The sequence below is a fragment of the Trichosurus vulpecula genome, chromosome 7 (assembly GCF_011100635.1).
Source record: "Trichosurus vulpecula isolate mTriVul1 chromosome 7, mTriVul1.pri, whole genome shotgun sequence".
Lineage (NCBI taxonomy): Eukaryota > Metazoa > Chordata > Mammalia > Diprotodontia > Phalangeridae > Trichosurus > Trichosurus vulpecula.
In genome coordinates this window covers 163,068,764-163,212,942 of record NC_050579.1, presented here as the reverse complement: position 1 = coordinate 163,212,942, position 144,179 = coordinate 163,068,764, and the positions used below count along the sequence as shown (strand labels likewise).

Sequence of the window (144,179 nt, the reverse complement as noted above, 5' to 3'; positions counted from 1 at the left end):
TTGTACTATGAGAAATGATAAGAAGGATGGTTTCAGGAAAAACCGGGGAAGACCTATATGAACTTACGCGAAGTGAAGTAGAAAGTGAGCAGGACCAGGAGAACAATGTACAAAGTAGCAGCAATATTTTAAGGAGGATCAATTGCGAATGACTAAACTACTCTGATCAAGACAATGATCCAAGACAATCCTAAAGGACTCATGATGAAAACTGTTATCCACTTCCAGAGGGAAAGCTAACGAATTCTGAATGCAGATTGAAGCACACTTTTGCTTAACTCTTTCTACTTTTATAGCTTTATTTTGTTTGTGTTTTCTTTTGCAACATGGCTAATGCAGAAATATGTCTTACATCAAAAAAAATACTATGCATAGCCAAACAAAACAAATTCTCTCAATGGCTGCCTACAAAAATGCATATATCTCATTCTGAACCCTAAATCATTCACCTCACTGCTAGGCTTATACTTATAAGAGATCAAGGAAAATACCCTTTAGGTACAAAAATATTTATAGCTCTTTTGTGGTGGCAAAAAACTAGAAATGAATGACAAGTCTGTCAACTGAGGAATGGCTAAATAAATTGTGGCATGTATCTCTCTTTTTACCTATTCACGTTTTAACTTGTGTTGCACTCCTTTGTGTATATATAATCTCCCTGATTCTTCTAGACTATAAGTGTGGACATTTCTACATCCACATAGTGAATTTAGTCCACAAAGTGCCTTGCACATTGTCAGTTCTCAGTAAGTGTTTTTACATGAAAGAATGAATGAATGAGTATTAGATGTTACTGAAAGACTCAAGACTGGAGCTCAGACCTCTTTGTTGTTCATCCCAAGCCCTCTCCACTATCCTAGCTGTTCACAATCCAAGTGTCATGTCATAGTATCATAGATTTAGATCTGGAAGAGCATCCAACCAATCAGACCCTGATTTTACAGATGAGGAAACTGAGGCCCAGATCCTAATTTGCCATAATGCGGCTGAGCCAGGATTCTAATCAAGGTCCTTTGACACCAAATTCCAGCATCATTTCCACTGAACCACACTGCCATGTGACATTCTTAAAATTTTCTTACTATAAAATATAGCTGTGTAGGAAATTACTTATTGAGAAAGAGAGGAGTTATGCCAGCCAAATATATTTTGTCTTTCCCTCAACATTGAAGCAACTAAGCTATTCTACCAGAGACCTTAAACCTAAAAATCAAGCCTCTGAAAAAATAGACAACACTTGATGTGAAGCATACTAACCAAGATACTGATTTTTTTTTCCTAGAGAGAATTTACTAGCTAACAACTAGGCTGAAAAATGCATGTGCTCCCCAAAGTAACTTCAGAACAAAGTTAGTTCAAATTCTCTTGGTATTATCTCCACTGTTCAAGGTTCCTGATAACACAAATCAAACTTTGGCCAGACTTACTTTCAAGCTCATCCTATTAGGCCACCAAGCTCCATATTTTATATTTCAGAGCATATCTGATGGGCATTTCAACCTACTAAGGTAATCTCCTGGACTGTTTTAAATTCTTCTGGGAAATCCAAGCTCTTAGAGGTGAGGCAAAAATAAAAATAAATGACCCCTTTGGCTGATAAGGAGTGGGGGAGGGAGGGATTTACAGCAAGGTTATAGACAGAAGCCATGCAATTAAAAATGTCATTTAAACATTTTAGTCCAAGTCCACCAAACTGGAGTGTCAGCATAATTCTATTTGTTAATTTGGACATGATTTACTGAGAATAATCCCCTTAAGTCAGTAGCTGACCTCCAAAGAATTCCAGCTTCCTGTGGGATGAAAAGGAATAATAAGAAACATGTTACTACTGTAAAGTGAGCAAGTCTGGTGTTGTGTGAAAGTTCATTCCTATGTTGTCAGAGACAAGCATGCGGCGAGTGCTTAGCAACAATAAAATAAATGTCCAGAGACCTTTTTCCCGCAGACAAGCAGACAACTCAGCAACTTCAAACAGATTTTTTTTGAGCCAATTCACTTGCAGCATAGGCTGATAAAGCAGTATTAATCTCCTGCTTTAAATCAAGTTTCTGTCACAGGGCTCCATTAATCTCCCACCCCCTGTTATCAAGTGTCTCAGTGGCAGGAAATTATATTTCTAAATTGAATTTTGTTCTGTTTCAATGTAGTAAGAAATATTTTCCAGACGACTAATAGGATGCATAAAGATTGTGACTCTGACAATGCCGGGAGATAAATAAAAGCTATAAATTAAAGCCATTTTCGCTCCAGAGTTGGCATGGCAGCAAAATAGAAAGCATTGATTACCTGGGAAAGAGTAATCAAATAAAGATTTTAAATGAAAAGTGAGGCAGCAGATGGTTAACTTTTTAATTTACCTTTTTATAGCAATTGCCTATAAAGGTAAAAAAAAAATCAATCTAATGAGTCTCTTGGCACTAATAAAACACGCATTGATTTTTAGTGCATATGCTTACTCTACAAGATGTCCAAACCTGGTTACTCTACTGGCAGTGGAAATGGATACTGTTTATGGGAGCTTGAGTTGAGATAAATTTACAGTAAGGAAATGTCTTGGCAATAAATTGATTAGGAAAGAACAAGGATGCTTCATCTTAGGAGCAGAAAGCAAATGATGTGACCTGAGAAAGCTTACTACCTGTATGACCTCAAGGAAGTCAGTTAACCTCTGACTGAGCCTCACCTTCCTTATCTATAGGTGTTAGACTTATGAAGTCCCATCCAATTATGAGGTCCCATCCCAGTTCTGAATCTGTGAATATATGATGCCAAGACAATGAGGCTCAGGAAATCCAGTCCAGTAACAGTGGGTCTCAGGAGGATTATAGACTTTTGGAGTGGGAGGAGGGAGGTGCTCCTGGGAAGCAGAAGCTATTTTCCTATTGTAGTTTCCCCAGGACTTATCACAGTGCCTAGTGCATAGTAGACACTTAATAAATGCTTATTGATTGGTTGATGGACTGATTTCTGGAGGAAACAATAAATGCAAGTATTTCAATAGCACTTTGTTGGGTTTTGCTTTGGGTATCAATAACTTTATATCGCCTACATTTTCTACCAATCTGCCTGGGTACTCTTTGAAAGCAGATTCTGGAGAAAAGCTCTAAAGTTTGATTGGAGGCAACTTCTACAAGATGGCCTATTTGAAACGAACCTTTTAGTGATACAGTGCAGCAAATTATCTCTATGTCATCCAGAACACACACTAATTAATGCTATCCAGAAAAAAAAAAGGGAATAGTGGGGAAGAATATAAGCACCTCAAGGATAGGGATTGGATGAACTATGTGGTCCCTTTCCAACTCTAGATCTATGATCCTATTCTCCTAAGATCTCTTAACCAATTAGCACATTAGGAAGTCCAAAAGGGAGATTAATAAATAGGGGATAAGAGGTAATAAGACAAATGGTGTATAAAATAACAAAAATGGATAGTTGACCCCTACTGCCTCTCTCTTCACAGAGTTCTATACATTAGCATGCAACTGGAGCCTTGGGAGAACCGAACTGGCATATATCAGAAGCCAAAGACAGTCATATCAAAGCATTATTAGAACCTTTGAGTTATGAAACGTCAATTTGCAGGCAATCAAGTCAACAAGCATTTATTAAATGTTGACTATGTTCCAGGCACTGTGCTAAGGGCTTGGGATACAATGTAAGCAAAAAACAATCCCTCCCCTCTAGGAGCTCACATGCTAATGGGATAGACAACATGCAAACAGCCATGCACATTTATAGGGTAAATTGGAGGTAATTTCAGAGGGAAGGTACTAGCATTGAGATGGACTGGGAAAGGCCTACTGGAGAAATTAGATTTGAGCGAGACTTGAAGAAAGCAGAAGTCAGGAGACAGAGATGAGGAGAGAGAGCATCTAAGCCTGGGGGAGAATGAAAAGATCCTTAAAGGTAGCAAGGAGTCCAGTGTCCCTAGATCATAGAGTATGGGGAGGCAGATAGAATGTAAAAGGACTGAAAAGATAGGAAGGGGCCAGCCTTATAGATCATCTCCGTGACCTTTTTTTTTTAACTTTGTTGCTATGTTGCAATTCCTTTTTAAAAATATTATTCATCATTCGTTTTCATACTATATCCCTACCTTTCCTCCTCCCAAAGAGCTCTCCCTTAGGACAGCTTGGTAGCAGCCAAGAAGCTTTCAAGCAGTCCATGAAGTCAAAAATATTTTCATAATAATAATACTAATATTTTAATTTATATTACAAATGTATATAATATACACATGTGTGATATTATAAATATAAATAGATATAATTCTCATAAACAAAACTTCTTTAGGGAGAAGGTCCTCAAAAGTTTTTAAGATGGTAAAGGGGTCATGAGGCCAAAAAGATTGGGAACTACTGTTTTTTATCTTTTTTTCCAACTAAATGTTATTATTTTGTCATTATGTTTTCTAGCCCTATAAATTATTCTTTTGATAGTTGGATAAAGTATTCAATCTTTGTTCTAGTGTAATTTTTATGATTTTGGCTTGGCCAAGCCAAGAGCACTGAATATTCCACCAGTAATTTAAGTTGTCCTTTATTTCTTTAAGTTGTTCTTTATTTCTTTATAACCCAAACTGTGTTTCGGTTATACTCCCTACCTTACACGCAAGTATTCTCTTCCTTTGCCATACAATCTTATCTCTGTGTTTGGCCTTGCTACCCTTCTGGGTGCCAGATGCCTCCAGGAGCTCTAATTTCCCTTCTCCTAAGGCAAAATGTTGTCCAAGGAAGAACAGCACTCTCTCAAAGGAAATGGCCTTCCTGTGCAATAACTCCCCCAGATCAGATACATTATGAGATCATAAGTATAATTATACATATATACATCTTGCCTCATGATGGAAGCCACATCCCTTGGTTAAGGCTTCTCCATGTTTCAATCTCTCTCTTCTTCTTCCTCTCTTCTTCTCCTGTAGTCCCTCTTCTTGTCGAGAGGCTATAGGAGTTATACTGAACCTTTATTCTTCAACCATGGATTTCATTAGTGTATGTTGCATGTTCTTTTCTGTCCTCCACTCCACCCCCCCCTCCATTTATGAACCTTCCATTCTACAACTTTGTTCCAAAATGTATGGCAATTTATCTGTAGGGGACTTGTGTAGTTTAGTCCATGGTGTTTAAGCCTGCTTCTGCACCATCACTTCTTATATCTCTTTAAATTCCAAGTTCATCTTTGTTTACCTGGGACTTTTTTTTAAAGTTTTTATTTTAATGGTATCTCTTTTAAAAAATCTGTGTGTCAGGCTTTTTCTCTTTTTAAAGAATGATCTCTAGATATGAGGTAATTTATTTCATTATTTGTTCTTTTCTTGATAATTGTATTCATTTACTTTTTTGTTTCCCTATTTTAGAGGATTTAAAGGTCAAACATTTTGCTTATATCTTTTTTATTGTCTAGAAATGCCTCATATATCCCTCTTTTATTGAGCAACAATTTTTTAATTGAAATTTAGATACAGTTTTTTCAGGGTACATCATTTTGCATTATTCACTCCTTTGATCTTCAGAATATGTTATTCCGTTCCCACCTACAGTTTTCAGTAAGTATAGAATAATCTTGTGTTATTTGAATTTCCAGTGCTTTATATTTGAAGGCTCTTCACCTAGCCACTTGAGAATTTAATTTTTGTCACTGGAATTGTTAACTACTAATTTAACTACTAGGTATTTTAGAGTTGGAAGTATAGTTGTTTTTTGTTGTTGGTTTTTATTTTTGTAGACTCTAGGGAGTCTTTCAATGAATTCTTTGTTTTCTACATTCAGTAATTCTGGAAATTTTTTATATGTGATTCTCTGTTCTGTGCTGTTCACTTTTGTGGGGGGATATCCATGATCTATAAGATTCATCTCCTCCTTACCTCTTCCTTTTGGAGACTGAGCCAAGTTAGTATAAGAAAGTAGTATCTTGAAATACAGCTCATAAGCCACATTTCTCAAGAGTGAGCTGTGAATGAATACTGAATTCAGAAAGCTAGCAAGATTCTTTTATTAAGTTTTCCATTTGAACATAATTTTAACATCAGAGCAGAAAAATAAATGCTCCTGGGATAAATGTCAGCAAATGAGAATCAAGATAATTACTCCTGTCCATGCCTGTGTTTTGACATTGCATTCTGCATAAATGACAATGCCAGATGTCTAGCCTCTGGACTTGTTTTTTTATTAGGAAGACCAGCCATCTAATCTAGTGCTATATACATTTCAGACATTTGTGATATTTTTAGTTGTTGCCCAGAGGTTTGGTGGAGTTCCATGTGGAATTAATTTGCGATTCCAAGTGCCAGGTTAGGACATTCCAAAGTTTAAGATGAGTACACTTACCATAGTGTTGAAATTCATATTAATTTCATAAATATGAAATTTAACATGAAATGTTTAATTTTCCCAGGTATAATTCACTGCCATATTGCTACAAAGAACATTAATCTCAAATGAACCTTATAAGAAAAAAATCATCTGAGTTGCCAGATATTTGGCATGAAATCAATGAAGCCCAAATAATGAACAGATTCAAATCCTTCAGTAAAAAGATTAACATGTGCCATTTACAAGTATTTCCCATTACCAGTTATTCTTCCAAGCAGACTGCTTTCGATCAGTTTAAGAATTACTTTCAACAATTAAAAATAATTCCTGCTTTGTTTTGGTTTTTTGTTGTTGTTGTTGTTGTTTGTAGGGGGGATGATATGAGGAAAAAAGGGAAGAGGAGGAAAGGGAAATAAAAAGAAAGGGAGAGAGAGGGAAGGAAGAAGGAATGAACAGACAAACAAAGAAATAAAGGAACAAAGGAAGGAAGGAGGAAAGATGGAGGGAAGGAGAGGAAGGAAGGAAGAAAGAAAGGAAGGAAGGGAGGGAGGGAGGATTTTTAAATGTACAGGAGAGAAAAGAAGGGAGACTAGAAAAAATCAAAGTGTTAACAGCTTTGAAAGTTATGTATTGAATTATTTTTATATTTTAAAAGAAAAGTAAGCTGTTCATAATAGACATTTAAAGATTCATGTATAATTGTCTTTACTGCTCTACTGTATATGGGAAATGTTCATTTTATTTGGTGTTTAAGTTCAGAAAAAAAAGGGAAATAAAAATGAGAACAAAGCTTACAGACAAAACAGACACAAATAAAAATAAAGCCTTCTTCAAAAGATTGTCCTAATTAACAAACCACTACTGTATAGTCCAGCAATGGCTGATAACTCTGCAGGACAAAGATGAAAATTAAATAGAAGCTGGCTGCCTTTGTATCATCTTCCCTAGAAACCTGAGAAAGGGTTATTCTCCAAAGCCACATACCAAATGGACAGCTTTACTGTAGACTTGTTTACTTCTTTTTTCAGGGGTGAAGAGAAAATTTTATAGAATGAAAAAAATTGCTTATATAAATTAACAAAACTTTCAAAACAATAAGAAATTCAATGTGTAGACTTACTTTCACTCCAGAAAATCATGGGGCCAGAATGGGGCCCAAAGACTTTATTGAGAAGAATGGAAATTGTTGCCGCCACCGACTAGCTAAAAGAGCATGCCCCATGAAATAAAACCTGGGTAAAGTAATTATGTCTCTAAATCATCTAAGGGATGCTGCCGGTCATCCAGTGGAGAGCTCTGAATGGTCCAAAGATCAGCATTAGTTTTATCTTGAGCTGACAAATCCATTCCTGAGGTCATTCAAGGAAAGCAAGATAGAAGATTCTCCCTTGTCTCTCTCTGAAACAAACCAAATACCTAATCCAAATAAAAACACAAGAGTATTTTCAGTCCCTCTCAAGCTTAGTTTTAATGTTTGGGAGCCTGACTCTAAAATATGGAAGTAGTTACTCCATTCCACAGAAGTTCATTTCCCCGTTCTTTCTCCTTGAATCCAAAATTGTGTGTGATGCTCCCTCACTAAAATCTTAATTCTAGAAAACATCAACCCATTATGCTTGTACTGAATACAAGGGCAAATAATTGATTTTTACTTATCAATCTCTCCATGCCCTGCCAACCCCACCTCCAGAAGCTCTGACTGAGTAGCAGAAGCATCTCCCAGAGCAAACATAAAGTGTATTCAAAGACCTGACTTTATAAATGGCTGGTTAATCAAGCTGAAAAGCTGTGTGAGAAGACGAGGCTGACTGACATGAATTTCTCATCCCCATCTGGATTTAAATACCAACACTTCCATTAAAAGGTAATAGGCTGAAGCTAATGAACTTTCTTCCTGCACAAGTCAGCCTGAAGAAGTAACAAAATCTGCAACCTTCCCAGGTTCCTTCAGCCTAACATGTCAGTGACTCAACAACATTTTCAGAGCATCCCAAAAAGCAAAAATCAGGCTAATAAAGTAAAAGAGAACTGGGTCCCTGATCTCCAGGAGCATACATTCAATTTGGGGATATACCACATATGTGAGTGCATGTATATATGTGTGTATATGTAGCAACAATTTGGATAGCAGCTGTTTTGGTAGTGAAAGACCAACACAAGACCAACAACAAGAAGGCTGCTAACACAGGTTCTTTGATCTGTTTTACTAAGGAAAGCAACTTTAAGGGATTAGTAATCTCAGTTTAACTAAACATACATATATCATTCACTTAGTTCAGGGGGAAAAGATCAGCCCCCTGACCTTCAAGGCAAATACAAATAGAAATTACAAACATCAACAGACAGACCTTGTCTGATTCAAATCACAATTCATAGTTACCAGAGAAGCATCAACATCTATCTGTCTGGGTTACAAAGCTGGGGTGGGGCGGGGGGCAGGTTCAACAGCTTGCCCAGAATCTTATCATTCACATTCTTTCAATGAGTGTACCTCCAAAAGTCAAATGCCAACCTGGGATCTTATATACCTGTCTCAGGGCCCTGGGGCACTTGAGGCTCACCATTTAGAGCATGAGAAATCACTAACACCAAGAGCATGGGAAAGCTCCAACCACCAGCACCACATCATATGTAATTCAATGACTTTCAGTGCTGAGAAACATTCCAGGGCAAAAGATCCCATGCTACCTGCCCCATTCAAACAAAGACCAGAATAATTAAAGGCACTTAAGAGAAGAACAGCAAAAATCCCCACCCTGATTACCCCCACACAATCCAGCCCTCCAGGATCCTTGACCTAACAAAATCTAAATTAAATAACCATGGATCCCAGAACAAATAGAAGCATTATACATTGCAATCACATTCAGGGAAATATAAGAAAACATAAAATTCAGTATCATCCCCAAAATACAATAGAACATACACCCCTAGGTCATTGTATGTAACAATTTCTTTAGTCAATAGAGAGGGTCCAAGTTCTTCTTGAGGGCATGTCCTTCTCCCCATACTGCCATTGCAGGCTTCCTCCTGGCACCTTCAGGTACCTGCATGCTTTAATTAGCAAAGTCCCAAACAAAAAAGTCCAAAAAAAGTTTTCTTGGGGATGTGTCCTCCCCACACTGTTCCAGCACCCCGCTTCCAAGTCCTGAGGGGCAGCTGGGGAACAAAGTCAACAGGGTGGGGTCCTGGGGGTCTGCAGCACTTTCCCCCTCTTGGGTCCCAAACAATCCCAAGGAAGGCAGCAAAAAAGCACACTCAGCACCTTTCTGCAAAGTTTCCGTCTTGCCCCAGGGCTGAACTCCAAGCTCCTGGGTTCCTAGTCATCCAGCTCTGGCTGGCCACTCCTTGCTTCTGCCGGAATCCCAATGCAGGCAGCTCACCACTCTCACCTTTCCAAAGTCAGCTTGAAGGCAATTTACCAGTTCCCATCTCACTTTTCCAAAGTTCTCATGCAGGCAGTCTTCCTCACAGTGGCCATTGTCTGCTTCTTCTCTCTCCTCACCAGCTGCTCCCACTCCTGTCGATTCTGCACAAAGGCCATTCTCCACTCTTGTTTCAAAATTCCACATACAATACAATCTCAAGACATTCACCCTTCCAGCACAGTCCTGAACCGGGCTGATCAACTCAAGCCCTGACCCTGGCCATCCACCCCTCCCCCAAGCCTCTGCTTGTTCTCCTACAGCCTCTGCTCCGGGCTTCTCCTCCAGAGTGCTAGTGGGGTAGAGAGAGGGAAAGAGAGGTTATCTCCCAGGGCCCCTGCGAAACCACTCCCATCACTGCTACTTGCCTGTTCACCCTCAGGCCTCTGGGGCTCCACAGAACCATAGCCACTACAAGTACGAAGAGCAGTCCAATAACTGGGAAACATCCAACCTCTATCTCAGTACCCCAGAACTCCATACTTTCCTTTTAATCTGGAGATCCTGCTGACTACACCATTTTGTAGCAACAATCCTGCTAGCAGCTACTGTGGCTATGTAAGACCAACAACAACCAGCGCACAGGAGGCTTCTAACACAGATTCTTTGATCTGCTTTACTAAGGAAAGAAATTTTAAGGTGTTAACAATCTCACTTTAATCAAACATACACATATCATTCACTTAGTTCAGGGGCAAAAGATCAGCCCCCTGAACTTCAAGGCAAACACAAACAGAAATTACTAACATCAACAGACAGACCTTGTCTGATCAAATCACAATTCATAGTTACCAGAGAAGCACCATTATCTATCTGTCAATGGCTGAACAAATTAATAAGTGGCTGCATCCCAACTGCTTAGTGGGGTGCCTGTAGGAATAATCTTAGTCAAAGTAAAAGTCTAAATATGTGAGTTTCTGGGCAGTGTAAAATTGGATTGAAAGAAATATCTTTCTATGTGAATCAAGATAGTTTTTTTCTAAGAACTATGGTGGTTTTTCCCTTTTGTTCTAATTCTTCTTTCACATGACTAATGTGGAAATATATTTATTATGATCGTACATGTATAGCCTCTATCAGTTCATTTGCCATCTTGGGGAGAGAGGATAGAAGGAGGGAGGGAGGGAGAAAAAAATTTGGAACTCAAAATCTTATAAAAGTGAATGTTGAAAACCATCTTTACTAAGATATACAGGCAATGGGGCATAGACATCTATCTCGTCCTACAGGAAAGTAAGGGAAAAGGGGATGGGGGGGAGTGGGGTGACAGAAGGGAGGGCTAACTGGGGAATGGAGCAATCAGAATATATGCCATCTTGGAGTGGGGGGAGGGTAGAAATGGGGAGAAAATTTGTAATTCAAACTCTTGTGAAAATCAATGCTGAAAACTAAAAATATTGAATTAATAAATAGTAATTTAAAAAAATAAAAATAAAATCAAGGATTTGTTCATCACCTGAAAAAAACCATCTTTACACATAATTGGAAAAAAATAAAATATTATTAGATGGGAAAAAGATAGTCTTTTTCTGATCCCAGCTGGCCTGGTACAATATACCCACATGATACTGAAAATGGGCAATTAATAAACATAAAAAGATATTTTATATCTGGTCTGGTCCACTAAGCAACTGGTGAATAGGAGGCTTTTAGACTGATTACATAGCTGCAGTAGAGCGCATTCAAAAAGTACTTCATTGGTCAGTCCTTTTCTTGCCTGGCTGCATTCCATGTGAGTGACAATAATATAAAGAGCATGCTCTATCTGAGACCAACATGGGACCCATGATTATAGGGTCCTGTTCATTGCTTCCCTGCATTGGTTCTTTCGTGTTTTACGTGAAGGAGACTGGAGATAGCTATGATTTTGTGAGCTTTGAAATATCAAAAGAGTGAGACACCAGATTTCAGGAGGGAAGAGTCCAAGATGATATTTACCAGGAGCCAAATGATAAGGAACAGAATCCCTCCTGATGCTACATTTAGAAGTGAAGTTGGTGGGTTAAATATTAAGTAAAAACTGTTTTGAATGTGTGTCCACATTCCTCAGGGACTAATCTCATTTAAGGGAGATTATGCCCCGTGGGTATTGTAAGGGAATGTTTTCACTTCTATATCTAAACATCATGTTATAAAAGCTAACCGATGTTCATTGGTTAAATGGAACTGAGGCAGTAATCAACGGTAGTGAAAAATGGAGGTAAGGGAAAATATACAAGAATTCAGCTCTAGCCAATAACATCAGAGGAGAAATGCTCCAATACCTCAAAGGTACCCCTAGATCCCTGAGGGGGAGATGTAACCTGCCTTACTCGGGATAGAGTCCAGAGTTTCACTACACATTCAACAAACATTAAATGCCTACTATGTACAGAGCACTATGCTAGGTGCTGGGAAATAGATAAAATTTAGGTAAGACATAGTAACTAGAACTTATAGAACATAATAACATAGAACTTGTAGTTTGGCTAGGGAAATGAGACCTAAAGATGACTATGATATAATATAATATACATATTATATAAATATTATATAATAAATATAATAGAACCAAATCGAAATTGTACAAGATTTCGTCTTCTTTCTTAAATCTTTCATGTTATTAAGAGAACTCTACAATCTGACAAAAGTAATTCAGCCTTTTTCCTCCTCCTACTCTACTGTAGTCCTAACTCATTTCCAAGACCTGTCCACAATACATGGATTTATGAAAAAGCTCTAGATCAGAAGTTCTCAACCTAAGGCCCACAGATAGATCTCAGACTTCATAAACTTATATGGGAAAAGATGTCACATAAATTTTCACTGACGTTTACTTTCCTGTAATATCCTATATACTTTATTTTATGCGTTTAAAAACATTATTCTGAAAAGGAGGCCTGTAAGTTTCGTCAGATTGTCCAAGGAGTCTATTTTGCTCTAAAATTGTCTATCCAACTGCATATCATAGTCAAGACAATGTGCATTCTTCATTCATTTGGCTTTTTCCTATAGACTTTTGGGATTTCTGTGTTTGTGCTAAAATTATCCATGCATAGGAGCTATTTTGGTAAATCAACAAAATTATTGGTGAAATAAAATTTCCCCAAAGTAATAAATGTGCAGTTTAATCTTGTGTCGTTGTTTGTCCTTCATTTTCAAAGAGGCCAATGACTTCACAGGGTTTTGTCTTGATGACTTGTCCAGATAACTGGTCATGGCTCGTGATGCAGTGGGTGGATGGTTTGGCATACTCAACATCTGACCAAGCTCTAAGCACTTCACAAAACAGATTGCTCTCATCCACCCATTCCATGGGGGAAAGTCTTCACATGCTTAGGGTAGACAACCCCATAACTCACCAACAGGTTTGAGGACTGTCAGTCGCCTTTAACCTAGTTTAGTCCCTTCTGCCAAGGTGGTTTTACTGGGGTGTGTCCATACCCCATATAGCTGCTCATGCTGTAGCTTCTTGGAACCACAGGTGAGAGGTGGGTGAAAAGGTGGAGACCAAAGGCGAATGAGCAGCCCTGAAAAGGGCTTGGCAAGCCCTCACACCAGAGGTGCTAGTTCTCCCTGCATGCTGCATACACCCCAGAAAGCAAATAGGACAAGGGGCTAAAGTTTAAGAAGAACAAGACAAAAAATTAGGGGATGGATACTGCTCAAAAACAGAAAAGATTGGCTAAGAGAGTCACAAACAAAGAAGGAAAAATGAGAAGGAAAGCGCGGTACAATCAATTAATGAACAAGTATAATGAAGGTCCGGCACATGTACAAACCCCATCAGTTTGCTAAGATGGCTTCATTTACGTGGAGAATACTAACGAGCTGCTCCTGGGAGAATCATGACTAGATCATGCGTAGACATTCTGTATCTGGTTCCATTTGCCCTACCGTGGGGGTGGGAGGAGGCTTTTTGCATTTAGTGTGGAGCCAGAGCTGTCAACATCTTCAGAAAGGCCTGAATCACCAATATGGACATTTGTTTTGCTTTTGACCATACATATTTATCACAAGGAATTTTATTTTCTTTTTTAACTGGAAAGTGAAGGTGGGTGGGAGAGAAGACCTTTTTTGGTTAATTGAAAAATAAAATTGAGTGGTTTGTTTTTTTTTAAAGGCTCAAGTCAGGCATCTCTTTCTGCTGCATTTAATTCTAGACTATGCAGGAAGAGAGCCATAGGGCCTTTATCACAAGGCCATGTGATCTCTCAGAAACAGGCCTGGGACCTTGGTCTTTTTGTTCTAAGTGCAGAAAGTGGAGTCTTCAGTCTCGTCCAGGAGCACAGGCAACAGGGATCCAGGAATCCAGGAGTCCAGGAATCTAGGCCAGGTGTTGCAGCCAGCCCAGTATTAATGCCTTGAGGAGCAAGATTCCAAGACTCTAGCCCAGCAGAATGACAGAAATGCCAGTTTTGGATGTGTCCTTGATGGGAAGTGGTGAGCCTAAACCACACACACGTGCACATGTACTCAAAGAATCTGAAGTGGTAAAGGGAGAATCATGTCCCAAGGTGTAGAGAAATATTCACATTTGTTCTCCCTATATCTGTGAAGTAAGTAGCCCTTTGTAAGAGTCAGATGATATTGCAGTTAATGATAGATAATAACAGCTAGCATTCATATAGCACTTTAAGGTTTGCAAAGCACTTTACAAATATTATCTCACTTGATTCTCATGAGAACCTTGTAAGGCAGGTGTTATTATTATGCCAGAGGAAACTGAGACTGAGAGATTAAGTTATTTGCCCAGGGCCACAAAACTTGGTCAGAATTTTAAATCAGGACTTACTAACTCCAAGGTCAGTGCTCTGTCCACTACAATAACAACAACAACAAAGCTAAATTATAATTATTGGAATAGCTACGGGAAAGTGGAAACACTAATGTATTATTGGTGGAACAGTGAATTTGTCTAGCTATTTTGGAAAGTAATTTGTAACAGATTGCTAAGGAAAAAAGAAGAGAGGAAAGGAGGGGAGGAAAAGGAGAAGATAAGAAAAGAACTGAAGCATTTTTAAAGGTACAGAAGGGAAAAGAAGGAAAATCAGAAGGAAACATAGGCAAGCAGGACAGTTTTGGAAGTTACCTGTTGAAGTTATTATACTTAAGAGGAAAAGTCCAGCTCCTGACTCTGGATTTCTTTCTCCATTTTGCCTCAGTGGTGTTCTCACCCTTGAAGCTGCCTTTGCCACAATGTTCCAGCAGCCTTCTTATCCTAGATCTCTCCACCCCTGTAGCCCCTTCTTCCGATTGGTCATTTTCTCCTAGAACTTCCTTTTTTAAGGAAAGGACCCCAGACCTTTTCCTCCAACCATGTTTATGCCTTCATTCTTCTTTGGGCCCTCATTCTTGAAACTCCAGATGTCTTTCTCCACCATACCTCAATAAAAATATCTCCCGTATACACACTTTTCACCTTCTTTTTATTCATGCTACCCATTAAAATATAAGCTTGAATGAAGGGACGGTATTTCTTTTAGCTCCTGTTGGTATCCTCAGTGTTTATTACAAGACCTGGAACATAGTCAGTGTATAATAAATGATTGTTGATTTGAAAAATAAGCTTTTTATGCGGAAATGCTTATTTTATTTGGTGTTTCTTAGGTTTGTTGTTTTTTTTTAATTTTAAAGGAGAGGAGAGTGCAACCTTTTGTTTCTTCTCTTGCTTTGCCATCAAGCAACAACTATTCTTCAATTCCCCATAGTTCCTCCTACTTTAAACTTCAAGCACCAAAATGCACGTAAACTTCCAAGCTACAAACACAAGCAAAAGAAAAAAAAGTTCTGGGGATTAAAAAAAAAAAGAAGTTGGGAGTGAAAATGTGAGTATAACATTTTCTTCTTCCATCAACTAAGTTCAATATATTTATCTGTATGTGTTAATTCTTTAAAAAGAGCATGGGAAGATTTTTCAAAAGGACTACAAGAATACCTACAAGAAATAAAGCTGGAAAAATTTGTAATGAAATAAATTTGGGAGAAAAGATTAGGAAAATAGAGAGTTTAAAAGTGCTAAACCTTATCCAAGTAATGAACACACTGAATACTGGAATAGACTAAACAGAAATCAATGATTAAGATAGCAAGAAATATTAGAACAAAATCAAATGATTGGAAAAAATACAAGATGTAATATATATATATATATTATTTGTTAAACCATCCTAGAAAAAAGCTCAAGGAAAGGTAATTTAAGAATCATCAAACTCCCTAAAGCCCATCATAAGAAAAAATTGTGAATACTAAGTAATAAATCATAAATTTAAACTGCCAAGATCTATTAGAATCACAGGACAAAGTGATAATAGAAAGAATCCATCAATTACTTCCTAAAAGAAAAGTCATAAAAGGAAAAATCCAGGGATTTCATAGTCAAATTCTAGAGTTTTGTTGTCAAAGAAAAAAATGCTAGAAGCAACTAGAAAGAAAAAGTTTATATCAAGGAACCACAATCAGAATCACACAAGGTCTGGCAGCTTCCACCATAAATAAGAGAAGATCTTGGAATAAAATATTTCAAAAAAAAACAAGACATATGGGTTTACAAAAATAATGTCCTGAAAAGCTGAGTATAATTCTACAGAGGAAAAACATAGATCTTTAATGGAATAGAGGACCTTTTTAAGCATTTTTAATGAAAAGACCGCAGCTACATTAAAACTTTATAATGTAAACAACAATTTTTAAGAGAAACCTAAAAAGGTAAATTTATTTAAGCACTTTCAAGAGACTTATGATAATGAAGAGCCAAAATGCTAATGGGAGAGAAGAAACAACTGTCCTTTTAAAATCTTAATATCTTCCAAGAGTCCTGAGGGAATTAAAAAAAAGCAAAGGAACTGGGAGTGAATTAGTTCTGTTCTTGCTGATTAATTCAAGGATTTTTTGGGTATGTTTAAATTTATTTTAAACTTAAATAAAAAATAAGAAAAGAAAAAATTTGCCATATACACAGCAAAACATGAGAAGATTCAATACAAAACATTAAATTTCCATTTCAAAAAAACCTATATAATAAATACTACATCTTGTTTTCAAAGCTGTCCAGCTTTTCTTTGCTTCCCTAGTGTAGTTTTTCCTTTGCTCTCTGCTGTGATATTTACTTTTTTCACTTTTCCCCTCCCCCTTGCCAAAGAAGCCTACAGTTACACATGAATATATATATATATATATGTATATATATATACACGTAGATATCTATAAATATACACATATACATTCATACACATATATGTAAGACCTTACTACACTTATTTCTATTTATTTCTCTGAAGGTGGATAGCATCTTCCTTCATAAGTCCAAGTCTTTCCATGTTTTTCTAAATCAACCAGCTCATCATTTCCTATGCCACAGCAATATTCCAACCTAATCATCACATACCATCTGAGAGACTGTATATGAAAGTTTTTCCCAATTTTCTGCATTCCTTCCATTCTTGACTATATAGGTTTTATTTACACATGCAAATTTTAATTTAATATAATCAAAATTATCCCTTCTACACTTCAACAATGCTCTCACCTTATACCATAGTTTAAGGTCTGATACTGCTGAATCTGCTTCCTTTATATCTTTTTTCCCCTGGTTTCTTGGAAGTTCCTGGCCTTTTGTGCTTCCAAATGAATTTTGTTATCATTTTTTTCTAACCCAGAAAAATTTTTTTAGTAATTCAATTGGGATGGCATTACATAAGTAGATTAGTTAGGTAAAATTGTCATTTTTATTATATTGGCTTTCTGTACCCATGAACAATAAATTCAATTATTCAATTAAATTTCAATTATTCAATTATTTAGATCTGACTTTATTTGTATAAAAAGTGTTTTACGTTTATGTTCATGTAGTTCCTGTGTCTCTTTTGGCAGGTATACTCTCAGGTATTTTATACTGTCTAGTTATTTTAAATGGTCTAAAGTAATATTGAATAATATTGCTAACACAGTGTAGTTTCCCTATTTCTCTTTTGATTAAATCTATTTTAGCTTTAACTTTGTCTAAGACCATGATTGCTACCCCTGCTTTTTTATGTAATAAATTCTACTTCTGACCTCAATTTTATTTTTGTGTGCATTTCTCATTTTTATAGCTTTTCCCAAAAGCAACATATTGTTGAATTCAAATTTTTAACCTACTATCACTTTCCATGTTATGGGTAAATTCATCCCATTTACATTCTAAGCTTTAATTACTTGTATATTTTCCTCCTTCCCATTTTTTCTCACTATCCTTCTCATCCTACTCCTATCCCTCCTTACTCCTCTGATTTATTTGTACCTGCTACCTTGCTTTCTTATTCCTTAACATACCCGCCCCTCCAAGAGTGTCTCCCTTATCCTCTCCCCCAACCTTATCCCCTTGCCATCTTATTTCTTTCTGAATTTAGATGAGTTTTATACCCTTCTAGATATACATGTTATTCCTTCTTTAACCCATTCCGATGAGACTAAGATTTAGCACTAACCACCTTCCCCACTACTAGCTTCTTCTGTATCAATTTTTCCTTTTTTGCCTCATTCGGATGAGATAATTGTTCCTTCTTATCTCTCCTTACACAGCCTTATTTTTTTTTTTAGAATCACTCTATCATACTCAGCTCAGCCCAAGCCTTTCTTTCCAACTACCCAAAGAAAAATATCATAAAACAAATGATAATATTTTCATATATAAGAAGTAAACAATTTGACCTTTTTGTGTCTGTTATAATTGGTCCTTAATGTTTACTTTATATTTCTCCTGGATGTTACATGTTGAATTTTCCTTTCAGTCCTCTGCTGTTATTATTTTTTCACAAATACCTGAAAGTCTTTCAGTTCATTAAACATCCTTTATTTTTTCATTCTGGATTATACTTAACTATGCTGGGTAAGTTACCCTTGGTCATAATCCCAGTTCATTTGCTCTACAGGATACAGTATTCTACGATCTGTGGTCCTTCAACCCAGTAGCTGCTAGATCTTGTATAATTGCTATTTGTAGCTCCATAATACTTGAATTGCTTTTTTCTTGTTGTTTCCAATAATTTCTCCTTAACCTTGGAGCTTTGAAACTTGCATATGATATTCTGGTATTTTTATTTCTGCTTTGCCTTCTTATTCTAGAACTTCAGGGCAATTTTCCTTGATAATTTCTTGTAGTATTGTATCAAGATTCCTTTTTTATCATAATTTTCAGGTTGTCCAACTATTCTCATATTGTTTCTCCTTGATCTTTTCTACAGATCAGTTGTTTTCTGATGAGATGTTTCACATTCTATTCTATTTTTTCATTCTTTTGATTTTGTCTTATCATTTCTTTGTGTCATAGAACATCATTAGCTTCCTTTTGCCCGACTCTAGTTTTCAAGGAATTATTTTCTTCCTTAAGTTTTTGATTCTCTCTTTCAAGTTGGTTGTCTTTCTTTTCATAATTTTCTTGATTTTCTTGGATTGAATATGAACCCAGATCTTCTCTCTCCCCATAGTAGCTGTCTATGGTTAGGTTCTTTCTCCTTTGCATAGTCATTTTTTTTGTTTTATTTTGTTTTTAGCAGCTTTTAGTGTGATCAAGTTCTAGTCATGATGTATGGAGAATAATGCCCCAAGCCTCATGTCCTTCTTACTGTTATTTTCTGAGGTCTGTCCAGGGGCTCCATCTTAAGCTCTCCTCTCCAATCCTAAACCACAGCTAGAAATCCCAGTCATGCTGTCCCACAAATGATCTTTCTCCCTGCCATCCTTCTAGTGGCTGCAAACTACAGCTGTCCTCTCTAACCTGAAAGTGAAACCAGGGACTCTGCTCTCCTGCAAGAGCCCACAGTCAGTGGGGTCCCAGCCCTTCCACTACTGCACTCACCAAGTATCTGCTACCTCCTTCTTCTCAGCCACAGTCCAGCGCAGGATGTGTCTGGTTAGCAAAGCTGTGCTTGGCATTCCTCAACAGTGGAAGGTCCTTTGATCTTCTCCTACTCAGCCATCAGACCCCCATACTGTCGGTGAGATGAAAATTCTAAGGCTGAGCCTGCCTCCCAACCCCAGATGCCCCCAGGACTTGTTTGTTGATTCCATAGATGGCCTGGATGTGTTTGTACTTCACTCAGGGCAAACCTCTGCCCCTGGAAGTCAGGTCTTTCTTGGGTTGTCTTAGGAGAACAATTGTTTTACCCTGACTTTTGTTTATTTCCACTGCTCTATCTCTGAAGCAATGCTCCATCTTTTTCAGTGGAGGAAATTTGGAAAACTGAAAGTTCTCACCTACTCCTCTATCTTCCCAGAATCCTCTCCATTAGGTCCATTTTAAAAAGGAAAAGAAAATGAAGGTGAAAAAGGAATACACTGGTATAGAAAGGAGGAAAAGGGGATAAAATCTACTATTAGTTTTTCATATCTGGGATGCTTGAGAAGAAGAGGATATAAATGTGGAAGAGGAGCTAGGGGAAATGGCATCAGATGAACCTCACTCTATTCTGAACCAGAAGGAGGATGAGAGAGAGAGAGAGAGAGGGAGAGAGAGAGAGAAAGAGAGAGAGAGAGAGAGAGAGAGAGATTTGCATAGAAATATAACAACCTCAACAGAGGTAAAAGCAAGGGTGGCATACAGGTTTTAAGAAAGAGGACTGGGTATACTGAAGCCAGCTCCTACCAGCTAGAAAGAGCCAATTTCAATATGGGCACTTACACCTCAGAAGTCAGTGAATGCTATAAATTGGAGCTTCATTAATCATTTTGTTGATTTCTAGACCTAATAAAGGGAAAGAGAAAATGTTAATAATACAGATTAAGCTTAAAATTGTATGCTTCACAGGGAGCTCATTGTTAAACATTTACAAGCACAACCATGGAGAATAATGATAGTAAAGTAATAATCACAACTAAAACCAACTTCTTGATCCCAAAGCAGAGATTAAAAGAGGAAAAAAGAACTGGGAACTAAGGAGGTGGTCACTGAATGATGAGTAAATTATGTTACATTAATGTAATGGAATATTATTGTGCAATAAGAAATAACAAAACAGACAATTTCAGAGAGTACTGAGAGGTCGAAACTGATGCAGAATGAAATTAACAGAACCAAGAAACAATTTGTACAATGACAACATTATAAAAAAATTTAAAATAATTTGGAAAATCATAAGAATTTTGATCAAAGGGAAAAACCAATCTTGATTCCAGAGGATCCATGTCAAAGCGTGGTATACCTACCTCCTGACAGGAAGGAAATGGACTCAAGATGTAGATATAGATACAAATATAGATACAGATATAGAATGGATACACACATACACATACATATATAGTAAAAACTGTGTAGTTTTGTTTGCTTATTTTTTACAAGGGCTTTTTTTTCCTATTTTTTAATTGGAAGGAGTTGGTTGGGAAAGGGGGAGAGAGCATTGATAATCCTTCCAAAAAAAGAAGACCATTAAAACACTTTAAAATGTGTGCAGCCGAGAACAGAAGAAAACTCAGAAAGAAGCACAGGCAAGCAGCATAGGTTTAAAATTGGCAGGCTGAATTTATTACATATCTTATAAAAAGAGAGATAAGTGGTATGAAATAGAGATTTGTAGTTTTTAATCATATTTTCCCCAGTTACATGTAAAGACAATTTTAAACATTCATTTTTTAAAAAATTTGAGTTTTAAATTTTCTCCCTCTCTCTCCCAACCCCACCCCCCAACACTAAATAACTTGATATGGGATATACATGTTCAGTCATGCAAAATATATTACCATATAAGTCATTGTGATGGCAAGCAAAATGGGACTTTTGCTGTTTTTTTTTTTTGTTTTGGAGTGCTCCTCAGCACTAAGGCAATCAGGTGCCTTTGACTGAGTCTTGCCTTTGTTTAAATCAAGAGTCCTTGACTGGAAACAGTATATATACTCTAAGGTTAGCATTTTGCTTTGGGGCTCACTCATTGGAAGTGCATTCATGTGATTTAGCCAGATGAGACTCTGAGTAGCTGTTAAGGAGCCCCTTGGCTTTGAAAACCCAGATGTTGGTGCTTCCCTCTCTGGTAATTGTATGTATTGCTGTAGTCAGACTGTTAGAAGCCTGTCTGTTGATTTGTGTTATTTTTTCTGTTTGTAATTTCTGTTTGCATTTGCTCTGAAGTTCAGGGTGCTTTTTCCCCTGAACTAATGTAAATGTATGTTTCATTAAAGTATGATTGTTAACTCTTGGAACAACTATCTTTCCTTAGTAAAGCAGATCAAACAATCTGCACTAGCAGTCATCCTGTGTATGCCAGTGTGGTTGCTGTTACAGTCATATTATGAAAGAAGACAAAAGAGAAAACAAAAAAAGTGAAAAATAGCATTCTTCAATTCGCATTCAGACTCCAGTTCTTTCTCTGGAGGTGGAAAGCATTTTTCATCATGAGTCTTTTGGAATTGTCTTGGATCATTGTATTGCTGAGAAAAGCTACGTCATTCACAGTTGATCTTCACACAGTACTGCTGTTACCATGTACAGTGTTCTCCTGGTTCTGCTCACTTCATTTAGCATCAGCTCATATAAGTCTTTCCAGGTTTTTCTGATATCTTCCTGTCCATCATTTCTCATAGCATAGTAATATTCTATTACAATAATACACCACACTTTGTTTAGCCATTCCCCAATTGGTAGGCATCTCCTCAGTATCTAATTCTTTGCTACCACAAAAAGAGCTGCTATAAATATTTTTGTATAAATTTGTATAAATAGGTCCTTTTCCCTTTCTTTGATCTTTTTGGAATACAGATCTAGTAGTGGTATTGCAGGATCAAAGGGTATGCAGTTTTATAGACCTTTGGCATAGTTCCAAATTGCTTTCCACAATGGCTGTATTAGTTTACAATTTCATCAATAGTGCATTAATGTTTCAATTTTTCCACATTCCCCTCCAACATTTGTCAGTTTCTTTTTCTATCATGTGAGCCAACTGATAGGTAGGAGGTGGTACCTCAAAGTTGTTTTAATTTGCATTTCTCTTCTCACTTAATAGTGATTTAGAGCATTTTTAATATGATTATAGCTTTAATTTCTTCATCTGAAAACTGCCTATTCATATCTTTTGACCATTTATCAATTGAGGAATGACTTGTATTCTTGTAGATTTGACACTGTTCTCTATATATTTGAGAACTGAGGCCTTTATCAGAGACACTTGCTATAAAAATTGTTTCTCAGCTTTCTGTTTTCCTTCTAATCTTGGTTGCATTGTTTTTGTTTGCGTAAAAACTTTTTAATTTAATACAATCAAAAGTATCCATTTTATATACAGTAATGCTCTCTGTCTCCTGTTTGGTCATAAATTCTTCCCTTCTCCATAGATCCAACAAGTAAACTATTCCTTGCTATACTAATTTGCTTATGTTATCACCCTTTATGTTCAAATCACTTACCCATTTTGACCTTAACTTAGTGTATGGTGTGAGATGTTGGTCTATACCTAGTTTCTGACATGCTATTTTCCAGTTTTCTCAACAGTTTTTGTTAAATGGTGAGTTCTTGTTCCAAAAGCTGGAATCTTTGAGTTTATATCAAACACTAAATTACTGTGCTCATTTACTACTCCATCTTAGCCCAACCTAATCTATTCCACTTATCCACCATTGTATTTCTAAGATAGTACCAGATAGTTTTAATGATTACTCCTTTATAATACAATTTGAGATCTGGTATTGCTAGGCCACCTTTCTTCACATTTGTTTACATTAATTCCCTTGATATTCTTGACCTTTTGTTCTTCCAGATGAATTTTCTTATGATTTTTTCTAGTCTATAAAATAAATTTTGGTAGTTTGATTGGTATAGCACTGAATAAATAAATTAGTTTAGGTAGAACTGTCATTTTTATCATATTGGCTCAGCCTACCCATGAGAAATTAATATTTTCCAATTGTTTAGATATTACTTTATTTGTGTGAAAAGTATTTTGTAATTGTGTTCATATAGTTCCTGGATTTGTCTTGGCAGATAGACTCCCAAGTATTTTCTATTGTCTACAATTCTTTTAAAAGGAATTTCTCTTTCTATCTCTTACTGCTGGATTTTGTTGGTAATACATGGAAATGCTAATGATTTATGTGGATTTACTGAGATTTGTAGTTTCATATACAATCCTCTTTTTGTGTTCTACTTTATAATCTGGAAATTATTTCATTTTTGGTATTTATTAAAATTATAGTAAAAATATTTTTAAAGGACTGAAAGGAAGATAGCATTATAGACATTGTTATATATCAAGCTCAAGTGAAGCAGCAACTAAAAGTATTGTACTTTGTGGATTTCATTTACACACTTATCCAGGGCCATGTTTGTTTGCTGTTTCTATTCACTACAACTATTACAAAAACACCTGGCTCTTTCCAATGTAGTTTTCTTTCAACCACACTCGATGTAATTTTCCCATCGAGGTATTTTTATAGACTGGACAGTGCTAGAGTTCAGCATCTTCTTGCCAGTGTTTAAATTTGACTAGACAGTAGCAATTACTTTTTAATCTAAGCAAAATGATATGTCAAAGGCAATCAGTAGAGTGAATCTCTCCCATGAGAATCCTAATAATCCTGGAAAATCCTACTGCCCTCTAGGCAACTCCACAGTATGAACCTTTGGTATAGAATGTCACAAACACTTAAGACAGTAAGCGTATAGAGCTGTGAGCAGTTTACACACAAAAACTCTAGCCTCTTTTGCACACGAGGTCATCATTCATTCATTCAACAATCATTTATTGAGTGTTTACTATGTGTCAGATACACTAGGAATAAAAAGACAAAAACTAAAAGCCCCTGCCCTCAAGGAACTTACACTGCACTCTATTAGGGGAAAATTACATGTGCAAAGCTAAGTATATACAAATCAAATACAAAGTATTTGGGAAGGAGGGATCACTAGAAATCAAGAGAATTGAGAAACTCTCATCTAGGAGTAGCACTTGAGCTCTATTCCCTGAGATCTCCACAATATATCACATTCCCTCTTTTTGTCTGTTGACTTAATATTTTAAGGAACCTCCTTTAGCCCAGGAATATCTGAATTATGTGCTTCCCCTATAGCCTTCACAGCATTTATGAGAGCCGGGCACATAATAGACATTCAAAGTGCTCTTTAACTTGAATGGAATGAAGTTGGCTCACCAATAATGAAAGTTACAATAATAATGGTGAGGTAAGTGCCAAGGTAATTTTCTGGGAGAGAAGGAACAAAATTAACAGGGAGAAAGTAATAAATTTTGGATTTCTTTCAAAAGCTGTGTGCATAAACTGTCTTCGAAATGATCTCAGTTTTCAAACTGATAACTCCTCAGACATATTTAATTCATTTGCCATAGGAATTTTTTCAAAGTTCTTGGTCACTTTTAAGAATGAGACAAATGATCAGGCTAAAAATACACCCCAAAGTTCACTGTCTCATCCAATTTTAAGAAATTACATTTGTAATGTACTTGCCAAAGGGTTTTTTAATGCTTGAGGAATGCAACACCATTTCTAACACAGATATAAGAATAAAGTCAATGCCCAGAACCTATTTTCTGGACAAAATTCACCCCAAGTCTCTCAGCTTGCCACAAACATAAAGTTTCGTTTTTATCTAGGCCTGTGAGTTCATCTGTCTAGGGGAACTCCTGGTGTAGAAACTCCTTTCATCAATGCCAATCAGCTAACTTGTCTGTAACTTACAGTACTAGGGGCAGCTGGATGGAGTAGTGGATAGAGTACCAGGCCTGGAGTCAGGAAGACACATCTTCCAGAGTTTAAATTTGGCCTCAGACACTAGCCATGTGACCCTAGCAAACCCTGTTTGCCTCAGTTTTCTCCTCTGAAAAATGAGCTAGAGAAGGAAATAAACCACTCCAGAATGTTTGCCAAGAAAACCCCAAATGAGGCCATGAAGAGTCAGACCCAACAGAAAATGACTGAACGACAACAAACAACTTGCAGTATTAGAGAACTGCCATGGGCATTTAGAGGATATGTGATTTGCTCAGGTTTGAACACACAAAGACTTGAGCCCAGATAGTCCTGAAAACAAACCCAGTCTTCTAACCATTATGCCACATTGCCTCTCAAACTCATAAAATGGAGAAAAAGGAAAAAGATATCTAGTATAAACAGAAAGAAAATCAAGATCCATGATTCATTTTCCCTTACCATATAATTACCTAAAATTCTGTAACACCTTTCATTCCCAGATACCAAAGCATGAAGGGCTTTTTCCCATCGTGCATTATATGATAACAAGCACCTCAGTTTAATCTCAGTCATTTCCAACATATGCCACTCCATAGAAGATAGGTATTATGATTCTTCTTTACTCTGACAAAAATGAAACAGAGATTTGCTTACAAGGATAATCATTATAAAGCCAAGGTACAAATTATTCATTGTAGAAACAGCTGCCCCACTAGATACATCCTTCAGGACAAAGAAATGTTTACAGATTTTAAAGACTGTTCAAAGTAATAAAATCAAAGCCTTAAGTCAGGCTATGCATTGGATGCGAACTTTAGATTATACCAAGGAAGAAAGGATCATATGTTCCCACACCAAATCTCCAGAAGTGCTAATAATCCTCCCTCTTAACGAGTGATAAATAAATAAGATAAAACTCTTGAAGAAAAATGAGGAACAATTCTGGGCTTGCTATACAGACTTGTTTTATCATAAGCAATTGTCATATTTCTCTATGTATGTGTGTGCATATGTGTTTTAATGGATGATGTGATGCAGTTACTCAAAATCCCCCCAGCATCCTCCAGAGAGGACCTCCAGAGGGAAGTTAATCCACTAGGATTTGGAACTCCATTCTGGGCTTTAGCTGTCCTGACTGGTGCATGAATGAGTGCAATTTTCTTGACATTTTCTCAGCCTTTATACACACATACATAATTCCTGCCAGCCTCTCCTTCCTCTTTCTCCCTCTAGGTGTGGAAACTAACCGAATCAATACTACCATTGCTCTGGGACAAACATGATAATGAAATGCCCTACACATATATGTGTGTGTCTGTGTATAGATAGATAGATAGATGGATGGATGGACGGATGGATGGATGGATAGTGTCACCTTATTAGAACATAAATTCCTTGAGGGCAGGGATTGCCTCATTTTTGTGCTTTTAAAGCAGTGCCTAAAATAGTGTTTAAGGAATACTAAATACTTAGATGCTTTTTCATTAACACATTTTCATTACCTATTTCTCTCTAAATCTGTAATGTTAATTGATCAATTCAATTAAGGAAACATTTATTAAGTGGCTAGGGATTAAAGGCATAGTTTACTCTTTTATCCCATCCCCTTTTCCCTGCTACCTCTTTGCACTAGATTCATTTCTCTTAACTCACACCTACCTCACCCCAAACCCAATATACCCTTTCTGCCACTTTGGCCTTCATAATTCCAGTTCTAATATCAACAAACTCTTCTTCACCTTTTACCTTTTCCTCAATTTCTCATTCCACATCAGAGCATTAAATTCAATCTAGCTACCCCCTGAGAACACCATATAGTTAGCAATTCTATCTAATGGAGACTGTCCCTTCATTCACTCCCATCTTTCAAAGGAGTTGATATTCACACTCCTGGCTCTTTATTACTGTTTATAATTCATTACACTGACACTCAATAATCTATTATCCTTTCAACAAAATTAAATTAGACCCTTCTCTATAGATCTTTGTCATAATCAATTACTAAATCTCCAGGTTCTTCTTTCTCTCAATAATTTCAGCTTCTAGTTCAGTCTTTTTCTTTCAACTCATCTCTGGCTATTATCCACAGCAATAATAATGTTTATACTGGTGCTCTCTCTAGCATTTTGGACTCACAATTCTACAATCAAACAACCTCTATCCCAGCTCCATTCCAGTGACATGGCCACAACTTAACCCTCACCATCACTCCTTACTGCTCTATCCCCAAAATCTTGACTTCAGAGATTCTCTATTCCTCTCACCTTTTCCTCCTACTGCTCCTGACCTTTCTTATCAAAGCCTTTGGGCCTCATATTGTTTTCCTCATACCTCTATTCTGCCTTCTTTTATCTCTATCCAGCCTAGGCCCACAGACAGCCATTTCAACCACCATCCATCATCCTAGAATCTCTCATTCCTTGATATTCCACTATTCTCCCTGAACCAACATTCCTCAACTCCTCCTCTCTCCCAGTAATTCCTTTTTTTTTTTTTGTAACTCCCATCAAACTTTTTCTTGTTCTACTTCCTGTGTTGGCAATTTCATCTTGCCCACCTGGCACACGATATTGCCTCAAAGTAATTATTTTAGAAGGTTCGGGCAAAGTGATTGGATCCATCTTGATTTTCCCCACTAAGACTGCATTAATGCCCATTTTCCTCACAGCAAATTGGTATTTCCCTTCGGGTAAATCTAAGGTCATACCCTTCAATATGTCTATTCCAATTCGGGAATAGGCACAATAACCACACTATATTCTTTCTTGGGCAACTGTCCAATTTTCATCATTAATTTAACTTGCCTGGCTGATATTTCAGTCCCTCCTAGTCCTGTAATGGTAATAGGAGTTCCATGGCTGAACTTGTCTGGATTTCCATAAATAAGGGTGGCCTCGGCCCCAGTATCTATTAATGCCTCAGTTACCGTACTTGACCCATTTTTCCAATATATGGTCAAGTTAATGTAAGGTCTGCAATCCAGCCTGTGTATTTCCTTAATTTGGACTGGGGCTCGGCCTGTTCCCTAGTATTCCCTTTCATGTGATTCACTTGGGCTTGAAGGTTCAACATCTGTAGCATTTGCAGGAGCAGTTCTTATTTCCCTATCTCTCCTGTTATCAAGTCCTTTATCTCTATACATTCTGTATAATTCATTGGTTGGAATGCCATCTACCATTTCAAAACCTACCCCTGCTCTCAATAGAGCAGTAAACATTTCTTTCCTTGTTACTCTCCTTTGGCGCCAAGTTTGCTGGTTATTCACCCTTCTCTCTCGAGGAGATCTATCCCTTCCCCAGTCACCTAAGTCATGTAACTGTAAAATCTTATTTATCACTGTTGTAAGACGGCTCCCTACTTCTCCAAGTAATAAATTCAAAATTAGTTGTTTATAAGCAGGGGGAGCTGTCCTAATTATTAAATTCCTATGAGGCAGTCCCATTGGATCATTGTAATATTTGTCTGCGGTTCCTATCATAATGGCAGTCTTCATCACCTCCTCCTTTAGTCTCATGATACAATCTCTAAGTGAATACCAGAGTCTGTGCTCAGTGGGCCACATAGAATCAGTAGCATATCTCTTATTGCATCCCACAGCGGCTAACGCCAACAGAGTAGTCCTGCTATCACCATCTCCTTGCTGATGATGTTCCCTAAAAGCTTGTTGAACTAGAGGATCATGGCTGATACCTATGAATCTCATACAGTCTGTCCTATCTACTGATATTCCACTGGCCCCTTGATCACTGAGTCTTACCATCCAAGATATCAATGGTTCTCCTATTCTTTGGCTGAATCTACTCAAAATATCTGTGACCTCTTGCGGTGAGAAATCTTCCTGAATTTCCCTTGTAACTGAATCTTCACCTCGGGTTTCTGTCTTCCTCCTTTGTATGGGTCGAGCCCTTGTCTGATCATTTAACCATCTCCTGTTCTCTGTGTGAGGGACATCCTGAACCCCAGTAGTGTTTTGTGCCTCAGCCCCTAACGTTGTCTCATTTTCCCCCCACTCACTTCCTCTAACACCATGGCTAGGACGAAGCAGGCAGTCAGGCTCTTTCTGGGCTGGGTTGGAATGCACTCTTGGCTTATTTGGTCTCCTGTTGCTCCTAGCCACATTAATAGAAAAGTTCTCATTTGAGTCAGTTTGGTCTCCTGTTATCTGAGATTCCCCTTCTTGCTGTGGGGGAGGAGTGCCCCCATGTCTTTCACTTAATCTCAATCTTTCGTATACTAGCCGGTAGGCTGATAACACTATCCAGCTTTGCCTAGATAGTGATGCCCCTGACTGAATCCCAACTTCTTGTAAACACTTTTCCAAATCCCTAGGATCTCCTCTCTGTAGCCTTGGTTCCCAGTTTTCACAGGGTCCAGCTTTTTTAGCCAATTCTTTTGCTAGGGAGGAATAAAATGGATCCTCCCATCCTGGGATATTCATCTCTTCCTCTGAAATTGTTCTGCTTCTAAATAGAGATCTTATACCTAGCGATCCCATCCTCATCGCCAAATGTATTAGGAGGGCAGAGTTCATAATCTCAAAAAGGATCATAAACATGTCTGAAAGGTTCGGAACCGCCGGATATAAGAAACTCTCAAAGTAGAAGGCAGAAGAATCAAAACATATATTTAGGCTCCACAGTAACCAACCCATGAACCAGCAACCCCATTTTGATATATTGATCAAAAGCTTCCAGGCCCAATAAGTACGCCTTGAAAGAGTAACCAGGAGGCTACAGAGAAGCATGATTGCGTAAAGCAAAATCATGCTTCCCCCTCTATGGTAAAAAGATTACCCACTGGCCTGAAGTCCTTGTTCAGCTTCCTCCTGTAGGTCAGCTCTGCCACTGGCAGCTCCTGCTTCGGCTGTGGCTGTGGCTGTGGCTATAGCAGCCTCTGGCTCCAACGGGAGCTGCTTTTAACCATCCGGCTTCTGCGGGGGTGTAAGGTACGCTGGGGGAAAGCACAGGTTCTTTCAATCTGCTTAAGCAAGGTGAAGGGGTTGACCAGGAAAGCACAGGTTCTTTCCATCAGCTTAAGCAAGGTGAAGGGGTTGACCGGGAAAGCACAGGTTCTTTCCATCAGCTTAAGCAAGGGAAGCAAGGTGAAGGGGCCGACAAGCTTACTCCAGTCCAACATACAAACAGTATTCAGTTCAGGGGAAAAAGCCAAACTAGTCAAGGGCACTTGTTGACTAAGTGCTAAGGAGCCCATTTTTGGTTGCCAACACACTTCCCCAGTTGCCAAGCAGTGCTGAAAAAAGTCTTTAATCTGAACTGTTATCCATTCTGTATTCATGCTAGGGCCTCAGTACTGTGGGATAATCTTATTTATCTCTTTGAGACTCCCTATTGCATTCTGCATGGCACCTGTCCCAAATTTGTGCCTCATACCCCATTCCCACACTCTCTGTTTTTGAGCTTTGAATCTCATTCCCACACTCTCAGCAGATGCCTTCACCTCCCCTCTTTACTGAGAAGACTGAGGCTGATTCTGCCCCTTCCCATCTATGTTGTAGCTGGTCACCAGATATCCAGGTGGGGAAACAGCCAGTTTTAGCAGGTAGACCTAAGAAAAGAGTTTGCCCCTGTCTGGGGGCTTTTGAAAGATGCTGAACTCACACATAGGAAGAAGACAAACATCAAACGGGAAATAGCTGATAGTTAAGAATATAGAGACCAAAGCTGGAATTAAAGAGAAATTATTTGTAGAGGCCATCGAATTAGGAGAGCAGTTGAAATGATCCCACAGCTAAATCAAAGGGTTGAGTGGGTAGTAAGGAGTGGTGTTAAGACTAAGCTTCAGCCAAGTAATGAGGAGAACTCAATTTATACATTGCATCTTTTACTAAGCTCTTTTCTCATAACTCCCTTGTGAGACAATACAAGCCTGATTACTTCCATTTTACAGGTGCAGAAACTTAAGACTCAGAGAAATTAAGTGACTTGCCTAGGTTCACACAGTAATTGTGTCAGAATTGGGATTCAAGCTTGAGTAGTTCATGGTGCCAGTTTTAGAGTTTTTTCCATGACACCATTATACTTTTAACATTATATAGAGCTCAGAAAGGCCTCAATGGCACAGCTTGCCATATAGTAACAAGTGTCTCAGTGTAGCTTCCTTAAAGGGACTCACAACAACCTTAGGATCTAGAAAACTTCAAAATTTCTGTCTTCCGTCTTCTATCCTTTCATTTATATCTCAAAAGAAGTCTTCTTCTGGCAAAGTCTTTCTCTTCCACTTGGGCTCTTCATTCCATCCCCTCCTGCCTTCATCAGAAATTTGCTCCATCAATCAATCAAGGGCTCTTTTAGACAGCATTCAAATCAGTCAATACCCAAACTAATCCAAGCTATTCACAGGAAGGTCAAATACTGAAGCTGAAGCTTAAATGCTTTGGCCACATGATGAGAAGACAGGACTCATCAGAAAAGACTTTGATGTTGGAAGAGACCAAAGGCAAAAGTAAAAAGGAGATGGCAGGGGAAGAAATGGATAGATGGTGTCACAGAAATGGCAAATATTAATTTGGAGAGACTTTGAGAGATGGGGAGGAGAGAAGGACATGGCATGCTGTGGTCCATGGGGTCCTGTAGTCCATGGGGTCATGAATAGTTGGACATGACTGAATGATCAAATAACAACAACTTCCCTCTCCATTTGCTCCTTTCCTTCTTGTCCAGGTATCTATTCCACATTTGGTACAATCAGGATCAGAGCCCGAGGGTTCAAACAAATAGTCCTTTTACTAAAACCATCTTACAATACCCCCCAGGTAGAAGCAGTTCTCGCAGCAGTTGAAATGCAGTTTGGGAAGATGAACAACAAATCTAAAATCCTGGTAAGAAGGTTAAAAGCAGTCAGGAAGGAGGTTCCCCAGGGTCTTGTGAGTTCCTTGCTAAAAGCCTAAAAACTACATTTATACATACTCTTTTTCCCCAAAGGATCCACAACTGGGTCCCAGATCAACACACCTTGGGTCAACATTAAACCAAACTGTCCCAGATATACACAACTTCCTTGCTTACAATAATCCCAGCTGGTGTTATGGGAGTGCAGGGGAATAACTAACACCTCCCTATGTCCAGCAATACACCAGTTCACAATACCACTCTATCTCCACACGTTTAGTTCTCTTCTATTTTTGAAACTCTTCCCTTAAATCTTATAGACATTCCTCCAAGGCTTATCTTCTTGACCTTCTTATGTGCTCTTTCTATACTCTCTCCTTTAGAGAATTCATTCACTCCCTTAATTGCAAGTGGTCCACAAAGCATCTGGAGGATAATCAATAAAGTGCTTTGAACTTTCACTATATGAGAATCAATCCAAGGAATTGGAGATATTTAGCAATGAGAAGAAAACCCTCAGAGAGCGGGAGGATATGATAGATGTCTTCAAGTATTTAAAGGGCTGCCACCTGGAAGAATTAGACTTAATGACTTGCCTAAGGGCAGAACTAGGAGTACTGAATACATTAGAAATAGAGAGGTTTAAGCTTGATGTCACCAAAAAAAAAATTAAAAATAAAAAAGCTTCTTAATGATTAAAACTGTCCGAGGGTAGAATGAGCTGCCTTGGGAGGCAGTGAGGATCCACTTTGGGAGTCTTTGGTCGAAGCCTGAATAACTACCTGTTATAGTGGGGATTCCTTCCAGGAATGGGTTGGACTACATGGCACCTTAAGTTCCTTCTAACTAAAATTTTGTGATTCTCTAAACTATCACTTCCTTATGGATGGTTTCCAAATATGCTACCACCCTGATGTCTCAAGCTCCATACTCAAATTGCCACCTGATTGACAGGCATATCCATTTAAAAGTTCAACTGGCATCTCAAACTTCACATGCTCAAAACTAAATCCATCATCTTTCCTCTTAATCACTCTTCTCATGAATTCCCTGATCCTATCAATGCCAACATCATTCATTCTTGCATCCTTGGATTTATGTGACTATTCACTTATAATTGAGTCATTTAACTCTTCCCTCAGCCCACACCCTACATTTAACCATCTAATCCACCTCTGCAGTGTCTCTTTCATCCCCCCTTCCTTATGATCCCCACTGAAAATACCTCAGTAATTCAGATCTTTCTTCAGAACTAATGTCAATTTTCTTACTCATCTACCTTACCTCAGTCTCTTCTTCCAAACATCACAGGAACATATTTGATCATGTAACTCCATCACTCCAAATCATCAGTGGCTTGACTACCAAATAAAGTGAATTCTTCAAATCACCATTAAGGCACTCCAGAGTCTAAATGCAATCTGTTTCAAATCTTATCTCACACTATTTCTCCTCATGTAATCTATGCCCAGCTTTGTCTCCATGCTTTTCCTTATGTCTACAGTGTCCTTCCTCCTCCTCATCTCTTTTTACCCAAATCCTGACTACAATTCTTTCACAAAACCTTGTTAGAGAGAACACGATAGCTGTTTTCAAATATCTGAAGAGTAGTCATGTAGGAGGAGGTGAAGCATTAAATTTGTTGTTCACCCCAGAGGGCTGAACTGGAAACAATGGGTAAGAATGGGAGGGAGGGAAATTTGAGCACTATTACAAAGAAAAACATCTTAACAATGAAAGCTAGTCAAAAGTGAAGTAAGGGGCCCCAGTGGTAGTGTGACCCCTCTGACTTGGGGTCTTCATGCGAAAACTGGATGGCCCCTTGCTGTAGAGAAGATGCCTTTTCAGTTACAGGTTGAACACAATGGCCTCTGGGGTTGCTTCCATCTCTGAGATTGAGTAATTCTGATTCCTCTGATCAGGAGTGATTATCTTCCTCCTCTGAACTTTATAGCACCTCATTCATATCTCTGCATTTTAAATTTTGTAATGTAGATACAGGAATTATCTCCTAATAACTGATTTTAAGCTCCTTGATCAGTATTTTTTTTTGTATAAATCTTCCAGCATCAACTAAATGTCTTTCATATAGTAGCTTTTAAATGTTTGTCAAATGACTGCATGAATGAACAAACTGTTTTAATACTTGTGCTCCATAATACTCATTCTGGCACTCAGCCATATCACACCTTGAACTGTTAGTCAACTGTACACCTTACAGCCAACCTCCACCACTCAGCTTGAAAGCAATGACTCTATGTTTCCTTTGTACCCAAGCTCTCCCAACCTACAACAGTATGGAGCAAATACCTGTTGAACTGATTTGAGATATTAATCTTGTTAAGTATGACAGTGACTCCCAAACCCTCACTAAGGAGCACTTTTTAACACTTACATCTCTAGCTTTGTGTCACTCACCCAATGTACAACAGTAGCTTTCAAGTTCTCTGTCACAGTTCATGATTTTGTTGTTTTGCAACACTGGACACACAACCCATTTCTAAATAACAAGTATGTTTGGGATTGAACATTTTATAGAGATGATAAAAGTTAATGAGAATTCATGATCTATGATCTGACACGACATCTGTTCTTTTCTTTTGTAAATAATAAAATGCCCACTTTGACTTGTGACACAGTGGGAAAGAACAGATATAATCCAATTAATCACTCTAAACTATAAGCTATATTCAGTTATAGTTTCTCAACAGGCTCATCTTACATAGCTGTTAATACACTGCAGGTGCTCTTCTAAAATTGTCTTTTTACTGTAATTATGACATCCTCTGACATAATCATGTGGTTGCTTCCAAATCTTACATTAATAAAATCCCTCGATCAGGAGTTCCCTAAACTAGGGTCTAGGGACAGATTTCGGGGGATGTCAACTTGGTTGGGAAAAATTACACTTTTATTTTTACTAACCTCTATCTCAGATGTAGCATTTCCTTCAATTATGAATTTAAAAAAATTATTCTAATTAGGGGACCATTGGTTTTACAGATTTCCAAAGTGGATCTGTAGAACCTGTCATAGATCCTTTCATGGTTCACCTCCAGGGCCACCACCTACAGGTGGCTTTTCCTGATTCTTCTACTTATTAGTGCTCCTTTCTTGCCTCTGACACAACCAGGTTGTGTGACTCTGGACAAGTCTTAGACCATAAGCTGCAAAGAAGGTGCTGACCTCCACCTTCTCTCCCTGAGAGGGAATTTCCTCACTTGGGAGTTCTCTCCACCAATAAAATCCCAAGTCCAGTTCTTTGGAATGTTCCCACCAGCCACTGACTTTGCTCGTACACAAATGCTGCTGAACAAAGCTGGAGAAAATCACTACAAATTTATGTTAATGTTATAAATAACCGCAATTGGCCCCTCACTGTTGCCAGGCAATCTTTATGTATCTCCAAACTAACTCTCACCACTATCTTTTCATTCACCTGCAAATAATGAAGTTGCCATTCATGTCAAGGCAAACCTCTCTGCGTGCACATATGATCCCATTCCATCCTAGCTTGGCCTACAGATTGTCCCCTTTCTCATCCCCACTGTCTCACTTAACCTTTATTCTTTATCTACAAACATACCCTTGTATCCCCCATCCTCAATAAACTCTAACTTGATCCATCCATCCCTACTAGCTGTTATTGCACATCACCTCCATCTTATGCTGAACAAGTATTTTTGTGTACAAGGACTTACCTGGACTAATAAGACTTAGAAAGAAACCACATAAACAAGTGGGCAAATTTTTAAAACATATGAAAGAATAAAATCCAAAAGAACTATAGTTAATCCCAACTCTTTCAATGACTAGCACTGGGTCTGGAACATAGAAGGCATTTCAAGTTAAAATAATAACTCATTATTCCATGGCTTTTAGGACCATGAGATTTTTGGCTTAGTTTTGTTATATAGGTTTTTTTTTAAGCAAAAGCACCACATTTTTTCAAAATTAACTCACTAAAATCATAAACAAATGCTTTTGTACTTTTAAAAATCTAAGTAATATAATTTTGGGGTTTTTTTAAATAAAATGCATTTTGGAAATGAATTCTTCTGAAATCAAACTGCTAAATGAAAATCTGGAACAATTCTATTTTTAAATAAAGCAACTAAAACCCAGTTTTTTAGTTTTTTCATCCTATAGAAATTTAAAAGTAATCCTCAATATTTAAAGTGAGGTTTGATACTAAAACCTTTTTTCTCAACTTACTATGTACTCAAAAAATCCACAGCAAAAACATAATTCCAGGTAACTAAAATTTGGGAAGGTTTCTAACTCATCTTATCTCAGCATTTTATCTTTTTCCAGTAATATTTAAAGAATATTGCAAAGACAGTCATCAACAAATATTTCATTACTTCGTAGGTGGCATAATTTACATGTAAATCATTCCTCTAACATTTGAAAGTTCTTTTAAGTATAAGCAACAGTACTCTAAAAGCCATGGAATATTATTGTTACTAACTTCCAGAAATAAAGGATAAATATCTAAACAACACTAGAACATTTCTTTTGTTAAACCCTGCACAAAGACAGATTCTGTCACAATCCTCTTTAATTTTTTTTCTTGAAATGCATTAAGTCTATTCAGATCTGTTTTCTAAAATCAAACAGATCAAGGCATTTAAAAATGTATTTTGTAAACAATGTTATATATTTTAATTTTGTCGTAAGTAGTAAAATAAATATACTGAGCATGTTGATTTAAAAAGATACTTTATGCAAAAATAAAAACACATTTAAAATGATATATGCCAGGCTAATTCATTCTATAGGCATGTCCTCAGAACTCACGAGTAAAAACAAAACTGACTGGTTAAAAGAATTATGATAAAATATAACATTTAAATTTTACCTCAAATACAATTGAAAACTAAATCTAGGTATAAGAAATTTGAGAGCATATATATATATATACACACACACACATATATATATGCATGCATATAAATGATATATACAAGAAGCAAATTTACCAATTGAGATACAAATAATTAGTCCAATATAATGTAAACTTTAATATGTAAATTAGATGTCATTTCATCACCTATTTATCAATGACATTGGTCTTAACTTCATATATTAAAATATTAAAAAGCTTTAAAAAACATCATTGCAATATAGATACAACGTGAGAAAATACTTATTTGTGGCTTTATACACAATCAAATTCAACCAATTTTATATACTGTTTTTTCTCAAAAAAATAAATGGCACTTTGCATGCAACAAAATATACAAGACTGAGAGAGTCTATATATGATTCAAGTTGAGGGCAAAAATGGAAAAAAAAAAAACAAACAAACAAAAACAAAACAAACCATCCTCTGAAGCCTAACAGTTAAATGGCAGAAGTGGAATGTACAATAGAGCTGAGACTTAACATATTTGGTGCAGATTAAGGCAACATGAATAAGGAAAGGAGCTATTTCAAATACAAAACTATATACATGTATGTGTGTATACATGTAGATATATTTACAAATGAAATCTATGGCAATTTAAAATCTTCTGTAATTGTATCACAAAATTCAACAAACATACAATGAAAGAAAGGAGGGAGAAAAAAAGGATCCTTTAGGAATTTTAAACATCAGCCCTGCCCCTGGGCTGAATTTAGGCTGCTTCTCTGTTGATGGTTTCCTAAATGACTTCTGCCACTCTGAATCACGCCTCAGTAGTCAGATGAGTTTTCTAGACTTCATTATGCCATCGTGTAACCATAGCTTCCACAGTGTAATGCCACAAGCAGCCTGTCCTTAAGGATTTCCTTACTTGGGTATTCAGGTAACTTGAGCATGTTGATGCTTAAAAAGAAAAAAAACAAAAAACACTCACACCTCTATTAAATATGAAATTTCAGATTTTTTTCCTGGCACTGAAAACAGTACTAGATAATTAACATGAAACTGTCCTTTCAAATTTGCATTCAAATTGGAAAACCCTGAAGATGTATTTATGAAGAAAACAAAGCTTCACTGCTGCATTGCAGTACCCCTTAGCATTCAGATGGATTGTAGGAGAGTAAGTTCTTTTTGGTTTAAATTAAAAAGCAACAGAACAACTTAGTTTTAAGAATCTCTGCAAATTAAGTGTCACAGTGACCCTTGGTGAGTGAATGTATTCCATGCTATTACATATCAGGGAGTGGTTCATCCCAACACTCCTCCTACCATAACTGTACAGAGGAACACTTGTTTGGGATCAAAACATAACCTGTGAATTCACTGATAAAGGAAACTCCCTTTACCAACCCAAGGCAGCACCTTCTCTACAACTCAGTTTTAGAGGATTGCCCGGTGTTTAGAGAAGCAAGATTTGAACACGTCTTCCTCATTTGGAAGGTCTGCTCTCTATACTCTATTGCCCACAACCTCTCAATTCTTTCAAAAAGCCTGAATAAAGTACATAATTCAGTGGCCAAGTTTTCCTTTCAATGTACTAACACAAATCATACCTCGAATATTAAAAAAAAATTATTTTAAAAAATGACAAAATGAAAGTTGGCCCTTTTTTGGAACCAAACCATTATTTTCACTGGTACAGGGAGGGAGAGAACTCTCAACATGGAAAATCCCTTTATTAGTGCAGAATTGCATCTACTATGAAATTTATAATCTTGGAGAACTGCCAAAGCACTGAGAGGTTCAGCAACTTGCCTAGAGTAACACAGCTAGTGTCAGGGTTGAGTTCTAACCCAAGTCTTCAAATCTCCAAGGATATCAGTCCCAAGGCACCACATAATGAAAGATGAATACATTTAAATAATGATAGTAATTCATATGAATATAGTGCTTTAAGTTTGCAAAGCATTCTGAGGCTGTTTAACATACCATGTACTTGATGTCGGTAGCAGATTTGGCGTGTAGGGCACAGCAGCTATTGTAAAATTTTGCAATCCACTTCCACCCATTATATTAGCAAAGCCACCATGTGGGACCCTGGAACTAAAAAACAGTATGTTATTAAGCAGAAATTTTAGGAGTAACTTTTAAAATCTACATTATACAATGTTTTTCATTATTACTCTTTTTTGTTTCCAGGAAAAAGTGATGAAGGCCACCACTATGTTGAATGGAACAGACCCTTGTGGCAAAACTTATAGGATGATGGACAAAAGAGTCAACAGTTAGGCACTAGGTATGGATAGGTTAGAATGTGCATCAACAGAGAGAATATTCGAATCAACAAAATCACAAATCATTTTGAACATTCTCTACCATATATAGACACTACTATATAAAGATACCTGATCCACAGGGCCTATATATGGGCAGTGGGCATTCCCTTTTATAAGAACCATGAGGGAAACTGGAGACTTTATGGCACACTTTCTTGCTGTTTTTTAACTCTAAAAGTCAAATATGGTACCAAAGCAAAATGATCTGTACAGTCTCTTATCAAATAAAACACTCTGCCATGGAAGAGGTATGGATGGATATACAGCATAAACTCAGGAAGGTAAAAATGATTCAATTCCATCTAACTATTATCAGCTTTTTGTCTTCTGAACTCACCAACAGTTCCATTTTAAAAGCCCACATTCAATTGTGTAAAAATGCCCAGGGATATTTGCTTATCAAAAAGCTTACATGAAAGCGCTCCAAAAAGCAAGGAAGATGGAGAGGACAGAATCATTCTTTGAATGTTAGTTGTGTTGCAAAATAACAGCTTCAAGAAAATTAAAACTTCATCATATAAACAGGGAAGATCAGAATTTCTCAGGGTACTTAACTTCAATGACTGTGATACAACTGTTTCTACCCCACTATCCTGATTTAACTAAGAATAGTAAAATATTACATTTTAAAAGCAACATTTTTTTTCATTTATTTAATCATGATTAATGAGAAATATTTGTTTTACTAGCTCCATTTAAGTAATTTTACGGTATGCAGTGGAAGTATTTAATTTTTTAAAGCTGCACTGAAGACATACTTTATCTAGACTATAAAGAAACTGACATTCAGATGGTGTCTGAATTCCCTTCACCAGTATATATCACAACCCTTACACACATTCTCATCCTGTATGACTGTTATCTGTGTGTTCCTACAATGCCACACAGACAACTCATGGAATTCGTTTGGAAAGTCTTTTTTTTTTAAATACACGACCAGACTACCTTGATTTATACCTGTCATGAACAATTAGCTATCAGTTATATCACCACACATCTTTCCATATTCAGAATTACTGGTAAATTGTGATTCTTTTGAGATCATGTTCCATGATCTGCAGCTATAAAACACTGCCAATAGAATACTGGTGTTAGAAATGGGTTTTTATGGCAGCCAGCAGTTGAATACCATTGAAGGCACTGAACAAACTCTCTTCTATTCAATTTTGGGTCCAGTTTTACAATACTTGTCCAAGAATGACTAACTTATCAGGCTGCCTATCCAGATGCATGTCAAAAATCTAGACAATGTCTTTTTTATTCCCTTTCTTATGGATGTTAAGACCAATTACTTTTGCAATACTAAGGATTTCACTGAATAGCCTTGGTAGCACTCTAAGATGATGCAATCATTCCAATGTAGGGGGCACAGTGAGTAGAGTGTCAGGTCTGGAGTCAGGAAGACCCGAGTTCAAATGTAGCCCTCAAATGCTTACTAGCTGTGTGACACTGGGCAAGTCACTTAACCCTGGTTTGCCTCGGGGTCATGAAGAGTTAGATACAACTGAGGAACAACAAAAATATGTGAATAGCAGCATATGGAGAATCTTTTGTGTCAATAAAGAATTCTGTTTGGACTCTTCTCAGGATATCTTCTAAGACAAAAGGGAATACTCTATTTTATATCTTGTTTGATAACTATAACTATATTCAGGAATCTTCTGATTACTTTTTTCTACATGTTCCACAATGTTAATATATACATGGAAAACCCTTTGTTCAAATAAAAAAAATGCATTTTGCTCTAGAATTATAGACACAAGAGCTAGAAGGACCCGTCAAGATTATCTACTGCAACCCCCTAATCTTACAGGCGAGAAAAACTGAGGCCCAGTGAGGTGAAATGATCTGCCCAAGGTCACAAGGTAGTACATATTTAAACACAGGTTTTCTAATTCCAAGTTCAGCACTCCTCAATTAAGTCAAATGTGTTTTTAAAGCACTATACAAAAGAGCAGGTGGGTATTTTCAAACCTTTCAGCCCATCTTGTGCTGTAAAAAGTACCCTGCTACAGAAAATTTTCTATAAAAGCATGCCTTCTCTCATGTTTTTGTCGAGAATACCCTCAGTGCCTTCAGAGACCTTTCTATTAAAGCTGCATGACAGGTCTAAGTAAGAAACAACACTTTATCAGTGATGACTTGCATTCAGGAAGTGTTGCAAAACATAGATCCAGGGAACACAAATGGGTCAGAAACATATGGAAAGAAAGGAATAACAAGTGGACAAGTACTCACAGAAAATTAAAAGACCTGGAATAAGGACTGCAGTACATTAAGTAGAGTATGTTCAGAGGACTTATGGGACAACATGGATACAAACGTCACAGGCACGAAGGTGGGGCCTACATACAGCTCTAACCAAATCAACAAGATCACAGTTTCACTGAAGTCTTCAGAAAGCAGATGAATGTGTATTTGTTAATAAATTATCGCTTGCCTTTCCTCTCACCCTCTAGAGAAGATCCAACAAGGATCATTTCCATACATTTACAAATCCCTCTTTGAGCATTTTTTTTAAAGGTTTCCCTGAGTGCCTACATTAGCAGAGGAAAACTGACCATACACCCCAGACTCTACTCTTTCCTATAAAACTCCTGGCCTTCTTTGGCATTTCTAGACAACTATGTCTTACTATGGAGTAAGTTTGGTGTCCTGTATTAAAGAACTAATATGGAAATTTTTACATAACTGCACATGTATATGTCTGATTGCTTACTGTCTCAGGGAAGGGAGGGAGGAGAGAAGAGAAGGAAGGAAGGATAGAATTTGGAACTCAAAACTTTAAATAAAAATGATTTTTAAAAATTGTTTTTACATGTAATTGAGAAAAAATAAAATGACATAATTCTTAAAAAACTGAAAGGTGATCAGGTGGAATGTTCAAATTGTCATAATGAAAATTGGACTAACATTAAAGATATGGTATTTTTAAAATACTAATTTACATAGCTGAAGACCAGTAGTTAGATTTTTAATATTCAATAACAATAAATTCAACCAAGTACCTACACTGGGTACTCAAAGTACACTGCTATGTTAAATAAAAACTTTAGATAATACATAGGTCCAAGAGGTGCAAAGTTCTAGAAAGTTCCATACAAGTTCTAAGGTGGGGGTGAGTAGGTCAATAACAGGTCAAGAATATATCTGGAGTAGAGGTAACATTTGAGTTGAGCTTAAAACAATGAGTTGGAATTTAACAGATGGAGGGGAAGAAGAGCCTTCCAGATTTAGGGAACATCAAGGAGGTGGCAAAGTATGGGGCGTGGCAAAGAAAGGAGATGCAAAAAAGTTAAGGCGAAAGCGAACAATCCATCTTGGCTAGAGTGCTGAATATCTGGAAAGGCCTAATAGTCTTTTTCTAGCTTTTCTAGCCTTTTCCTAAGGTTAAAAAAGCACAGTATTGTCTAAGCAAGGGAATCTGAACTTGAGCCCAGTAAACAATAGCTAATATTTGGCTAGTTCCAAATGCATATGTATTTTTTTAAAGTTAGATGGCAACTAAAACTATTTTATTAATAATTCTTAGCATGATTATGGAAAAGTTCGGTGATTGATAAGCATTTATCGAATACCTGCTATAAGGATTCTGCTGGGTGCTGGGAATACAATGACAAAAGCAAAACAGTAGTGTCAAAGTACATGAAGAGCTTCCACTGCAAATTGGATATTCTTTCTGTTAACCCAAACCAACAACACAGCAATACTACAAATACAAATAATACTGTCTAGTTTGTCAGATTACGAGTTTTTCCAGCATAAAATATGCTTGTTGAGAACCTTGTTTATCGGCACTGTTTATCTTTGTGTAATACATTAAAATGATAGAAAAGAGGTAAGTGTGTCAGAAACTCAGAGTACTGAATATAACAACAAACATTTACGTAAAGCCTGCTATACGGCAAGCACTGCATTAAGTGCTTTATAAATGTCATCCCTTCTGATTCTCACAACAATCGGAGAAGTAGATGCTATTATTACCCCCATTTTAACGATGAGGAAACTGAGGCAAATAGGTTAAAGTAACTAACTCAGGGTCATACAGCAAGCTAATTCTTTGAACTCATTTCTTCATGACTCCAGGCCTGGAGCTATATTACTGGGGAACCCTTGCTGCCCCACACGAACCAGCTCTTCCTGAGTAATTTATCTCTAATTTATTACAATATTAATAAAAATAAAATTCTTCCCAAAATCAAATACATAATTACAAAAATATTTCTTACCTGCCAGTAACAAACTGCAACAGAAGCACTCTTTCTTCTTGAGTTATGCTTTCCACAACTTCCCAGAACCACTAACAGAAGAAAAGATATTTCATCCATATTTCATGTAATAGAAAATATGCATGAAAAGGGATTTTTTAAATTATTCTAAGTTCCTCATATGGTATTTCTATAAGAAGAATTTGGGAAATATTTTACTCTGATTAATCAGTACAGGTTTTGATATAGTAATGCTGAAAAGCTTATAGAATTAAAATGCAAAGTTCAGTTTTACTCCAATCACTTAAAGAGATTTTACCTGAACAACTGGATCATCTCTTTCATAGCCGCTTGTATATTCTGTATTTTTTATCCAATCACTCACATCAATTTCTGGCATACCAGAAAGCAGTAACTCCTTGGGGGAAGAAAAAAAGCCTGATTAATCTTGAGAAGGAAAAAAAGATTACATTTAAATAATAAATTTACTTTCAGAAATTTATCATATAAAATTGAAATTCTTAATGGCTTTTAGGAGATCAAACAATGCAACTCTTAAATGTGGACAAAATCTAGCCCGGGGGGCGGAGTCAAGATGGCAGCTGAAAAGCAGGGACTTGCCTAGGGCTCTCCCCCAGGACCCTCCAAACAACTATTAAAAAATGTCTCTGAACAAATTCTGGAACTGCAGAACACACAAAATAGCAGAGAGAAGCAGGGCTCCAGCCCAGGACAGCCTGGATGGTCACTGGGTATGGTCTATCGCCCACGGAGCTGAGAGTGGAGCGGAGCAGAGCCCAACATCCAGACCAACTAGACCGGAGGCCAGGCTGAAAAGGCCCTAGCGCCCTGAATCAGTGAGCTGTGGCAGTTACCAGACTTCTCAACCCACAAACACCAAAAACAATAGAGAAGGTTAGTGGGAAAAGCTGCCGGGGGACAGAGTGAAGGGACAGAGTGAAAGGAGTTCACCTTTCAGCCACCGCCCCAGCGGCAGCGGAGGTGGTGCAGCTACAGAACTACAGCTGCAGTTGCTTCCTGCCCCAAGCCCACCTGGTGGGAGGAATTAAGTGGCAGATCTGGGCGAGTGTACAGAGCCTGCTGCGGTTCTTGGCGGAGGAGAAGTGCTGGTGTGGCAGAGCTTGCTGTAAGAAACAGCTCTGAAAACAACAGCACAGACCCTCAAGCTTGGAACAAAGCACTCTCTACCCTACAAGCAGTCATACCCTGACAAAAAACTCAAGGGTCAAGTAGTTGGCTGGGAACATGGCCAGGCAGTGAAAACATACTCAGATTCAGACTCAGACTTTGGAATCTTTCTTTGGTGACAAAGAAGACCAAAACAGACAGCCAGAAGCAGTCAATAAAGTCAAAGAGCCTACATCAAAAGCCTCCAAGAAAAACATGAACTGGTCTCAGGCCATGGAAGAGCTCAAAAAGGATTTGGAAAAGCAAGTTAGAGAAGAAGAGGAAAAACTGGGAAGAGAAATGAGAATAATGCAAGAAAACCATGAAAAACAAGTCAATGACTTGCTGAAGGAGACCCCAAAAAAATACTGAAGAAAACAACACCTTAAAAAATAGACTAATTAAAAAAAAAATAGACTAATTCAAATGGCAAAAGAGCTCCAAAAAGGCAATGAGGAGAAGAATGACTTGAAAAGCAGAATTAGCCAAATGGAAAAGGAGGTCCAAAAGACCACTGAAGAAAACATTACCTTAAAAATTAGATTGGAGCAAGTGGAAGCTAGGGACTTGATGAGAAATCAAGATATTATCAAACAGAAACAAAGGAATGAAAAATGGAAGACAATGTGAAATATCTCATTGGAAAAACCACTGACCTGGAAAATAGATCCAGGAGAGAGAATTTTAAAATTATTGGACTACCTGAAAGTCATGATCAAAAAAAAAGAGCCTAGATATCATCTTTCAAGAAATTATCAAGGAGAACTGCCCTGATATTCTAGAACCAGAGGGTAAAATAGAAATTGAAAGAATCCACTGATCGCCTCCTCAAAAAGATCTCAAAAATAAAACTCTTAGGGAATATTGTCGCCAAATTCCAGAGCTCCCAGATCAAGGAGAAAATACTGCAAGCAGCCAGAATGAAACAATTTGAGTATTGTGGAAACACAATCAGAATAACCCAAGATCTAGCAGCTTCCACATTAAGGGATCAAAGGGCTTAGAATATGATATTCCAGAGGTCAATGGAACTAGGATTAAAACCAAGAATCACCTACCCAGCAAAACTGAGTATCATGCTCCAAGGCAAAATATGGAGTTTCAATAAAATAGAGGACTTTCAAGCTTTCTCAGTGAAAAGACCAGAGCTGAATAGAAAATTTGACTTTCAAACACAAGAATCAAGAGAAGCATGAAAAGGTAAACAAGAAAGAGAAATGATAAGGGACTTACTAAAGTTGAACTGCTTTGTTTACATTCCTACATGGAAAGATGATGTGTATAATTCATGAGACCTCAATATTAGGGTAGCTGAAGGGAATATATATATATAGAGAGACAGAGGGCACAGGGTGAGGTGAATATGAAGGGATGATATCTAAAAAAATTAAATCAAATTAAGGAACGAGAGAGGAATATATTGAGAGTGGGAGAAAGGGAAAGATAGAATGGGGTAAATTATCTCGCATAAAAGTGGCCAGAAAAAGAAGTTCTGTTGGGAGGGAAGAGGGGGCAGGTAAGGGGGAATGGGTGAATCTTGCTCTCATTGGATTTGACCTGAGGAGGGAATACCATACACACTCAATTGGGTATCTTACCCCACAGGAAAGAAGAAGGAAGGAGATAAAAAAGGCAGGGACAATAAAAGGGAGGGCAGAAGGGGGAGGAGGTAATCAAAAACAAACACTTCTGAAAAGGGACAGGGTCAAGGGAGAAAACTGAATAAAGGGGGACAGGATAGGAAGAAGCAAAATATAGTTAGTCTTTCACAACATGAGTATTGTGGAAGGGTGTTACATAATGATATGCATGTGGCCTATGTTAAACTGCTTGACTTCTTAGGGAGGGTGGGTGGGGAGGGAAGAGGGGAGAGAATTTGGAACTCAAAGTTTTAAAAGAAGATGTTCAAAAAAAAGTTTTTGCATGCAACTAGGAAATAAGATATACAGGCAATGGGGCATAAACATCTATCTTGCCCTACAAGAAAGTAAAGGAAAAGGGGATGGGGGGGAGTGGGGTGACAGAAGGGAGGGCTGACTGGGGGACAGGGCAATCAGAATATATGCCATCTTGGAGTGGGGGAGAGGGTAGAAATGTGGAGAAAATTTGTAATTCAACCTCTTGTGAAAATCAATGCTGAAAACTAAAAATATTAAATAAATTAAGATTCCTAGCCCCACCCCAAAAAAAATTTGGACAGAATCTTTTATGCATATCAATATTTAACAGGTTGCTCTACATTTTTATCATTTCACTAAAATATACACAGAAACAATATATATTTATGACAATATGAGTAACAGTATATTGGATTATAATTTTTGGTGCCTTCATATTTTCATTATAGATTACTCTATAAAAACTTAAGAAACCCTGTCAGCAATAGGGAACTACTCTAAAAACGAAGAAGACAGAAAAACCTAGACAATTCTGGTTGAGTCAACAGATTCCAACCATCTGCGGGGAGAGGAGTTACCTAGTGAATACAAAGAAAAACTTACTATCTCTGAACTCTTGGTAATATTTCTTTTTTGTTTACTACCTTTTAAAGAAAAGGAATCATAGGATTGGAGATTTCAGATCAGAGATTTAGATTTAGAGGGATTTCAGAGGTCATCTTAATACAATTCTCTCATTATGCAGAAAATGTGGCACAGAAAAAGTAAGGTAACACGACTAAGGTCACATATGCAGTAAGTGGCTGAACTACAGATTTAAAACCAGATTCTCTGACTCCAAATTGAGTCTTCTTTCCCAGAATACTGAAAAATTTGTTGTATCTGTGTAGCCACATGTGCCACTTCAGCACTGTTCCTCTTATATTTGTTTACAATTCAGTTTGAACTGTAACAGAAAAGCAAAATATGTGATTTTGAGAATATCACTTGGGATATATTTTATACATTGACTCCTCTTAAACTGTTTCATTCCTAAGGCTTTTTTTTTTAACTTTTAACAATAACTAAGAGGTAGATTCTCCACCCTAAACAGTGTCATAGAGTTCAGAGAGTGCTATAGAGACTTGATTGTCCTAGAGTGCCAATACCTATTTCTCAAACATGCAGTCGTGTACATATTCCAGAAGAGGAAGAAAAAGAAATTAGTTTCTCCTCTTTCACTAAAAGATATAAGGGCAGCTAGGTAGTGCAGTGATATAGAGCACTTAAATTGGAGAGATATCCAAGGGTATGAGGAATCCGTCAGTGTGGACATTTCTAAATTGAAAAAAAAAAAAGCTTAGATTTAGAATAATCTAAATTTAATAAAAATCATTTCTGGCAGTCACGTGCCTATATTGCAGAGCATATTTTTCTTTAACAGATAGTTTTTTTGCTTTCTATTACATTATTATAAAATTAATTCATTCTAAAACAAAACTGATTTCTTAAAGACTCTTACACTAAAAGCCTGATATGTAAGAGAATGGTTTATAGTACATACATACAGTGGAATATATGTATTATAATACATTAATAAGGTGACAAGAGAAAGTATACTTGTGGGAAGTTTATATTTGGAAGAATGGTGCTACGGGGGATAATTAGGCATGGTACGTAACTTTGCAGAGTTTATGATCTACATGCCTTGGAAGAAAAACACAGAAAAACTGAGGAGTAAGGCAAGATCACATAATGAGAAGGAACCACAGAGGCCTAACGTACTTCTATGTCTTGGCTGATAAGTGGTCGATCAGTCTTTTTCCTGAGCACCTCTAGTAAGGGGGAATCTACCAGCTCCCAAAGTAGCCCATTCCATTTTTGGACAGCTCTGTTAGGAAGATTTTCTTTCCATGAAGGGTGAGTGTGCAACTCTGAAATTTCCATCAATTGCTCCTAATTCTGCCAAATGAGGTCAAGCAGAACCAGACTTTTCTAGATTAAATGTCTCTAGTTCCTTCAACTGATCATCATATGGCCAAAATCATTCATCATCCTAGCTGTCTTCTGGATACCTTTTAAAGCTTACTAAAATGGGATACCCAAAATAAAGCAAAATACTCCACATCAAGACAAAATACAAAGTTATTATTGCCTCCCTAGGCCTGGAAACGTCATCTTATTTAATGCAACCCAAGACTGCATTACATTTCTTAGCAGTTATACTATACTGTGGACTAATAGTAAACCTGAAATTCATTAAAACTCCTAGGTAAATATTAAGCTGCTGTGTAGCCAAAACTTCTGTATCATGTACTTCTAAAGTTGACTTTTTTGAACCTCATGTGATTTAATATTTATGTACACTAAATTTCACAACTCCAAGTTGGTAATCTACCAATTGTTAAAAGAAAGAAGAATCTAAGCAGTTTTTAAACACAACCAAACTATCCCAACCTCCTTGAATGATTAGAGGAAAGAGGAAGAAGCTAAGACAGTAATAGTCCTACAACTGCATTAATGGTTCATACTCCAACTTGACCTGTGTCGTACAAGCACAATATATACATATATGTGTGTGTGTGTGTGTGTGTGTGTGTGTTGTGTATGTATGTGTGTATACACACATACATACACCCGTATCCAAATGTCCAAATCTAATTTCTGAATAATAACATAAAACCAGAAGTGAAGTCTTGTCAGTAATTAAAAGACCAGGTACTTTCCACTTACCAGTTCATATTCATCAAAAAGTTGTATAAGGGAAGGTGGAATGAACATGTGGAAGCCCTGTAAGAAAGCATTGATCTGAGGCTGAATGGCTCTTGTCATTCGGAGCTCAGTAACAAGCTGGACATATTCTGCCTGTAATTAAGAATGCGACAAAGGAATAAAAATGTTAATGTGGTAAAAAAAAAATCAGTAACAATATAAAACATGTTTCCTCAGTTCAAAAGGCAAAATCTGTCCACAATGGTATAAATTCACATAAACTGATTACAGTTCTATCATATGAATGCAATTTACAAAGTAAATGATATAATGAAAAACCTCAGCTAAGCACAAGCTAATTGCCTGTTGCTCAAAGAAGTCTTTTTAAAAATTAATAATTCATTATAAAATGGATGCTTATATTGAAAAATAATGTTTGGTGACTCAATTCATTATTTAGGTGTGTTTTGGCACCAATAAAAATAATAATATATGACCAATGGTGATAAAATATGTAGCTATATTTTATCAACTTTATATTTTCTAACAAAAAGTATGAATCACTCAACTCTGAATGAATATTCGCAGCAATTATCTTTTGATTGATTCTTATCCCTCCAAGGAATGCATATTCCTTGGGCACAAAAAAACCACTCACCCGATCTCCCTTCATTTATTCCTTCTTTTGAAGGAACAAAACACTTGATATTCTGTTTTAAGAGAAATATCACACACCCCAAGTCAGCAAGTGTTACCACACACCACTGGTTATGGCTTTTCTGAAATACTTAGAATTGTGGGTAACTTACAGCCATCAATGCATTCTCAATACTGCAAATGGGCTACTTATTCCCCTGGCACAGAAATGGAATCAGTCTATCTCTTCACAGGTAAACACATCAGATGCCAGCTATCACATGTGCTACTTTCCCTACAACATGCTATATATAACACCAAAAGTTTTATTAAGTCCAGTCTCTAGCAGGAAGAATCATTTGCTACTAGTTATTTACTGGTGGTTTCTGGGCAGAGAGGAAAACCTGAAATGAAAATAATCCTAGTTCTGAAAGTTTATTCTCCAACCTGACTTGCCATGAACAGATTTTATTTCTTTCCTTGATGATTTCTTGGAAAATGCTGTCCTAGCCCTTTTTTTTCAATCATGGCTTTCAGGTAGACCAATAATTCTTAAATTCTCTCCTGGATCTATTTTCCAGGTCAGTTGTTTTTTCCAATGAGGTATTTTACATTTTCTTCTATTTTTCTACCCTTTTGATTTTGTTTGACTGATTCTTGATGTCTCATAGTCATTAGCTTCCACTTGCCCAATTCTAATTTTTAACAAATTGTTGTCTTCGGTTAGCTTTTGTACCTCCTTTTCCATTTGGCCAATTCTACTTTTTAAGGACTTCTTTTCCACAGTCAATTTTTGTCCTTCCTGTTCCAAGCTATTGACTCTCTCTTGCATACCTCTCATTTTTTTTCCCAATTATTCTTCTGCCTCTCTTATTTGACTTTAAAAATCCTTCTTGAGCTCTTCCAAGAAGACTTTTGAGCTTAAGACCAGTTCATATACCCCTTTGAGGTTTCAGATGTGGGAATAGTGACAATGTTGTCCTCTTCTGAATTTGTGCTTTGACCTTCCCTGTCTGCATAAAAATCTATGGTCTTTGATTTTCTATGTTGCTTCTTGCTCATTGTGCTTGGCTTTTAAAGTTGATCCCTGCTTCTGGCGCACAAGGGGCACTGACCCATGCTTCTTGTGCTTGGGGCTAAGGGTCTGGTTATTGGTTTTGTGTGATGGGGCCTCAGGTTCTGGCAGCTGGAGACTATAGAAGCTGTAGCTTACCTGGTGCTGAGCTCAAGCTGGTGGTGTTGGCTGGTGTGTGTAGAAGCCATGTGGGGTTTTACTGTGTTTCCCCTGGGTTACACTTAAGCTTGCAGACTGAGGTGTGGGAGTAGGGGTGGTCTGGCTGCTGGAAGTCACCTCCTTGCCAGGGCCTGCACTACAGCACAGGTAGGCTCAGCTGCTGGTGGACACCCATCTGCTGTGCAAATAGTGGTTCTCTGCGCTGGTGTCTGCCAGTTCCCCAGACTCTGTGAGGGCACGCGCAGATCCTGGTGTTGGTGCTTGCCTGCTCCACCACCCTGGGGCTCAGGATCTCCAGTTCATTTGATGAGGTGGGGCTGGTCACTGGCTTGCCAGAATGTCTCCCATCCTGTACTGGTCCCCTTCAGGCACAGCAAGAGGTACCTTTCTCATTAATCCCTCTAGCCTCACAAGCTAAAAAATTACTGCACCCCGTCGTTTTACTCGTTCCAGGATTTTTCCTGGGGTGGTATTTTTTGGGTTTTTCAAGGTCAGTAAAGGAAAGCAAGAGTGACTCACATACTGCTTACTCCACCATCTTGGCTCCCAGAAGTCCCAGAATTTATTTCGATGTAGCTTCATTTGTCTGATACATTAGGACATCATATAGTGGCTGCTGTCCATTCAAATTAATACTGTGGTCTTTACATATTCTGAAGTATAAAACTCATTTTTTTTGCCCAAGAACTGTTTCTGTCTTGTTTTCAGGGGTTGTTGTTTGGTCATTTTTAGTCATGTCTGACTCTTCTGGACCCCTTTTGGGGTTTTCTGGGCAAAGACACTACAGTGGTTTACTATTTCTTTCTCCAGCTCATTTTGCAGATGAGAAAACTGAGGCAAAGAGGGGTAAGTAACTTGTCAAGGATCAAACAACTAGTAAGTGTTCAAGGCCACATTTTAACTCAGGTCGTCCTGACTCCAGACTTGTCACTCTACCCACTGCACCCCGTAACCACCCTCATTTTCAATTCCTATTAAATATTTTATTTATTCACTCTCATTCAACCTACAAAGCCAACACCTGCCAAATCTTTTGCCTTCTATTTCCACAAAATCTCTCCAATTCCCTTTCATTCATATAACAGCCTAATTCAAATCCTGATTAACTCTCTTACCTCTCACCTGGAACACTGCAATAGCTTTCTAATTGTATTCATGTCTCAAGTCTGCCTCAAGTCTCCCTTTCCTGATCCACTCTCCATACAACTGCTAAGTAATTTGCCTCTGACGGCAGGTCTGGTCACATAACTCCTCTTCCCACTCCAAATAAATTCTAGTGACTTCTGATTACCTCTAGGATCAAATATAAATTGTTTGACATGTAAAGCTCTTTACAACCTGACCTTTCCTATCTTTCTAGTCTTCTTACACATTATTTTTCTCTGGCTATGGAATCCAACAACATTGTCCCTCACCGTGTCACACATATGCCATTCCATACTCCTGTGCCACGTTTCAACTTGCTGTCTCTCCCAACCCTGGATTATTCTCCCTTCATCTCTGCATCTTGGAACTTCTAGTTTCTTCCAACTCAGCTAACGTGCCAACTTCTTCATGAAGTCTTTCCTGACCCCCCCAGTTATAAGCACATTCCCTCTCATAAACATCCTGCATTCATTCATTCATTCATTCATTCACTAATTCTGTGTGTGTATGTGTGTGTGTGTGTGTGTGTATGTGACTGTTTTACTCTTGCTTAGCAGAGTGTAGGCACAGAGCAAAGCAATTATTAAATTGTTACTGTCATTGTCAAAAACCCTTAAGTGGCAGGAGAAATATTACAGAAATAAAATTTGAAACTGAAAATAGCATAGGGGTGAGAAGACCTGAGTTTGACCTACAGATCTGTTATTTAATGTCTATGTAATCATCTTTTTTAAAGTGGGGGCAGCTAGGTGGCGCAGTGAGTAGAGCACTGGCCCTGGAGTCAGGAGGACCTGAGTTCAAATCTGGCCTCAGACACTTGACACACTTACTAGCTGTGTGACCTTGAGCAAGTCACTTAACCCCAATTGACCTGCCTTCCCCCATGCAAAGAAAAAAGAAAAGATGTGTGTGGCCATCTCATTTTTAAAATCAAAGACTGGATTTACAGTCTAATAGCTATTGGATCTATCAGCTCTAACATTCTATGATTGCATATCAGAATGGATGACATAAAATATCTTAAAACTTTCTGGCAACTTATTTTGGCAAATAAGTTGAAGGATTTGATTATCTCCTTTGAGGGTATCTATTTTTATTGGCATACATATAAAATGCAAACATTCATTACTAACATGCATCAACTCAACTGGAATGGGTCAATTCAATAGATGACATTTCCAAAACGTATGTCAGGCTGTGTAAACTACAGCACCGTTGTAAATTTCAAAGGTAATAGTCACATCATTCATAAGAAACACATTTCAGAAAAAACACAAACTTCAGATATTAAAGGCACATACCAACAATATATTAAACTGCCTAATTATTTCAGGTATGCTGAAACAAGACAGTATATGCTGAGATTTCTAGAAATAACCCATGTGTGGTTTTCCAATAAGTTACCGGCTCCATGAAAAGGATGTTTTTTAAAGGTAATGCTCATATCAGATAACAGTTTATTTATAAAATGGATTAACATACATAAAGTACTTTGACTTATATTTTCATGTGTTCTTCACAACAACCCTACAGAGTAAATAGTGCAGATCTCATCAGTTCTATTTTACAAATGAAGAGAATAAACTCAAGCTTAGAAAATTTAAGTGACTTGCCCAAGCTCGCACAACTTTAAGAGGCAAAAGACTCAAAACCATGTTTTCTGATTCCATATCCAGGGTTCTTTATCACCCAACTCTGTGCTTCCTCATTCTAAATATGTTAGTAAGATCCTCAAACTGTTTAACAATGTATTTCTTCCTACAACCTAAAAATTCAAGGCAAGATCTACCAACAGATCTTACTTATCTTGCATGTATTAGTCTAACTTAAGAAACTTCTTAAGTTATGATAATATTTCAAAAATATCTTCATGATGTACTTTTTATAAATGTCCAGACATCTGACTCACCTTATTGGCTCACTTTATCTTTAGAAAAATGATCACAAAAAATACAAAGTAGTTTTGAACCCTCTAGTCCACATTTTAATTCTATAAATAAACAGTTCTTATATGCATTCAACCCTACATACTGTGGAAAAACTTACAGGAGTCAAAGTATCTACATAAAGAGATTCTGAAATAAAATACCACGTAAGAACTAAAGCTAAATTCTCACTTGATCCAAGACTGTGGGTATTAGAAGAAATGCTAGAAATAAAAAACTCAAACATTTCCCCTTAAAGTCTATCCTAGGCAGGCAATGATATAGACCAAAAACTCACCTCTAAGAAAGGTGGTATATAATGTCAAATGAACTTAATCTACATTTTGCTGGAAAGATCCCAAGGACTTTCTATAAAATCAGACAACATGGAATAAAATTGGAGATTTTTTAAGACTACAAAAATTTTTGACTGGTATAGGTTAAAAAAAAAAAAAGGAAACGTAAGCTTAGAACTTCCTTAAAGTCTCAGTGCAATGACAAAAGAAAGATGAATTTCCGCAAATTTTGCCATTTGGAAAACCATACACGGGTTATTTCTTTTGCCCTTATGTCTGGCAGCTGATATGGCATAACTAAATAAAAAGTTTCAATATGGAAAATAAAAACAAAAAGATTAAGGAGAAATAGCTGCTAAATTTAGAACTGCAAGTCTAGTTTCAGCAACATTTTGAGATGACAATCTTATCTAAATATGTCAAATATAAAGGATTAACTAAAATTTCTATTTTCTTACAAAACTTCAAAAGCCTTAAAGGAGAGAGAGATGGGAGCACCAGATGGAGGCAAGATGGCCAGAGTAAAAGGAAACAATGGAGTTGAGATACCATCCACAACTCCTCCAAACAGATCAATAAAATGCACCAGACCAAATCTCTATGAAGAAATTAAAAAAAATAATCACAGACCCAGGTAAACATAGGGAATCAGACTGAGAGGCCTGAAGATACAGGGGACAGGCTAAGGGCAAGAGCTTGGATACTAAGCATTCCAGGGAGGAACTGCATACCAACACAGAAAGAGGCCCCCAATCCATACAGGGCACCCCTGGAACATTGCAACTGAAACAGGTTCCAACTGGGAATTTGAGAACCTGCACCGGGCCCAGCAGTGACTGGCATTACCTTTCTTAGGAAAGGAGGCCTTGGGCAGAGTACCAAGAAAAGAGGAAGTTCATAAGTTAGTAGTAGCACATGTGGCCCTTACCCTAAGCTCATAGAAGGATTTCAAATCTACTATCTAACCCAGTCTGGGGATGAACAATCAAGGCAGGAAACCAAGATCAGAGGATAGCATACAATTCTGCCCCTTTGAACCAACAGAAAAAAAAAAATTGGAAAGGATATTGACACAAGATGTACAGAACCTTACCCAAGCAACAAAATCCCTGAAAACTGAAATGGACTAAATAGAAGTCAATAGCTTTAGGAGGCAGCAAGAAATATTAAAACAAAGTAAAAAAGCTGAAAAAAAAAATGGAAGAAAATGTAATGTATCTCACAGCAAAAAACTGACCTAGAAAAGATATCAAAGGGAAAAAAAAAATTTAAGAATCACTGGACTATCTGAATACCACGACCAAAAAGAAAGAGCCTAGACACCCTACTTCAAGAAATCTTAAAACAAAACTGCCCAAATCATTTAGAATCAGAGGACAAGGTAGAAATACAGGAAGAATCCACCAGTCACTTCCTAAAAGAAACCCCAAAATGAAAACTCCCAGGAATGTCATAGCCAAATTTCAGAGCGTCCAGGTCAAAGAAAAAAATACTGTAAACAGTAAGAGGTATTACATGATATGTCAGAATATACTTAAGTTAAAAAGTTTTACTCTAAAATAATGACAACTGAAACTTCACACCTCTGAAAAGAGCTAGGACATTCATACCCCCCTAAGTTTCTTTGATGATATTAAAATCATTATGTAAATACACCTATATTTATATATTTATAAATCTAGATATCTATAAATGTTCTTAAAATGAATCTATGAACTCTTTCAGAAAAATAGATAAATAAAAAGATCTGAATCTGAGTTGATAAGTAAAAATAATAGTTCACATGCTAATTCAACCCTATAAGGTTTAAAGCAAATAATTTATCACCATTTTATAGGTGAGGGAAACTGAGATAATACTCAGAGGTTAAGTGCTTTTGCCTATAGAAAAGTCATCCAGCTAATAAATGGCAAAACCAGAATTCAAACCCAATCCTTGTAAATCTAAGCCCAGTACTTTTTTCACCATACCAAGCTTCTTCTCCAAATAAGGGTAAACTGCATTATAAAAGTAGTCATTATCATAAAATTACCTTTTTCTTCATTTAGATCTGTTTTAAGAAATATGACTATTTACTTTAGTAAAACTTTTCCAAAATGTTGTTAATGTTAATGCTGTGATTTGGTCTGAATGACTCTAAATACTAAGTGGGTTCTCAAATTTTAGGCAAACCCCATTTAAGATTCAAAAATCTGGCCCCTCTCCTCCCTTAGCCGTACACCAAGATGTCAACCTCTCTCTTAACTCTTCTGATTAGGTGGCTCCAGGGCCTCACACCTGTCAGAGGTGTCCACTGGGTGCAGGCTACTCCCTGGACACTATGCAGGAAAGCTCCTCCTGAAGAAGAATCTTCCATTCCTGTCTCCTATCAGGATGCTCCCTGGGAATATCTGGAGACAGAAGAATACCTGGCTCAATATGGCCCCCATCCAGTGTGGGCTATCGACAAAACCACAAAGGTGGCATCCTACCACAGCAAACCCGTTAAGATATGCATTTGAGGGAACAAAGTTGCTGGGAACCCTTGCCCTATCTGCCGAGATCAGAAGCTCCATGTCGACTTTAGAAATGTGAAGCTCTTGGACCAGTCTGTCTATGGCTCACAAAGGTGTCTGTATGAAGCAGTATAAAAAGCTGACAGAAGCTATCCTGAAGGCCAGAGACCATGGTTTTCTCAATTACCATATCCCACTGGTACAACCACGGGATACTTTTTCCAGCAACTCTCATGGAGCTGTGGGCTGTACCCCAATGGCTCCTGCCCTAGCTGCAGGTACCTCCTAGTATCCATGATACAACTGGCAGCTCCTGAGAGAGAGCTGGTCCATCTTCAACATCTATATCTAAGTCACCTTAAGGAAGACAGTGGAGCCCCAGAGATGATGCCCATAGTTCCATCTCAAACTAATATTCTCACTGAGGGAGAAGAATCTACAAGTGTTCACTAGAAAGGAAGAGATGGATGTACTCTGTGGTGCTCCAGAGCTTAAAGATGGATGTTAGAAAGTCCTGATGCCTAAGTTGAACTGATTCTTATCTCTACCCTTTTTAGAAATGGGTAGGATAATGGCAAGCTCTGACCTAGAGGAAAAGAGAAAACAGGGAGAAGGTAAAATGAAGCATGTCTGAATAAGTGTTTTTGGTCAATTTCCTTTTAAGCTGCATATTTTTAAGTTGCAGAGGAAGGGGGTGCCTAACTTGTCAAGTCAACCCTTTATAATAAAAATTCTTCTATTTTAAAAAAAAAGATTCAAAAATCTGGTTACTTTCTACATATGAATTGTATGAAACTAATGATGACTGATGAGATTTAAAACAAAAAGATGTTTCCTTCTAAAGGATATATGTACCATTCCATCCCTATTCTTTGCATAGGTAGGGCAGTATAGATAAGGAATGTTATTTATACTGTCCTGTGTTATTTGTTTATGCTGAAGGGCTTTTTTTTCTTCTTTTAAAAAAGAGATGAGTCATTGGTTAGGTAAGAGAGGAGAGGGATGTAATCAGGACTGAAGGTCAGTTAGTGAGCATTTATTAAATGCCTACTATTTGCGAGGCACTGTGCTAAGCTCTGAGTAAACAAAGAAAGGCATAAAAACAGCCCCTGCTATCAAGAAGCTCACAGTCTAATGGGGGAGAGACACAAAACAAACACATATCCATATAAACAAGCTAGTACAAGATAAACAGGAAATAATTAGCAGAGGGAAGGCCCTATAATTAAAAGGGATTAGGTCAGCTTCCTACAAAAAGTGGGATTTTTAGCCAGAACTTGAAAAGAGCCAAAGGAAGTCAGGAGGCAAAGATGAAGAGGGAGACTGTTTCGAACACTGGGGGCAAGCAGAAAAAATGCCCAGAGCCAAGGAGGAGTGTCTTGTTCACGGAATAGCAAAGAGGCTGGTGGCAATGGATCAAAAAGAACATGGGCAGGGCAGCTAGGTGGAGCATGGGCCCTGGAGTCAGGAGGACCTGAGTTCAAATCCGGCCTCAGATACTTGACACACTAGCTGTGTGACCTTGGGCAAGTCACTTGACCCCAATTGCCCTGCCTTCCCCCCTCAAAAAAAAAAAAAAAAGAAAGAACATGGAAGGCCATAATTCTAATAAGGCTGCGGGGGTGAGAAGGAATGGGGTAGGGAGTTTGAGTATTAAAGGACACTGAACGCCAAAAAGACTTTTTTTTAATATCATCCTGAACATGACAGGAAGCCAATGTTTAATAGGATGCCACAGTCAGACCTGTGCTTTAGGAAAATCACTTTGGTGGCTTAATGGAGGACAGACTGGAGTGAGAAGAGAGACTTGTGGCAGATGATAAAAGTATTGTAAAAATGGTATCAAATTTTTAAAAATATTATTCCCTTTGTAGGTAACCTAAGAATGTCTAAGAAGTCAGTGCCTACTAACTTTGAAAATACTTTTAAAAGACAATTCTTTTTTCCAAAAATTATATAGTTCAGGATTTAACTATGCACTATTCAACTATAACCAATTATAAGGTACAATCTCCACTTTCTTGCAATTAAAGTAGAAATGTCTTATTATATTGCTCTTCTAATGCCCCATTGTAACATGGAGATGACCTTAAAATCTTGAAGGTTTTCAAAGTAGAACAGAAGTTCTGTCAAGTTAAACCAAGCTAGAAAGGCATATCATCATCATCATCCAACATTTATATGATGCTTTTGGTTTTGCAAAGTACTCCACATTTACTATCTCACTTGATCCTTCAAGTCTGTCCCCATGAAGAACAGACTAGCTAAGTATAGAGATGTTCATTCCCAACAAGCAAGTCACTTGGTGGACTGGCCATGACAACCCACATAACAAACAAAATGAGATACTAGCCCTCTGTCCCATGTGGCGCCTTCTATTTCTGCCGTAATGGAGGCTCAGTGGAGAAAAGGGGGCACAGTTTTTAAATTATCTATAAACATTAATTTAGCTGTCATTTCTTGAAATATAAGATTCTTGCCAAATGAACACACTACTAGAATAAATGTAACTTATCGATCTTAACAATTTTGCTATAAATGAAACCATAAAACAAAAGGAAGTTTCAGCTAAATGGAAGGGTGGCTCATAGGCTCTCCTTGTAGAGGTAAATAAAGAAGATGGCAATAATGGATTTTATCATGCGTCCAAACGTATCAAGCAACATCAGTTTATGGGATACTCTTGGCCATCTTATGTTGTAAACTCTCAAGATAAACATTTACAAAAATAGACCACCATGAAAACTACAGCTTACCCCTCTACATTTGCTGCAGAGTTTGAGCTAGAGAAATGCCATAAAGAATCAGTAAGACCCTCCAAATTAAATCAACATAAGCCTCAGGAAGCACTGGGTTATCCTTCACTACAAATCTTCAAGCAAAGACTGACCACCACATTTGTTGTAGAGGATATGATTTCTCTAGATGGCCTCTGAGTTTCCTACTAACTCTGAGAACCTATGACTACCTTTCATTTCTAAATCTATGAGCCCATACCCATTCAACTTATATAGAGACCTTATTTACACAAAGAGCCATCCAAGATGGCCAGTGGACAAATGAACTCTCTTTTCCTTTCTAGTGCCACCTGATGAGAACTCTACTCAAGCTGGGAGTGCAGGATGTCTTCAGTAGCTCCTTTCTGCTTAATTTATAAAGTTCAAATTCTTTCATTTGCCATTCAAGGCACTCCAAAATCTGACCACCCTACTTTTCCAGACTTCTCTCACATTACCTCCATTCTATACTCAAGACAAAATTACCTACTCACTGACCCCACAAGTATCCCACATCCCCATGAGCATCCCCACAGCACTGTGCTGGTCTCAGAATACAGACAACCTTGGTTTAAATTCCACTGCAAGTGCTTACTAGGCGCATGACCATGAACAAGTTCCTTAACCTAAGTCTCACTTCCCTCACCTGTAACAAGAGGATAACAAGACTTGTAGCATCTAACACACAGGACTGTTGCGGGGCTCAAATAAGAATGTGTACAAAGTGTTTTGCAAACCATAAAGCATAACACAAATGTCAAGTGATAATTTTTTTTACTGGACTTGTAATTTCATTGGTTTAAGGAACTACCAATGAGGAAATCCCAGCTTCCACTGGATTAAGTTTGTCATCAAAACTCTATCTCCCTGAAGCCTCCCACAGAGTTCTACATACAACAGGTACTGAATAAATATCTGCTGAATGAGTAAAGGTTTATTCCTTTCACTGTACCTTGAGATAATAATCACTCCCTACAGAGACCCCATTCTGCTCTTTAGCTGTCTAGTGGCAGAAGGTCTTGTGCAGGAAGAACAAGTAGTCAAAGATCAGGTGAAGCAGATCTCTAAACTCCAAAAGCCAAGCCACGAGGACAGATTCTGATTTTCTTGCAATGCAGAGATCCTCAGCATTTCAGCCTAGGGCAGTTCTTAACAACCTATAGTCTAGCAAAAGAGAAGGGTCTTTAAAATAAGGGGATTATAAGTGACTGCTAAAAGTTTTCTTCCACTTCTAACACTCTACAAATGTATGAATTCTTTTTTTCTTAATTTCTTTATATACACTTTCTTTCCATAAACCAGGACTGCCTCTAGAAAATCTGGGACATATCACCACATTAAGTATAGGTGAAATAGACTTTTTGTGGGCCTAACTAAAAATCTAACCACCGTTTATAACAATGATTCTATGGGAAAACATAGACTGAGCTCTAAAAAAAACTAGCTTACTAACTTCTAGAACACAAAATTGTTCCTAATTTGGGGGTGGTAGATTTCAAAGGTGATGGGAAAATGGTGATATGTCTTACACATCTATTTTATACTGAAATATGCACTGTCCTGTAATTTATTCAATGAAATGTCTAGTTTTATCCATTTTTATGCTAAAATATCTAATTTTAACTCTGTGTGCATGTGTGTATTTTTTAAAAGCCACACAATGCTCTTTTGTTAAGGCAAATTTGATCTTTAAGTTGTTCGTTCTTGTCTCACTTTTCACAGCAAAGATAATTAATGATTTAGGGAAACACTAGTAATATACATTAAAAAGGTATGGCCAAAATTATGTTCTTGGCTACTTTACCTTCCAGAAAAGAAAAACGAAGGGGTCCCTTCTAAATATGATTGTACAATTTATGAAAGCACAATACAGAAACCTTCTGTAAGAATTCGGGGCCCAGAAAATGGATTCCATACAAATACTGAACAAAACTATTAAAGTGAGTAAAATTTTCTTAACAAGTGGTAACAAAATTATCAAGCTAATAATGACCAAGGTGAAAATTAGAATACTCACTCTGTTGTCTTGTGTCACAAGAATGCTTGCACCCCCAGGTTTCAAAGGCACTTCTTCCATTGCTCCAAATACATCTGTCTCAACAGAAAAGGTTAATTCTAGACCCAGATCACTAATATCATTATCCAGTATCCACTGCAAATTTTTTGCATATTCTGGATCAATAGATGCCACATCCTGGTAATTTACAGGAATACCTGAAAAACACACACATATGCAATTGTTAGATGCTAAAATCCTTCTGCCTTTCTGTCTGTTTTATGGTAGAACATTGCCCTCTACTGATCTATGGCAAAACTGCAAAATAAAACTAAATTCACAAGATAATTTAATATTACTCTTGTAATTGGAGAAGAACCCAACAAATTATTATGTTTAAGTGCAATTGCTTTCCTGATTCTTTACCACAAAAAGGATACATGAAGAATTCGAAAGCAAAGGGATCTTTGATTTCATTAGTATAGAGTACTCACAAGTGAGAAAACTCCCACTATTAATGCAAGTAGACACCTCTACAACTTAAAGTCTTAGAAAATTTCCTAGCACACTGAAAGGTGACTTACCCTGGTCACATAGTAGATATGTATCAGAGGTGGGGCTTGACCCCCACGTCTTCCTGGCTTTGAGGCCAGCTCTCTATGCTGCCTCTCATACTATCATAAAGAGCTCTGTTAAAGCTTTGTTAAAAAGTTGAACTGTTTTGTTTACATTCCTACATGGAAAGATGATGTGTATAATTCATGAGACCTCACTATTAGGGTAGCTGAAGGGAATATACATATATACATATACGTATATACACATATACATGTACATACATACATATATACACACACAGACAGACAGACACACACACGTATAGACAGAGGGCACAGTGTGAGTTAAATATGAAGGGATAATACCGGAAAAAAAAAATCAAATTAAGGGATGAGTAAGGAATATACTGAGAGAAGAGAAAGGGAGAGATAGAATGGGGTAAATTATCTCACATAAAAGTGGCAAGAAAAAGCAGTTCTGTTGGGAAGAGGGGGCAGGTGAGGGGGAATGAGTGAATCTTGCTCTCACTGGATTTGTCCTGAGGAGGGAATAACATACACACTCAATTGGGTATCTTACCCCACAGGAAAGAAGGAGGAAGGAGATAAAAAAGAGAGGACGATAGAAGGGAAGGCAGATGGGGGAGGAGGTAATCAAAAACAAACATTTCTGAAAAGGGACAGGGTCAAGGGAGAAAATTGGATAAAAGGGGATAGGACAGAAAGGAGCAAAATATAGTTTGTCTTTTATAACATGAGTATTGTGGAAGGGTTTTACATAATGATACGCATGCAGCCTATGTTGAATTGCTTGACTTCTTAGGGAGGGTGGGTGGGGAGGGAAGAGGGGAGAGAATTTGGAACTCAAAAGTTTTAAAAACAGATGTTCAAAAAAAAGTTTTTGCATGCAACTAGGAAATAAGATATACAGGCAATGGGGCATAGAAATCTACTGTGCCCTACAAGAAAGGAAGGGAAAAAGGGATGGGGGGAGTGGGGTGACAGAAGGGACAGCTGACTGGGGAACAGGGCAACCAGAATATATGCCATCTTGGAGTTGGCAGGGGGTAGAAATGTGGAGAAAATTTGTAATTCAACCTCTTGTGAAAATCAATGCGGAAAACTAAAAATATTAAATAAATAGAAAACCACATTTTCACATTAAAAAAAAAAAAAAGCTTTGTTAAAGACCCATGTAAGATCTTTAAGTGACCATTCTATTGGCTGTATTCACATTACATAATATCTTCTTAATATACATATTTAATGTAAAAAACTTCTGGCAATTAAAATCGTATTTGTGTTCTTTCAATCAAAAGACTAGGTTTGATTTGGTTTGGTTTGGTTTTTTTTCCCCCAAAAAATTTGGTTAGACTCAAATTATCATGTTGTATTTTAAAGTGAGGGAAGGGAAATGATGGATAAGGCTGGAGAAGTAGGCTTGGGCCTACCTAAAACACTCAAAAACCTTCAGTAGTTCCCCACTTCTGAATAAAGGATAAATTCCTGATGTTTACACTCAAGTCTTCCATAATGTAGTTTCCTCCTGTGTTGCCTATCTCACAATAATCCTTGGCATGTATTCTGTGTTCTAAAATAGCCACACTGGGCTGTTTTCTTTCCTGTCCTCATCTTGCTCTTTCTCATGCTCATGCTATCTTCCCTATACCCTGCTATCCTCAAGGCAGAATTTTTTCCTTTAAGGTCTAACTCAGATTTCATCACCTTTACATAGCTCTTAAGCTCCTTTACAACCACCTGCCTCATCCCACTCAAATAAAAATAATCTCTCCCTCCTCAAATTTCTCATACCATACTATCCATGCCTTGTCTGTACCCTTATGTCAGTATCCCTTGTATCAGTTAATGAGTTTAAGCTCCTTGAGCAAAGGGCTTATTTCATATTTTTATTTGTATTGACATGGCCCAGTATAGTATAGTGCCCATGCAGTAGATGCTTAGTGTTTGTTAAATGGTACATGAAGTTTAAAATTCTGAAATGTTATGACTTTAAATTTAATTAAGATTCTCAACTGGAATAATAAGCCCTCCAACATGACTTGCATCTTACTCTTCAATAACTTCAAATAAATATCTTTAGAGATCCATCCTGTTATGCTGCTCTATCACCATCCCATTACCTGACAACTCTGCATACATACTGGTGGGATTTATGACCATGGTTAGGATAAAATTTAAAAGGAATAAGCAAAGACAAGCATTAAGTGAAGCTACTGAATCTGTTTCACGTCCAAATCAACACAAAAACAAATTTCCCAAAAGCTGAGGAAAAATGTTATCTAAATAAGGCATTAGTGAATTGATAGTAGAATCATACCAAGAATGTGCTTGTAGAATGATCTCGTAAAGTAAATGTTGACCAGCTGCCTGTGGTTCAAAGCTAAACCCAAGATCTGTCCAGCAAACCGGAAATAGTTCAAGTGATCAGGATTGACGTATGAGTTGCTATTAGGCTGAAAAGTTGTTCCTTTTGAAATTAAAAAAAGAAGAAGTTTTATTCTCCATTTGGAGGGAGAGATTAATAGTGAATCCACATTTTAATGAAAGGTAGGATATAATGTGAAAACATGACACTTTTAATTATCAAAAAGACTAGATATTTATTCATTTAATTTAAATTATTCCAGTTCCCTGGGCAGCAACATGAATATAGAATAAAACATTGGGATCAAATTTACAAAATACAAACAGCATACTCAAATAACAAACATGAAAAAATGTTTAAAGGGATAGATCCCTGTCCCAGAGTAGTTTACCTTCTATACCATTATTTCATTGTTGATATAATAATCCATAGAGTACTATAACACAAATAGACTATGCTTTGACCAAAGTTGAGTTAATAAATACTCATGTTGTGTATAAGCTTCAAAAGTAATAATGTCTGTAGAATGTGTAAATTATTCGATGGAAGGGGATAGGAAAAAATCATTAATTCACCTCCATTTATCAAGGGTAGTATTTGTGCAAGAAATAAATTTTCACTGAAATTTGACTGAAGAAAAGAAAATGTCTGTGAGAGGAGTAAGAACCCATTCCATACACTGTGAGGAATGTAACAGGATGTAATTTAGATAAATGGAAAAGTATGTAAATGTTTCCAAGTAGAGTAAATGGGCAAGGAATAAGGAGATATAAAAATATGGAATACAAATAAATACTACCTTCCAAGTACCAAAACTATCTTGAAACAACAAAAAACAATCCCCAAACTTTGTGCCACATGGTACCTGTCAAAAAAAAAAATCACCAAGTCTACCCACCATAAAAATCCCTTAACACAAAATCCCTAACGCAATCCACTTTGAACGGATTAAACACCAATTGAATGGTACTGTGCTAGGTGCTAGAACTGCAAAGACAAAATTAAAAGAAGACCCTGGTCTCAAAGAGCTTACATTCTACTAAAGAGAAGCATCTTGTAATAAGACAAGTATGTAAAAGGGAAGGAAGCACTAACAATGAGGGGCAGTCAGGAAAGGCATAGGAGATGGCACAAGTGAAACATTGAAGGAAATTAAAGATTCTGAAAGGTACAGGTGAGGCGGAAGAGTATTCCATTCCAGGAACAAATACTGTGCCAGATTCTGGGAACAGCAAGTGAGCCAATTTGCAGAGAACTTGGAACCTGCCAAAACAAAGTACTATAAGCTGGGAAACGTTAGCCAGAGATAGATATGATGAGCTTTAAATTCTCAACTAAGTTTGTGTTTTATACTAACAGCAATAGGGAGCCAATGTAGATTTTTGATCAGGGAAGAAACATGGTCAGATGGGCTTGAGGAAGATTTTGTGGGTAAATGTGCAGATTAACAGCAGAAAGAACAATGGATTTGGCATTATAGGAAATGGGTTCAAATGACAGCTCTGCCACTTATTCTCTATGTAATCTTGGGCAAGTCATCTCACCTCTCTGGGCTTCCATTTCCCTATCTGTATGTAAAATGAGGGGTTTAGAACAGATGATATCAAAGGTCACTTCCATCCTCCATCTGTAAACCTATAAACTTAAGAGGATGGACTGAAAAGGAGAGAGACTTAAAAGGTGGAAGTTAAAACAAGCATCACAGTGTTGCTAACAAACAATAACAGCAAACTGATTATGAGAACCCAGTACAATATAAAACCTAATGCCAAAGCCCCTCAACTTAAAAATGAAGATTTTTAAAAAATTTTCCCTTCTATTTCCCTTTCTCACTGTGCTTAAAAAATCAGAAGAGGCAAAACAGGTATCAGGAAGAGATAAAGTTTGGAAAAGTGCTCAAATTTTGAGGAATTTTCATATTCAGCTTTAAACCACAGTAGAATCTGACAGTAATTATTTTGTACACCTACAATTTTTAATTTCTCTAGAGTGGCAATGAATGAAAACACTATGTTGAGTATACTGCAATAAGGTGGAACGTAAGGGCTGGTATTTTCAAGTAAACTTTGCAATCCAGCTCCTGACTGTACCACTCAACTGAAATTGCTCTGTCCAAAATTACCATGACCTTTTCTCAATCCTCAATACTTTTTGCCTCCCTGCAGCCTTTGACACCATCAACCACTCTCTTCTAGATGCTGTCTTCTCTCTAGGTTTCTGTAACACTGCTCTATCCTGGTTTTCCTCCTACATGTCAGACAGGTCCTTCTCAGATTCCTTTGGTAGGCCTGGGCCTTCTTTTTCTACTCCCTACATTCCATTTCACCTGGTGATCTCATCAGCTTCCATGGATTCAATTTTCATCTCTCTGGTGAGGATTCTCAAGCCTCTGATGAGCTACCATCTAGAGCAGAGCATCTTGATTGGATTTTAGGCATTTTAAACTCAACATTGTCTAAAGCTGAATTCATTATCTTTTCCCCAAAACCTCCCTTCTTCCAAATGTTCTTAACACTCTCCAGAGTGCCACCATGCTCCCAGTCATCCAGGCTTACAACCTAGGTGTCAAACTCAACATCACAACTCTCACCTGAACTACTGCAGTAGTCTTTTGGTTTACCTCCTTGCCTCAAGTCTCTACCTACTCCAACCCATCCTACACTCAGCTATCAAAACGATCTTCCCAAAGTATAGTTCTGACTACGTCACTTCCCCCCCTCCCTTAATCTGCCATTTGATCAATTCCAGTGGCTCCCCATTACCTCCAGAATCAAATATAAAAAAGTATTTGGCTTTTAAAGTCTTCATAACCTGGGTCTACCTTTCCAGTCTTCCCACATTTTACTCTCGCCCATACATTCTGTAATCCATTGACACTGGCCTTCTTGACATGTTCCTTGCACAAAATATTCCACTGCCCAATTTCCAGGCTGGGTGCCCCACACACCTGGAACTCTCTTTTTTCTCATCTCCATCTCTTAACTTCCTTCAAATCCCAGCTAAAATTTAACCTTTAACCTTAATTTTTTCCTTCTCAGACTACCCATAATTTATCCTGTACATATCTTGTTTGTCTACAGTTGTTTGAATGTTGCATTCTCCATTAAACTATAAGCTCTTTGACAGCAAGGACTGCTTTTGGCCCCTCTTTGTATTACCAGCACTTTACACATAGTAGGTACTTAATAAAGGCTAGCTGATTTATTGATTGAAAATAATTTAACTTCAAGGGGTTATGGTAATTCTGATCTTGACTAGGTAGACTAGGTAGTACACAAGAGACTAGGTAATTCTGATCTTGAAACAACTGCAGTGAATTAAGATCAAAGAGTAACATCTTGTAAAATCCGATGATGAAAAAAGTTGTCTTTTTTTGGTTTAAAAAAAACAAGTGCTATTATGACCACAAACATCGAAAAGGTGGAGAAATATCTTCATTTTGTAAATACATGTACAACTGCTGTAGTCCTGAATACAAAACATGATTAACAAAAATAACACTAGATTTTGGGTCAAAAGATTTGAATTCTAGCCTTTGATCTGCACTTTCTTTGGCGAAGTCATTACAAGCCTTAGTTTCCTTTTCTATGAAACAATGAAAATAATATGGGACCTGACAATTTTAGCAAATGAGATCATGTAAATAAATACTATACTTTGAATAATTTAATATATTATACAAATGTAAGACATTAATAACTATCAAGATAAAAGAAATTATGCACTTACCATCAGCTGATTGAGTGAACAGAGCATAATCTGGGTTAATTATCTCATTAGATAAAATATCAAACCACTCACGTACAACCCCTTGACCCTGGGTATAAGAAAATAAAAATAACTAGTAATGGGAAAAGATAATACATATGTACATAAATTTTAAAATATTATAATATTTTAAAATATGAGGAAAACAAAATTTTAATTAAATTTCATCTATTTCCATTTACTGTCAAGTTCTATTTAAGTATATTTCAGTCTTTTTCACATAGTGATATACATTTCATTTATTTTTATACTCACCATGCCTTCTTCTCCATGGAAACGCACAGCAATCCCCTGTTTTAGCTTTGCACAATTTGCTTTAGACACAACTTCACAGCTACTCCTAAAAATAGAATCTACATATGTAGCACTGATTAGTTTTATACCTTAAAAATCATTATCAAAAAAGTTTTGTCAATTTCATATGCACTAGCTTCTTTGTCAAATAAATATACCTCTATGAACCAGCAGGATATCATTTTCATTCACTGGCCTGTGTACCATGTCTGAATCTGATTGCCCTGAATGCAAATGTTCGTAGAACCACTCACAACGATCTTTAAAAGGCTACCAAAAAAAGAGATGTGTTAAACATTACAATTATATAATTATCATCTTTGCTTTAAGCATTATGCAAAATAGTCTGATTATAAAGTACCATTCTGAGACTCTTATGAGTAATTAGTTGATAATGTTCAAACATTTCAGCAACTGCTCACAAAATAAAAGCAAAACTATGCACAACCTACATATTATCTAGAACTTGCTACCATTTTCAACAGGATACCCTTGATAATTCAGAAATTTATGTCCAGCCATTTGATGTCAGACATGTAATTGAACACATCTATAACAAATTAGTGTCTTTTCAAGCTCAACAAGGCTTTCAAAAATTAATTCTCATGCATAGGAAACATCACGGTATGTGTTTCATTTCATTTTTAATTAAAATAGTCCCATATGTAGACTTTATTTTGCCCTTTGGAATGAGAGATGGCCTTTTGATTTGGCAATTAATAAGTATTTGGTACCCTTTCCTCTCCCCAAAAACCCTGAAGCTAATAAAAGTCTGAAGACAGATGCAGATATTCTGATTAGCTACTAAGTAAACAAAATGGCAATGATGAGTAACTCTGTAATCCATTAGAAAATATTTACTGAGCACTTATATTTGGCCAGTATTGTGGGAGTGAAGCAGCAGCACAGAGCAAAATCTCTGCACACAGGCAATCTATAATCCAGTTGAAGACAAGCTTAATACATGAAATAATTATGGAACAACACAAGGGAATAGATATTTAGGTATTTAAAGTATGTGATGTAGACTACAGATTAGACAGGAGTTTGGAGCTAGGAAAGTAAGTGGAGGCCAAAGCAGTGGAGAAAGACATCATAAAAGATATATGACTTCCGAAGACTCATGGATTCTTAGGGCTACAAGTAGATCTAGAAATCAGCTGGTCTAATTCACTTCTCGGCTAAGAAAACTGAGGCACAAGATCATAAAGATAGTGACAGAGATGAAACCCAAACCCAAGTTTCTCATCTCCTAGCCTAGTAATCTTTCAACTGCTCCTTGCTATCTAGCAGATACTGAAGCAAAGTCAGGGTTTGTCTGAACGAAGAAAAAGAGAGCATTCCAGTCTGAAAGAGTAACATGAAGGACACAAAGGTTTCTTGCTCACAGTGGGCACTGTGAATTAGCATGATAAAAGCAGAGGAAGAGGATGCTGATTTGACATTTGAGTGAATGCTGGAAGATAAATGGAAGTAAGTCTGGACAAGCAGAAAGAGGGAATGTCTATGTTTGGTACACAAAGCAAAGGACTTTAGCTTTGCTATATTAAGACAAGAAGCAATTTTGTTTTGGTTTGGTTTTTATCATGGAGGTGACATAATTCTGGCAAGCAGTATACCACTTTTGGATTTTTTCATCATGCTCCTGTGGTGGGTAACTTTCTGCCCCCATTGCATTCTCCCTTAACTTCCCTCCTCCCTTTTCAACCTCCTTTTGGGTTCCTCCAATACACTATAAGCTCTTTAAGACAAAGACTGTCATTGTTTTCATTTCTATTTATATCTCCAGCACTTATCATAGTGAGGGGCACATAGTAGGTGCTTAATAAATGTTTACTAAGAAAAATACATAAGATGGGCTGGAAGGGAGAAATAAAAGATCCTCCACCTCCCACTCCCTCTCAAAAAAAAATCTCAACAAGAAGGAAATTACAGTAACAAACATGAAGTAATACGGGAACTTGACTAGGCAGTGACAATGAAGATGAGAGAATGAATCTTTAACATTTTGAAGGAAGAATCAATAGGACTTGATGACAAATTCATCCCAGGAAGTGAAGAGGTAAGTAAAGTCAAAGAAAATAATACATAGACCTGAAAGAATGGATAATAGTATCTTTAACAGAAATAAGAAAATCTGAGAAGAGAAAGAAAGAGAAAAGAAAAAGAGAAAAAGAAATTAGTGAGGTCTCAAATATATTAAGTTTTAGAAGAAAAAGTCAAGAAGAGCTGTTGGATCATACTGGTCTCTATCAAAAATGATCCTGTTTCAAAATCTTACTCATTTTACAAGATTCAAATTGCATATCACCTCCTCCAAGCCAGTCTACTCTGACTAATCCAGCCAGAAATGTTTCCTCCTCCAAATTCTTATTTCTCTGCATCACTCATTTGATACTTGCATCAACTGCTTTCCATTACAATGGGGTTTTTTAAAGGTCTAGAGTAGAACTTAAATTAGTTGAAAAATGTTTTGATTTTTTTAAGATATAGAATATGAAGTAAACAGCCAGGCAAACAATGTACACAATAAATACAAAGTAAATAGGGATAAAACTGAATGTCAAATAATTATAATGATCAAGCCCTAGCCGCAGAAAAAAGTTGATAAAAGACACCCATCGCAGCAGATGTAGGTGACTTTGGTGTATTGCATATATTGTCAGACACAATCAGAACGCTGGTTGATTTTGCAGAATCTTTTTTCTTCACCTTTAAAAATCTTCATTACAAGGAATGGCTCACTGGATCAGGGGAAGGATACATTCAGGAATTAATGTGATATGAAAATGCTATCAATAAAAATAATTTTTTAAAAGTTCCAACTGCAGTTGTTTCTGAAAATTTATTTTGTGCATAGCTAATTTTTCTATAATAAAGGGTATAATGCTGCCAAATGGTAGTGGGTTGCTCCGATCTACTATATATGGTTCAAATGGCAATTCACTGAATTATGGAATACAACCATGAATGTCCTATTGGTATTCTTTAAAATCAAAATATAACATTCCTACAACTAACCATAAAATAACAGAGTTTCTACTTAAAGGCTTTTAAAAGAAATAATGCCTAAATACAAAGCAATACAGTTCCCACTAATCATTAACTTATCCACCACCATCTAATCTAATTGAGCCTTACTTTTAGATATTGATTATAAAGTTTCATTCTAACTCAGCCTGAGAGCTCAGCTTGGAGTCAAAAGTCCTTCCATGTAATTTGTATTTAACCTTAAAGGTTTCTAACTAATATCGAAAAGCCTATGAGCTGCTCCCACAAAGTACCAGTGGCTTTTCTGTGTTAGCCATCCACATGGGTAAGTCTTCATTTACCTATATACTAATCTGAATAAACTATCAGATTGTAAGGTCCTTGAGGACCATATGTTACATGAATCTTTGTATCCCAGGAGCCTTGCACACTGCATTACACACAGGTGATTAGTAGATGTTTATTGGATGTCTCCAATTAGATTTTAAGCTTTTAATGGAGGTTAGGAGCCAAACTGTATATTTCCCTTTTTTCCCCAAAACATGAATCCTGCAAAAATAATAGATACTCAATAAATATTTCTTGATGACAATGGAGGAACAAGTAAAAATGTTATTATTCCAATCTGACATTTTAAGGAATTGGAACAAAGAATATAAAACACCAACAGGTATAGTCTTATGCTTTGGTGTTTATTACCCTCTCCCCTACAAACCGTGCCCCACCCCCTCCCATGACAAGCTTCCATATCCTTATTATAGTAAGCAAATGAGAAAAGCTTCTATATTCTACAACACAGATGAGTTCAACATATAATTAGATTACTCTAAGGTAGAAGCAAAAACATAGTTGATAGATGTCACATTAAACAAACTGGCTAAAAATTGTGTTCAAATTTCAAAAAATATAGCTTTGCTTTCATTAGAGAAAAACCCCAAAGTGAAAGAAGGCTCTACCTGTGCTTTTATGATATGCATGAACCTTGACATCAGTTCAGGACACTCGAGGAGGAAGTGAAAATGGTCAAAAATTATTTTGGGGTTTCTGGGGAAAAAATATTTTACTTAGTTAGCAGAAATTAACAGAATATAGTAAGATGCAAATTCATGGCAAAATATACAAAGTCATAAATCAAAACACATCCATCCTGAAGTTTCATACAGAAGATATAATGAAATCTTTTATTTATGCTACCTCAAGTTAAAGTATTAGGAGATTTCTAAAAGCCTTACCGATTAACAAAGCATTTAAGAACTTCATCATGTTTGCATACAAACTCTATGAAACGGGGTGAAGTCATTCTGTAGAAAATGGAAACAAAATTGATTAGGCTCAGGACACACAAGAACTGCAACTTAATGAATATAACATTACAATCAAAACTAGAGTCTTAGTCAATTAACATGTATTTAATAAACATCTACTATGTGCCAGAGAACATACCAGGCACTTGGGATATCCCAATTTGAAAGAAGCTTACATTCAAATAAGGGAGACAAGTACATAAATAAGTACATACCAAATAAAGAAAATAAAAATAATACAAAGTAGGTAAATATGAAGTAGTGTAGGATGATAAGCCCTATGAACTGGGGATAAGGAATCAGGATAGGCTTCATGTAAAAGGTGGTACTTGAGCTTTTTCTTAAAGGAGAGGGATTCTTTGAGGAGGAATCGAGGAGAAAGTGCATTCTAGTTAAGAGAAAAGTCAAGGCAAAGACAAAGAGATAGAAGATAGAGTATTGTGTGTGAGAGGAACAGAAAGGCTAATTTGGTTGGATAGAACACTGCAACAGGGTAAATAACGTCCAGTGAGGCTAGAAAGGTTAAGTTGGGGCCAGATTCTGAAAAGATTTAAAAGATAAAGAGAAGAGTTTATATTAGATTCTAAAAGCAACAGGGAGCCACTGAAGTTGACAGAATAGCAGAGTCCTATCTACAGATACAGACTTAAGGAAAATTACTCTGTCAACAATGTATAGGATAGACTGAAGTGGGGAAAAGACTTGAGAGTCTTTGGAGTTTTTGGTAGACCAATTAGGACACTTGCAATAATCTAGATGGAAAGTGATGACAGCCTAAGCTAAGCTATGAGTGAAGAGAACAGGTCAAAAAACCCTGAGAGATTAGAAGTGTTATGGTATCTTTGGTGTAAATAGGGAAGTTTAGAAACAGTGAAAGAAGTGGGGAAGAAGAGGTTAGGAGGAAGTTTTGAATATTTTGAGCTTGAGGTATCTCCAGGACAGCCAAGCTGAAATGTCTACTAGCCAATTAGTGATGCAGTTCAGGGGAGAGACGAGGGCTGCCTAGATAGATAGATGATCAATAGACAGATAGATATATCTTTGAGTCATTTGTATAGAGTTGCTAATTAAACCACTGTAATTGATAACTATACCAATAAGACCTAGAATGGAGAATTCACCTATTCCATCCAATTTTCTTGAGCTTTAGAAAAATGAGGAAAAAGAGTATTCAAACAATCTTTAAAAGAGAAATACAAATATTGAATTCTTAGAGAATGTTTGTATCAACAAGTTATTTTTTTTCTTTAAAAAATTAAAACATAGTCTCTGCCTAAGTAAAAATGTTTTCCAATACTTAAAATAGTTATGCATAATATCTACCTCATCTTTATGTACATTACAGATATTTAAATTTACTTTTCCTTCCTTCCCTTACAATTCTATTTCTTAAAACTTCATTATGAACATCTAAAGAAGTTTCTTTAAAACTAGAAACCAAAGCATTGTTATTATTATTAAGACTTAGCCAAAAACTTAATAACTGTGATGTCCTATAACTAAAATTATAAAGATTCTAGAATTGTATTATTTAACAGAGATAAGAGTAATAAGCAAAAAGCTTCTTACCCTGGAGGCATCTGACAAGAGCAGCACATATAAAAAGCCTGAATGACAGCACTTAGCCGGTTTGCTGTCATGGAGATAACATCCTGACAATCCGCACTAGCTTCCTGCTTCCCTGCAATATCATCTGGTTTAGATTCCCCTGTGTCAATAGATAGATTTTCTCTGCTCCCAGTTCCTGGACTGGCAAATGAAGGGATGGAAGTAGCATCTTGCTGATCTGGCCCCTTTTGCTTCAATAAAATAGATGTGATGTTGGTCGAGTCCTTTTTGTTTTTCATCAACTCTGTGGCTATTAACACTAGCCATTCATCTAATGAGTGCCAGAGTAACTCCAAAGGCTATGAAAAAATGAAAATTTTAAAATAATTTTTAATTTAAAGAAAAAAAGCTCATCAATTTATCAACAAATAATTTCTTAAATACACAGAATACATTCCCAAATAACTATTATAAAAAGTAAATCATTCCAGTTTACTTTTTTCAAAATAAGGAGATAATTATAGGAAATAACCCTAAGTTTATCAGTTTTAAATAAAATGTAAATATATCTGCAACAAAAGAAAAATTAAATTTTTTAATTTTAAAAAATTAATTTTTATAAATAGAAAAAAATTTAAAAATGAAAAATTAAAATTCAGTAATAATGGAAAAGTTAATCTCATCCATATAGCCACTTCTTAAAAAAGGCATTCAATATAGTGACACAAATGATGAAGCAGAAAGAACATTGGATTCAAAGTTAGAGTACATCAGTTGTTTTACTCAGTTCTAATACTTGCCAGCTATGTGCCCCTAAGCAAGTCATTTCCCCACTCTGAGACTGGGTTCCCTCATCTGTACAATAAGGGGATCTGACTAGATGATGTCTAAAAAGTACTCTACCTCTAAAATCCCGTAAGTCTTATGAAATCTGTTCTTTTAAAGCACATACGGGTTGCTAAAGCAGCCCTAGGGAAGTTGGTACTATATGGAGTATCAACTCACTTAATGTCAACTGACTTCATGCTTTTCAATCATTCCAAAATAAAAATTTACATTTTAAAAGATTCTCAAAAATAGACTCTCTGATAATATGCAATTAGCTTACTGTATTTCCTTATAAAGAACTCTTCAAATTAAGACAATTTGTAAAGGTTAACACATAAAAAAAAATGTAGATTACACAGTGGATTACCAGTTCCAAGAATTACTGCATCCTTAAAACTCATTTGAAAAATGAAAATTACTAAACCATTATAAAAAAGAATTGCTGGAAAATTCATTCCCCAGCCTTACCTCCATACCAAAAAAAGAGGCCATTAATAATGACTTTAACTGATGAGGTAATCTTTCCCTAGCCCAATTTTCCTAGAGCCCTTGGCTCTCTCCTCTAAGCCATTATATTCTACCCCTTGTATTATCTTCCTAGAAGACTATAAGAATTAGAGTTGTCTTTATATTCCTCGTGCCTACTACAGTGCCCTGAACAAGGTAGGAGCTTAATAAACCATTTGTTGAATTGAATTGCTGCCTCAATTCTACACTGTTCCAAATATGGTCAAAAGCCATAAACAGGCAATTCCCAAGGGAAGAAATCCAAACTACCTCAAGCTATATGAAAAAAATGCTCCTAATTACTAAAAATCAGAAAAACATAAATTAAAGCAGCTCTGAGGGTCTAGCAAAGCTGACAAAAATAAAGGAAATAAAAAATTCTGTAAAGATCAGAGAGCAGGAGGAGGAGGCACTGCTGGTACAGCTACAAACTGGTACATCCATTCCAGAAAACATTTTGGAATTGGCCCCAAAAGTTAATAAACTATGTATATACCTTGGTCCAACAATACCACTACTAAAGTCATATCCCCCCAAAAAATTCAAAGAAGAAAAAATCCTATATGTAGAAAAATATTTATAGTAGCTTGCTTTGTGATGGCCCAAAACTGGAAACTGAGGGAGTATTCTTCAGTTGGGGAATACCTGAACAAATTACTGCATAAGAATGCAAAAGAATACTACTATGTTATAAAGCTTAAGGAGAATACTGTGTCACAAGAACAATTTTCAAAGATTTAAATAACTATCATCTATAGTTAATCATGATCCGAAGGACTGATGACAAAGAATATCACCCATTTGACAGGTGATGAGCTAAATATGGAGAATGAGACACAAATTTTTGGCATAGTCAATATAGAAATTTCTTTTTCTTGCTGTTGCATATTTGTTACAAGGATTGTGTTTTTCTTTTTGTTATTTTTATAGTGCAGGGAGGAATATGACAGAGAAAATAAATGCTTGTAAATTGAAAAATATTTTAATTTTTAAAATAGAAAATATCACTATTTTAATATGACAGAATAAAAAAAATTACATATGGAAACTACATAGTTATAGAATAACACAATTAGGCACTGAGGGGTCACCTAGGACTATCTTCAAGCAGTGTCACAGACTCAGGATCCCAGATAGAGAAAAACCTATTTTTTTTTTAACCTCCATAGAAAAAGACCAAATAACCACTCTCAGTTAGTCTAGAAGGAATCTCACAGAATCTTAAGATTTAGAATGAAAAAGACCTTAGAAATTATCTAATTCAACCTCCTCATTTTACAGATAAGGAAACTACAAACCTGTCAAGCTATGACTTGAGCACAATTCCCCCTTCTTTATATCCCTAGTATGTTTTCATACAGTATCTCAAATAAAATACTGATAATAATTAGCTCGATTAGCATATCACAATAGGTGTCCATTTATTCAACAAAACTTATTATGCACCAATTAGAACACAAAGCACTAGTTGAAGGAGCTAAAAATATCAATAACATTCATGTTTTAAATATGCTACATCTATGATAAACAATTTATACACACTAAGGCAAATGTATCTGTAACCAAGTCTTCCACAACTATAATGTGAAGGTGACTCAGAATTCCTGAAGCCTATGCCAGTGCAGTGTGGACCCTAGAAAGCTATAAAGCGTGGACCCGACAACCAACTCATTAACCACCATCTAAAAACTAAGCCTAGCCAGGTTCAAAAAGGCATCATCAGGCTGGCCAGTAGTTGGTGCATTTTTTGATCACAGTAATCATTACGGTTCACCTAGGAAACTGCATAGAAATTGTGAGTGGGGCAGTTAGTAGCCAGACCAATGAAAGAAACTACAGATCTTTAAAGTATAAAAGTAGATAAGTAATTTTTCAAAATTATATGCAAAATACAGGCATAATCTATCTAATGTTATTAATTTGTTCTTCAAAAACATCTGGGCAAAATATTATTACAAGTCATAAACTGTTCCAAAAGAATAATGTTATAAACCAGTAGTTGGCTAAATGATACTATCAGCAGTCTCACAACTTTACTGTGAGATTTGCTTCTAACACATTAACAAGATTGTTGTTGGTGCAAATTGAAGGAGGCCTACACACCAATCTCAAATGACAGTTTTAAGACATAACCTGGCAGTGTATCAAGTGATCTGGCACAACAGTAAAAGCTCGTAACCACTATTATCCAGTGTTATTAACATGATCTTCTGAAGACATACTGTGACCCTAAATATTCTCAGCCAGATAATATCACATACTTTGATTCTGATGATAAACCCATGGTGAGAAAAAAGATTTTTAAAAAACATGCCCATGAACTTTCTTTGTGTTTAAGTAACAATCCCATAAATAGGACACAACCGTATTTTAAAATGTACAAAAAGGATACATCATTGCCTGAAAAGTCTAATCCTCAAACTCTTACTTATATCCTGCTAACTCCTGTCACCTATCACCTTTCCAACGTATCCTAAGATACTAAGCAAACAATGTTTAACAACATTAATTTTAAGAGAACATTTTTTTAAGTCATGGAAGACAAAAAATTGTAGCAGTTAGAAATGTCTCCTAATAAAAATTATCATTTTTCAATTCAATGTCAATGAGAAATCCACCCCACCCAGCAGCTACAGTACCACAATCTCCTAAACTCCTCTCATACATCCAATTCCAACACACATGATAAAGGTCAAATTTGCTGCCCTTTGAAGATTTGTTGAGAGAAGATTAAAAGCATGGAAGGGCAATCAGCCCTTTAAAACGAACTATTTACCTTAACAATTGTTCATATTAAAAATAAACAGAAGTGTAGCCTGAAAGATAGTTATGTCAACAGGAAGGTCTAAAATTTAAGAGAGAACATATTCAGAAGCAAGAATAATTATGCATAGCGCAAAAAATGATAGGTAAACAAAACGACAGTATACATAGTTACAAATGGTATAGAACAAAAAGCACAGAGAAAAAAAAGAGATGCGAAAGATAATTTAAAAGCCCCTAAAAGGGGAGAAAGCTAAAGAGGGGAAAAAAGACTGGCCGGCTTTTCTATCTTTATTGATATCTTAAATAGAAAAACTGAACCTAAAAGACAAATGCCAATACAAAGCCTGCTTAGTAGGTATGCAATCTTTTGATGAAAGTATTAGGAATGTGATAGATGTAGGCTTAATCAAATATCAAAAATATCTTATTAGCAAGGCAAAACTGAAGAATACTAAAACAAGTATAAGAATAAAATCACATAAATAACCCAGTTCTTTCTCAAGGGAGCTAAGAAACAAAAGGTCAATCAATCAATAAGCATTTATTAAGCATCTACTATGTGCCAGGCACTGTGTTTAAGAGATGGATCATATGTGATATCATGGAACAAAATGGAAACTTACTATGCTATATTTATAGCAAATTTCAACAAAAATCTTTGGATTAGGAATTTGGCTTCAACATGACAAGGAAATCGGTTACCACTAAACAAATTATTTCCTTTTCAAAAAAAGAATGTGATAGGAAAACCTGAATTAAGAAATGTTTGACCACCTTCTTCCAGCAGAGGGCACAGTAAAGCCACAGTAAAACCAAAACAAGAACAAGAAAAGAGGTGGAAAAAAAACCTCCTAAAAGCCATTATAATCATCTTAAGTGTGAAAGGACCTAATTTCTACTAACATAAAATGCTAGTATACTAGCTATTTTTAGCAAATATCTAAATGTTCCCAATATAATAATTCTGTGAATAACATGGCATGCTATTTTGTGAATAACAAAATTCTGTGAAACATAGCTTATTTCACTTAACATATTTTCAAACTTTAATATAAAATAATTTAAGAATTAAACCCTTAAGCATTCATTAAGCTAAAATATTTATGCTCCTAAAATATCTTTAAAGAAATTATCTTTAAAATATATATATGTGTGTGTATGTATATATGTGGACATATATATTTTATAGGTAATTTGTAGATAGACAGATAGAAAGATGAACTACCTCTTACTAGATCATTTGAAACAAATTTTTTCCTTCAAACTCTTGCGGGCAAACAGAAAAAGCCACAACAAAGGCATTAACAACGTCACTTCAAGGCCATCATTTATTCTGTTACCTCTTAAGTTACAGTTTAAGTTGAGCACTGAAGGGATAACACTACATTGGATTTTTATATAGAACCTTTCTGCCAAGGAAAATGCAAGTGCCAGTATATGAGGAGAAGCTGAAATAATATAAAATGTTTTAGGAAAATAACTCAACAATTTTTCACTGAAGTTATTCTAGCAGGTAATATTAAGTCAAAACTGAATTGGAGAGTTACATCTTGCTGTTTTTTTTAATGCATAAAATGTGTACTGAATAATTGACTGGGACAAATTATAGGAAATACATTTTAGTATAGAAATAGTAAATTGAAGAGAACATATTTTCTTTCCCTACTAATAAGAAAAGTAAAACATAAAAGTGGACAAAGAAAACATCCTTCATTTTCTTTTTAGTAATCTCAATTTCAGTAAAAACATATAGTAAAACATAACTGAAATAAGCAATACTATATACATTAAAAGATATTAAAAGATTTCATTCTTAAGAAAGAAGAAAAAGAAAGCTCACCAATTAAGTCTGAGCGATGAATAGTTAAAGGTGAAAGGGAAAAGGCATACCTAACTTAAAAACAGATATGGGTATGAACCAAACTTACGTCCTGTTCATGAGGGTTCTGATTAAAGAATGCATGCTTTGTGAAATTCATCTCTTTAACGTCTATCTTCCTAACAACGTCATATACTTTTCTGACCTTGAACACCTGACTTCTTGGAGTTTTATTCCCATTGTAGCCCATATCAATTCCATTATTGGGAGAGGATGGGCCAATTCGAAAGACATGACAAAACATCCTCACAATCCTTAAGAGACTCTTCATTTGTGCTTCATAATTGCTAGACAGGCTGAAAGGAAAATATGGAACACATTAGATGCCTTAAAATAAATCTGTAGCTCCAGATTTATTTTTAAAGATTTTCATTTATCTTATGACCTGACTACCCATTTCATCTAATCTAAATGCAGCAAAATCTTCCTTACCTCTCAACATAATGAAGAAATTGAGTGTTCTAGTTGACACAATTATTCAATATACTACACACACAAATTACCAATGTTCAAAAAAGCTTTTGAAAATGAATAAAGAATGAAATATATAAACATTTGCTCCTATGGAGTGATTTATTTACATGCCTGGGTATATTTTTGTGATCTAAAAAGTTTGCTTTTCTGTGAGTTGTTTACAAACATTTATGGAAATTGGGTTCTTAGGTCAACCCACAAGATCCTAGTAATCTGCAACATACTTTTGACAATTCAGATGGCACTGCAGGATTTTCAGTGCCCTCATAACGATCACTGTGTATATCAATTATAATTGTAGTAATCGTTATAAGGTCCTTCTCCAACACTACCTTGTCATAAGGAGAGAAACCTCAATTCTTAAAACTATACCAGAGATAAAGAACCTCTGAGAGGTCCTCCCAAAACACAGAAAGGCTGCAAGTAAGGTCCCAGTCACAGAATTCATAACTCTTTTCTAAGGATCAGCCTAGCTAAGTTTGAAAAGGTTCATGACTAGAAGGTTGGTCAAAAAGGGATTCATCTTCGAGGGCCAAGAAATTCATGAATACTATCTGCTAAGCAGTGAAAGATATGATCTGCATAAATGAAGGGAACAATTCAAGGGATCACTAGAGTACTATATATAGCTGTAAAACGTACAGGAAATGGACCCAATCTGAATTATTCCTGATGACACACCCTAAAAGCAGTGTCACTGACATATAAATGACTAATAGCAACTATCTTATCTTGGCTCTTTGCCTAAAGGCAGAATGCAAAATTGTGCCATCTCCTAGGAAGCATAAGTACTTTTCTCAAAATGTAATTATATCAGAAGCTGAATCAGCCTATTCCCAAGTTACTTTAGCCTCTGCAAGAAAATCTTTTTTGCTGTATTTCAATGTCTTCTGACACTTTAGTATAAGATTCCCACTGAGTTGCTGTCTTCTGGGTTTGCTGGGTGCCAGACAATAAAACATTTGCTTTCCTAGTGACACACCAATATTTCTTCAAAACACACTTCAATACATCAAGGATCTGATTTCAATGGTATGCTTAATTCTTTCACCAACAGAGAATCCCTCTAAATTTTGAATAGATGGACTTAATAACTTGCCCTTAAAGAGCTTTCAATTTAGAGAGACAAAAACATAAGCATACAGAAAGTTAAATAAAACATCTTAAATATGCTAAAGCAACAGAAAAAATATTAAAATGAGTGCATGATTAATTATCAATGAATCATAAAGACAATAATATAGGCATTCAGAGGAGGCAAGAACATTTCAGGGAAGGAGCCATTCCTATCTAATTCAATTTCTTTAAGGCTTCTCTCATCTCCCTAAAGAAATTTACAAGCAAAAATGGACAAAAATAAAAAGGAAAAAAGGACAAAGAGAAAAGAAAAATAAAAAGCACAGATGTTTTATTATGTACAAGAAGGTTATTTATTGTGGAGAATCAGACACAGACAAGTTAAAAACTTAAAGTGGAAGCAAGGAAAACAGAATGCTTATCTAATTATCGATAGGCACCTGCACAGGTAAGGGATTTTGGGAGCTGTCTGAAAAGAGCATAGGCAAACTAGGATTCAAAGGGTCTTCCAGGTAAAGCATACAGTCTAAAAGGAAGGAAATTATTTGGTAAACAGTGAACCAAGTATCTCACACCACTCAAAATGCCTTCTGCCACTATCTGCACCTTCACCCCTATTTCACAGTGAGAAGTGGCCTTTCCTTTTTTTTGCCAAGCACAAGTGATCCCATTTCATCCTACTGACTCCAAAAGATTGACTCCTTTATCATTCTCAGTTCTCTCACTTATCTCCACTCTTTCCCAGTCTACCTCCATCCTCTAAAAATCGTCCCCAGATCTAGCCATCCCCACTAGGTATTGTCCCACCTCTCTCCTTTTTGCAGTTAAAATCTTTCATGAGGTCATCTACAGTATGTGCCTCCATTCCCTTTCTTCATACTTTCTTGACTATATACAATCTGGCTTCTCATTTTATCATTCAACTAAAACTGCTCTTTCCGAAATTACTAATAACCTACTAACTGCCAAATCTAATGGCCCTTTATCAATCCTCATCCTTCTTGACCCCTGTAGCTACTGACGCTATCAATCACCCTTCTCCTCGATTCTCTTCTCACTAATCTAGGTTTCTATGACACTGTTCTCTCCTGGTTCTATATACTCCAACATACCTGACCACTCTCTCAGTCTGCTTTGTTACAACTTCATCCAGGTCATACTTACCATTTGTGTCCTCCAGGACTCTGTCCTGGGCCCTCTTTCCATCTCCTTCTATACTACTGCACTTCATAATCTTACCAGTTCCAATGAACTTAATTATCATCTCTGTGCTAATGTTTCTCAAATATACTTACCCTGCCCTAACCTCTCTAACCTGCAGCCTGGAGTTTCCTGCTGCCAAACGGATATGTACAACTCAATGTGCCATAGACAGTTTAAACTAAACATGTCAAAACTGAACTCATTTCCCCTCCAACCCAAACCCTCATCTTTTCAAAATGTCTCTCTTACTTTCAAGGGTACAACTAAACTTCTTGGGGCGCAATGAATAGAGCACTGGGACCTGGAGTCAGGAAGATCTGAGTTCTGTGTAATGCTGGGCTAGTCATTTAACCTCTGTATGCCTCAGTTTCTTCCAACTGTAAACAGAGATAAAAACAACAACTACCTCATAGTGCTGTTCTGAGAATTAGATGAGATCATATTTGTCAAAGGGGCTCAGCACAGTGCTTTTCATCCTACCAGTCACCCAGGCTCACAACCTAGGTGTCACCCTCAACTCCTCACACCCAATCAAATGACAAGTCCTGTCACTTCTACCATCTTACAATCTTTTTTGTATGTCCCCTTGTCTGCTCTTACCTTATAATTACCTTGGATGTTGGTCCTTATCACCTCACAGCTAGACTGAAATAGCCTTTTAGTGGTATCCTTACCTCAAGTCTCTACCCACTCCAATCCATCCTCTACTCAGCTATCAAAATGATCTTCCCAAAGCCCAGGTTTGATTATGTCAGCCCCAACCCCCAACTCCTCCACTGAGTAACTCCAGTGGCTCCCTATCACATCCAACATCAAATATAAAATCTTATATGACTTTTAAAGCCCTTCATAACCTGGACCATCCTACCTTTCAGGACCCTCCTACCTTTCAGGCTTCTTTTACCTTACTTACCCTACATACTCTGCAATTTAGTGATCCTGGCCTCCTTGCTGGTCCTTACAGACACTCCACACCTGAATCCAGGCATTTTCAGTGGCTGTCCCCCATGCTAGGAATTCTCTCCCTCCTTCTTTCCATGTCTTCCTTCAAGTCCAAGCTAAAATCCTATCTTCTACAAGAAGGCTTTCCCAATCCCCCTTAATGCTAGCTCTCTCCTTGATTATATCCAATTTATCCTAAATATATCCTCTTTATACATAGTTGTTTGCATGTTGTCTCCCCATTAAATTGTGATCTCCTTCAGGGCAAAACTATCTTTTGCCTTTCTTTGTATCCCCAGAGTTTAGCACAGTGCCTACTACATAGTAGGTACCTGAGAAATGCTTGCTGATCATTGACAAAGAAGAGGAAATATGAAGAAATTCAGAAAAGAACAAAGTGATCTAGGATGGTCCAATAAAAGCACTGAAGCAAATGAAGACTGTAGTACTAGTCTAAAAGTGTACATTAAAAGTCCTGGGAACAGGGTTCTAATTTCAATAAAAGAAAAAGGTGAGAGTTGACAATAAAGGTGGAAGGGGGAAAAAAACTGAAAGGCAGAGAATTCAATAAGATAGTCATAAAAATATAGGTAAATACTGACCAGGAACTTATTCAAGGCTGGAGCTACAGGAAGAAAAGAGATGCTACGTTTAAGGAACACCTTCAGGCCTTCATGTCTTCTCATCTGGACTATAATGACCTCCTAGGTGGTCTTTCTGCTGCCAGTCCTACCCCTCTTCAAATTCGTTCTCCATATGGCTCCTAAGATAATCTAAGTTCTGATTCCTCTACTCAAAAATCTTAAGTGGTTGCTAATGGTCTACAAAATAAAAATACCTATCTTGGCCATGTTAGAGCTGACACAATCTGGTGTCCACCTACCTTTCTAGGCTTATTTTACAGTGTTCTATTCACTATGGGGGTTGGGGGGACAGGAAATCTCACCAGAATGACAGAAGAACTCAAAATCATACCAAATAAGAATTACATAACTGGGAACATTTAGCCTGAAGAAATTTCAGAAAAGGTATCTGATGGGCTATCTTGCAAACTTTTTTCATTTGAGTCTACCGGGCAAAACTAGAAATAATTGGTCAAAGTGACAGAAGGGCAGATTTCAGGTTAATATAAGTCAAAGTTTACTAATAATTAAAGCTCTCCAAAAGTAACATGGATTGTCTCATGAGGTACTGAATTACCTATAACTGGAAGTATTCAAGCAGAAAGTAGATAACCATTTGCCAAAGATGTTGCAGGGCAGAGGTGTCAAATACGCAGCCCGTAATATTCCCAAGTGCTACCCAAACCAGATTAAAAATGTAATATTTTTATTACAGGGAAATATTTAAGAAAATAAATAAAAATACAATAAAACGTAGATAATATTACATTTTAAAACTGAGTCAGTATGCAAACCACAGGTATTCTTATGTACAGTTTATTGGCCCCCTGGTTTGTATTTGACTTTGACAACACTGTTGGATTATGTGAATACTTCAGTCCCTTTTAATTCCAAGATCCCATGATTCTCTATTACTCCTAGATATTGCCTGCCAAATAATCACCTGCTCCTGGAATTCAAGGCATTCTACAATCTGGCTCCAACCCACCCTGAAAATTCTATTTTTCATACTGTTCTTCATCACAGACTTTTATGTTTTAGTCAAAACCTGGACTATTCTGTGCCCCATTTTCATCCCTCCCCTCTCCTATCTCTGTGTCTTTGCTCCTATTGTCCATTATGTCTGAAATGAACACTCTCCCATATCCATCAACTAAAAAGCTCTTCCTTCCTTCAAGGTTCACTTCAAGTGCCACTTCCACCATGAAGCCTACCTTGACCTTGTAGGTGAAAAACATCTCACCACCTTCAAGATTCTCACAGCAATTTATTCTGAACCCCTCCCCCATTCTGCTTTTATCTCACTCCTCCATGTAGCATAGTTATGTGGGTAAATTCGGGTCTTTTCACCCAATGTATTCTAAGAATTTTGAAAGCAGTATCTGTGATGTATTTATATCTCCAGTTCCCAACACAGCTTCTTTTAGATGTCATGCACTTAACTAATGTTTATTGTTGATGAAATGAACAAAGCTGGAACTAACATTGGACAAAAAAAGAATGACACCTTAGAAACAACTCTTTTTCAGTTTTCTTATTCCAAACATGACAATGTAGTAATAGCATCCATTGATTGAAAAAAAAAACTTTTCCTATAGGTCCATATGGTGCAAGAAAGAGAATTAACTCTGTCTCCAGGTTTAATTTGAGCTGATGATGGGTCACTGAGCTCATGAAGTCTTGTAAACAGTACTCTCAAAGAATGGACAGAAGGGTATACGGTTAGGGGTAAAAAGTTCACACAGAACCAGGAGTTACACCAAAAATTCTCACAGCTATAATTTTTGTTCATATTAGTAGGAAACATTTCTGTATTATTTCTCATGTTTTCTTGGTATGAATCACCATTTCATTAGCAATTCTAGTTAAATGTTTTATGAAATGTCATGAATATACGCTCAATTCTACTCACTTAAGAAATCTAAAACTACCCTTTTAAACAAAATGAGATTAGTTTCAGTATTTGACTGTCCTCTAACACTTCTGACTTTACTAAACATTAATATTTGGTCAGTATAATATCTTATTGTTAACAAGCGGTATCAAAAAAGGTTAAATATTTCTTAGAGAAAAGGCCTTAAAAAAGATTAATCCAAGAGGTACAGTTTCCTGTTGACTTGTTTGCATTTTCAAATTCTTACCTAAGCAGTTTATGACCATTTGTTGTAGCAACTTCAGCAAGACTTGTCAGAATCTTTAGGTACTGGCTTTCACTCTGCTGAGATAAATGCTCCAAAACTTGTCGCAACTGAATGTTTTAGAAATTTCAGAAATGTAAATTAACATTATAACAATACAAATTCTCTGAAAATCAGTCAGCTACTCTTTTAAAAGCTAAGCTAGAAGACAGTTTTCTGAAATGAAATTTTCCACAGATAATTTCTCTTTCCTAGTTTCAGAAGCTCAAAAAATAAGTTATTTACCCTTTGATAATTCCTCTGCCCAGAGTCACACAGTAATGTTAATGGTAATCTCTCTGCCTACTGCCCTCACCTTTCAGAACAGGAAGAAGGCAGCACCATAGTCTCTGAGTATATCATGGAAAAATGCAGCAACTTTATGAAATTAGCTGAATATTAAGTTTTGCAGTTTACCAAAGCATACAGTTACAACAGAGGCAAAAATTAAAAAGCCAGTGCACATCAAGCCTGACAGCAGAAACAACCTGAATAGAGAACTTGTAACTCACAGTTGTTTTGTATAACTTATGAGTTATCTTATAGAAAGGCCAAAGACACAGAGGGCACAGACCTAAAACACTATGAAATCATTGGCTGAAACCTAATTCATACTTGTCTAAAACTGGCAGAACAGCACAAGTTATTGGATACTTGAACTTCACAGAAGTTATGCCATGAAATATATCTATAAAATCTTACATGTAAATTTAACGAAATATATGCATACACACATAATTTTTACAAAATTTATTGTTACCATATTTTCTCGAAGGTCTTCATTCTGGGTCATTTGAATAATTGTCTGGAAAAGCCTAGGGTGATACTGAATTAATACTTCACAAGTCTCTCCATAGCCACCCTACAAAACAGTATTTAAAAGTAAACTTTAAAAGTGAAATTCTTTTAAAATCTATATAATTCACACAATAAAAATGTTTAGACCTGGCCTCCCATGTAAAGGAAAAAAGTGAAAAGTATTTATCTCACATTTTATTATGAAGTATGTAAGGATAACAAAGAAAATCCCATACCTGTACACACAAATCCAGAGGGGTTACTCCATTTTTATCTGGCAGATATTTTGCTCCGCGTAAAAGAAGAATCTGTGCTGTGTCTCTCTGGCCATGACTGCATAAAACATAGAGTCAATACTAAAATTTATTCTTTTGTACTTGAAGTCTTTATTTATTATGAATTATTAATGTCTGATAGTCCAAAAACGTCCAGTTCTATCTTCATTTCTTGCTCCTTAGAAAAAGCTAACCAGACTCTCCCAACCCTAGGCCACAGCATCACTAAGACATGGAAACAATCAATTAACACGGAAAATTTAATTTATAGTCAGCTGACACTGTAGATCACTCTCTTATCCTTTCTTTATATTCTTTTCTCTCTAGGTTTTCGGAGCACCATTTTCTCCTTATTTTCATTCTACCTATTTGACTTCTCATTCTCTTTTGCTGAACCTTCATCCAGGTCATGCGCTCTAATGCTGCACATCCCAAAGGATTATGTCCTGGGCCCTCTTCTCTTGTCTCCTCCCTCTTCCTTCTCCCCACAAATAAGTGACACTTGTCTCCTTGCTGTTCCATAAACAAGACACTTCATTTCTCAGCTCTGGTCATTTTCTGGGTGTCCCTCACGCCTGGAATGTTCTCCCTTATCTCTACCTCCTGACTTCCTTCAATCCCAAATAGAACCCCGCCTCCTTTTTTTTTGGTTACAAGAAGCCTATCCTAATCCCTCTTAATTCTAGTGCCTTCCTTTGTCAATTTATTTAACCTGGAGATAGCTTGTTGTTTGTACATATTCGTGTGCTTGTTGTCTCTCCTGTTAAGATTGGGAGCTCTTTGAGGGCAGGGACTATCTTTTGCCTTTCTTTGGATCTTCACAACTCAGCACAGTATCTGGCACATAGTAGACAATTAATACAATGCTTACTGAATTGCCCTGGGCAACTAAGGATGTCTCTTGACTATGGGTTTGAAGACTTTCCTCTATTCCTTTGGCAGCCTCCTCCTTTTTCCCCAGCCTCATTTTGATCCTCTTTCCCAAACCAATGGTCTTCAAATAAAGGCTATACAATCATTTCTTGGATCTGATGTGGAAGGGATTATTGTTCAGGTATAAGCTGGCCTCAGGTATAAATGGCCTCTGAGGTCCCTTTCAACTCTGAGAGTCTATGCTTTGCCCTTCCCATTTCCCACTTTTTCTTTCTCAGGTGCCACATACTGCTTTTACTGTTCCCCCCTCAGGCCTCATAAAGTACTTTGTTTTGTACCTAATGTACTTAACTTGCATTATTAATTATTTATGTATGTGCCATGTCCCTGTTATACTCTACAAAGGAGACTGGTTCCCAGTTCCATTAGAAGAAAAATGGACTGGAACTTCTAATGGAACTGGGAACCAGATGATCTCTGCTGTGCCATCTGCTGATACAATGCTAGCTTGGGAATGGCTACAACCACATTCCAGAGATCTCGATAAGCATTTATTCCTTTATGCAGACTATAAAAATCTAAAAGTGACATTAAAAACTACTGATTTTAAGAAAAAGTCAATCTCTGGGCCAGGGTTTTTGTATCATGGAAAATTCTGGCAGCCTGGTAAAGCCTACGGACCCCTTCTGAGAATAATGTTTTCAAATGTCTAAAATAAAATACATCAGATAACAAAGGAAACCAATTATATTCTTCTGTTACTTGAAATAAAAAAGAGAAGGTAGGTGACAACGCTGCTAAATTTCAAAGAATGAAGAAAAGTGCTGAGTAGCACCTATCAGATGGCCTCGATCTTCTCAATAATTAGGCTATCATAGATGCTTTGGGAAATGAGAGAGGGAAACAATAAGGAAGAAAGAGAAATGTTTTCTAGCAGCAGGAAAGCCAGTTATGGTTATATAACAAATTTGTTGTAGGTGAAGTTAGTTCAATTTAATGGTTTTTCTCCAGGAATGCTCAACAACCTTAGGGCAGGAACAGAGAAAACAGATGGTATAAATTTCCCAAAGATGATGAATTATAGGGTAGAAACAATGCAAGGTCAAAGAAGCAAGGCATTTGAAGATGTAAGCTAGTGTAATAGTCAAGTGGTTAACCATGGAGACAAGGCTAGCATGGAAATGAGTGAAGCAAGAGTGCAGAAGATAAACTGGCAGAATGCATTAAGAGACCAAAAGTCACAATAAAAGCAAAGGGTATGTTTAAGATAAAAGAGGTAAAATTTCAAAGTTCCAGATATTAGATAGAATACAATTTTGAGAAATAGTTAAATTCTAACATGTCATCACTGCTGAAGTAAGACGGAAAATGAGGGTATTTTAGTTGAGAAACCTGAAAAAAAAATCAAAACCATATGTTTTGGGGTTTTTGTTTCCTTTTGTTTTGTTGGGGGAAAGGGTGGGTCATCAACGTAAGTACTAAAGTCACAAGATGATGATCACAAGATTTGGGAGTGGAGAAAATAAACGTAAGCCAAATATGAATTTGGGGTCGAATATGGCTTGTAGGTGAGCAGGTAACAGCAACAAAGATGGTAATTAGGGTTAGAACAGTTTGGAAGCAGTAGTAGAAAGCAAGGACTGCATAAAAAAGAGTAATAGCTTTCTAATTCTGAGCATCAGAATGCATGCTAAAGGTTTTTTGGAATAAAATGATTCTAACATTCATTCTATGTGTAGATTATCCTTTCCAAGTGAAAGTAATTTAATCTGTCCATTGAGTCACAGCACATATAAATGCTGCTTTTTTTAAGATACCTTAGAGTTATCCAGTAATTTTTAAAGCTAACCTTTGTCCAATTAGTAGAACAAGAAACAAGGAAAAGCTTCTAACACTTCCTGGTTGGTCTTTTGGACCCTTCAGTCTTGCAAGGACTGCTTGGCTTACTAAGTTACTTCTCTGTCTCAGAGGAGTTGCTTTGCACTAAGTAGATGTCTGTTGGGACAGTTATAGCTAGTGTCTGCTTATCAATGGAATGGCTCCAACTTCAGAGGACAGAATCTAAGAGTCAGTTAATCAATGAATATAATGTCAGAATAGAAAGCATGCTGAGTTCATAAAGGATACAAAGTGTTATGAGATGAAAGGTCACTGGGAAACAAATTGAAGTAGAAATAAAATATAACTTCTGCCACTCCACTTAATAGTGGCTCTGATTACAGAACTCAGCATTAAGCAAGCAGTATGATGGAAAAGGAAATGACAAATCTCTCCAGTATCCTGGTCCACAAAGTCATGAAGAGTAGGACATGACTGAATGATTGAACAACAGGAGAAAAGTCAAAGTCTACAGGATAGAAATCAATTCCGTAAAGAACAATTTTAATAGGATGACTCCAGAAAGGGTCTAGGATTCTGAGAATGAAGACAACAGAACAAGCATGACAAAGCAGCCTAGTGTAATGGAAAGAGTACTAGACTTAGAATCATAGGCCTAGGTGGGAACCTTAGCTCTGCTACTCTACCTGGAGGACTCAACCAAGTAAGTTCACCTTTCTGGGCCTCAAGTATCCTCAACTCACAAATGAAAAAATGATGATTCCTAAATCCCCTAGAAACATTATGCTTGTGGATAGATATAAGTACATATTAATTTTCAAGGTTATTATGCAAGCATTCCATATTATAGAAAATAAGCAGTAATCTGAAGATTAAAAAGAATTTAAAAAGATGAGAGTTTGGACAGTCAAGAAAAATATACAAAGTATCATACACTTCAAGAAACTTCCTTGGTTGGCACAAATGAGACGCTTTAAAAAAAAACACAATAATTATATATCTAGTAAAACATTCTTGAATTACCTCTCTCTCAATTTCAACTTATTTTCAGTCCAGTTTTATCATTTTACAACTCTATAATTTGTCTGTAAATTTAACTTACTCTATTTTCCACACATTACCCTAAGAAAATATGTGAGGGTTGGTGGGAATTCCAGCACCTTAGACACTGTTAAAAAAGGATTGACAACACATGGGATTATTATTCCATTTCTATCTTCCTTCCAGAATGATGAACTTATTCCATAACAACAGCCCCCAGAAATATTCCCCAATGCTTGACAATGTGATATCACAATGTTTTATTTCTAAAGGGCTATATAAAATACCATAACATTATATAAGATAGTTTCCAGAAATCCAGTCCTCTTATAATTAGATCTGAGTTCAGAGAAACAATGCATAAAATGATCCAAAACTGTGAGACAAAAAAAGAAATGATTCTTAAGAATCAGAAACAAAACTCTTAAGATATAAACTTCTAGAAAAGGAGATATGCCATGCTGGGTTCTGACAAGACTGTGGCCCAGAAGACATAGACAATAAAGCTCTTAACCTTATACCAGGAGAAATTGATTCAATCTAATCAAAGTGATTTTATAGAATTAGATTCCTATAAATTCTATGAAAAAGAGAAAAGTAAGCCCCTCTGTTAACAGGTATAGTCTCAAGTCTAATGGCAGACAAAGGAGGAAAAAAACACAAACAGGATCTTTCTAGAATTTGGGTATTTCTTGGGCTTCCCTATGAATAATCATGTTTAGTGAGGTCAATATAGAATTTCCCTGAGATAGCTGGATAAAAATTAGACCATAGTTAGACAAAGTTAGACAAGGATGTTAAGCCAAAAAAAAAGTATACATATAAGACAGTAAGAGACTATGATGGAAATGATATATCAATGATAATCTAAAAGGTAATAGAAAGATAAATAGTGGGTATTATTAGGATACAGCATATTATCAATAACTTGCTAGGAATAAATGGTACAAAAGACATTATCAAGAACACATATAGTCAAATAGAAGAGGTGTGTCAGTCAAGTAGTGAAAAAATAGCCAGAGCAGTGCACTGGTAGCCACAAAATACTGAAAAGACTCAGGAAAGGTCTCCAATGCACCTTCCCTAGAGAACTTAAGGAAAAACACAGACAAGAATCAAACAGGATGGAGGAAAGGGTCTTGAAAGATTGTGATCTACACCGGCAAAGGAAAAACCCACACCCATGGGAGGAGATCCATTTGAATATGAATGATCAGACCACAAAGGTATGTCCAAAATAGGTCTGCCCAAAATAACTCTGAAGGGGAAGAAAAGTATTAGGGCAGTGACAAAAGCAGACAGTTCCCTGAACAGGACTACTTGACTGCAGTCCAGAGCGACATGGTGTTGCTTCTGCCAGTCATTTCTCACTATCATGTTTCTAACTTACAAAAAGCAAAAACATAGAGAATATCTGGTCCAACTCTCCTTCATTTTACAGAGTTAAGTGAAGAATGAAGCCTAAGGAAATAGGGCCAGAAGGCCAAATAACTTGCCTAAGGTCACACTGGATAAATAAAAGCAAAGCTAGAGCTAGAACTCAGGTTTTCTGATTCCCAATTCAGCGTTCTATCCACTATAGCATAGTAAATTTTAAATTTCAACAAAGGACACAAAATAAACTAGATTATCAGTGCAGTGATCATTAGTAGTTGTAACAAAAATGTTGCCTGCAGAAGCAACCTTTGAGAAAAATACCTGTTTTCAGGTTATTACAAATAATTATTTAATTTACCAAAGAATGCTATGGGGCAGAACAAAAAAGGGGGAACTGTAAAGAGAAAACTGATTCCCAGAAAATGTAGATGACTTAATTAAGATATTTTACAAAAATAAGAAGAATGAGAATGTAATATTCTCTTTCAGCCAAGCATGCTAGTCACAAGATCATGCTATCTCTTAAAAGGCATATACTGCACAAAAAGTACCCAGTACTTAATATGAAACAAAATTTGATTTGAAGTTTTAAGTCCCATGTTTCTTCTTACTGTCATATATTGTTCTTGAAAATTATTTTAAAAAATAAAATACCATACCTGCAAGCAAAATATAGTGGGGTAGCTCCAGACACATTTGGCCTATTAATATCAGCACCACTGTCTAGCAAGCATTGCACTGTCTGAAGGGAAAAAAATAAAGAGTCAAAATAAAGCCAGAGAGCAAAGTATACCATTTTCAATTTATATAACCAACTGTAATAGATATAAGCAAGATCTTATTCACATTCAAAAAATTCTTAAAATTTAAAGATATTTATGTATGTTTTTTAAAAGGCCACCTTTAAAATTTCTCATATTCAACAGTAATCTACCAAAGCCTCACTACAACATAATTCACTCTAGTGAAGAATTCTGTATTAGCTAAATCAGTCTTAGTGCATACATGACGGCATTTACTGCAGGAAGTATCAGAAGGCATGTACATAACATGATCCTAACAGCATGGATTCCCAAAGGCAATATAAGGATACCAGGAGAGGAAGGGATCTCAGAGGCCACCCAGACCAGGGCTTCTTAAACTTTTTCCACTTGCGACCCCTTCAGCACTTCTCTAACCCACAGTTTAAGAAATTCTAGACCAACTCACACTTACACAACAATCCCTTCTATGATATCCCCCAACAAATCGTCATCCCGCCTTTACTTGAAAGCTTCTAGTGAGAGAGAAGGCATGAGCTCAAAGTGTTTATCAAGCACCTACTATGAGCCAAGAATTGTTCTAGGCACTAAGCAAGGCAACCCATTTCATTTTTGCATAGTTCTGATTATTGGGAAGCTTTGCCTTATATCAAGTTTTAGATTTCACTTTTTTTCTCCAAATGAAACACTGCTCAACTGATCCAGCTATGGCATAATATTAAGACCCTTCATTATCTTCCTCATCATTCTCTGGATCTTCTACAGCCTATTAATGTCCTTCCTAAATGTGATACCAAGAACTGAATATTCCTGATGTGCTCTGATCAGGGCAGAGCAAAGTAGGATTCTCTTGGGTTAGACATTCTCTTAAAGTAGCCTAAGAAGATCACATTAGCTTTTATGGTGGGCACATTAGCATTGATCAAACTAAGTATGTAAAATCCATTAAAACCCTCAGAACTTTTTCCACAGAAATTGCTATTTTTCTACATCTCTCTGAAATACTGACTTGCAAGTTGGGACAGGTCTTTAAATGTATGATTTTATACTTATTCCCTTTGTGTTTATCTTAGAATTGGCACAATTCTCTAGCTCTGTCAAAGTTTTTTTGGAACCTGTCATACAATACTTTAGCTATGATAACAATAATAATGATAATACAAAAATAGCTAGCATTTACATACCATTTTAAAATTTTCAAAGCCTTTTACATGTTAACCAACTTGATCCTCACTGTTACTCTGTGAGGCAACCATTTCTGCTATTTCAAAATTTCAGAAACATACCATTTATAAATTCATCTAAGCTACTGACAGATGCTTATCAACTAGGCAAAGGTTAAACAACTTGTGGTACATGAATATAATATGTTATTACTGTAGTGTATAAAATGATGAATATAAGAATTAAAAAAAACATGGGTGAAGTGATATGAAGTGATACACCAAAAAATAAATATATGTAATTACTATAAATTACTAATTATATATATATATATATATATATATAATATAAATTACTAATTACTATAAAAATGGAAATGAAAAAAACAAAATAAAGAAACAATTGTAATAACCAAACTTAGCCTAGAAAAAAGTTGAAAAAAATGCAACTCCCTCCCTTCATTGCAAAGGTGGCAGACTACAGATGTGGAATAGTAAATACACTGTCAAACAATGTCAATGAGTTAATAAGTTTTGCTAACCTGCTTTTTTTCCTTTTTAAATTTTTGTTACAAGAGATGGCCTGCTGGGTAGGAAAATAGGGACTTGAAAGGATATATTCAGAAATAAAAGTTATGTAAAAATGAAAACCATTAATAAAATAAGATGCAATTTTTAAAAAATATACATGAAATAGTAAATAGCCAAAAATAAATTCCTGATGTGCTGCAAAAGACTTCCTGCCAAAATGACATAAAGAAATTGCTAACTACCCTTAGGTACAGTCATCCAACCACTGCTGAACCCACCTAACCATCCATGTTCTTGTCTAGTCCATTTATCTCCATCTCATCTACAGGAATAGCAAAGCCTGTCTACAAGAGAATTCCCCTACCTAACTATCTAGTTAAACCCTGCCAAGAAAGGAAATTAGGTTACACTGGCATCAGGGCTCCTTGGTGAAACTATGCTTGTCATTTCCCAACATCACTTCTTAAATTTTCTAACTGTTTCTTTAGTAATACATACTAAAACTTTACCAAAATCAAAGTTGAACTTTTCAAAGACTACATTCCTCTTTTTGAAAGACCTGCTTGATAAATCTGCAATTCTTCAATACTATAGCACCTCTTCAGTTCTCTATGATCTTCAAAAGTCACTTCAGCAATCTTATCCACCAGTTTGTTCAAAACCCTGGGATATAGTTCTTCTGTGCCTAGTGACCTGAATTCATCAAGGGCAGCTAAGTATTCTTTCAGGATATGGTATTCTATTATTTTGCTGACTCACCCAAATGTTGATAGAAATGATCCTGACATCCTAATTTTGACTTAAAAATAGTGAGCACTTACATATTAGTGCAGGAAATAAAAAAATAATTAATTTCCTTGCTTCCTCAAAATGCTCAAAAGGACAATAATAATAGTAACTGAAAGGCTTTTGGAAATTGAAAGAAGTTGGAACCTGGTTGCTCCTAAAACTGGTTGTTCCTAAAATTTAAGAGTTCACATCAATTTGATTTGAGAAGATTAAACCATGTTTTAGCTTTATTAATATTTTCTAACAATGTAAATCACGAACCATATGAATGAAAAATGTCCATTTTGAGATTAATATGCAATTGGGTGAAGAATTCATTGGGCCATCAGGTAAGACATCACATGCACATTAGCACAAATATCTAGGATATGTAAGCACTGCAAATGGACAATGAGTTAGGAACAGAACTGAAATGGAAGACAAGAGGTGACTAAATTATACTTGGGAACACACTCAGTGCTTTTCAAAATGCCAAATCTGCATCCTGATGCAAAATCTCATTTTTTAAAACACTGATTTCCTTGAGTGATGGTGGCCAACCTTAGAATATCACACTCTTGGGTGAATCATATTTGAATCAGACTTGGGAGTGAGTCAAAGGACTCATTATTAGAGGGATATTGGCAAATTCATTCCCCTACTGAAGTCCTATTTCAAAATTTGGGGCATGGAAGTAAAGCTCAAAGGCTACAACAAAGAAGAGTGAAGTAGCATTTACAAACTTCAAATCACATTATAATGTAGTTCACATCAAAACTATTTGGGTCTGGTCAAAAATCAGTAAGTAAATAAGTAGATCAGAATACACAAGAAAAAATCAGAAGAAAAATCAGAAAACATATTATCACCTTAAGGATTCATTATTTGACAAAAATTTCTGGGAAAATTATAAAATAGTCTAGCACATTTCAAGCTTAGACCATCACCTTACAATATATGCCAAAATAAACTCAAAATGGGTATATGACCTGAATATCGAGGGACACATCATAAAATAATCAAAAATGAACAAGATCAGGTAACTTTCACAACTATCACTAAGGGCTGAATTCTAAAGAAATTGAGATGAATGATCACAAAAGTTAAAATAAAAAATTTTCAGATATATGAATAAAGAAAAGTTTCTGTGTGAACAGAATTAATACAACTAGAGAAGGGAAGTGGCCAATTGGGGGGAAAACCTTCTTTATATTTAAATACCTTCCAAGAGTATAATAACCCAAACTATATAAACAACTAACAAATATTTAAGGCCAAAACCCATCCCCTTGATAGATAAGTGGTAAAGGGTATGAACAGTTAGGTTCACAAAAGAAGAATTTCAAACCATGTAAAAGACTTCTCCAAATCAACTAATAAGAGAAATGCAAATCAAAACTCTGAGGTATCACTTCACACCAGTAAATTGGCAAAAAACAAAACATGGGAATAATTAATGACGCCAAGGTTGTAGAAAATGGGTACACTGGTGCACTTCTGGTATAGCTGTGAATTAGTCTATCCATTTTGCAAAACAATTTGGTGTTACACTAAGAAAGTGAATAGAGGGGGGCGGAGCCAAGATGACGGCTGGAAAGCAGGGACTAGCATGAGCTCCCTGCTGAGTCCCTCCAAAAACCTATAAAAAATGGCTCTGAACCAATTCTAGAACTGCAAAACCCACAAAACAGCAGAGGGAAGCAGGGCTCCAGCCCAGGACAGCCTGGATGGTCTCTGGGTGAGGTCTATCCCATATGGAGCTGGGAGCGGAGCGGACCAACCAGACCAGGAGCCAGGCGGAGCATGCCCTAGCGCCCTGAATCAGTGAGCTGCCGCAGTCACCAGACTTCTCAACCCACAAACACCAAAGACAACAGAGTAGGTTAGTGGGAAAAGCTGCGGGAGTGGAAGGAGTTCGCGGGTTCTGCTATCGCAGCGGAGGTGGGGCAGCTACAGAAGTACAGCTGCAGTTGCTTCCAGCCCCAGGCCCACCTGGTAGGAGGAATTAAGTGGCGGATCAGAGCAGGAGTGAACAGCCTGCTGAAGATCTAAGTCCAGTCCGGGTTGGGGGTTCTTGGGGAAGGAGGAGTGCTGGGGTGGCAGAGCTGGCGCATCCCCCCCAAGCGTGGAACATACTTCTCTTAACTCCACAAGCAGTCATACCCCGCTGAAAAACTCAAGGATCAAGTTAGTTGGTTGGGAATATGGCCAGGCAGCGAAAATGCACCCAGATTCAGTCTCAGACTTTGGATTCTTTCTTTGGTGACAAAGAAGACCAAAACATATAGAAAGAAGAAGTTAACAAAGTCAAAGAGCCTACAACAAAAGCCTCCAAGAAAAACATGAACTGGTCCCAGGCCATGGAAGAGCTCAAAAAGGATTTGGAGAAGCAGGTTAAAGAAATAGAGGAAAAATTGGGAAAAGAAATGAGAAGGAAGAGAGAAAACCATGAAAAACAAGTCAATGACTTGCTAAAAGAGACCCCAAAAAATACTGAAAAATACGCTGAAGAAAACAACACCTTAAAAAATAAACTAACTCAAATGGTAAAAGAGCTCCAAAAAGCCAATGAGGAGAAGAATGCCTTGAAAGACAGAATTAGCCAAATGGAAAAGGAGGTCCAAAAGACCACTGAAGAAAATACTACCTCAAAAATTAGACTGGAGCAAGTGGAAGCTAGTGACTTGATGAGAAATCAAGATATTATAAAACAGAACCAAAGGAATGAAAAAATGGAAGACAATGTGAAATATCTCATTGGAAAAACCACTGACCTAGAAAATAGATCCAGAAGAGAGAATTTAAAAATTATTGGACTACCTGAAAGCCATGATCAAAAAAAAGAGCCTAGATATCATCTTTCAAGAAATTATCACGGAGAACTGCCCTGATATTCTAGAGCCACAGGGCAAAATAGAAATTGAAAGAATCCACCAATCGCCTCCTCAAATAGATCCCAAAAAGAAATCTCCTAGGAATATTGTCGCCAAATTCCAGAGCTCCCAGATCAAGGAGAAAATACTCCAAGTAGCCAGAAAGAAACAATTTGAGTACTGTGGAAACACAATAAGAATAACCCAAGATCTGGCAGCTTCTACATTAAGAGATCGAAGGGCTTGGAATACAATATTCCAGAGGTCAATGGAGCTAGGATTAAAACCTAGAATCACCTACCCAGCAAAACTGAGTATCATGCTCCAAGGCAAAATATGGATTTTCAATAAAATAGAGGACTTTCAAGCTTTCTCAGTGAAAAGACCAGAGCTGAATAGAAAATTTGACTTTCAAACACAAGAATCAAGAGAAACATGAAAAGGTAAGCAAGAAAAAGAACAAGAAAAAGAAATTGCAAGGGACTTACTAAAGTTGAACTGTTTTGTTTACATTCCTTCATGGAAAGATGATGTGTATGATTCATGAGACCTCAGTATTAGGGTAGCTGAAGGGAATATGCATGTATACATATATATGTTTATGTATATATATATATATATAAGTGAATGCGTATGTATGTATATGTGTATGTGTATATATATATATATAGAGAGAGAGAGGACACAGGGTGAGTTGAAGATGAAGGGAAGATATCTAAAAGAAATAAAATCAAATTAAGGGATGAGAAAGGAACATACTGAGAGAGGGAGATAGGGAGAGATAGAATGCGGTGGATTATCTCGCATAAAGGTGGCAAGAGCAAGCAGTTCTGTGGGAGGAGGGGAAAGGGCAGATGAGGAGGGAATGAGTGAACCTTGGTCTCATCAGATTTGGCCTAAGGAGGGAATACCATACATACCCAATTGGGAATCTTACCCCACAGGAAAGAAGAGGGAAGAAGATAAAAAAAAAGGGGGGATGATGGAGGGGAGGGCTGATGGGGGTGGAGGTAGTCCAAAACAAACACTTTCGAAAGGTGACAGGGTCAAGGGAGAAAATTCAATAAAGGGGGATGGGTTGGGAAGGAGCAAAATATAGTTAGTCTTTCACAACATGAGTATTGTGGAAGGGTTATACATAATGATACACATGTGGCCTATGTTGAATTGCTTGACTTCTTAGGGAGGGTGGGTGGGAAGGGAAGAGGGGAGAGAATTTGGAATTCAAAGTTTTAAAAACAGATGTTCAAAAACAAAAAAAAAGTTTTTGCATGCAACTAGAAAATAAGGTACACAGGCAATGGGGTGTAGAAATTTATCTTGCCCTACAAGAAAGGAAGGGAAAAGGGGAGGGGAGGGGAGTGGGGTGACAGAGGGGAGGGCTGACTGGGGAACAGGGCAACCAGAATATATGCCATCTTGGAGTGGGGGGAGGGTAGAAATGGGGAGAAAATTTGTAATTCAAACTCTTGTGAAAATCAATGCTGAAAACTAAATATGTTAAATAAATTAATTTTTTAAAAAAATGTCACATAGAGGTAAAGCAGGCATACACACACACACACACACACACACACACACACACGTCAATAATTTCTCACTTTCTTAAGTCAATATTTTTTCTAGACCTCTGGTATCTGCCCCTAAATTTGATAATGTATGAGTAAGTCCCTCAAAACACTCACAATCATGACACCTCCAAAATGATCCCTTTTTTATATTTGGCCTAATCCAACTGCTTTTCCTATCTTTATTCTTCAGTGCCATTTCTGCCATCCATATAACCATATTTGGAACTGTAATGTTAGAGTCCAATTGCGAGAGCTCTGCTGTCCTGGATGGTGAAGTTTCTTACAAAAATCTTTGGCAATCTTTTCCATGTTCTTTCTGGTATTCTCCTTCCATTTTTAGCTTTAAATACTCTCAAAATTACTTTGCTTTTTGTTGAGCTTCATTCCAGGCTTCCATGAAAGTTTTTACTGTCCACTGCTTGCCTACTCTATGAGGCGATTCTGCTCACAATTTTCCATTATTCTCTCCCATAGAACGAACGAGTTTATGTTCTAAACCAGTGTTTCGTATGGCAACCATCTCTCTCCCCTGTTTGGAAACTAAGTGTTTGCTGTATAACACACTTTTTTAGGATCTTGGTCTCCTTGTTATGGCAAATGATTCTATCAATTAACCTTCTATATTAAATTATTATGGCCTGGATGTATCTGTCTCTATCCTTTCTTCAAACCATATATCATTTTTTATCACAACAATTATAGCCATAGGTCAAGATCATGTTTCAATTGCATATCTTATCTATTATCTTTTCCTTTCTTAAAGTTTTGTGCTAATTTTGATTTCTACTTTAACAAGTTGGTGGTCAGATCACATATACACAACTAATTCAAAATTCAACCAACAAGCATTAAGTGTCTAAGCACCAAAATGAAAGTCTCTGCCCTCAAAAAGATTTCATTATATGAATTAATATAAGGTCATTTTGGGGAAGAGAAGCACAAGAAGTTGGGGAATCAGGAAGACTCATGCAGGAAGTAACACTTCAGAGAACCTTTTAAAGAAATTAGGGAATTCTAAGAATTAGAGGTAAGGAATGAGTACTTTCCAAGCATGGTAGATGGCCTATATAATGAGACCAAATTTACAAAGTTTAACATTCAATGAGGGGATTTTGTATATTTTATGATCTGTTTAACACAGTGATACGTCGGTCCAAAAATTATGTCTGTTTTATCAGGATGTTCTTTTTATTCTGTAAGCTTTTGCTTGCTTCTCAAATTGATAGACTAAAACAGACTAAAGTATTCAAAGATCAGAAGCTTGGAGATACATTTGTAACAAAAATTTAAGAACACTGAAAAAGATAAATTAACAAATTTGTAATTAGCACCTGAAAAAAAACATACTTTAGAATTTAATACACCAAACATAATCTTATGTGTAAACTGATATATGTACACATATACATATATGCATAATATGTATAAACATTTTATGTTCAAAGATAGAAAAGAATACATTGCTAAAGGGCATTAAAAATTAAGTATTATATAATTTCTTTATTTAAAAAGAATTTTGCCAGTTTCAAAATTACTAGAAATTTTTTAACTTTGTTTCCAGGTCCTCTAAATAGCAGGTAACGTTCCTCATTCTACTCAACAAATCTTTCTCCTTATAATCTTAAAAAGTAGGTAATTTGTAAAGAGGGATCTGGGGAGGAAAAAGGGAGACAGTAGACCATCTGGATTCCAGGATTTGCCTTGGAAGACACAACCAGCTGTATGCATCAACAGGGTTTCATGTCTTTTCAGTTACTTTTTTAAAACAGAAAGGATCTCCTACGTTCTTGAGTCAATCTCCAAAGTCATTTAACTGAAGTCAATGGCTAGCCAAGAAGCAAAATACCCAATGACAAGCTTACATACATACATCCAAATTCAAAATGACAAAACTGAAAAAAGTTAATGGCCAATGTTAAAACAATAAAGAATTAAATGTTGAGTAAACTCCTTTTAGCAAATGATTACAAACAATCCAAAAATAAAAATACACTAATTCAATTCAACCAAGTTTTTTATTGTGTGCCTATTACATATAAGACACTATTTTAGGCACTTAAAGATATACAAAGTTAAATAAAATGAAGTTCCTGCCCACCCTGGAAGATCTAATAATTTAAGCAAAATATTATATGACATAATAATGCAAAGCTTCTGACAATACGCTTTGCACATTCTCTAAAAGCAACCTGCAATAACTTCAATTGGCTAGAAGACCAACTACCTAAAACTAACGTATATTTCTTTAATTATCCAGCAATTGACAGCAGTATTCACTTGTCCTGGTAAATAACAGTACTTGGAAAAACTACCATCACTGCAAATGAGCCAACACAGAACTCTAAGATCAGAAAAACTGAACTTTCTCTAAACCTAAAAATAAATTCTGAAATATGTTAATCAAACCTACCTTTACGCCTTAAAGCTGAATCCAAGCAATGCTTTGGGAAAAGCATTCAAATAAGTGTACATGACTGCCCTGTAAGTCTCTGGATGAAAAGTTTGGAGGATGGTTATGGATACCAATATAGCTGACTGAATGTAGTGGAATAACCTTATTGTTCCTTAACAAGCCTGCAATTTCAATGAGAAACGCAGTCAGTAATAATTCTCTTGAAAATAACAATCTATAATGCCACCGTCAAATTAACAATTGTTTAAGTTTTACGAGCTTAAATCTACCCTAACAAGATTCCAATTGCCTTTTCATATTAAATTTGTGAAGCTTCAAACTAAGATACAAAAATATAAGATATTAAATTACTCAAGTGTAAGCTATTTTCTTTAAAATTTAATTTTGAATTAATTTCTAGCTAAATGTACTCACAGTATTCAAGTTTAGGTTAGATCATTTAACAATATGATATTCTAAGTTTATGGCTCCAAATTGTCCCAGAAAGCTAAGAAAACACTCACACACAACAACAATTCACCTCATTAAAGTCTTTTAGAAAACTGATGACAACAGGAATAAAAACTATAAAAAGTTAATTACAAATTTGGCATTTTAGATAACTAGGTAAAATCCAATTTGCTGACTAAATTTCTATAGTGTGTCAAAATCCAATCATCACATGGGGTCTACAAATTGCTCTGTATCCTTCTGTTGTTGGAAAAGTAACGTTCCATAGCAACAAGAACCATATTCTCAGATACATGTATTGCTTTTTTCCCCCTCAGAGTTCAGAGTTCATTGACTATGTCACTAGAATCCTGCACATATCATAAGGGTAAGTTTGGGATAGAGAAAGAGATGTCATTCCAAGTATAAATATTTGGCTAATGAATGAACCAAGCCTGACCGCTATGGTGCCTTCCAGGTCAGGAGGAACCAAGATTTTCAATGTTCTCTAGACTATAATGTATACTTGATAATATCTCCTAAAGCTACATTACAATTCTGGTGATACAAAGCAAAAGGCATAGCTCAAATAAGAGCTGCTAGTCAAAATCATCAATGAACACAGAAGACCAGAAGTTATGGTGACATTTTTCAATTATAAATATTATCTTTTTTTGCCCAGGCCTATGTATCATCGGTACAGGGAACTCCCTCCACCTAGCAGAATAGTAAGTAGCACATAATTCTTCACCTTTAAAAGTTGTTGTACTATCTAAAAGCAAAGTCTCTAACCCAGATTCAAAAAGCCAGTATATGTCAGAGAGGCAAGACTTGGACCCAGTCCTTGAGACCAGTTCTCTATTCACTGTCACACACCGCCTCTCGAGAAGAAAAAGACAACCTTCAGAATCCTAAAATACTGCATACATTAACACAACAGTATGGAAAAAGTAACAAAATTTGAAAGTCCATGTTGCACAGCTTGGGATCAACAGCAGCAAAGAAGTAAAATGAGATTTTCATCTTGGTTACCTTTGGAGGAATAGATATTATGCTCTGCAAACTGGAATTAAATTTAACCCTCGACATAAATTTATAATAATAATTAAATTAACTAAATAAGCATCGTCATCATCAAAGGAACAATGCGACAGCAATAAGGAATGCTAAAGAGCTGCCCAATACTTGGAAATGGCATTTCCTCTCTCTCAAGCTTTCTTCTTATGTGTTCCTCAAATTCAACCTACACTGAGGTTAAAAGTAAAACTCTACAGAAGACTTCTGTCTGTTGCCTCTCCATATTAATGTTTTAGAACTTGAAGGTTTATTTCCCCCTGAGGATTTTTACATTTAATTTTTATAAAACGTCAAGCTATGTCTCACTCTTCATGACCCCATTTGGGGTTTTCTTGGTAAAGATACTGGAGTGGTTTACCGTTTCCCTTCTCCAGCTCATTTGAAAGATGAGGAAACTGAGGCAAATAGGGTTAAAGTCATTTGCCCAGGGTCACATACCTACCAAGTTTGTGAGGCCAGATTAGAACTCAGGAAGATAAGTCTTTCTGACTCCAGGCCTGGCACTCTATACCCTACCTTTTCCTTAATGGATATAATCAAGGTAGCTACCTTAAGAGGGACAAAAAAGGTCACACCCAATTCTAGTGAACTAATATAAAAGCTTTCTTAATTCCACATCTGCCTAAATCACTAATACACACTAAAGCCTTTGAGAGCATATCATCAGTAAATTAAGGAATGATTCAGGACAATTTCTACCCTTGAAAAGTTTACCAAACTTCCAGCAGATGATTCAGTCCAGCTCAATACAAGATTCCTGTCCAATGAGATTATAATACATCACAGAAAGTTAGCAATTCTAAGGCATATCATAATTAGCACAACTCAAATGAGCTATAGATATAATTCTACCTAAAGACAAGGGTATTGACTAAATGACTTTTCAAGGTCACTTCAGACACTCTGATCCTACAATTGATGGCAACCACCAGTGATTCAGTAACACTCTATCACTATACACTTCCTTCTGTACAATCCTCAGAAATCCCTGTGACATTTCAGTGACTGGGATGGAGATTTAGCAGAAATCTTGTTCCCCAATGCAAACAACTGCAGGAACACAGAACTGTAACGCTGTTAGGAAAGTCACTAATTTTTCCCTTCCAGCTCTATTGTATCTGCAAAATCTCAGCCAGTAAACATCATCATAGTAAAGTCGGGGTATTTATAAATTTTCCTGGAAGACAATTCTTCAAAGACAGAATTTCTCAACTTCGAAGCATTCTTCATTGTTTTACCATATCTGCTTTAGATTGTAAACCATATGGAATACATTATACTTATGCTACGTAATCTTCAATGACTTCAGAGTATAATTCACATTTTTTAATGCTTTCTATAATGCACAAGGCTTTCTTAATGGTCTCCTATCTACTATCCTAACTGAAAGCAACTGATATCAACTTCTATAACACATTTCCTATTTAAACTTTATGGAAGCAGAGAGAGGGTAAGTTTGTTGAACAACTGTGATGATATTTTTTTCATCATGGTTATCTATTTCACATGATACAGATACAGCTAGAGTCTTTAAATTTGAAAACTTGGGGCTTTTTCCCTTGGGATACTGTCAACAAAGATCACATCCATAACTAAAATAAGTTTACAAAAGAATTCCTGAAAGTCATTCATATGCTTTTCAAAAACACTAAAGAATGGGATCAGATAGGTCAGAACATTTCTGGTATAAGCTTTTTTTTTTTAACCATAACCTTAAAGATGGTAACCTTCTAAGAAAAAATAGCTAACTATTCCTTAGAGCCACTCGAATAATTTAACTTCTAGACATTAAAAGGAATAAAATCTAAGTAGACATTAGGAGCCAAAGAAATCTTTTTTTTCCATGAACATAATGAACATATTAGGATACCAGAAGAGCAATTTTTCCCTCCCAAGCTCCAAGAGTCCTGATACTGAACCTCATATACCATACTCTCAATTTCTTGGAATGCCTCATCAGAGACAACCTTGGATTCCTGAAGTTGTTGTGTCTGTCCTTCATTTTAAAAGAGGACCATGACATCAGGGAAATGATGACATGACTTGCAGTTGACTTTGATTTGAGTGAGGGAGCGCTGTGCAAGATCACCAGCCTCATTTTCTCCTCCAGAGCCATGTGGGTCCAATGGCCAGATATTCATCAGGATGACTAGAGATGGCCCAGGATGTAATGGGAGACCCTGGCCCTTACAGGCTAAGGCCTTTTCAGGTTCTCACTTTGAGTGAGGTAATGCCCATTCAGTGAATAGGCCTCTTTAAGAAGGGGGTCAAGGGATGGCCCCTTTAACCAAAAAAAAAAAAAAAAAGAAATAATCAAGCTGGGAGGGGAAGACTCTCAGGGTTGCTGGTCAAAAGAGAAAACAGTTGCTAATGACATTCACCCTGAGCTCCACAGTGAAATAGGTTTAAGGGAGGGAGGGAATGAGGGAAAAGAGGAAGGAAGGAAAGGAATCTAGCCTGTAAACCCCAAGTTAACTGGGCAGCTTCCGGTCATCAAAATTTACCTTCCTTGGCTGGGCTATCAAAGCACAAATTCTAGTATCTCCCATCAATCTAAGAAGGTTTCTAGTATGGGCCTGTTGACAGACTGTATCTTCCAAGGTCCAGCATACCTAAGCTCAGAAATGCTCAACACCAGAATGTTGACTATCAAGTGATAGATTTTTCAGCCACAGCACTCATAGAAAACACCTAAAAGGATTACAATCTTCATGAAGTTACTTACATAAAACACTAAAGTATTAAAAAGCACTATATTTCTTCTCTTTCTGCCAAAACAAATCAGCAATCTAGTCATTAGTAGAAAATTTAAAAGCAAGACCTTTCAAGACAAAGTTCACAAACATTCCTAATGAAAACCTTTTATAAAATTCAAAGTTTTCTAAATTTTACAAAATACATGCAATTTCAACTAAATTTAACGTACTGTCTTATGACCATTCTGGCATGCAACATGCAATGCTGTCTGTCCCATTGCATCTTCAACATCCACGTTACTGACATGCTGCACAAGATCATGAAGCAGCTCTGTTCTTCCATTTACAGCCAACCAATGAATCTGTAGAATAATTTGTGCCAGTTAGTACTTTCACAAGAAAATCTTACATTAGAACTTTAAAATAAATAAACTAGTTTTTCGACTGAAAATCTAGCATATAAACTAGTTAACACTTTAGGCCTATATGTTTTTTCTTAGTTTTTTAACAATTAAAATTTCCAATAAAATTTGAGTAACCCTAGAGTTATGTTTCAGAATTAATCTTTCCATAATACAAAATGACAGGGCAAACACAAGACAGCTTCCTTCTTGGATGCCCTGGGGCTTTCAAAGTATGAAATTACATTTTCCAAAAGGCAATCCAATTTTGACTTAAAGAAGAGAGGTGCTAAATTTTTCTCCAGGTCCAAACCTTGGTACTAAATATTCTCAATACAGCACATTCATCCTCCCCTCGATGACTTTCATTCCCCAACCTTCCCCCAACCAGCAAAAAAAAAAAAAAGAAAAAAAACAAGCAATATATTAACAGGAAAAGTATAAAGAAGTCATGGAAATAAGTATAAAAATAGCTCATGTTAGAACAAGAGTGTTTCACAGTTGAAGCTGCTATTGCCAGCAGATATAAACAAAACTGGGAGAAAAAAAGAAGTAACTAAGAGTCCTAAAAAATGTTTCCAAATCTCAAAATATGCCTTCTTCCACCCTTTCAAAGCCAGATCCCTCCAACTATGAAAACTTCCTAACAGTAATCAAAACTTTTCCAGGCTTTGCTAATAAGTATACTCCATAACAACAGCCAAGAGAAGTTTGCATGTCTTGAGGCAAAACTAGGGAAGAGAAGTAAGGAGAGGAAAAGCAGAGGCACCTCACTGCTACAGTGGAAGAAAATTATTTGGGACAAATGAATGTAACACGTGGAAAGAAATCATTTTTTCCTTCTCAAAATTAATTAGTGGGAGAAATTATTAAACATCATATTTAAATATTATCATGAAGATAAGCCTACTACACTGCCTACATTATCAGGTATACTATGAATATTTAGATATTAAAATTACATCACTTTTACTCACATTTCCCACTGTCTACTGAACACACCCATTTGGATATCCCACAGGTACTTCAGGCTGAACATAAAACAAGACTCCAGTTTTATTCTAAATACTGTTACCCCTGATTTCCCTATCTCTTTTAATGGCACCATTATTCTCCAATTACTTATGGTCAAAACCTCAAAATTCTCTTTGATTCTTTCCCCCTTTGTCCCTCTCAGTCAGTTTCCAAATCTTACCAGCTCAATCTCCTTACTGTTCAAATCTATCCCTACCTTACCATTCTTCCTATCATCAACAGAATTTATGCCCTTATTACATAGATTTAAAGTTGAAAGGCTCTCGGGACCATTTAGTCCAAACCCCTCATTTTATAGGTGAGAAAACGGACGCCCAGAAAGGTTCAGTGATTGACTTACCCAAGGTCACACAAGAAGTAGTATCAAAGACAAGTGCTCTCTCCAATTTACCACACTGCCCTCTAAAAGTCTTGCCAAAAATATCAAGGTAGCTTCCTAAAAAGAGTCCTCATTTTTTTTTCTTCAGCCTTTTCAAAGGAGGCCTACACACCATCACCTAACTGGTATTCCAGGGCCACTAAAAGGATGACGTTATTCTTCAGGCTAAAAACCTTCAATGGCTTCTCCTCAATGCCTACCAAAAAAAGGCCCTCTTTAGCCTAGCATTCAAGCTCCCTCACAATTTGGATCCAATCCATTTTTATTTAATACTGCAACTCATTATATGTTCGTCACTCTAGTCGATCAAGTTAGATTGCCCACCATCTTCCAAACATGCTTTTGCTCTAGTTACCTATGTTCATGTTATTCCCTCCCTAACACTTCTACTTTTACTTATAGACACCCTGCCCAGTCTACATAGAAAAGATCAAACATCACCTCCTCTAATGGCTTTCTTTTCTGATCCTCCCAGACAAAATGGATACTTGCCTTATTCATCTCATAGGACTATTCATGATAAAGACCCTTATTTATGAGTAGGTATACAACAGACAATACTCAAAATTATTCTCCACTTTTAAAAAACGGCTACACAAACAGCAAAGGAAGATGAAATCTCATGTCTTACTTATTTCATTTAAACTACTTCAAGATGCTGTTTCTCAAAATTAGTATTTCATTTTATCTCTACTTCTAGAAATAAAACCCTTAAAATTGTGACTATTTCAGAGTGAAATTCCTACAATCTATTCTATACAGTTTACAAGTTTATTTCAAGGCTCTATGATTTCACCAGTAATTAAACTCCCTGTACTGAAGCAGATTGCAAGCCCTTCAAAACTTAGAAATTACTGTGGATAAGATCCTAACAATCTAGAAAATGCACCAGATCAAATCCTAATAAAGAAATCCAGAAAAGGTCACAGTGAGTCCTTTGTCTAGCCCAGCTCAACATAAGGAAACAGACAAGGAGTTCTGTGGTCTGGGGCGGGGGGCCAGGCTTGTTGCAGCAGGGCAACAGCACACTGCACGAGGAACACTCCAGCACCCAGGGAAAACTAGAGGGGAGAGAATCTGGAACTCAAAGTTTTAAAAGCAGATGTTCAAAAAAAAAGTTGGTTTTGCAAGCAACTAGGAAATAAGATATTTGGAGTGGAGGGGAGGGTAGAAATGGGGAGAAAATTTGTAACTCAAAATCTTGTGGAAATCAATGCTGAAAACTAAAAATATTAAATAAATTTAGAAAAAATTTTAAAATGTAAAAAAAATAAAATAAAATAAATTCCTCAAAATATCTAAAAGAAAAATGTTTCCAAACATTTGTGATCCATTTAGTTATTGCAAAGACATTATTAAACATTTTAAAAAAGCACAAAAAAATTGTTTCAAAACCAAATTTTACTTTTTAAAAAGTATTTTAAGTCATTTCAACAAAATTTAAAACACTTACTGCAGTCAGTCCTTCATTATTACAAATGTTGACATCTGCACTGTATTCTAATAATTTACTCATGCATTTCTTCTGCCTGGAAAAAAGAAAAGGGACATTCACAAACATCATAAACAATAACTTTAAAATACACCAAGCATAGAATAAGGTATTTAACAAAGAAATCAATTCAGGCCCAATATTTGATGATGTTACATACTTATACAACTACCCTACTTGATCAGTAAACTCAGCTAACATCATTTAAAATGAAATACAAAATGATGTTTCTAAGATTTGGGCATAATCAAGCATTAGGTCTGATTTACAGATAACTGGAGTGGAAAATATATAATCAGGGTTTTTTTGTTATTATTGTTTTGGGGCTTTTTTGTTTTGGGATTGCTTTGAGACTTGGTCTCCCTCTATCTACTTACTCCCCAGCTAAACTGTGGGCTAGAAGTGGCCACTCACAGGTCTTAATCCAGTACTGATTGACACAGAAGATTTAACATACTACTCCATTTCAAAGCTGGCTAGGTTCACCCCTCCAAGGGCAGTTTAATTGTCCTCCACTCCCAGGGACTCACCATAGTGACACTGAAATTAGTGTGGACACCCAATCGACCTTAGAGATACTATATTACAAACTCCCAAACTCAAGCAACCTACCAGCCTCAACTTCCCCAACCTTAGGGAACGTGCTACCGTATGTGCTACCATACATGGCAATAATCAAGTTTTCACCTCATTCAGGAAAAGGCAGTCAAATCTTCCTTTAAATAATATACTCAGATTTCAATCGGTTGAAAGATTAAGATAGTGCATCAAGTGCCATGTTCTTAATTATGAAATATTTAAAAGATAATACTACGATAAAACAAAAAACACTACCACAGAAAAGGTGATTAAAAGCAAACAGCTTAGAAATGTAGACCAGAGCCATGTTGTGGAGAATTTTAAAAGCCAAATTAAGGTGTTTTATCCTAAAGGAATTGAGAGCCACTGATGGTTTTTCCAGAAAGGAGATGTGTAGTCCCAAGGCCTTAGCAAGACTGTTTTGGCAACTATATGAAGGTTGGACTTAAGGAACTGGAAAGTGAGAAACCAACTAGGAGGCTATCACAGTCGTCCAGGCAAGAAATGATAAAAACTTGAACTATAGTAATAATCATGAAAGTTGAGAGAAAAGGACAGATTTTTCAGAGAACATAAAATCATAGACTTAGAGCAGAAAGGAACTTCAAAGAATTAGTCTAAAACTCATACAAATGAGAGAAATAGGTCCCAGAGAGGTTAGATGACTCGCCACAGGTCACTCAACTCAGCTAGTAGGCAACAGAGCTATCATCTGGACATTGGTCAACTGACTAAATTCAGCATGCTTTCTACTACATCATGCTGCCTCATTGCAGTGATATGAAATGCTGCAACACAGCAAGATTTGGGAGGCCTATCATAGCCTGCCGGTTGGTTTCCCTGCCACAAGTCTCTCCAATCTAGTCTATACTTCATTCAGCTGATAAAGGGATCTTTCTAGACTACAGGTCTAACCATGTCACTACCCCTACTCAATTAACTCTTAGAGGCTCCCTATCAACACTCAGATCAAATAAAAAGGAAAAAAGCCTTTGAAGCTATTCATAACCTACCCCCTTACCCCCTCCCTATTTCTACCTTTCCAGTCTTACACCTTACACTCCCCACTCCACAAACATACTCTGCAATCTAGTAACACCAGCTCCCTTGCTGTTCCTCAAACAAGACAATCCATCTCTTGACTTTAGGCATTTTTTCTGGCTTCCTGAAGTCCCTGCCAAAACGTCACCTTCTACAGGAAGCTTTTCCCTAGTTGTTTTAATTCTAGTGCCTTCCCTAGGCTGATTATTTCCAATTTAGCCTGTATATAACTTGTTTGTACATAGTTGTTTGCATATTGTCACCCCCATTAGACCATGGGCTTTTTGAGAGCAGGGAATGTTTCTTGCCTTTCTCTCTATCTCCAATGCTTAGCACAGTGCCCAGCACACAACAGGCACTTAATGTTTATTGAAAGACCGACTGCCAACCTAGACTCTGACAAAGAGATAGCTGGCTGGTTACCTGTTTACAAAGCTAAGGCGATCTAAGAAATACATTTCGAGAGTAGTGGAACAAAGAAAGGAGGCTGAGAAAAAGCAGCACGATAGTACCACCTTCAAAATACCATGCAAATAGAACAAACGATAGGAGATGGGAAACGTAGAACTTACTTCTTGCCCTTCACCTCCTCTCTCCTATCAATGCCACCTTTTGTTATTGCTTAGTTGGATCCAAATCTTTGTGACCCCATGGACCAGTGCACCAGGCCCTTCTATCCTTCACTATCTCCCAAAGTCTATCCAAGCTCATGTTCATTGCATCCACGACACCACCTATCCATCTTATCCTCTGCCATCCCCTTCTCTTTTTGCCTTCAATCTTTCCTAACGTCAGTGTCTTTTTCCAATGAATCCAGTCTTCTCATTATGTAGATAAATTAAGCTTCAGCTTCAGTATTTGTCCTTCCAATGAGTAGTCTGAATTAATGTGACTATTGACAATTCTATCATACCCACTTTTCAAACTGTATCATACCCTTCTTCAAACTTCAGGTGTCTAAACATTCAGGAAATTGTCCACAAACTGAACTATAAGCAATTTTCTCAAAATCTCCAAATCTAAAAGAGCCACTGTTTTCTAATTTATATATTATACCAGTTAACATGTGGCTGAGTGGCAGAGTAGGCCTGGAGTCAGGAAAATCTTGAGTTTAAATGCAGCATCAAACGCTTACTAGCTGCATGACCTTGGGCAAGTCACTTTAATCTCTGTCTGCCTTGGTTTCTTTCTGTAAGATAGGGATAACAAGATATCTACCTGCCAGGGTTATTCTGAGAATCAAATTAAATTATCTGTAAAGCATTTTGCAAATATTGAAGCACTATGTAAGTTATTAGCTGTAATTATTATCATGATCATGATGCTGCTATGAAGACTGTAATCAGATAGAGGAAAAAATTATTATCCAACAGGGCTAGAAAGTAAGCTTACCAAAAGTAGCACTTAGGAAGGCAGAGAAATGCTATATATAACAGGCTAGGAAGACCACAGAACTCATTCGAACAGAGACAGCTGAGGTACAAACAACACATATGGGAAAGAAGTGGGGCTACTAATAGACAATGTGGAAGTAGTCCTAATTTGCCTAGCTGTCCCTCACTTGGCACATTTGCTTAAAGCAACTCGGCTTGTAGCTATGTGATCAGATATTTTAATGATGCTTGCTAACACAGACCAAACTTGATCTAAAGAAATTCTTAATTATGTATGCTAATCTATGGTCAAACTACATCATTTTAAATTATATAATGTTAGAAATTTTTATCATAAAAAGCTATGCCTCTAAAAATATTACAAACTATATGTGGTAGCTTTTAAATGTTGCCTACAGAGACTTTTTTAAGTCAATTAAATGTTAAGAGACTAACCTACAACAAGACTAGGTGTCATAAACCAATTCTAATTCCTTTTCTTCCACTGACTCGCTGTGTAAATCACTTAATCTCTCTACATTATTTCTTTACTTCTAAATTAATGTAATGAAGGCCTCCTCCCACAGACATGGTCTAATACTGGCAGACCTAATGATTAAAGTGATTCATTTTTATGCACTATTTGTCAAGCCTTTGTTTCTGAAGAATAGTTTATAGGGCTTCTTTCTGGCAGACTAATCCAGAAAACATCCTGCCTTTCAATACTGGGACCATGTCCATGTCTTTCACACTGAGTCACTTGCCTGAATCTCCTGCTATAGTGCAAAAGAATTGAACTTGGTTTTTATCCATACTGTGAGGCAATCTGTTCTTTAGCTTCTAATTAGACTGAAAATTTAGTGAAATAATTGTTCGTATCTACACAGTTTCCTAAGACAGTTATCCACTACATATATTAACCCTATGCTCTAACTCTTAGGTTGCAGAGAAGGAACTGACCAAACTGCATTGATTAGAGGGAGCTTCTTCACCTGGGCTCCATGAACATGTTTTTATAATATTCTGATAACTATATGTATAGTTATCAGTATAGCTAGTTTCCTTTGTAACTCTATGGGTGTTATTTTATACATTAAAAACATTTTGTGAAGGAATCCATAGGTATCACTAGAATGCCAAAGGGTAAATGATATTTTAAAAAAATCACAACTCCAATGTTAAGAGAGCTACCTCAAAAACTGAGAGGTTAAATGACTGGCCTAGAAGCCAGCTAGTTAATATGTGCGCAAGGCAGGATCTGAACCTAGGTTTTCCTGGCTTCAAGGCCAATTCTCTAGCCATCACACTACACTGCCTCTTTCTCATGAAAAGGAAAACTATAGAAGACAACCAATGCATATAATGTTCAACATAACTGTATCTAAAAACATTAAATAACCATATGAATTACTGATAATCATTTTACTTTTCTTGATGGTCCTCATTTCTTGAGACAACTAAGTACCTGGCTCCATGCCTGGAGTGAAGAAGACCTGAGTTTAAGTCTGGCCTCAGATTTTGTGGGGATCAAATGAGATAATATTTATAAAGCACTTAGCACAGTACTCGGCACACAATAAGCAATTAATAAATTTTCTTCTTCCTTGATACGAAAAATTCTTACCTATATCTTTAAGAATAATTTCACATTAAAATTGATCATATTTACATGACTTCCACAAGCTAAATATTAAAAATCACTAACCAAAGATAACTGAAAATCACTGAATATATTATAAGAAATAAGTTATTCAGAAAAATCATTTTACCCATTTCTAGCTGCCAGATGAAGGGGTGTACATCCTGAAATATCTTGATAGTTAGGATTTGCTCCTTTTTTTAACAGCAGAACCAAGCATTCGACTGATCCACAACTGAAACAAAATTAAGAGTTCAAATTCTTTCAATAACTTAAGCACACGTTGATTAATTCCATATCCAAAGGTCAAAAATCAAGTATATCTCTATGGTCATTTACTTAAATGTCCTACACTTACTCCATGAAGATCGAACATTCTGTTTCTACTAGGATATCAAATAAGTTGGAGCTTGTTTTAGCCAAAGTTCCCAACTCTAGAAAATACATAAATTTGTACTAATGCATGTACATACATTGCTTTAATGATTACCTCATTATTACTTCTTGAATTTTAAGTGTCAAGGAAATGCTTTCCAAAAGTCTAATTTTCTATTAGTAATAAGCGATGGGACAACCTAGCTAAATAGCACTGTCCATCTAGCCTGAGACAAGTCTTAGTCATAGACGATAAAAGTCAATGACTTCAAATTACAGCTAGTATATTTCCAGATGAAAGCTATTTTAAGGTTAATTCCAACTTTTCAATAATTTAAATCATTTCTCCAATTCAAAAAGAAAAAAAGTAAGTTTAGTTGCACAGTTCTTGTTGAGTCCATCACAGAGGAAATCTACATTCCACCCATTACAATCTTGGTTCAGGTCCAACCCAGAGTCTGTGGTAGTAGTTCATGGCTGTACCATTGGTCATATTCCAGAATAACCAAAAAAAAAAAAAAAACCTGAACACAGGCAATCAAGAAAAGGTAAAGAAACAACAAGCCACAATTATTTGCCCAAACCAAGTTGTCTTACTTTGCAGCAATGTGAAGCAAGCTTCTCTTCACTCGTCCAAATGCATAATTGACATCAAACTTTGAATTGGATAATAATTCCGAAACAGATCTATACAGAAACAAAATCAAAAGACTAAAGCACAGTTCACAGCTTTTCAACTCTCCTTATCAAATCTTCAAGAATGAGATAGCCATAGTCCCAGGGGAGAAGTCAGTCTCTGAAGTGTAGCAATTTGCCCAAAGCAGTATTACTACCAAAAAGTACTTGACATAGTCAATTAAGCTAGGGACCAGAAGACTCCAATCATGACTATTAAGACTGACATATTCTCTACTCTGAAGCCACCTAAAATGGTTTCTGCTGCCAATGAATTCTTCTATGCAAAGGGAGTTAGGCTAGAGAATTGCACACATACAACACATGCCTGAGGTGGGATTGGTAACCCCATATCTAAATTTTGCCTGAATCACTTGTAAAGTAACTGGAAAATCCAGATCTGCCTTGTCTCTCTCTCTCTCTCTCTGTCTCGCCTATCCATAAAGGTGAGATCATAACCTAATTTACAGGTGAGCAGTTTTTCCTCCAATTTTAATGCTAATCATCTCATATCTAGATATCAATCTGGCATAGGTACCACTCTAAAAAGCCAACAATTCTTCACAAATATAGCAGAACATCAAAACAGCAATACGTTATGCTTTCTTACACTTCTATAATTTCTGAATGATTAGGTCTGTACCTACTCATCCACCATGACCATTCTATCTCAATCTATATCTTAGTAGCCTGTTAACTAGCCAAACATCTGTTTCCATGGAATGGGTTATTACAGGATGTCCCAAAAGTCTTAGTATAGTTTTAAGTGATTAAAATTAAAATATCTTAATTACAGAACCTTAAAGAACCCTAGTGATATCAAATTACCTCACTTTTTTCTGTGTACATGCTGATATGACATAAGTTCCGCACCACATTTTCACACAACAGGAATATTTTGTAATTGAATACAGTCCAACAATATCTCATTTAGCATTATATAAATGTTAACTCTTATTGCTATTACCATCATCTGTAAAATTAAGATAACTTAATTGTCTAAAGTCATTCTACTAATTGGTCTGCTCCAACAGTGAATTTGCTTTTTAAAGAAAAAGGGACATAACGAAGGAAAATTTTAGACAAATGTTAGCAATTTTACCTTGGGCAAGTCTGAAACTTTGTTATCCCTACTTCTCTTATGTGTAAAATGAAGCACTGAATTAGACTGCCTCCAAATTGACTTCTAGCTCTAAAATTCTAAGTCTTTTTGTGATTATTTAGGTAAACCTAAAAGCTATTAGTCTTTAAAAGAAATACTCACCTATGCTGGTCAGCCATAACCATTGGCATTAATGTATAGACAGCAGTTTCATTATCTAGGCAGAAACCAGTAAGAAAAAAAATTAGTTTATCTAGCCTATGCATGTACAGTTAAGGAACTTCAGAGAGGGCATGTGGAGTTGCTGCTAGGCATAATCTAGTTACCGTATAACTAAACTTCTGATATATCTAATACCTATTTCTCCTAAGGGGAAAGAATTAAGACAATTTTGAAATCATCTTAACTGCTCAAGGCAAGAAGAGAGGGAGGAGTGTCAGTCGAAGTACCACCTCCAAATGTGCTTTCAAATCAACATCTTGGAAATTATTTTCTACCAGGGACTTCACATAAAAAGAACTTGATGAATTTATACTTCTTTAAACTTTAAAAATTGAGTTTATTTATAAAGTTAATAGTTTTAAAAGTTTGATCTTTTATAATGCACGGTATCAAAACTATTATAGATATTAAAGGTTTTTTTTAAATCTAAAAGCAATTACATAGTACGTTCTGCTTATGAATGCATTACTATAACAAAATTATTTTAAAATGCTTTACAAAAACTACTAAAAAAATCACATTTGTGTAACACAATGTTCTTCAAAAGCCTTTCCCCCACCCGTTATCTGAAAAAAAAAAACAGTTACCAAAAATTACAAACAAGAAAAAAACTATTGGACATTTAAAAAACAATGCCATGCCATATTACTATCTGAACCTCAGATAGCCTTCTAAAATTTTATTTTTTTATAATTTTGGCTTCCATTTCTATTTCTCCACGCAGCACAACTGTGTTGTTAAGAGTTCAAACACAGTGGTGTTCCACCATCATTGTTGGTGAAAAGTTTGTTAATAAAACTCTTTCCAGATAGCTTCCACTCTCCATTACCCTGATGTTCACCTTCCAGTTTCAACTTCAAATTCCCTCATAAAAATTTTGCATAGTTGAATCTCTCATCAAGCTTCTTGTAAATGCTCTTTTCTCTCCAGTTCCTCTCTGTCTTAGAAGATGAGACACCTCTGTAATCTTCTGCTGTCCTCATTCAGGAGATTTAAGAAATAGAATTTATATTCTAATGCGTGATTCTTTGGTTGCAAATTATTTCCACTTGTCAAGGAGATCAACTGCTTTCTGGATGAGATAGTTTCTAGATTCTTTTGGTCTCATTGTGGCAAATTAATATATAATAGAAAAGGTGACAGTCAATGTCATTGCTTATTCTATTAATTTATTTTGACGATTTAGGGAGTCAACAACTTGTATAAATAAGTAGGGTTGAAGATGCCACAGTTGTATATGATACCTTTTTATTTGTATTCTTCTAATTTGGTACTGATTTGATCTTTGAAACTCTACACAAATGATTCTGAAAGAACACTAACATTAGTAACTAGTCATTTCCTGTAAAGATACAATCAATTTGGGAAGAGCCGAGATGCTAGAGTATAAGAAAAAAGTACAGTGAGCTCACACCCTTTCCTCAACTAGTTCAAAGTATATCAGACTAAATGTTGACAGAGAAATTCATGGAAAAAAAATACAAATACAAAATACAAAAAAATACAAGTAAGCCATTTTTCAACCCAATTAGGATAGAAAGACAAGAAAGAGATCTGACTCCAGGCAGGGAGAAGCTGTGCACAAAAACCAACATAGAGTCTAAACTTATGTAGTGTGCAAGAACAGGTGTTAAACCGTAGCTCTGTTTCTCACTAGCCAGCTCCATCCAAGTCACAGATCCAGGAAGGAATGAAGAAGGGACCTGTGCCTGTGAGTAGCATTCCAAGGTGAGCACTGGTTGAGGGCCCTAGACTGTGTACTGACTGAGAAATAAATTTCAGAAGCAATCAGCCACTCTGTAGCTCAAACCCCAAAAGTGGGATTGGGATCTCAGTTCTGGCTTCTGAGGCCTGCAGAGTGATAATCAAGGAAGGAATTCCAGACCAAAGGGAAGATGGCAAACAATAGCTGAGTAAAGTAGCAGTCTTCTGAAATTTCAAATGCCCAGAACTGAATCCAGGTCAGTAACTTGTCGAACTCAGACTGGGAAACAAGGATCAGACTTCATTCACTTTGGGAGCATGAAAAACAGAGGTCCCTAGTCTGAGCTGTCCTTGACTTTCCAGAATAACAAAACATTCAAGATGCCAAGAAAGCAGCAACAGAACCAAACCAATCATTCTCTCCAGAAGTGTACAGACCCTAGCCGTAAAACAAAGCCCAAAGTCTGAAAGTAGTCTGGAAGAATGGCCAAACAAAAAAAAGAGTAACACCCTAAAAAGTTATTGTGGCGACAGGGATGCTCCAGACACAAACCTTTAAAAAAAGAGTGAATCCAAATCAATAAACAAAACTTCAAAGCAAAACACAGCTCAGACACATTCAATTAAGATACCTAGAAAAGGTGAAGCAAGAGTTAAGAAGGGGGAAGGGAGGAATAAAAATGTTTTTATAAGTAAAATGAAAAGTGCTAGAGGAAAAAAATGGAAGAGAAATAAAGACTATGCAAGAAAGAATAGGAAAGAGACTTAAGGACTTGGAAGAAGAGGTACAAAACCTTGCCCAAGCAATAAACTCCCTGAAAATTAGAACAGATAAAATAGAAGCTAATAATTTCATGAGAAAATAAGAAATATTAAAACAAAGTCAAAAGACCAAAAAAGAGAAAGTGTAAAGTATGTCATAGCAAAAATAAATAACTACGAAAGTTGACCAAGAAAAAATAATTTAACAATCACTGGACTACCTGAAAGCATGTCCAAAAAGTCAAGACATTGTATTTCAAGAAACCATAAAAGAAAACTGCCCAGATTTCTTAGAACCAAACAGCAAAATAAAAATAGAATCCAAGAGCCACCTCCTAAAAGATATTGCAAAATTAAAACTTCCCAGAATGTTACAGCCAAAACCCAAAGCTTCCATATTGAAGAAAAAATACTGCAAGCAACCAGAAAGAAAGAATTCATATGTTCAGGAGCCATAGTCAGGATCACATATGACTTAGAAATCACCATTCTAAAAGAGTAGAGAGCTTGGAATACAATGTTCCAGAAAGCAAAAGATCTAGGCTTACAATCCAGGAAAAAAACACGAATATAATCCTATGGGGGTAAAATGGACTTTAATGAAATAAAAGACTTCCAAGCATTCCTGATGAAAAGTTCTGAGATGTGTAGAAACTTTAAAGTTCAAACACAGGAGTTAAAAGAAACAAAAAGGTAAACATGAATAAAAAGGCATAAAGGACAAAACAGGATATATTATGTATGTTGTAATATAGAGAAGTGATAGAAATGTCCCCTCTGAGGTATACACAACAAAGAGGAAAGAGGGTGGGGGAGCGGCTAACAATTGAACCTCACTCTCACCTTACCCAGTCAAAGGGAGGAAGAATACACAGATACAGATTTGGACACAGAAATATACTTCACCCAAGACAGACACAGGAAATAAAAGGGGAAAGGGAGAAGGAAGGATAGGTTAAGGGAGGGATTAATCCTAATCAAAACAAACTAAGACTTTACAAAAATATTTATAGCTCTTTTTATGGTGGCAAAGAATTGGAAACTGAGGGGGTGCCCATCAACTGGAGAACGGCTGAATAATTTACAATATATAAATATGATGGAACACTATCATGCTATAGGAAATGAAGAGGATAGTTTCAGAGAAACCTGGGCAAACTTAGTAAATGAATTAATACAGTGAAATGAACAGAACCAGGAGAACAATTTTTGTGACAATAATATCGTAAAGACAAACAACTCTGGAACTTAGAAACTGTAATTAAAGTAATGAGCAACTACAATTCCAAAGGACTCACAATGAAATATGCTAGATAAAGATACAGGTCTCATAATATATAATGAGATATAGTAGTTTCTGAACATGGCCAATTAGGAAATTCGTATTGCTTGACTACACCTGTTTGTAATAGGGGTTTTGTTTTTCTTTCTTCCTCGGCAAGTGGCCCCTAAGCACTCTTATTTCACTTATTAAAACGTGTTATAACCTTTTGGGGGGGGGAGAGTAGAAAGGTTTGAATTTTTAGCCAGTAAAAAATTTTTTAAATATCATTACTCTCATTTTTTCTAATACTATTTATGCTCAACATATCTAGTACCTCCCAACTCTCTATTAGAAAAAAACATTTGTAATATATAAACATGAGGCTTGCATATAGTCTACAAGCTTGCAGTGTCTCCCGTTTCTCACACAAGCAATTTTTGCAATTTTGTTTACTCTCCTCCTCTAGGTGGGCATTTCATTATACTTAAATCATAAGATTTATCAAAGAACATGTGGATTTGATTTGGAGAGTCTTACTGAGTTCTTCATAGAATTCCTCAACTTCTTCATCTACTGCAATAGATATTGGCACATAAGCTGCAATTATTTTCATGGGAGTCTTTTTGTGAATGCATAGATAACATGAACAAGATGATCAAAAGTCACATGGTAGGATGTTTCTTACTGCCTTTGGACAAATGATAAAATCAGTGCCACCAAGTCCTTTTATTTGCCTCTCAAGGAAAATGTGTGAGTCTGTTACTTCTTAAATGTACTACCTTCATTTTGTCTTCTCATTTCAGGGATGAGAATGGCAAGATTCATACTGATTTGGTTTCTCCAGAAGTATATCCACATTTCTAGACAGTCTGAAAAATGAATGTTTTTAGTGCACAGAGACCACTTTCTCCTTTTCCCCACTACTCTACTACTGTAGAAGCAGTAAGATCCACAAAAGACTGAAGACAATTTTGTCTTTTTCTTTGATTCATGAGTCACCATGAAACACGGCCATGATGCCAAAAGTTTAGGCTTCTCTTCAAAAAACTGCTTCCAAAAATGGTATTCAATGGTAATGTCAACCAGATCACATATAAACAAAGGACTATGAAGGAAGCAACATAATATTGCAGCTAGTGAGAAATTGAATCTGAAGATATCTGAAAGACAGGGTATTTATCATGCTTGGGGAAAATTATGTACCTTATTATCCCCCAGAAATGACTAAAAATATGTCTACAAATCCAGATGTCCCTTCCCATTTTTACTAAGTCCTTACAAGAATAATCTACACATATAAGAAGGAAATTCTTAATGAAAGTTTGAGAAGGAAAGAGGTGATCCTTTACAAAGCAATATTCCATAGCAGACCACATCTTCACTATCACACAACTGACAAAAAAATTTAGTAAATAGATAAATCCACTGTATTAAAACTATAAAAAACATTGAATCTAGTAGCACAAAACACTGCCTTGAAGAGTCTCCTCCAAAACCATGCAAATATCAAAATCATATAAGAATCCATGAAAAATATAACAGAAATAACTTTGTCCTATGACACTCTGATGATAACTACCAAGCAAGGAAAAAAACTGGGAGATATATACTTGCTTAAGATTCTTCTGTCTCCATTAAGAGTCTCCATTCCAGAGTGCAAATGGAAGGATGCCTATGAACATCATGGTGATAGATTGTATCAAACCCTAGAACAGTATAGAGTCTCCTAAATAAGATGAGAAATAATGACTCAAGATAATTCAGATTAACATATAGGAAAACTGAAGTGGATAAAGAATATCTACTGTTCAGATATACTAAGCAACTGGACAAACAACCCATAGAGCATATGTGTGTGTGTGTATGTGTGTGTATGTATGTATATATGTATATATTTATATGTATATATATATATGTATATTTGAACAGCATATGTATGTTGAACAGACACTTTGGATGAATTGGGCTCAGAATAGAGTATTAGGAGAAGAGGGGACTGGATTTTTTTGGGACATGGTACAATGCTTTTTTTTTTTTAATGACATTATCTTACCCCTTAAAACAAATGGACATCTTTTAAGATCAATATTCTTTTAGTAACACAAGTCTTAGCAGCCTGGGGCGGGGGAAGGGGGGAGGCAAGATGGCAGCTGGGAAGCAGGGATTAAATGGCTCTGAACAGGTGAAAAATGGCTCTGAACAAATTCTGGAGCTGCGGAACCCATGAAATAGCAGAAGGAAACAGGTCTCCAACCCAGGAGAGCCTGGATGGTCACCGGGAAGGGTCTATTGCAAGGTGCTGGGAGCAGAAGGCAGCCCAGCTTCGGCTGCACAAGGACAGACCAGAGGCAGAGTCAGGCAGCCAGAACAGGGGGGCCATGAATCAGTGGGCTGAGGCAATTACCAGACTTCTCAACCCACAAACGCCAAAGAGCAGGTTAGAGGGAAACTGCAGGATCCAGTGCAGAGCAATCCAGCCACCACCCCTGGGGGTGGCAGAGGTGATGCAGTGGTGGGGGTGGCAGCAGCAGGAAACTCCTGAGGCTGCTTCCAGAGCTACAGCGTCAGCTGCTTCCCTAGTCCCTGGTTAACACCATGGGAAGAATCTAGCAGCCAATCAGAGAGGGAGTGCAAGAAGTGCTTTGTGGGCACAAAGGCATATTCTCTTGCTGTGCCCTGTTGGATCTGTATTGCTGTCCTGGTTGGCAGTTCTTGGGGGAGGAGGAGTGCAGCTGTGGCAGAGCCTGGGGTGAAGGTGGAGCAGAAGTAGCTCTGAATACAGCAGTGCTAGGACCCTAAAGCTTGGGACAAAGTACTCTCTACTCTACAAGCAGTCATATCCTGACAAAAAGTTCAAGAGTCAAGTAGTTGGCTGGGAACATGAAGAGGCAGCAAAAAGGAACTCAGACTCAAACTCAAACTCTAGATTCCTTTTTTGGTGACAAAGAAGATCTAAACATAAAGCCAGAAGAAGTCAACAAAGTCAAAGAGCCTACATCAAAAGCCTCCAAGAAAAATATAAATTGATCTCAGGCTATGGAAGAGCTCAAAAAGGATTTGGAAAAGTAAGAGAACTAGAGGAAAAATTGGGAAGAGAAATGAGAGTGATGCAAGAAAAACAAGTCAACGACTTGCTAAAGGTGACCCAAAAAAATACAGAAGAAAGTAACACTTTAAAGAACAGACTAACACAAATGTCAAAAGAGCTCCAAAAAGCCAATGAGGAGAAGAATGCCTTGAAAGGCAGAATTAGCCAAATGGAAAAGGAGGTCCAAAAGACCACAAGAAAATACCACCTTAAAAATTAGATTGGAGCAAGTGGAAGCTAGTCACTTTATGAGAAATCAAGATATTATCAAACAGAACCAAAGGAGTGAAAAAATGGAAGACAATGTGAAATATCTCATTGGAAAAACCACTGACCTGGAAAATAGATCCAGAAGAGATAATTTTAAAATTACTGGACTACCTGAAAGCCATGATCAAAAAAAACAAGCCCAGACATCATCTTTCAAGAAATTATCAAGGAAAACTGCCCTGATATTCAGAACCAGAGGGTAAAATAGAAATTGAAAGAATCCACCATCGCCTCTTGAAAAACATCCCAAAAAGAAAACTCCTAGGAATATGGTTGCCAAATTCCAGAGCTCCCAGATCAAGGAGAAAATAATGCAAGCAACCAGAAAGAAACAATTTGAATATTGTGGAAACACAATCAGAATAACACAAGATCTAGCTGCTTCTACATTAAGGGATCAAAGGCTTGGAATATGATATTCCAGAGGTCAAAGGAGCTAGGATTAAAACCAAGAATCATCTACCCAGCAAAACAGAGTATCGTGCTCCAAGGCAAAATATGGACTTTCAATAAAATAGAGGACTTTCAGGCTTTCTCAATAAAAAGACCAGAGCTCAATAGAAAATTTGACTTTCAAATACAAAAATCAAGAGAAGCATGAAAAGGTAAATAAGAAAGAGAATTCATAAGGGACTTACTAAAGTTGAACTGTTATGTTTACATTCCTACATGGAAAGATGATATGTGAAATTCATGAAACCTTTCTCAGCATTAGGGGAGTTGAAGGGAATATAGACAGAGGGCACAGAAGGGATGATATCTTAAAAACTGAAACAAATTTAAGACTTGACAGAGGAATAAATTGAGAGAAGAGAAAGGGAGAGATAGAATGGGGTAAATTATCTCACGTAAAAGTGGCAAGAAAAAGCAATTCTGTTGGAAGGGAAGAGGGGGCAAGTGAGGGGGAATGAGTGAATCTTGCTCTCATCAGACTCCACCTGAGGAGGGAATAACATACACACTCAATTGGGTATCTTACTGCACAGGAAAATAAGGGGAAGGGAATAAAAAAAGGGGGGATGACAGAAGGGAGGGCAGAGAGGGGGAGGAGGTAATCTAAAGCAAACACTTTTGAAAAGGGACAGGGTCAAAGTAGAAAATTGAATAAAGGGGGACAGGATAGGATGGAAGGAAATATAGTTAGCCTTTCACAACATGAGCATTGTGGAAATGTTTTACATAATGATACATGTGTGATCTATGTTAAATTGCCTGCCTTCCTAGGGAGGGTGTGTGGGAAGGGAAGAGGAGAGAGAGTTTGGAACTCAAAGTTTTAAAAGCAGATGTTTAAAAAAAAAAGATTTTTTTTTTTTTACATACAGCTGGGAAACGATATATAAGGAATGGGACATAGAAATCTATCCTGCCCTACAAGAAAGTAATGGGAAAGGGGGGGGGGGAGAAGTGGGGTGAAAGAAGAGAGGGCTGACTGGGGAATAAGGCAATAAGAATATATGCCATCTTGGAATGGGGAGGAGGGTAGAAATGGGGAGAAAATTTGTAACTCAAAATCTTGTGGAAATCAACGTTGAAAACTAAAATATTAAACAAAAATCAAAAAAAAGTAAAACAAGTCTTAAAATACCACAGTTGCCAAAGAATACAACTTGCCAATTATCCAAAAGGACATCAAAGGAACAAAGTGGACATAAACAGGCCACAGCACATTATCAACAAGGAGCTAACACAGGAAATAAAATAAAGGGGATCATCGGAGAGATTCATGACTGGAAATGGAATCCAGTTTGTCATGAGGCAAGAGCAAAGCTATTTAAATGGCAGTCCATTGGTATCGACACAATGTCAGAAGATTTAAAGGAAGGACCCTAGCATGTTGCATGGATTCCTACTGCAATATTTATGGGAGGCCATGGACAAGAGTTAAATAGCTAGGGATGGGTTATCATTTGCAACACTGGAGGAAGTACATCAATTAAAACACAAATGTATCAAAGTATTTAAGGCTATACTCCAGTTTAACAAGTTTTATTGGGTTTATATATTTTCAAAAACCTCCCCACCATAACTATTTTTTATTTTGCCACTTTGCCTTTAAGTTTAAAAAAGTACTCAGTATTAACAAAAAAAAAAATCTTTCCTAATGCTTATAAAAGAAAAAAAACATTAAAAGTAAGCCAAAATATAGTTAGCATTTATCAGCCTGTATCAAAATAGTGTCACAGTCTGTTCAAAAAATGTTTTTCAATGCAAAGATGCTATGACAGCACTCTTTATCTCTCATGTGCACACTGCAAAAGAAAATTTGAACTTTTAAACTCTATCAACTCAACTAGATCACATCTTAGTAAATAATATCATCAACAAGAAAAGACCCTTGTTCTGCACAAATTATGACTTAAAAGTATTATAAATGAATACTTAACTATTAATTCTCCCTAACTAAAAGAAAAATGAATACTAAGTTTCCCAGCAGTAACATGTTTTATTCATGACATCTGTGCTCATTCAGATCAAGTGTGTACAGGAAACTGCAATACCTAGGTATTTTCAGAAACTCATTTAAAAAGAATTGAAAACCATTTAATCCACATTTACTGAATGCCTTTTGTGTTCAGAGAACAGCACAAGCACTACTGGAACATGGATTACAATAAAAAAGAAGATAGCAAACCTGGAGCTGGACTATTATAATTGTCATATCCCTAATCAAAGTCTCTGTTACAGAAGGGAAAGGCTAAAGAGTTTAAGAAAAATATCTTAAAAATATTAAAGGGCAAATCAGCATGATATGGTCACAGGCTGTCTTCTCTCTAGACTTAAAACTGATTTTAAGTTCTCAGAACATAGTATTATTTCCAAAAGTAATAAAGAGAAAAGAATAATGTTTTTATGAGAAGCTATTTAAAGTATTGTTTTTTGTACCAGGAAGTTTCAAAAGCACTGACAAACAGCAAATCGTTAATGAACAATGGGAACATCCCTCTTTATACAAATACTGCCTTTGCCTCAATTCTAAAAGTGGCATTTATTTTCATATAAGATTTTTTCCCAAATCCGTAATGCCCATTATAAAAGTATGCTTTAAAACTCTATAGCACCACTAACAAAATAATTTTACTTTTTACATAAACTAATGATATATATGGTCACCTAAAACATTTTACTAGAAATTTTAAATTCTACTATCTCCTTGAACGAATCAAAAGTCATAGAGCTGCTTTCCTAAAAAAAAAAATAAATATGAAGTACTTTTTTAAAAGTCCTCCAGAAATAGAAATTATTTTCCATTCCCCCTCCCCCTCTTTTTTTCAAAAGGTTGTTCTTATGATAGTCGTGCCAAGGACGACTTAACGAAACAAAACTCTAAGGTCTTTGCCAGATCGATGAAGAATGGATTCCAAAAACCAATTCAAAAATTCAAATACCTATATCCTTAGCTCTTATGCAGCATAAATGCTGCTTCAAACTATCCCACCTCAATAGGAACTTGAAATGGTTAAAGACTCATTAAAAGCTGATTCTCTAATGAGACCAAGTATGTCTCAAATTCTTTACTGTTTATAGATCTCACATCCTCTTTTGAGCACGCAGCAATTAATCACAATCTTTACATTCATAATCGGACTATGTGGGCCTATATGTGTATATGTGTGTGTATATATACATAGATATATGCATACATATACACATAATATAGGCGTATATCATTATGGGGATACCTACAAGCTAGCTAAAGAGGTAGTAGTGAGGAAAGCTCTATGTCAGCACCAGCACCACCCCCTCTATTTTCAAAATGGCAAAGCAACTTAAATAAACGACCCCCTACTAGCAACTTAAGAGAAATAAAACCAGATGAGAAAACGTGCATCTGCAGTTTGGTCTTTGCAACAGGAGGGAAGTACTGATGAAGGCATCGCTCAGAACAGTGAAATTAAAGAAGGACCTGAACCCCTGTAACCCAGATCCTTTAATCCTGAACCAAGCTTCTAATTCAAGCATTCCCAATTTTTTTGCTTGTCACGGAAGCCCTGAGATATTCTGGTGAAGCCTATGGGATCATTTCCTCAATAATAGTTTTAACTGCCTAAAATAAAATGCATAGGGTTAAAAGGAGATACCAATTACAGTACATCCAAACAGTAATCAAAATAATATTTTTTCAAAACTCCATGGGCTGAGGGTTAAATTAAGAAGCCCTGAAAATCTGAGCATTAAAAGAAAATTAGCTCTGACCATCACACACACCCCTCCCCACCACGTCCCCCAGCAGGAGACCACTGACCCGGCCCTCACTGAAACTCACAACTTCCCCCGGCTCACGAGGGGCAGGTGGAGAGGCGAGCGAGGGTTAGCCGGAAGGCCCCTTCCCGGATGGGGAAAAGCATAACTTTGAGGGTTCTTTTTCGCTTCTCCAGCAACCCTGGACGGGCCTCCTCCTCCTCCTCCCCCCGGCCCCGCTCAGTTCCCCTACCTTCGGGCAGCTCCACGGTGCGGGCGCGGCGCAGCGAGCGGGTCAGGCGGTTGAGCTGCTCCATCGCTCTCTCCATCCTCGGGGCGCCGCGCCCCGCTCTCTCCCTGCCGCCAGGGCCCAGCCTCGGAGCCTAGCTCCCTACATCCCCGGCGAAGCCCATGGCGGTCCGGAGAGACTGGGAGCTCCCAGGCACATCGACGGCCGTGACCACCTCCTCTCGTCTGTCGGCTCTGGCTCCGGAGATCTGGGGTCCGCTGTGGTTACTGACAACGGAGGGGGCACCGGCTGGGCCAGCGTCTCGCGCCGCTTCCTGCCTCTCTTCCTCCCGTCTTCGCACCGCCTTCTGGGAATTGTAGTTCTCTCGCGAGCTCCGGAGCCGAGCCCAGTCACTTGCCCGGTCTGTTGCCCGGCCGGTGCCACCCCCAAATTGAAGAAGGCAGCTACTCAAAGTGCTCTCGCTTCTAGCCTGAGGAGATCTGGGGCGTTCGTTGCCCCGCCTTCTCCTTCCTAGCTTTTGGACAGGAATATTTTTAATTGATCGTTGCAGAGTCCTAGCGAAGTGCATTCTAAACTCTTGGCATGAGTGTTGCTGTAAAGAGCCAGCCCCCAGATCATAGTATCCCTGGGTCTCTTCATTACAAAATAAAAAGGTTTTGGCTGTCAAAAAAAATCCTAATAGTAGTTACCATTAATAATTAAACACATTGATAATATGGAATACAAATTTTCCATTTAAGTGTTTGAATAAAAATTCCTAAACAAGAAATTAACAGAGCTAAGTACAAAATATTCTCTCTCTTTTTAATTTCCTTCCCAGACATCTTTAAGGTTTGCAAAGTCTTTTACATATCTGATGGGGATGGGATCTGGACCCCAAAAAGGAAAAGACCATGTTTTTGGCACGCGAATCCCAAAACCCCTGAACCCAGATCTCTGGCATCGGCCTAAGGCATCAGGTCCATCCCATCAATAATCTTTTAAATTGCCCTTTCGCTGGGGCTCTCCCGCCACTTAACTCCTTCAGTGGTCTGCACCTGGCCCCATCCCAGGTTTCTTGCCATTCCTTAAGCCCATCCAGATCCCCTCTCCCTTACCTCTGGCCCACCCCAGGCTATTTGCCACTCCTAGATCACAACCAAATCTTCCCACAGTCTTTCTGTATAAAAGTACCAATTTTATCCTCATCAAAAGCTCAGACTCTTAAAATCTGGCCAGATTGTATTGGCCTCACAAATAGCACAGACTCACTAGGAATCTTGCCCACCCCAACCCATGTTTTAATAAACTCACCACTTGGACTGAAAGAAGGCTTGAGTGGTGGAATTTTTTCCAGGTAGACTTGAGCCCTTTACCCTTGCATTTCAGTATTCCCAAGACCCCTAGACTATAACCCCTGGGCCACTCAACCTTCTCCCTTCTCCTTAAAGAGGCCCTTCTACCTGTTCTTTCTCAGTCTCCATTGCTGCATTCTCTACCGAGTCCTGCCCTCTAACTCTACATGTCCTAAAGGACTTAGTCCATGCCTTCTTCTCTTCCCCCTCTATACTGCTTCACTTGGTGATCTCACCAACTCCTGTGAATTTAAATATCATCTCTATGCTGGTGATTTTCAAATCCACATATTTTGCCCTAATCTTTCTGCTGACCTCAAATCTCGAATCTCCAAATATCTTTGTCATCTCAAACTGAATGTCTACTACATACCTTAAACTGAACATATCCAAAACTTTCCCCCTAAACCCTTTTTGTTGTTCAGTCATGTCACGCTGTTTATGACCCTGTGGACCATACCATCCGTGGGGTTTTCTTGGCAAAGATTCTGGATTAGTTTGCCATTTTCTTCTCCAGTAGATTAAGGCAAACAAAATAAGTGATTTACCCATACTGCTAGTAAGTGTCTGGGGCCTTGAAATCAGGTTTTCCAGACTCCAGTCCCAGGCTCTATCCAATGGCTCCCTATCACCTCCTGGCATCAAGTAATCAATCAATCAATAAAAGTTTACTAAGTGTCTACTATGTGCCAGGCACCAGTGCTAAGCAGAGAGGATACAAAAAGAGGTGAAAGACAGTTCCTGTCCTCAAGGAGCTGATCATCTAATTGGGGAGACAACATGCAAACAAATATACAACAAAGCAAGCTATATACAGGGTTAATAGGAAATAACAAAGAGATGACACTAGAATTAAGAGCCTTTGGCAAAGACTTTCAGTAAAAGGAGAAATTTTAGCTTGGACTTCAAGGAAACTAAGGAGGTAAGCGGGCGGAAAGGAGGAAGGAGTACAAAATTCTCTGTTTGACCTTCGAGGTCCTTCATAAACTAGTCCTTCAGCACTTTCCTGCTTCTCCCAGGTATGCTTTGATTCAGTGACACTGATCTCCTGTTCCATGAACAAGACATTCCACACCTCAGGATGTGGGTTGTTTCTTTGGCTGTCCCACATGCCTTGAATGCCCTCCCTCCTCATCTCTACCTCCTGGTTTCCTTCAAGTCCCAATTAAAATTATATCTTCTGCAGAAAGCCTTTTCCAACCCATCTTAATTCTAGTCTTCCCTCTATTAATTATTTCTTATTTATCCATATTTGTGGATATATATACATGTGTATATACATGTATATATGTGTATATACATACATATATACATGTACATATATACATACATATACATATATATAGACATACATATAGCTTGTTTGTACATGTTTTTTTGCTATCTTCTCCATTAAATTGTAAGCTCCATGAGGGCAATCTTTTGCTTCTTTTTGTATCTCCAGTGTTTAGCATCATAGCTGGCATATAATAGGTGCTTAATAAATATTTATTGGTTTAACTAACTGACTCTGCCTTGAACCCTGGCACGCAATCCACACAATTCAATCCTGATGGAAACTTGTCGCTAATGAAAGGGGTTAGGTTCCACTAGTTAGTCCACTTGGTAAACCCTTGCCCCAACTTTCTGGGGATAATTCACTTAAAGCTTATGTTATGGTTCCTGTCTCTGTCTCAATGTGCAACATAAAGCAGGTATTTATTTCTTACACATACAAAAAAAAATGCTGATGGACACAAAAGATAGAACTTGACAGAACTTAAAACTGGATTCAGCAATTTAATTTATTATCATCATTATTATTAACTCATATTCCATTGAGATGTTCAAACCTCATCAAAATACAAAGTAGCTTGGAGGACTGCTGATTAGGCATTTTCCATTTCACCTCAACTCTGTATTGTCCAAACCCAAACAATATGGTTCTTATAGTAAAATGAATCAGATTTGGGTCAATCTTTTTGTTAGTAGTTGTCTTTAGCAAGAGTCTTGGAGGAATAAAAAGGACTTTCTTGCAGTCAGTCAGCAGCAAACCAATGGCAGGAACTTCCAACCTCTCAAACTTTCTGGGTTACCTGCAAACCTTAAGAAATCCATCCAAGGATAGTTTGTCTAAAATCAAGAAAAAAGCAAACATAAAGAGGCAGTCCAAACCCAGACTCGGGCTTATCTAGGCAGGACAGGTGCCTTAGATGCCAAGCTACTCTGCACCAAACCCTTATGGGAATCTGCTGAAAACAACACTGACATGATTAACCGATGGAAGGGAAGAAAGACTTAAAAGTAGGATCCTCCCTTTTAAATATCCCTGAGTCATTAGATCTTCCAGTTCATCATTTCCAAGTACAAGTCCTTCAGCTCTGAGTCATGCATGGCTCCAAAGCTCCCACATAGCTGTCCAGAATCAGGAAGAACTTTGAATGTCCTTCATGGGATAACCCTAATTACACATGCATTAGCTTTTATGAAACCCTCACAGCAACCTTGTCAAGTAGGCTCTACTATTTACCCAATTTTAGAATAGTTTTTGAAGAGACTGGAGCTCAGAGAGGTAAAGCTACTAGGTCAGAATCCCATAGCTAGTCAGTGTAGGAGACAACATTTCAATTTGGTTCTTTGTTCCAATTCCAGTTCTTTATCCAGTCTAACTTTGCTTCGAATCAAAATATACTTTTCTATGGAGACAATGTTGTAAATGGTACCTAGTTTCCAAAGCTAGCCCATAAATAACTATTTAACCTCTTACATATCTGAAAAGTGGTATTAAAAGTATTAGCCTTATTTTGGGGATCTGCAAACAGATGGTTCAAGTATGGGACAGAGAAGCACTAAAATTTCCCCATTCTTCCTGGGTACAGACAGCACTTGCCTTAGACAATTGTTCAGATAGCTGTCATCTATCTTTGGCATTCTTCCACTTACTTTCCTGCACCCATTTATCTCCTAATAATGACCCTGTGCCCAATTTCACTCATATTGTCAGAAATCATTCACTGTGCTAATAATTATAGCTTAAACTTATACAACCAAAGCCCATAACCCCCTTTAACATGGATGGCCACAAAAAGCAAGTTCAAGGTGTTCTTTGGACCAGCATCTACTAAATATGTGGCTCACAAGCTCCCCATTCAAGGTTCCATTTTACCAGAACAAATCAGATCACAAATTTATTGAAAGCAAAAAGCATTAAATTAAGTAGAATAACAATGTAAATAATCAGAAAGGATTGTCAGTACATGCAGGGGCACAATTTCCTACAAGTTCTAACAGTAATCACTACTTGGCAGCTAAGTACACAGTGCCTATAGTGGGGGACTTGAAATTAGGAAAAACTGAGTTCAAATCCTTCCTAAAGAATTTTATTAGCTGCGTGACTCTGGGCAAGTCACTTAGTCTCTGGTGGGCCTGACTTCTAGATTGGTTTTGAGAATCAAGTAAGACAACATGTAAAGCCCTGTAACAACAATGTTGCTAGCAGCTGCTGTGGAGGTGAAAGACCAACAACAAGAGCACACAAAAAGGCTGCCAACACATGTTCTTTAACCTGCTTTTCTAAGGAAAGCAACTTTAAGGGGTTAACAATCTCAGTTTAATTAAACATACATATGTTGTTCACTTAGTTCAGGGGAAAAAGTCAGCACCCTGAACTTCAGAGCAAATACAAACAGAAATTACAAACAGAGAAAATATAAACACATCAACAGACAGGCTGACCATAGCAATACATGCATTACATTTGAAAGGCAAGACTCATCAAAGGGACTTGATTACCTCAGTGCTGAGAAGCAGTCCAAAACAGAAGACAACAAAAGGCAAGACTTATTAAAGACACTTGACTGCCTTAGCATTCCAAAAGCGAAAACAGTGAAAAAAGTAGCACCCTTATTACCATTACAAGCCCCTTACAAATCTTAAAGTGCTAAAGAAATGCTAGCAGTAATTATTAGTAGACAACCAGTAGTACCTCACTGAGTCATGTGAGGATCAAATGAGATAATGCTTATAATGTGCCTTCAAACCTTAAAGTGCCATTTTAATGACGACAATGATGACTATAAGGATAATAATGCCAGTGGCAGAGGAGATACACCTAATATAATGATTTAAAAAGTTCAAGAGACATAGTTTTTGAGTAATTTAACCATTTTATTAATAAGGCCAGCGTATTATTAATAAAAGGATGGTCATTTGGCTGTCTCTCTTAGACCAAAGACTTCTCATGGTGGTGGGCTCACAGTTAATGTGCCCTTGGAAAAGTAGCCATTCCTGAGAGGTGCCTAATCAACTCTGATTGTTTAACACATTGAGAGGTATGCTATCTTGGGGTACTCTTAGGTCTTCAAATCTTGGTCAAAGAGACATCAATTTCCATATCACCTGTCTTGATAATAGGGAGAATCAACATTTTCCCAGATCTCTCTTGGCAAGCACAGTTAGCAGGAATATACTCATTAGCCCAAACTTAGAATTTCTTTTACTGTTTGAGTAGATCTTAGCCTGGGTAAATCTCAAAGAGATTTCCAATACTGGCTGGATTCTGGATGAGGAAGTAGAAAATGGGGGACAAAAACCTTGGTCTTAATACAATAATTAGTTATTAAATATAAGAGAGAAAAATTTATTTCTTATACCACACAACTCAGAATCACAGGATTTGAGTAGCCATGGGTCAGGGGTCTACCCTGGCATTTTTTCTCAGGCTTGTAAAGTAATGTGTGTTTACCTAAGGCAGAGCCACACCTAGCGGGCTGTAACTTTTCTAGTAGCTAAAAAAAAAATTTCTGCATATGCAAGCCAAATCAAGTTGAGTCAGCCAATTCCAGTGGCTTCCTATTGACTCTAGGACCAGAAGTAAACTCCTCTGTTTAGCTCTCAAAGCCCAATACACCCTAACCCTAACCTATCATTCCAGATTTTATTGAACATTACTCCTCCCACTCTCTTTGAACCAGCCAAACTGGCCTCTCTTTCTTCCTCATATACAGCACATCTCTAAGACTTCACACTGGCTTACCCCTTTGACTGAAAAGCACCCTCCCTTATTTCCTCCTCTTAGAGTTCCTCCCTTCCTTTAAGATATAGCTAAAGCACCAACTTCTTCATAAAGCCTTTTCCAATTCCTCTCCAACTACTAATGTTCTCCTTCCCAGATGACTTTATTTTTTTTTTAAGCTTAAAGCCCTTTTGGCTGTAATTTCAAGACACCTGGCAAATATATTCTTATGACTTTTTTTAAAATGTATTCTGTCTCGGGCCAGGAGTCTGTCCAACCATATCCTGTAAGCCATGATCCAGCTATCCAATTCTTATTCATAGATACCATGTTCTTAACCCAATGTTTACTTCTAAAATGAATTATTCTCTTCAATATCCATTTCCTTCAGTGGCCAGGAAAACAAATATACCCTATTTTCTTCAGTTTCTTGCCCAAGAATCATAATCATCAGCCACACCTTTTTTGGGGGGGGGGATTTGCCCGTGCATAAATAACCAAAAGTTGGTAGTTGAAATCCATTTTGATAAATCTTGGGAAGTTCCCAGTTATGTCTTGATATTTACGCCTAGGAAGACATTGTCATCAAGTTGACAAAGCGCTATCCAGCAGCACGGAGCAGGGAATCGCCAATCACTGTTGTTCTCTTCTTCTTCTGCCTGTTAGTGGATAATCTCTTACCTGATAGCTTCTGTTACTCTGTTATAACATTCTTGATAGGATAAGCAGCATCCCACTCTCTCCTCTTCAGAAACAGCCTCACATTTGTTTTTAAGCTCTAATTGCACATCTCTTCTTTCCGTTCCTGTTTCTTCTCTAGTTAATATTCTTTCAAGCTCCATTATCCTAACAAAAGCTATCTTTACTCCTCCATCTCAAACTCCTTTTTATTTCCCCATTGAAGCCTTGCATCTGTTCTCTTTAGGAGTACTTCATTCTTTCTAACAACTTGGAATATAGAGAGATATTCTTTAAATCCCTTCACTTTGTCCTCTAAGAGGGAGATCAGTCTATGCTGGGAACACAGATAAGATAACAAGACTCTTGCAGAATTACAAACATCACATACTTAGTGAACATTCAAATAATTGTTGAGATTTACAGCCTTATTTCTTGAAACCACCCAGCAGTAGATGTTTACTCTCAACCCTAAGCAGCTGGTTAAAACTTTTTACAGCCAATTATCACTTCCTTAATAACTTGTCTACCTCATTTAAATTCTTTCATTTCAAAAGTTCCATAGCCGCAGCCATACCTACCCCCTTCAGTCTTCACATTTCATCAGTTTGCCCACCTACAATTCACTCTATCATTTTGCTTAACCCATTAATGTTATACTAACCTTTCCATGCTTGCCTTTCCTAGTTTTGTTGTGCAAACTAGCTTTTCCTTGTCCTTTTTGATTCTGGCTCTTCTGGTTCTCCTCCCTAATCCTCTATGATCCTCCTTAATCTTCCTAAACTCTTTACTCCTTATTTGTCCTTGATTCTGCTTCTTTTAAAACATGAAGTAGGATCTAGACCAGAGAATGGGCCTGTAAATCTTTTTTTTCCAAATTTTCCTCAATTTCTCCCAAATTTTTTAAAATTTTTTCTTGCTAAATTCAATCTCTGATATATTTCATTCATCAAAGTCACCTTCATTATTTTCTTCACCTTCTTACTTGCTTTATGTCCTTTTCTCTTCTTCTATACAACCTTTTCTGGGGGCCATCTCCAGTCATCTTGATCTATATCTTGCCTCTGAACCCAGATAGCTCTGGAAGAGAAAGTGAGGCTGGTGACCTTGCACAGACATCCCTCACTTAAATACAATTCACTTGCAAGTCATGGCAAAGGACAAACAAAAACAACCTTCTCTATAAGAAGCTTCTGCTCTCTCAGTTCCACATAGCTTCCCTTTCTCCAGCTTGAGGCATCTTCTGTCCTGTCAGTAGCAGAATCCCTCTACAAGCATATTCTGGCCTCACTTGACCGACTTTTAAAGATCACAGGATCACCCAGATATGCATCCTCTCATTCTCCATCCTATGATCTTTACTTCCTTTCTGATTTGGTAAAAGATTGATAATCTGACAGTCTTTCTGTGATTAGGTCTCTGAAATAAAAACTCCCTTGCTTTCTTAATGCAGACTTAGGGAGATTTGGGATTCTAAGGTGTAGCACAAGGAAATGAGGAGCACACTTTAACATAGTAAAGTAAACTAGCTTTATTGAAGGGATATACTTATAAGATGAAGGACAATCAGGGAAGATGGTGGACAAAAAGATCAATTCTAGGTGGAATTAGGTGAATCCATTCACCTAATGGGGCATTCTTAACCAGTAAAGTGGTGTGTTTATATAGGTTTGCTCTAGGCATTGGAGGAAGGGAGGGAGGATCTTGGACCTGGGAACTGGTGCCGATTTATGCTGGGTTCTGGGGGAGGGAGATTCTCCTGGAAAATTTATACATCACTGATATTCAAATTTACCTAAGGCAGGAAGAGGACTTTGGGTGGTTACTGATAGTCTTGCTCTGACTGGGTGACTCAAGCTTTCCCTGGGCTCATTCATTTAGTGGGATGAAAAGGCTAGAGGAGTCTTTATACTTACACAAATCATACATAGGATTAGGGACCAGATTTGTGATTTCATTATTAAGAAAATTCCCTTTATCAATTTAGATTGGCTCTTCTCTGCAATGTATAGTCTTAGAGATTTACCCAGAGAACTCAGAAGTTAAGGGATTCATCCAGGGTCCCACAGTCAGTATATGTCAAAGGTGGAACTTGAACCCATGTCCTCCTGTCTCAGAGGCCAGTTTTCTATCCATGATGCCATACTGCTTCTATATCATTAAAAATATTGAAAGTGAATCAACTTCTAACAGGTTTAACTGAGACTCTGAAAAAGAATTTGATTACTTCTTCAATTCTTCTATGGATCTGTGCTTTCATTGATAATCTGGGTACTTCCCACCAATAGTGGATATCACAACCCTTTCACACTTTCTCCTCCATATCTTCTACAGGAGGTCCACTCAGTTTGTGAGGAGGTTTCTGTATCTCTTGACATTTTGTGGGTACAGTTCAGGATGCTGAGTATCAGTCATCTTTTTTTTATTAGTTGCTTGACCCCCATCCCTATCTAGTAACACACTTGCTGAAAACATTTTTACTCTTTTCACTGAATCAGAGAGTTGGAAGAGACTTGAGATGTCATCTAGTCCAACCCATACACAAAAAGAGTCTCCACTATAACATACCAGATAAGACCTTGAAGTCTTTGCTTCTCAGGACATCCCATTCTACCTCTGGACAATTTGAATTATTAGAAATGTTTTCCTGCTATCAACTGATGTTGCTTTTCCTGTGCAATACTTCATGAGTAATAGGCAGCATACTGCTCAAGCATACTATGGGTCTGTCACCATTTGGGTGACACACAACTTAATTCTTCAGAGACTGTGGTATTCCATATTTTGCAGACAAACAGGATCCTTCTTCAACAGAAGAATATTGATGTTCAAAAGATGACCTTTTGTTAGAGGAGAAGCTTGGACTTATTGAAAACAGAACACAATTTCCCAAGTGAAACCTTATCTCCTCCTTTTCAAGTCCAGGCCCTGATCATTGAACTACTGCTCATCTGTCCAAGGCCTATGTACTGATGGATGAGTTCAATACACTGTTTATTCTATAACATATCACGCTCTGGGTAAGAACTACTCTTCCACCTGTTTTTTCCTGGATATAGATTGAATTGAATGATTTTAGAGTCCACTTAAGAAGTTCTGGAATGTTTGGAGGCATGTTGAAATCATTAACAGGATATCCACAAATAGCAGCATCAAAAAGGACCTCACCATCTACAAGGAATATCTCTTCCATCTAGATTCTGAGGTGGACATTCTCTTTGACAGTGACCAACACATTTGGTGAGTGTTTGTCTCCATGATATTATTTATCTGAGGATTATCAAAAAATTTTAATTTGATTTTAACATGAGCATTTGTTGTTCAGTCATTTCAGTCATGTCTGACTCTTTGTGACCATGTTCTGTGTTTCCTTGGCAAAGATACTGGAGTGGTTTGCCATTTCCTTCTCCAGCTCATTTGACAGAGGAGGAAACTGAGGCAAACAGTGACTTGCCCAGGGTTACACAGCCACTAAGTTTCTGAGGCCTGATTTGAAGTCAGATCTTTCTGACTTCAGATTGGGTCAACTATCCCCTGCACCACCTAGTTGCCCCAACATACACATTACAGAAAACTTATTTGAGAAGAAACCATAAGAAGGAATTTTTGCTCTACCAGTTCCAGTGCCTTCTTATAGTCAATAATAAGCACAGTGGGAATGAGTACTAGTCAGTTGTAGGATTGTAAAGACATGGTCAATTGTGGTTGACCTAGGTCTGTGTGTTTCTTTTCATAAAAATTCATTTCAATTCAAGTCAACTCAGAAAGCATTTTTGCTCCTAACCTGCAATATGCCAGTAACTGTGCTCTCTGCGGGGGACACAAAGACAAAAGCAAAATAGCTTCTATCATCAAGGAGCTTATTTCTACTGGGAGAGGGGAACAACATTATCACAAAAAGTGTATACAAGATATGGAGAGAGAGTAAATATAAGTTAATTTCAGTTGAAGGGAGGAGAATATCAAGAACTAGAAGGCTCAGGAAAGTCTTCTTAAAAGAGACAGCACTTGAACCGTGCTTTGAAGATGCTAGGAATACTACCATGCAGAGATCAGGAAGGAACATATTCCAGTGATACATGCACAAATGGGAGACAGAATGTTATATAAGGAGAAGACCAAGCAAGTGAGTTTGGCTGAAATATAGACCAAAGGAGGGGAAGTAATATGTCATCCATCTGGAAAGATAGGTTGGAGTTAGATTGTGACAGGCTTTAAATTCTAGAGATCAGAATTCCTACTGAATCTCACCGTATAATTGTCAGCACCACATAATTGTGACACCCTGTTTTTTTGGGTCCAAAACTTGGTTTATAATCTTTCATCGCATAATAGTCACATGGTATAATTCTGTTCATCATGCCACTTATAAGGTAAACAGAGCAGCAATGCATTCACCAGTGGCATATGGATACAAATGCCCATTGTGACCCTCAAGCCTAGAATTCTCAGTGCACACGCATTGTTATCTGATTTCTGAGGCTTGTTTAGAGTGCAGTAGTACTAGCAGTATTGTCACTCGACCTAATGAAGAGCCATAGGTGCAAGCGGAAAGGGCCAGCAGGCGAAGCTACCATGAGTAAATCACATGCTATGGTAAGACTTGCATCTTCTCAATTTTAGCATATATTCATGAGTATTCCATGCATCCTAATTTTGCACCAAAGACAGTTTAGTAGTAAATGATTTCTAAGTAATACCAGCACAATTTTTTTAAAAGCTTCATGTAATGGTTGCACCCCACTTTTTTGCAAAAAATTTGGCATAAAATTTACAGCGATTATGCTGTGAAATATGGTAATTTATTCTAGAAGGAATAGGGAGCCACTGAAATATCTTGGGCTAGGGATAGCCAGTCTTGTTCTTTAGGAATATTAGTCAGCTGTTTGAAGGAAGATTGGAAAGGGGAAAGATGAGATGCATGGAGATGGAGAAGAATGATTATTAATAACCAATAATTTGGGGAGATCCAGAATTCCCCCTTTTTCTAAAGTCCTCATTTTCTTGTTTGAAGCCCAGCCTTTGAAGGACATGACTGACCTTTGCCAAACATTTACCCCATCTAGACCATCTTATCTAGGTGAATTCCTGCCCATTATATTCAATTCAAGCAGGTTTGGGTGGAGGTAAATCATTTGTCTAGGTTGCTGAAACCTGGGGGTGGTCTGGGTATAGAGATAGTCTTTGTCCAAGAGTGACATGATGTCACTCTCCCACCGGTTGGAGTGAACCCACTTCTCTTTGTAAAGTCCACCTCATTAATTGTTCACCAGTCAGAGTTGATTGCTACCTTCAGGAACACCCACTCTTCCAAGGGCACATAAACCTCTGTTTACCTTTGTTTACCACTGCCCTGAGGAGCCAAGAATGCCACTGACCTCTTTTATTATAAAATGCTAGAATTTTTAATAAAATTATTAATTACCCAGAAATTATGTCTCTGCAACTTTTTAAATTTTTAAAAAATTGGTCATAAAACCAATTAGAAGGCTATATCAGTAGTCCAGAGGAGAGGGGATTAGAACCGTAAGTAGGGTGACCTATAAGCCTCAGTAGACTAGCAGCCTCCCACCTGCTAAACAAAGACTCTGCAAGGGAGGCTCCAATTCCGAGTCATCCTGTCAAAGTAAGGTCTATGGTAACAAAAAAAAGCCTCCTTTCCTGCCAGTGAGAAGTTTGAATATCAACTAGCCACCAATTTCCTAAAAGTTAAAAAAGTGAGAAAATTAATTCTGTTTTGGATGTACGATCTTAATGACTTTTAGATAACTATAGAATATGTGGTCCTATAGGTGTCCAATAGGCAACTGATAATTTTGCAAAGGTGGGAAAATAGACATATTGATGGTTGCTTTATCATCTTTTTCAAAAATAATATACATCTAATTTTTTTTGAAGAATTTGTTATCTTTTGTTCTTTCAGATACCTTGAGAATTGATCCCTTAATGCTCCCAATACTATGTTGCCTACCATAAGGAACTCTTTATTTTACTGGTTTGATCCATATTTGAAAAAGGAAACTTTAATGTCTTTGCTACATCTTCACATTAGAATTCAAATGGGTCAGATCTGTTTGATTTCAACATCTTTTAAAGAATAGGTTGTTTCATCATGGAAACAGGATTATTCTTAAGTAATATTGATGTGAAATATCTGAACTTTTTTAGCTTGAGTTGTGACCATATTGACTACTATCCTACAAATCACTTGAAAACAAATTTTAAACTTCATTTTAACAAGCAAGAGTATCAGCTATCAGATAATGCTCAGAGACCTCAATTTTTTTCCTTTTTTATATTTCTTCTTTACCTTTCCTTCCTGTCATATAAACCATTAGACTATTGGCCAGTATCTTTTCTCCATTCTTTTCTCCATTAGAATTTCTGAAGTGGTGCATATTAATTTTAACTGGCAATTTACATGTGATATATTGAATACTTTAAACTAGAAAGTAGAAAGAGCATTGAAATGTAAATCAAGAGAACTGATTTCTAGTCCTGGCTACACCACCAGCTGGCTATGTCATTTAATATCTTTGTGCCTCAGTTTCCTAATTATTTATGATACAGAGCCTTACCTAATAACCCACAGCTGCTCAGCAATCCTTGAATTTGTGAGATAGTAATTTCCAATCCCCTTAGTCACAGCTACTATTTCAAACCTTCACTTTTCTCCTCAAGCCCCCAACTATACCTCCATCTTCCCCACACTCTCATAGCAGATGACCTCACCTCCTACTTCTTTGAAAAAAATAGATCCAGACTGAGTTCTCTCAACTCTCCTTCTATATTCCTTACAGTTTTTTTTTAAAAAACTTCATACATTTCTTCTCTTCAGATCAATCTCGAAATCACCCCTCCTTAGAAAGCCAACATCAAACTATTTACTTTTGTCCTAGATCTGATTGTCTTCTATTTTCCACTAAGACCTTGCTCAGCCATCAACTAAAAGTAAACAAAATTCCCTCCCAAAAAAAACCTGAGTGGGATGGTGAAGCCCTCTCGTGGAATCTGGATCTCGGTCTTTCTGTGAGTTAAGTGGGATGAATGGGGGGTGGGGACCTTTTGGCATGGCTCAGGGCTTCTGATTGACAGCTAGGCCTAAGTTTCAAGTTGCTAAAATCACCTGAACTGTAGCCTCACCAAATAAGAAAAAAAGATGTTTTTCACTTCCTTGTTCCTGGGTTAGATTTCTCTGGAAATTGTGAGCCTGAACTCCACCAGTTAGAGTAAAAGGTCAGTGGTGGTGGTGGTGGAAGGGGGCATTGCTTTAGGGTATAAGTTCTGCTCTCTGGGCACTGCCTCTCCATATCAATTGTCTATCGGTTTGGAGACCACCCTTTCTCGAGATCATAATAAAGAAGTTTTCTGTTTCTGCCTTGAGACCTCTGACTCTTTTAATTAATTGCTGGCAGGTGGTCTCACCCCACACAAACCCAATTAAGAAAACAAATTAGTAATCCCCCCAAGAACACAAAAAATAGAAATTCTGAAGACTGAAGAAGAGAAGCAAAATTGAAACTCTAAAACATCATCAAGATGATAAATAAGACAAAGCACTAGGCCCAGAGAAATAGACCTGGGGTTTTGGCCTTTTCCTTAGTCCTTTTCTATCATAGGTGCAGAGG

At 36.9% G+C, this 144,179-nt stretch overlaps 1 protein-coding gene and 1 pseudogene across 4 annotated transcripts; one reads left to right on the top strand and one right to left on the bottom strand.

The window, feature by feature from the left end:
- Nucleotides 1-36,937: 36,937 nt before the first annotated feature.
- On the bottom strand, nucleotides 36,938-129,887 carry HACE1 (HECT domain and ankyrin repeat containing E3 ubiquitin protein ligase 1). 4 transcript variants are annotated; one of them, XM_036767918.1, is made up of 25 exons: nucleotides 129,550-129,879; nucleotides 117,970-118,024; nucleotides 116,628-116,717; nucleotides 115,786-115,890; nucleotides 110,985-111,060; nucleotides 107,947-108,078; nucleotides 103,512-103,675; nucleotides 94,094-94,176; nucleotides 88,266-88,362; nucleotides 87,992-88,093; nucleotides 87,196-87,302; nucleotides 80,881-81,031; nucleotides 74,777-75,114; nucleotides 73,136-73,204; nucleotides 72,860-72,947; nucleotides 69,071-69,182; nucleotides 68,874-68,971; nucleotides 68,580-68,667; nucleotides 64,803-64,952; nucleotides 61,929-62,125; nucleotides 49,424-49,555; nucleotides 43,945-44,043; nucleotides 43,647-43,717; nucleotides 39,071-39,184; nucleotides 36,938-38,044 (listed from the first exon to the last, which is right to left on the bottom strand). In XM_036767918.1, exons 10-25 carry the CDS (start codon nucleotides 88,022-88,024, stop codon nucleotides 37,942-37,944), a joined length of 1,950 nt encoding a protein of 649 aa, XP_036623813.1. In that variant the 5' UTR covers nucleotides 88,025-88,093; nucleotides 88,266-88,362; nucleotides 94,094-94,176; nucleotides 103,512-103,675; nucleotides 107,947-108,078; nucleotides 110,985-111,060; nucleotides 115,786-115,890; nucleotides 116,628-116,717; nucleotides 117,970-118,024; nucleotides 129,550-129,879; the 3' UTR covers nucleotides 36,938-37,941. The 4 variants fall into 4 exon arrangements, with proteins under 4 accessions (XP_036623813.1, XP_036623812.1, XP_036623811.1 ...); XM_036767917.1 differs by lacking the exon at nucleotides 103,512-103,675 and having other exon boundaries at nucleotides 129,550-129,887; XM_036767916.1 differs by lacking the exon at nucleotides 103,512-103,675 and having other exon boundaries at nucleotides 80,785-81,031; nucleotides 129,550-129,869.
- On the top strand, nucleotides 56,865-57,587 carry LOC118856417 (annotated as a pseudogene).
- Nucleotides 129,888-144,179: the final 14,292 nt, after the last annotated feature.

Excerpts from the sequence above, each read along its gene's own strand:
- HACE1 (XM_036767916.1), bottom strand. The coding sequence starts at position 129,625 with ATGGAGAGAGCGATGGAGCAGCTCAACCGCCTGACCCGCTCGCTGCGC. Across the intron at positions 43,718-43,944 it reads GAGATGATCCAGTTGTTCAG|TGGTTCTGGGAAGTTGTGGA; the intron begins GTAAAATCTCTT and ends TTCTTCTGTTAG. Across the intron at positions 39,185-43,646 it reads TTGCAGTTTGTTACTGGCAG|TTCCAGGGTCCCACATGGTG; the intron begins GTAAGAAATATT and ends ACTGTTTTTTAG.